Genomic DNA, 121,896 nt, shown 5'->3' with positions numbered 1-121,896 from the left:
AAGTTCACATTAAAGAAATGCACAGTGCCCGAGTAGAGTAACTTACACTGTAGACAGGCCATCTAAAATTCTCTTTCTCTCTACAAGGGACACTAGAACAGAATACCCTGTGAACATGCTCAAATAACTGAAAAAAACCCACCCTACCAGTCAACTGGGGAATTTATATCCATTCATCTTAACCTGATACTGATACTTCCTCAGGCACGCACTTAACACACAATTGCCCACTGCTTTTGACCATCTTCAGCCAACAGAAGGGCTCAAATATAAAATCACAGAAGCTAAAGATGAAAAGACCTAGTCAGCCAATTTGTTAAACCATTTGCTGTGTTATTTTGGCTCCCTATAGTATACTGTCAAATACACTTCTGAACATCACTTGGACTTTTGATGTTATTTGGATTCTGAATGGCTTTGGCTTCACATACAGATGAATGGATTACACTCATCCATCCATGGGTTATTCATCTGTTCTGTTCAAGAAGACTCAAAGACAAGGATGTTGCCCAAATTAAACACTTAAAGTGCTTCTTAGGTCTTCTGAGAAACCCCTTCATTCCCACTTACAGATGCGATTTTCTATAGAAAATGAGTAACTTTTTTTTTTTACTTAACTCGTCTAACTATGATTTATGAACATCAAACACGCAAGACAGGCTTATTTTACACATTATTTACTCAGAACAGAACACTGATGGGAGAAATAAATGAGATAGACAAGATGATCCATAGTCAGAGACATGACTTGCTTTACGCCACAGCTGGGAAGGCAATCCGGGCCTCACGCATTACAGACTGTTGACCTCAGAAAAAGAGATGGAATGCATTTCAGATCGGACAACTGGCACAAGACACACAGAAGGGCTGCTGATGCTGTCATCTGCGAAGAAGCTGGCTGACTGGCCCTAGGCTGAGCACCCGCCTGCCGCCCAAGTCACCTGTTGCGTCGCCGACCGCGCTGTGCCCCCCGCCCGCCGGCAGCGGCACACCTGCAGGGCAGCAAAGCGGGCATGCGGCGGCCTCGGGTGTTAGGAGCCCGCACAGTGAATACCAATCACTCCCCGCCCCGAGCCAGCCGAGGCCGTAAGACGTCCTCTGTCACCGGGGCCGCAGAGCTCTGCAGTACGCGTTTACCTCGAGGTGACTGAGCGCCTGCCCCAACACTCGCGTTCCCCCGCTTTGCCGGCGCCAACCCGGCCTGCCCGCCCGGCAGGCACCATCGCCCTTGCCCCGCCGGGCGCCGGGCGGGCGGAGAGCGGCGGCGCTAAGCACGAAGCCAACGGCCCGGCGGCGAGACCCCCGGCCCCGCCGGCGCCCCCCGCCTCACGCCCGGCGCCCAGACCCGCCGGCAGGGAAGGCCAGGCTGGGGCCCCTCGCTGCCGCCGTATTCAGCGCGGTTTCCCCACCCGGGGCACCGAGTCTGCCCTCGCCGGGGCTCCCCTGGGGCGGCGGCCGCCCGGCCGGGAGGCCCCTACCTCAGGGACAAGGGGCTGCCGTGAGGGGCGTGAGCGGCGGCTCCCGTGTCCACCGCCCGCCCCGGGAGCCGCTAGCGCAGGGTACGGGCAGCCACCGCCCCCATGCCGTGCGGCTCCGCCAGGGGAGGGGCGCGGAGGGCGGCGCGTCCCGTCCCGTCCCGTCCCCCCGCCGCCGCCGCCTCCACCTGCTGCCGCTGCGCCAGTAGCCGGCTGGGGGGAGCCGCCCGCCTCATCCCCGCGGGGCCCCTTTGTGCTGCTGCTCCAGAGCTGCCCTCAGCCAGGCGGCGTCTGCGACACGGCCCAGGCGCTGCGGCCGCCCAGAGTCACCCCGCGGAGGGAGAGCCGCCGCCTCGCCCCCCGCTCCGCCATTGCTGCGCGGGCCGCGGCGGAACGACGCCTCGCCGCCCCCCGAGGAAGGCCGGGAGCCGCGGCGGTGAGTGGCGGCGGCGCCGCCCGCCAGCCCGGCGGCCGCGGGCGGCCCCAGCCCCTGCCCCTGTGAGGGGAGGCCGGGGCGAGCCATGGCGGGGCGCGGCGGGGGGAGCGTGCGGGGGGCCCTTGGGCACGGCCCCGCTGCGGGGGGCGGGCAGCGGGGGCGCCGGGTCGGGGCGAGCGGGGGGTGTGGCGGGGACCGGGGCCGGGGCGGGGGCCGCCGCCGGAGCCCCCCCGATCCCGCGGGCCGAGGGGCGATGAATCGCCGGGGCCGTGCGGGAAGGCACCGCTCGGCTCAGGCTGACGTGCCGGGGGGTTGGGGTGCTTCTGGTTTTTTGGTGGGGTTTTTGGAGGGGTTTTTGTTTTTTAACTTTGACAATAAAAGCCCTGGCTGTCGTTCTTACTTACCCAAAACGTAACCGAGGCACACAGCGACCAGCCCCTAATTTTTTCCCAGCCGTGAGGTATTTGGGGTTCCCCGGCGGCTGGGGACAGGGCTCATGCATTCCGGATTTCTGACATTTTGCGTTTCTGTGCGTGTGTGCCTGTGTGTGCCGGCAGAAAATCCCTCTATCCTGGAAGAATGGTGAAACTGGGGAATAATTTCAGCGAGAAGAGCACAAAGCAGCCCCTTTTGGAGGATGGATTTGACACCATCCCCCTGATCACACCCCTGGATGTCAATCAGCTCCAGTTCCCACCTCCCGATAAGGTACAGTAGGCTTTAGTTTCCACCCTGGAGAATCACACCCAAATCTCAGGCAAACAACAAAAGAATAGGTTACGTGTAATGAGCAGCTTAGAAATGTCAAGAAATACAGGGTGTTTTAAGGCATGCCAGTTCCCTCTGGAGAAAAAAACCTAACAGTTAAGTGAATGAAAATCAGTAGTAGTGATTCACCTTTAAAAAGTGGTTGGAGATGTTAGCAATAAACATACATAGATTTTAGTCCTGCTGTATGAAATATATAAACATGCAAATGCAAGCTTCTCTATGCTCTATTGTTATAGCCCTTCCTGTTCTGTCTTCTTTCTTCTTTTTTTTTTTTTTTTTTTTTTTTTTTTATCTGGAAGGTACTGTGTATTCTCTGTGAATGACATGAATTTGCTCTCTCCAGAAAATGCCCACCTAACGGGGGGATAAAGCAGTGCTTTATTTCTCTGCAAGATGTGCATGGGCAGGCTGGCCACAGAGAGAAAAAACTTCCATGTTCCTTCTGCGATTCCATAGGAAATTAATACTAGCCCCAGACAAGCTGAAATAATGAGATGAGAACAGGCCACTGAGTTTTTGCCTTGGCAACTTAGTTGGTTCAAACCCCTCCAAACAGGCAATTCAGGTGCTCTGTAACTGGAAGGGTATAGTCAGATGTGCTGCTTACAGGTTGGAAGGGAAATGGGCACCCTGCATTCCTCATTACACGGCTTGATTACTAAGGATTTAGGAAGGTGATGTGATAGCCTGTAAATACATTTATTTTCCTCACAATAAAGAATTCAGTGTTACTTACAGGTAAGGCATACAGTAGTAAGATACTTTTTCAGCTATTTCAGTATCCTATTTCACTAGGATACTTGCAAATTTCTTGCTACACATCTGGCAAAAAAGCTTTGCAGTCTTTGAAACATACAGAATTTACCTGGGAAATGGTCAGTAACAGCTTCATGCTGATTTTCATTTTTGGCATTGTGTCTTCTCACAATTATACTTCTAGATAAACTGATAGCTATACGTTCCTCATAGCTCAAAAAAAATCACATCATCTTATTTCGGGTTGAAGAATTTTGGCATGTAGAATTTGCCTCAGCAGAGTGTTGCTTGTAGACAATAAAATAAATTTGTGACCTCCACTTTAATTGCTATCCACATTATTCTGTGTTGTGTGTGGTGACCAGTTGGCAGGCATAAATGCAATAAGCCATAACAGCTGTTAGAGAGCCTGAGGGTCCATTTTCTGCCCTTGGTTACATGGGTGTAAATCTTGTAACCAAGGACAAAACTGCACCCTAAGGCTTTAAAACAAGTTAAGTCTTACTGTGCCTGATGAGCCTGCCAACTGGTGACTGGATTTAACCAATTACCAAGGACCAGTGACTGCAGCGCTAAGCAGGAGTCTGAACTAGGGACCTGTATGGTGCTCGCTTTAACCTGAGCAGAGCTTCTGTAGTGAACCCAGGAGGTTCTGTGCCAGCCCGATTGCTCCTGGTAGAATGGGGTGGAACTCCTCCCACCTTCACAGCATTTGTCTTGAACAAAAGCAAGTGAATAACTAGACTGGAAGCTTAAATAAAGGACTTGGATTGCCTCCTCTATGCTATTTGTATATTAGCTTTTCTTTCCTTCTGTGAACATAGAGGGGAAAAAATACGATCATGTATTTATTGGTCCTACTGGCTTCATTCTGTAACTGGTTAGTCATGTCGATGTATATTTACTGGTTGCTGCAGGCTCAAAGGCAGTAGTAGAGCAACTGATAAGAAAAAAGGAAACTAAGTCAAGATGGACACACAGATCAAATTCTGAAGTATGAAGACACTCATGTATAATGAATAGGAGTGTATACTTCATCTATCTATGCTTGTTACTCACTTACAAGGCTCCAGTGTGGCAGTGAAGCATAACTTCTTGAACAGTAGTGACTACAGTGCTAAGAATTTGATGGTTTTGACAGCTTCTAAATTAAAGGGATGAACTGATTTAAATTCATATTTAGGTATGTTAAACAAAAGAAGACATTACATAACCAAGTAGATAGAACTGTACGTTCAGTGTCAGCTGAATGTGATTTGAGTTGCTTGAGATTATGCAACGTAAAGGGGGAGGAAGGGAAGTAAAATGCTAAAAAGCGTTCCAGAAATCTTCAGGCAGTTTACTTCCTTGATGCTGTTGGGCAGCTGTAAAGTTAAATAGTTAATAATTATTATCTTACTAGTTATAGCTGAAAATAGGTAAAGTAGTTTCTCAACCTGTGTCCTGCACGTGTATGTGTAATGCTGTAAAAGCATTTAATAAGCTTTGTGGTACTGAGTCTAGGTACAATTACACATTCTAGATACCATTTCAGGGAAGGAAGGAGCGGGGAACCCAAAGCTTTAGTTTCAGTGCCTGGCTACCTGCAAGTGCCACAGTCTTAACTTCAGAGTAGTGTAGCTGCTATTGATACCATGGGCTGCGCTGAAGATAGAATTTGGTTATAAAAATCTAGAAGAGACTAGATTAGAGTCTAGAAGAGTCTGTTTATTCTTTGAAACAACAGAGAAAATCGAGCAAATCTTAATACCACTGTCAATACAACAAGCTGTACCCTGTCTTGAGAGTGATACTTTGAAAAAGATCCTGAAAAATTGCAGAAGACAAAATGAGGCAAATAGGTTAGGTATGTGAAAAATTCGTACAATTAGAATGCCTAGGAGAGCACGAGATATGACTGACGTAATTAATATTTTAGGAGTACAGCAAGGTGCTATGTAGTGTAGCTTGGGGCAGTAGCTCATAGGAAGGAATAAAGTGAAGTTAAAGAGCCTTGGGTGTTTCAAGAAATCTCATTAACTCGAGGGTTTATGTGCATCTTTCTGCTTGCAGTTGGTGAATGAGAAGTTAGATGTTAAAAATAAAGAGTGCCAAGAGCTGTAGTCTAGCACATAGTGAATAGCAACTAGATGGGTCATTTCCTACTCTTAAACTCAAAATCCTGCCTTCACAGAACATGGCTACTGGCAGCATCATCGTCTGCTAGATTTCTGTGGGTACTCTTCAATAATTCTCTCATCCTATTTGTCTCCAGTTTGAAATGCCGTTAATGGGATCTCCTGAAGCACATGGAGGTGGCTATTTTCAAAATGTACAGAAGTGGGAAGCTTCATGATTTGGATTTGAACTGAGTAGATGTTTGCCTAGTATAGCAGCACAGTGCCACCACAGCTGAAAACATTGAACACTTGTGAAACTGTTGCATAACAAGTCTTTCTGTAGGTCCATCAAAACCTGTTTGAGAGATAATTTTGTTGATGATTGCTATGACAGAAAAAAATAACAACTTACAGCTTCCGAAAAAGAATTACACAAAGCGTGTGGGGGAATTCTGTGCTAGATGCACTTGTAAGCAGGTAAAAGAGGAGTTAATAAAATACTTGTGGCTAGTTTCAACTGACAGCTTTTTTTTTTTTTTCTTTTAAAAAAGGTTGTGGTCAAAACAAAAACAGAATATGAACCTGATCGCAAGAAGGGAAAGTTCCGTACTCCTAAAATAGCCGAATTCACAATCAGCATCACTGAAGGGGTTTCAGAAAGATTTAAGGTAAGCAGTGAATGACTCACTTGTGTTCACAGAAGTGCTTAAAATCAATTGCTGATTGTAGTCAAAACTGGGTATAACTAACAGAGTGGCTGCTGTGGGTAGCTAGACATGAGAAAAATAAATTCAGCATTATAATAGTTCAGTATTCAGCAATTTCTTGCATCATTATTGCTTGTAACCCCTCACTGGCAGATGACTTCAGAAAGCACTTCTGTCAGCATGTGTGTTTCAGAACGTGGCCAGCCAAGGGTGTATGTGGTGGTCTTCATGCAGGTAGCTCTTATGACGTGGATAAAGCTTCTGTTGGTTTTGAAGGACAAGAACCACAAGAGTCTTTATTTTCTTTCTGGTTCTTATTTTTCACTGTGGCCAAACCATTCTCTTAAAAGCACTGTCATAGTCCATTATGTATTTTTTTATAGTTAAATGTATGACTTGGCAGCCTAGGGATGTATACCAGAGCTCTTTGCTATCAGTTTTCCGGGTCCAGCTGTATCTTACAGCTTGGTGACGACTGGCAGTTCAGCAAGAATCTGACTCGGATTTACTCTTTAGTGTCCACACCCCTAATACTCTCTTCCTAGTCCCAGAGGAAAGCTGAGAGTTTTAACTGGTGCAAGGATTGAATTACCTTTCCCCCTTCTCACTGGAGGATAGGTTTTTTTGCTCTGTGTAAGTAAAGCAAAGCAGGAAAGTTGGCACTTCCAGAAGTGGCACTTCTGTGAAGGTTTGGATTCCCTCCTAACCTCTGTTTGCATGATAGTAGTTTTAGGGCACACCCAAAGAATCTAGTTCTTTTGTGCCTGACCAGTGGATCTAAAAGCTGCTTCAACCCAAGCCCACCTTCGACATACACAGCTCTTTGTGGAACTGGAGTGTTCTAAACAAAGTGAAGGCTTGAGCGGTTAGACTTCAGGCTACATTTGCAAAGGGACTTTGCAGAGTGTTGCCAGGACAAATGTTTTAAGTGCAGGTCACCTGGTGGAGTCTTCAGCTGTACAGTGAAGCATGTAGGTTCCCAGTGAGCTGTGCGGGGAACCCCCAGATAGCTAATAAGAGATGTTATGGGGTGTGACAGGGATTTATTAAGGAGGTAAGAAACCTAGTTCCCGTTTTTCTCTTCCCTGATTTAGAGCAAGGACATCCCATCCCTCAAGGAAAATGCTACATTTTGACTAACGTTTTCTCCTGCTGGCACCATAGTACCAGTTCTTGAGAGTAATCCCCTTTCTCTCAGGTGAGGGTTGTGCACACTGTTGCTGTAGGGTAAGGTGCAGATGGACAGCTCAGAACAAGGAGGACTTAGGTCTGGCTGTCTTTTGTTCGTGTCTTGGTCACGCTAAGGTGATCTGAAAATGCTTAACGATGTTGTAGAAGAGAAAGGGGAGAAAGTGTTTCATTCAAGTACCCTGCTAGGACTTTCATTCCAAGCAACTGAGCAGAACCTATACCTGAGGAATTTTGCAGTTCCCCACTAGCTGTAGGGACTAAAGGATTTCATCGCTCAAATCTTAAATTGTAGATAAGGAAGGGTTTTTAATATCTTAGTCACATCTAAATGTTTTGTGCATCCCTTTGTAGGTCTGGGTTCTTTCCGTGTTTGTTGGGAGGGCTGAGCAAATGAGACCTTGGTGAACAACAAATAAATAGTTTGTGCTGTTGGGTAGTCTTGTGTAATTTGTATAGCTGTACAGTTAGAAGCCTGAGCATTTTTTCGTTGTGTTTTTATATACCTTTGGATGGCATAGTTAAGTATCTTTTAGATACTACTTTATGATGATCATTCTGGGATTAATCTCATGCTACAGGGTTGCTAGGTTTTGCTGCTAGGTAACTACTGCATCAGAGAGAGGTTTCAGTAAGATTTGGCATCTCTTGGGAATTGCAGGGTGATTCACACTGTGGCTGTAAGTCTAGGCTTCTAAAGAAGATCGTGGGGGTTGATCAATTAGGAAAACTGTGGTTCAGTTAATTGAAAACAATAGTTTCATGCAAAACATGCAAGTCCTAAAAATGTCCCTTAATCTCTATGTAACAGTTTTAGAATTGATTTAATCTGCTTGCAACATTTTAAAGAGAACTGACTGGTTCTCCAGCAGAGATGATTGTCATATTCACCACTCCCAGTAGTAAATATTACATGAATAATTGATGAAATTTCATAAATATGTAGATGAAAAGTACTGATTGTGTGAGGTTTTTCTCCTGGGTCCTTATTAATTGTGAACCATCATGGTAACTGCTGCTGTTGATTCTGAGAGAGCAAAAGGATATTTGTTTGAAAATTAAATATTTGCTGTAATTATTAAAGGCATTATTTAAATGGTGGGATATTGACTTTGGCTTGTGTTCATGAAAAAAGCTTCAGATGCCATTCTAATGACTAATATTGTACATCATCAATGCATAAGCTCGCCACAAGACTTAGCCCAAATGCTGTGCTAAAAATAAAAAAAAGTCAGTCAGTCATATTTACAAATAGTTCACATGTGTATTCTAAGATGTATTTCTTAAATAAGGACAAAGCAGATTGCATTTCTGGGATTCAGCAGTGCAGATCATCTAAAGCTGTTCTTTTTGAGAAATTGTACATCATAACAAATGAAGCAACTCCAGCATGTGCATATGTCATGTAGATCATTTGGTGTTTTAGCAGCTGGGTGAATAAGAAATTGTAAAAACGTATTTTCTGCATTCAGTCCACATTACTACAGTTATTACAACAGAGCTGAGAATGTTTACAAAGAAGACTGCAAGTATAATTTTCCTGTATGAAGCCACATTCTGAATTCAAATCAGAATCGGTCAGATTCTGAGAACCCCGTCTTAATTTAGTTTTATGGCACTAACCACACCAAGGAAGATATGATTTTTCACTGAAGATTATTTTCGATTGAGAATTAAAGTCTTGCTTTTGTTCTTTGAATGGCATAGGCTAGTGTGGGAAGTTGGTCCTTCACATCTGGAAAGCAACTTTGAATGGGGCAGGTTTTTCTGTCCTGTAAATTGTCTGCTGTACAGAATAACACAAGGGTGGACATACCATTTCAAAGGAGTCCTATGAATCAGAACATAGGAGGAAGCTATTGCAGGAGTAAATTGATGGTATCAGTTGCCCAAGGCCAAACCTTGTTTCCCCTGTTGACAGAGCAGCGTTTTTACAAACTCCACTTGGATTTTTGTAGTGGGATTTCTGTTCCGACACCCATTGAACTGGGCTACAGTTGACAGTTGTGCACAAACACACCAATTTATAAAAATGTCTGTTGTATGAAAGCATGAGATTTTTTCTCTCTTTGGGGAAACCTGAATAAGAAACATTCAGCATTATTTTGAAAACAAGTATGTTTCCCGATAAATTTCAAACCCTTAAATACACTCAAGCTGTAGGATGCTTTCAACCATTTGGTTTATTCAAAGCAGTTCAATTCTTCAGAGTTTATCCTTGGTATCTCTACGTACAAGTAACTGCAGAGCCAAAGCCTCAAGGTTATTTCTGTGGTAAGACCATATGGTGCAAGCCACGTACTATCAAGCAGCAACAGCTGTTGAAATGTCTGCATGAGGTTACAGAAAAGGAATCGAGACTTCCTTTGAAAATCAGTTCTCGCAGTTTTACCTGGTTGTTTTAAGACTGAAAAAAATGTATGCAACATATATTTAAATACTCCATTTTGTGATCTGTCTTAAAGGGGCATCCTTTAAAACTTACTTCTGCCTCAAGACTTTTTTACCTGTTCTTAATAATACCAGTGATTATTATTGCTGCAGAAATAATCAGAGACAAGGAAAATACCTCTCTCTGTTTCTGTGTGTTTACTCTGTGTGTTAAATAGCTCTCTTTGCTTCCTCTGTTAGGTGCATGAGATGTCAGCTGATGTCTGTAAAGGGTATCACTTCCTTAAGTATGTTCTGTGTCTGTCACTTAGTGCTGGAAGAGTGACAGGTACTTACTACCATGAGTAGTTCTGTTTTCTTCAGTAGAACTACTCACAGGGCTGAAGTTGCTCACAACTATAAGCACTTGGCAGGCTTTTAGTTTTTCTGTTGTTATTCACACAAGAAAATTAAAGGGAGATCCTTTCAATGTAGCTGCTATTTTATTTTTAAAGTAATTGAGGTAAGTAAAGGCACTGCATGGCAACTGTCATTTTCCAATTTTTTTAAAATGTTTGATAGTTCACTGATATGACATTGACAATCCTACTAAATTTTTGGTTAAAAGGAATTTTTTTACAGTCAGAGCTGGAAGATTTAAGTAAAGTGGATGCCTAACAGCAGCTCCCCTGCTTTAAGTCAGATGTCCTCTGTCACTGTATCCATAAATCCTTTTCTTGGAGCAGAACCAGTGACACTGGTGACACAGAAAGCATTTTGGGTCTCTCCAGATGTTAATTAACACTTCCATAGCCTTTCCTCTTCTGTAGTAATCTTTTCCAGCCTTTCTCCTGGCCTCAGTAGTACCTTTGGGATTTGTATGGGAAGGTAACAATGTTCTTATCTCAGGGCCACAGGGTTGTTGAACTGCTTTCTCAGGTCTCAGTAGTTAAGAAGCTAATACATGGTGCCATGTGATGGAAGATAATGGCAACGTTGTCATGAACAGCTGTGTTAAGCCAAAGTGCAAGACTCTCAAGGCCACTGCCTTGTTATCTGTTTTTGTTAAGCCATGGTGCTAGATGTTCAAGGCCCTGCCTTTTAAAGTGTTTTTGTCTAGCAGTATCTCCCTCAGGTTTCATTAACAGACTCACTTGCAGGCTGCTTCTGTTGTCTTGCACTGTCGCTGTTAATAAGCACTGGGTCTGTAGCGCTTTTTCAGTTACTGTCCTTCATAAATTTGTCTGCCTTGCTGCTACTTCCAGTCATCTCCAGGTAAGCAGCCAAACCAGTTCTCTCTTCCTCTTTGTCATCTCTGTTTGAGGACAGTCTTTTATTTCTCCTGTTTTTTCTGTACAGTCTACCCCAAAACTGTAATTTTCTTTGAGGACAAAGGTTTGATAGCAATGTTCTGGTGAAGAAGTTAGTTTAATAGATAGATACGAGTCATGTAGCTAAGTGTGACACATGATGTTAGAAATACTCTTCTGAAATGAGGCACCTGGTTGTCTCTGAGTCACCAGTCATCTTGTGTGTGTATGTATGTATGTATGTATATTCCTATAGCAAGTATGGGAAGTTGTGCCGAGTTTTTATGTATAATTTGGATTGCTTCACAAATGAATACGAGTCAAATGTGTATGTAGATGTGAATGTTCCTTTCTTTTTCTTTCATGTTACCATTTGCTTCAAATTGAACATTTCTTAATCCTTAAGTGCATTGTTTCAGGCGAATTTTTCATGGCCCAAGTAACAGCAATCAAGAATGTAATTTTGGAAAAGCAGGAATGTTAGGGGAAGTGGAGAGCTGATTTCAGTGTTCTGTAACACACTGGTAGAGGGCATTGTGCAGCTGGAGATGCAGGATTTTAGTGGAGAGAGGTGAAATGGAGGTCACGGCCATTTGCAGGGAAGTCAATGGGATGTTTTACAAATTTTATTCTGTGGGATGCAGCCAGATGCAATCTATTGTAATTACAGCCTGCCTGCCTAAAATTCTCTAGTAGTTTAAATTGGATAGCAATAACCTTAATTTCCTGTCCTAAATGGTTGTACAGAGTTGCTGTATTTCATTCCAGAAGGCTTTGCATTTCACTGGTGAGCAGAGCATAAGGTGGTTGTAAATCACTTCATATGAAAGATGCTCTATAAATGTATGTCCTCACTCTTGTCGTTTGGTGCTAGCACCAAGTCTGTGCTTTACAGACAAATCAGAAATGAAAGTTGTGTTCTCAAGAGGCTGCAATTGAAATAGATAACGCATAGATGTAGAGCAGAGATAAAATGTGACCAAGTGCCAGTGATTGAGCAGTGAAAATTACTGCCTGTCTTCTTAGTTCCATTTAGTTCCACTTCTCATAGTAACAGGAATGCTCCTAGGTGGGTTGTGTGCTGAAAGGTGCGCAATGGAAGGAAAAGTATGAAGGAGGGCGGTGCAAAGCAGCACAGTAAGAGTGGGTTAATGAAAGAATTTCAGGCAAGAAGAGGAGACATGATGAGAAAGGTGGAAGTGAAGGCAGAGGAAAACCAGATGGCACCCAGGCTTCAGTAGGACAGTGGGATACTGGCAAAATGGAAGGAGATGGAGGCTTTAAGACGAGCAAAAGGGGAGACTTGTGCATGCCTTGAAACATGGCTTGTAATTTGTTCTGAAAGGTACAGGAGCCAGGAAAGAGTCTGAAGAGAAGCAGGCATAGTTGGTACAATTGATGCATTTTTCTGTAGTGTTCCAACTTGAGCACAATAAATGTTAGGGAAGTGAGGAAGGAGGAGACTGCAATAGCCAGGCAGAGAAAATAACATCTTTCAGTGTTTTGCCACTGTAGCAAAGTAGGGTGGACTGACTGGGGGAGGATCTAGCAGATGTTGATAATAAGGTCTTACCGTGATCTGTTTATATGTTAGTATAGTTGTCAGATCTGGTGAGTTTCATTTGTTCAGCTAAATGCTTACAGAGTCTGAAGATGGTATTTTTTTGCTGTGGGTACACTTAGTTCATTCATTAGTCATCTCTCGTTTTGATTACTGTAATGGCTTCTGGCTAGACATTGTCCTTCTTCTGCTCTTCACTTGCAATCTATTAAAAAATCTGCCACATACATAATATCTTGTCATCTTTTCTGTTCACTTAGTTTTGCTGCCAGATCCCCTTAAAACCAACTTGAAAGGACACTGTCAAGAATGAAAACAAAACCACGCTTTTGGTTCCTAGTTAAAATAAATGATTTGTTGTGCTATCTTGTAGTTATTTCATAAAAAGTATTTTAAAAGCTCATCATGTGGTGTGACAGTCACCTTGGAGTTCTGCAGGATGTACATGGCAGTGAATGATCATAGCAATGCAAAAGACTTCTGCTCCCACTGTGTGGGGCCCTGCAATCAGCTACCACATTTTGGCTACCACAAAGAGAAGAGATTCAAGATTTCCTTCCAGAAGAGAGGGACTGGTGATTGTGCATGCACTGCATCCTCTCCTGCCACAGAGGAAGAGGGCAAGTTGCTGCTAGTGCCTCAGTAGGAAGAAGAGAATCACTTCTCTTTATTCTTTAGTGGATGTTGAAAGTTGCTGTGAAAGAAAGCATTAAAATGGCAGTTTTGGTAGTGCTTATGGTCTAAAGAGCACCTTGTCGGCTTCCCTTTTTCCATGCTTGTATTTCTGAAAGGCATCTGGGAGGAGAGGGCTCAGAAGGTGAGGCAGAGAGGTAGAGGCAGAGAGGTAGAGCTGTGTTACTGGTGGGGGAGGGAAGCTGACTGCCTCAGGCTCAGAAGTGAACCTGGGAGTCTGACAATTGTGGACCATCAGTGGTGGGGTTATGAGAATGAAGGAAGATGGCTGTTAGAACTAAGAGGAGGATTTTCAGCTTGTAAGGGAGAAGTGGTTTGGATTAATAGGTGATTGCGATCACCTTGGAATCCCGTGATGGATTTCTTTCCATCTGTGTCATTTGTGTGTGCGACTGTCCTTTACTTAAATAAAAGTTACTTGTATCCTGAAGGATGGTAACAGAAGGGAGCTTCTCTTCTAATAGGAAGGAGACAAGAGCTTACTTGATTAGGGATTTGCAAATGGAGTGTGATTGCAAATTATTGGAGATAATGAGAGTAAAAATTTACATTTTAATACCAAAATTAATAACATTAGGAAATAGTGTAACAGAGAGAAAGATTCCATCAGAATTCTGAACCAGGAGCCCTGAGAGCTCTTTCTAGTGGCTTACTGTGTGGCAATGGAAGAACCATGCTGGATATGACCTGTACGAGCAGTGAGAACTCACAGCTCCACATAGGTCACTGAACCAGCTAAATGCTCCATGTCTCAGCAAATCAGCTCTGAGGTTGTCAGGCTCCAGCAATTCATACAATGTTGGGCTTTTGACCTCTTTCAAAAAACACAGTTACTTTCCAAAACAGTTTCAGAGCCTTGGAGAGAGTGATTCTGCAGTGATTGTGGAAATATAAATCTTTTCCTATTGTCTATCTCATATTTGATCTCAACTACAAAATTGCTCGTTAGCTTTACAGTATGGTCCTAAAGCCTCATCTGTATGTCAAAATGGTGACAACTGGGAAATAACGTTACAATTCTACTATCCCCTGCTAGTAGGATGGCCAGGGAATAAGACTAAAATGCTTTGAGATTTGAGGATATTTTCCAAAGCATTTAAACTGTTTACTCCTATCTGTGGAGGAGACAAATGTGAGCTCAATCGATCTGAACCATAGCAATCGTTCTGCTTGGTGTCCGCGTCCCGTGACACAGGGCTGTGCGGCTGGAGAGAGCAGCCTGTTTCAAAGGCTGTGTGGAATATATCTTGTAGGGCATGGGTAGCCTCAGCAATAATCCCATCTGGATTTTATCTTTTCTATCCCTACTTGCTAGTCTCTCTTTGCTTTCTTCTGCAAGGGAAAGAGCAGTGACTGTCAGAGCAAAAGGAATGGTGTACCTTACACCTTGAGTCAGTGGGAAGTGGTGGGAAGTGCATGACCCAAAACCTGCAACTTGGAGCAGGCTCTGTGTGTGTTGTAGAGCTGCTGGGCAGGGTGAAGGCTTCGCCCTCCTTTCTGGTTCCTCATCTTCCCAGGCTGCCCAGCAGCAGCTGGAGCTCCATGGGGGAAGGCAGCCTTGGGCCCATGGCCCCGCAGGCAGCCAGGGCTGTGGACCTGCACTGGGGCACAGGCATGGTTAGGGCCCCTTGGCCTGGTGGGGCGGGAGGACCCTGGGCATCTGCATGTGGGAACAGTGTGACGCAGGCAGCGCATGGGACTTAGAGATACCAGCAAGGCATTAGGGAGGTGGGACAAGGAGCCCCAAGTGGGAGCGAACTGCGGGCTTAGAGGGGAAAGGTCGGTTTTTCTAGAGCCTGGAGTGCAAGGAGAATTTTGGGAGGAGAATAGACAATAAGGTGGTTACAGTTGTGGGGCGTGGAAAACGCTGGAAGATGGGATACAAGGTTTGGGCCAAGCCAGAGTGTGAAGGGCCCTGGCCATGTGTGTGGGTGGGATAGCTGAGGAAACGCAGGCAGGGGCCCCAAACAACCATAGAAGAAAAAAGGGAGAGGCCTGATTAGAAACGTACGAGAAGGGCTGAGCTAGGGCATAGCTTGGTCAGGAATGGGGCGGGGGAGTTACCTTGTTCCTTACTGAACTGAGCCACAGAAAATGACCAGAAAAGAAAATGCGCTTTATCTCTTGGATTCATGCAGCACATACTGAGACATGGACACGTGAGCAGGAAATACGAGGTTGGCAAGACAGAGTGATCTATCCATGTTAACTTCCATGTATGCAAACGAGTAATAAACTTGGGGAAAGACTAACTAAATTTGAAAATGGATCTCGGTGTGAGGTTTTTGGATGGTGATTAAGAATATGGTTTGGTTGTGTTTATTTTTTGTAATCTAGTGATGTTCTGAGAACGTTGCTATTAACCAGAAAGGTCCTTTTCTCCATATCTCATTTCAGTTGGCATTGTTACATTAATATATATATTTCTTCTGCTGAATTACTTTCTGATCTGCAGTTTTTCTTGTTTCTCCTCTGGCCCTCCTTTGTTTTGCTTATTTTCTATCTATCAGAAATCCTTACAAAATCTTTGGCTTCAGCAGCACACGATACTTACCAGCCTTGTTTCAGCCAGGAAATGTAGCATTTGCTGTTGTCTGCCCATGGTGAAGTTCCCTTCCCCAGCCTGAGCAGTCCCTAAAAGTTCATCTCAGTCCTTCATTGTACTTACTAGTCCTGCTGCCACACACAGTTTGCAGTGTTGCAAATCCTGTTAGTTCTGGGGTTTAGCATAAAGGGAGTGTGCGGTGGATTTTTTTAACCAAGAGGGATAGCTACAATTTTTTGTTCCTTTCTGAAATACTAGATTATTCTTGTTTGCATAATTGACCTTGATGTGCCCACGTTCTGTTTTTAGGAGATATATACAGCTGGCTTACTTGTCTTCCTTTAAAAATTAGATCATATTATACTTTAATTAATTAATCACATAATCTTGTTTGTTTCTGTTTGTTATTGTTTCTTACGCTGTAGCCCATGCTGGCTTCTTTCTAACTTGCCCCCCAGAAAACAAGTCAACCACTCTTACTCTGTAATCTCCTTGAGCTACTCATTTCTCTGTCAGTAGTTGCTTTAAAATAATAAAACCACACACCTGGGACGCCCTCCTAGGTAATTAATGCTATTTGCTGAGCTCACTCTTTCCAGAAAAATGGGTCTGAATTAAGAGAGCTTTGCAATTTAACTGCTAGGCCAAAATCTTGGGCTTTCTCTTGTCAATGGGTAAGTTAATTCTAGAGGTAATTCTGTCTCCCATCTCACCTGAAAGGCTGTGGGTCTCCAGCTGCTTGGTTTATTCCCGGGAAAGGTTAGCTTGATACTGACACTGGCTTCAGATTCAGCTTAAGGTGTGTCTTGGATTTTCCGCCAGACCGAGTTCGGGACCAGAGAGGTGCTTACAGCCACAGTAAAAAGTCAGTGCCATGTAGTGCAGTCTGTAATGGCTTCTCTGTGAGCACTGTGGAGAGATGTGGAACAGAACTCCTCGAGGCTAGCCCTGTGTTGAACATGGTGTATTCCCTTACGGATCTGGCAGTGAACTACTCCTGTACAATCTCTGTGTGATGAAGAAGTACTGTTTCAACCTATAAATCAAGGGGAATTGAGCAACCAAGCATGCAGACTACTGATGTAACTGTCCATACATTCATAGCAGGCAGACATTACTTTTTCCATGCCCTGCCAAGAATCACCTATGCATTATCTGGATGACACCTGTGCTAACTTACTGTCACCTGCCTCTATTCCTGGACAGGCGCAGGGAAAATAAACATGCTTATCAGCTGACATAAACTAGACTTACACTTACATCATCCAGATACTGAAGAAGCGGGAGACCCAAGCTACCTCTGTGTGTCCTGGCCCTGTGTGCACTGAACAGAAGAAATGCAACCAAAAAAGCCTTTGCCGTACAGAGGCAACGGGCCACTGACCAGATGATCTGCTTGCCTTCTGAGAAGGGGGAGGTAGAGGCACTTAAGTGCTGCTTCCTTGTTCTCCCTCAGTAATTAAGAAACCGGTTTTATCTTTTGCTTGGTTTTACTGTAAAGTGCATTCGTTGCTGGCTTCTGCTGCCTGCAGTAACAAACAGCAATATACTAAGCAGTGCATTACTAACATAAGCATGTTTTATTTTTCATTACAGGTAACTGTGCTGGTTCTTTTTGCCCTTGCATTCTTAACCTGTGTTGTATTTCTGGTAGTCTACAAGGTTTACAAGTATGATCATTCCTGTCCAGAAGGATTTGTTTTCAAGGTAAATTGCATACACATTCTAGAAAAATAGGAGAGTATGTAATATTCTTCACGTTGTTTTCTGCATAACCTTGATTAAGTCATGCTGTATTGCATAGAAATTGGTGTTTGTTTTCATAGGTTACTGTGCTTCCTGCTATGTTTCTTTCTACTTATTTTATAATTGAAATTATACTACTGCAGTGTTTTCATAATGTTCTTATTTTGCTAATGCTTTAAACATTGAAAATACAGCAAAAGTCCCAACACCAGCATCCTTCAAACTTACTTCATATGCAGTTGTCTGGAAAAAGCTCTCATTTATTGGGGTATATGGTTTAATGTTGCATGTTTGTCCCAATTCATGTGTGTTAGGAAAGCAGAGAATGTTAAAACCTGGAGAAAAAAAAATTACTCTGGAATATGTGTCAAAGAAACAGTAGAGTGATGTTCTCATTAAGAGTAGCAGAGTTACCTTAGGGTTATTTTTGTAGAAAGAACTTCTTGTTCTAGAACAGTGACCTCTGAGCCCTACTGCCACAGGCCAGAAGTGATGCCAAAAAAGGGAAAACACATTTATTGGAAAAACCACTGGTTCTAACTGAAAGGGAGGCTGGGGCTCACATCATTCACGCGAGATGGTAGTGCAGGCTCCTCAGCGATGACCTGGGCTGCAAGTCAGAAAAGTAACATTGATTTCTCAGTTTAAATTTAGCAGGGTTGAACTTGGCTGTAATTAGATAAGTAGCAGTGATGATGGTGTTCTTCCCTCTTAATTTTTTAAGACTATTTGCTCACGTAATGAATCAAATGGGTACCTAGTATGATCTTTGAAAGGATTTCAAAAGGAGTGGCTCCCGCAGCACTCCTTTGACAGTCCTGTTCAAGACTTTTTATTCTGTCACTTCAGGCACGTAAGTATCTTACAAGAAGCTGGTGCAAAATTAGTGATGCCCTGCTGGATTAACTTAGCTCCAAGCATTCAGTTTTAGGTTACTGCTTTCCCTTAGTTGAAGGGCAAGAGATACTGTAGTTAGAATATTTGGCTGTAACTCAGGAGATCCAGCTTTTGCTTCTGCTGTTGTTTTTTTGTGTTGTCTCAGAAAAGCACTGAAACTCCTCTGTGCTTGTCTCATGGGACAAAGCCTTTTTTTTCTCCTAAGCTTTCTCTTGGCTTTGAGCAATTTGGAATATGGACTGTATGTTGCTACCGAGCCTGTCTTGATGTTATCCTGACTTGACAAGAATGGCCAGTTATTGTGCTCTTGTTGTAATCCTGGTTAACAGTCCGCTGCTTCCAGTTCCTTTCATACCATGTTGTTCCCTGCTTTGAATTGCAGCCTTCTGGCTTCTTTTGTCTTGTCTTCCTAGTGTCGCAAATACTTAAGGAGAGGATGTTTTCCTAGCTGTATTTCGGTTGCACTGTGAACAGTCTGGTGGGCTTCTCTCCTTAGGGCCCTGCATTTGAAATAGAAGTCCCATGATTTGTTTTTAAGGTGCAGCACATACACAGGGCGGCGTCGGTGTTACTCTCCCGGTGTTGGGTGCCAGGAGACACAGCATCTTTAGTCATGTAACTCCTCAAGAGTTTTACAGGATAAACACATCAGCAAATGACACAAGGCCTGAAGTTACTAGTATTGATGTGAATTCATATTTTTTGCCTTTGCATCTTTTTTGGGAGAGTCTGTAATACATCATGGCATAGCTTGGCACAGATGTCCTAAGAGACATGAAAAAGTCTTGTCACCTTGTGACCAGTGTCTCTGTGGACTGGCTTTGTCCTTCAGGTGGACTCAACAACATTCCCTGGCCTGGATCTCCCCAGACTTTGGATGCTGGTGTGATTTCCCCTGGTTAAGGGCAAAGGCGTCCCCTGCCTCAGGAAGCCTGGTACCATGGGAATCTCCGCATAAAGGCTGAGCTACCGCAGCTCTGAGTCAGACTCGCTCTTCTCTGCTTTGATGCTCTCATACATGGAGCAGTTCCAAAGGTTTCAGTGTTTTCAGCCTTTCTGCTGTCCTACACACCCAGTACTTGAAGCTGTGCTTAAAAAGGTGCTCATCTTCCTTGGTATAGCAATCTTAAACTGCTTGAGCCTTGAGTTTGTGCTTGCTGAAGCCTTCTGAGACAGCCCTGGTACTGCTGTTGTGTAGATCACTCCTCTGAAGTACTCATTACAGGGTATTGGTGAGACTCACCAGAGCTTTCCTCAGAGACCTGAGTGCACTTACACCCTGAAGGAATTTCTCCAGGGCATCACTGTGTTCCATACTCTTAACCTGTTACCTGTTAGCTTTCGTTGCCACAGCACTTCTGCTCTGTCAGGCTTGTGGACAGTGCAATGAAGTAATTTCAGGGCATTAAAGACAACACCATCATCTGTTAAGTTTGGAATTACTGACCCAGCAGACTTAATGTGACAGAAGATACTATTTGTAAGTGAATACCACTGGGGTCTTCATGTCAAAGGGACAGAAGGAGTCATCTTAATACAGTCAGAGACTGGCAGCCATGATTTTCTCTGGCATCGAAGTCTTTAACCCGTAACTAATTTCTGAAATAGAAAGGTTGTGAAAGAAACAAGAGACTGGCAACTCGCTGTGGAGCTCCTTGTGGCCTTCTGTATTACTTCTCTCACCTGGGAACCATGGAAACAAATAAAAAGGATGGAGAGAAATACTCTGCATAAGCTGAAGCTGTCAGGCAGGCGGCAGGATGAGAATCGGCACCAGTTCATGTCGCTCAGTCACCCCCGAGTGCTGCATAGCTTGCCTCGATTAGGAGCTAAAGTGAAGGGGGCTGTCCTTGGGCAGAACAGAAGGAGCAGTGAGTAAAAGAGGAGGTTTTTCCTGTCTTCTCTAGAAACATGAAATCCTGGCAACAAAAATGCAGTCAAGATGGAGACTCTGCTGTGTGTTTCTTTAGGCTGTTCTGTCAGATGTTGTGCATGTTTGTGAATACAAGAAATAACATTACTGAGTCATTTTACCTCTTAGAAAGAAAATTGCTTTTAAAAGGCATTTTTTGTAAGCTGGCAGTAATCTTAGCTTGTCTTCAGCACTAATAATTGTATTTGCTTGAATCTCCTTGGCAGATTTCATGAGATCAGTGGATGGTATTCCTTCCCCCATTTTAAATATTTAGAATTGTGACTACATCCCGTGACTGGGTGAAATAATCACTACAAAGATGTCTGTGTCTAGGTACTTCTTAGTCATTTTATTACATCAGAAGTAGTGTCAGTTATCCCAGATAAAGCATGGATAATCCTTCCAGAAGATGACATGGTTGCTGTAGGTAAACATGCATATCAAATAGCTCTATTCCAGATTCCTGGGTGATTATTTTTTTAATCTAGGCCTCAGTCTCGCAGCTGGTATATACGATGATTATGACCATGGGGAGACCTCTGTTGACTTACACAGTGCTGAACAGGCACAAGTGTCTGCTTAGCTGGGGTTAAATCCCATCTGCTTTGTAGTGCTACTTCAAACAAAACTGTGAGGGAAGATTTGCCCTGGCTGCTGTGTTAACGAAAGATAACAAATAGACGGGAGCTGGATGGATGTGCTAACTTCGAGCACTGCTGTGAGTCCGACACATATTGAGGCTTCTGTCACAGGCGGGTTAGAGCCGATGAGGTGTTAACTCCGTGGGAGGGCTGTTGGTCTTGTAGCAGCGAATCTTCTCACAGCAGCCAAATTTGCCACAAGACGCTATTTACTGGGGGGCAGGCAGGTTCGTAAGACTACCCGTAGGCCTGTTGTTTTGGCAAGTCTTCCTTTTTTCTTTCGTACCTTTTGATGCTTTTTTTCACTCTTTTTCACATTTTTAGGATGCAAAATTTGTATTGTCAGGAATTTTTGCTGGATCTTCCCCCACTCATTTTGTGCTTTATGATTTAAACCACTTGAAACTGTTGTTACTGGTGCTTATTTATGCCACTTTCCTTTTTTTTTTTTTCCTGACAAGGACAGGAGTCAACCCAAAAGTAAATGTGGACATGTTTGAGATAGCGTCCGGTCCTAAAAACCATTGACATTTTTGCATGTGTTTTTGTGGTCAGAAATTTACAATATTAAATTTTGCTTGCCAACTGCTATGAGAACAGTAGCAGTTCAAAGTTGCTGTGCTATAGTGTTATAAATTCTAGACTTCTCGTGGAGGAAGACCAAACAGCCTATTCTTTTTAAGACTGCCATAATAGAAATTATTAAACTTAATTTTCCTAAAGATGCAGCTACTCATGGCTTGTATTTTAGAGGATCAATTCAGTCATCCATACGACTGCCCCAACACTGAGGTGTCAGGCAAGACTGCCTGGGCTGGCAGATATGGCAGAGGACCTGTGGAGAGACCCGTGACCTACTGGAGCAAAATCTGAGGGGGTCGCAGGATCCAGCTGCGTCATTTTTTCCTTCAGTGCAGCTTGCTGCTTCGTAGGCTTGTGCCGCATCGCTGCTGGAACGGTTGCTAGATGATACCTGCTGACTAATGCACTGCATGTGTGCATTGACTTTGGTTTTTAAGATGACAGCAAAGTTTGGATCCCACTTAGTATTTAACGCTCTAAATCATGTATTTCCCTTTCAAAAGCTCTGAGCTTCTAGCAGTTTCTATGTAGTCCTCTTACACTTCTGGGAAATTAAATAATGTAGTCCCACAGCTGAAGATAGCTTTTGAAAAGCCTTCTGTTGGCTACATCTTTTTGACAATCAAGTGTCCAGTATTTTGTACGTGTGTACACACTGGCCACCCATGATGTTTTCCCTGTATGTCTTCTTATTTACTGGGCTACAGAACTGTTCATACCTTGGCAGCAAAACACATCTGTATTAATTTCTGTCCCTCAGACTGAAACCACTGTATTAAAGCGCCTGAAGCGACTCTGACAGTAGGATACAGACATCTGTAATCGCAGACCAAACAGGTGGAATAAGGTGGGGAGGAAAAACCAGCGAAATATGGCTGGAACTAGAGATTGAGTGCTTTTAGAAAAAATTCTAGGCAAGTATGTTTCGTGTATGTTAATTATTCTGGTGTATAAACCTGGATTGGTCTTCCTGGCAAATCACTCGGTAGTTTTAAGGATGGCAGGGAAGAACACTTTAAGCACAGTAGGACAACACTGTAGTTAATTGCCCTGTGTTGTATGTCAACTCACAGAAATTGAACGTTGGCTGAGACTAAAAGGAAAAGAAGAAAAAACTTAACCTCCTTTCTGTGTGTATGGGGCTGTATCTGTAATCTAAGTAATGGATTTTCTTTTCAGAATAATCAATGCATTCCAGCTGGGTTGGAAAACTACTACTCCGAACAAGACTCCAGTGCTCGAGGGAAATTTTACACAGTCATAAACCACTACAATCTGGCCAAACAAACCATCACGCGCTCAGTGTCCCCGTGGATGACAGTACTGTCAGAAGAGAAACTATCTGAACAGGAGACTGAAGCTGCTGAGAAATCAGCTTAGTATGATAAGCTAATTATTAACACTATGTCATTTGAAGGTAACTAAGGGACTTTAAGGAACTTTTCATTAAATATAATCATGGATAATTTAGAGGTTACTCATGTTTATGGTGCAATTGCTTCTGTTTGCTGATACTGCTTTGCAAAAAAAAAAACCAACCCAAAACTTGCTGCAGAACATTCATGGGCATAAAACAAGGTGCATATCAGCATTGCTTTAGAGCTTTGACACCATTTTCAATGTTAAAAAAAAATCCGATGTTAGATATGTTCTTGCAGTTTATTGGATACTGACAGATTTCTTCAGTGGATTTTCAGGGCTTGGACCTTAGAGAAGTCATGTGTTCTGTTGTCTGAATTGATACTTTATTTATACATTTTCTTACTCTTTGTCACTTTGCAAACTGAAACACCCCAGCCATAACCAGAGTGATCTCTTGTTTAGCTGAAAGTTGTATTTAGTATTTAGTTGGCTGAAGCAAGAATAATAGTCAGCATTGATGGCAAAGGCATAATGTAATGACTTGTATGGAGAAAGAAACTTGGTAGCATTTTTCTTACATTTTCTTTACTGTTGTTTATTTGTAAATGATAACAAAGTTCTCTGCAACAAGGCATGCTCAGTGTTTTGTTATTGCTGTCAACAGGATTTAACTGCATTTCCACTTTGGCTTTAGCATCTTGGTAAGGATGTGCACTGAAAACACTAACTAGCTAGACATTATGGAAAAACACGGACAGTTTTAGTGATGGATGTTGAGGATAGCGTAAAAAAAATAAACAGTTCAGGCTGTTCAAATGAGAAATGACATCTTTTGGTCATACTTAAGAGGCAGAAAGCCCGTTCACAGTATGTGTGGTCCATTATGTAATCTGTTGGATACAACTGAGGGAGTAATATGTCTAAATTTTCTCTTCTGTTGCATTAACATTTTCCCTTTTTCTTAATTAGAAGGAGCTTTCAGTTGATGTATGCTTTGCAGTTGGATAGTTCTTAAAACACAGAGCATCACAAGTGAAACAATAGCATATTAGTTAACAGCACTGGCTGTTCTAAAGCTACATGTGAAACAGAGCGAAGAGTAGAACTGTTTATGTATGGCTTGGGAGGGGGAAAGATGTAGAACATAGTATTGTGGATGCACGTTAAACTTCCATTGCAATTACAGACTTACCTATTCTTTGTGTGAAACCATGTTTTCATTTTTATTACAAATCTTAAATACATATTACAAAAGACATCTTAATTTAAAAGCTGGACAAAAGTGTGTGAAGCATCTGGGCAAGTCAGTCACCTTTTTGTTCATGGAGAGGTTGAATGGGACAAGGTGCAGTGGACATGTCAAAAGTTTGTTAGGTGGTTTTTTTTGGTAGAAACTACAAAAATGAAGGGAAAAGATCAGGGATTGTTTCTCAAGATCCATAGTAGAACAAGTATGGTCAGCTCTGATTTTATTTTTCTCCAGTAGAACTGCTTTATCAACAACCTTTCCTACCCATACAGCAAAAATAACCATTACTGCTGAATTTTCCAGGTTTGATATGAAATGTGCATTACACAGTATATCTGTAAAAGGCTTTATTAAGTCATTATGGTATGTGGAATGCATAAAAAGCAATAAATTATGTGCCAAATTTTTCTTTGCATTTAAAAATTTCAGGCTTTTGTTAAGAAGTTCAAAATATACCATGTTTGCATTTTCTAATAGGGATATGCTTTATTGCATGTAATTAATTCATATGTAACTTTGACATTTTCACTCTTTGCAGAGTAAAGATTAAGGAGGAGGATGCTTGTTGCATATAATGTATAGAAATATACATTTCAGAAGAGAGATAGTAAAAGACACATTTCATATCAACGTATTTACAGAGGACATTCACATTCTACAAGATGGAAAGATCTGTTCCCCGAGACTGTCCTACATAGAAACTATTAATGATACACGTCCTTCCCTTAAATTCAGGACAATAAAAACTTTAATGCACAAGTAAATACTGATGAGAAACAACTTATTTCTCTCTCTCGTAACAATAAACATTAAAAAATACTAAGCTTTATCATCTAGGAGAAACAGATTGCTTATGCTTCTTGAAGTCAAAAGCATTTTTTTTTGTCTGCTTTAAGAGGAGGCAGTTAATTGATTCATGTTTACAGCTGGTTTTGAGACTTTTCATTTTAGTTATCAAACCGCTCCCAATTTTAGTACTTGGAAGAGTTTGGCTTCAATATTGTCTATCCTTTGGCTTTGTTCCAACATCCCAGAACACCCGTTTCACTGCACAATCTGTATTGTTATTCTCTCTTTTCATCTAGAAGTAAAGCTCTTTAGTTGACTTTTTATCATTAGTACTATATTAAATCAATGTGATCTCTGACTCAAGTAGTTTGAAAGGATTTGAAGTAGAGGTCATACATGTGCGAAGTGTTGGCTCTGTACTGAAGTGGTATGGGTAAATAAAAGCCTGAGGCAGCGTAGATGCTTTTGCACAGTAACAGTTTTCTCTTGATCTGGTCTGCACACTGGGAGCTGGACTTCAGACATCACAGATGTGTGGGTGACTGATGCAACCATTGGTTTTGTTCTTCTGTTGGCTGTCGTCCAGCTTGTAGCTTTCTTACCAGCTCTTTCAAAGGTTTCTGTGTTCTTTGCAGGATTAAGTGTGGTTTTATGTTCGATAAAGGGATTTAAAACAAATGCTATCAGCTCCCTCTGCACCAATGGATATATACGCCTGCTTATTTATTGGAAAATATGCCCATCGTAGCAGTATGAAAAAAACCCATAAAGTATACAGATATACCATATATCCTACTCCACTGGAAAAAAAAAAGCTCAAAAGTTACAAACAAAGCATGTAGGCAGTGTTATATTTGTAATTAATTATCGTACCAGTCCAGGAAAAGCAAGGAAAATGAACACATCACAAGGAAGAAGAGGATCCATACTCTAAATCCAGCGTTGTTTTTGATGGCCTGTGAGGAGAAGGTTACCTCCGTTACCATCACCAGTAAATATAGAGTAGAATTTCAACAATGTCAACACAGGATGACTTTTAGTGGCTTCACACTTCCCTCTGACAACAGAAAGAACAAAACTTGCCCCCAGTTTTAAGTGAATAAAAGTCAGGTTGGCTATACCTTTTCAGATTTATCACACTAAAATTTATCTCAGAATCTTAAAAACTGGTCATATAAAAAATAAACCAAAAAAGCCCCCCCTAAAATCCCACACAGTGGAACTCAAAAACATTAAGAACTACACCAAAACGTGGATGCCTAAAGGTCAATTTTAAGTTCCAAAACTTAAATTCTGTGATTAGAAATAAACATTCTAATAAACATATTCTGACTAAAAAAATAGCCCCAAAACCTGACAACTCTTTCTGGAAGTTGATTTAGCACTATCAGTCATGTATTTCAGTCTTGGAGCAAGGATAGCAAGTATTTTTCTGGGATTCTCCTTCCCAAAACTGAGACTGGCATATAACAGAGGATTTCTTTTTCCCCCTCATTTTTCAGATTTACACATGGAATAATTTTTTTAATGTGATACAAACAATGTGAGTATTGAGGTTTTGTATTTTTCACCTTTCTCTACTGTTTCTCAGCGTGGTTTCAGGTGTGACACCTACAAATGTGAAAAATTAAGCAAAAAAAAAACCCCTTCATCCCATGTTTGTTGCACTTTTTACGAGAGCTGAGCAGCAGGTAACTAAGTTACATATTCTATGTGCTTTCAGGAGGGAGAAAAGAAAAAAAAGAAAAAAAGAACTGAAGCGATTCGCTCACTAGCCTAATTTAGGAACTGTTTTTACTGAAATCTCAGTTCCTGAAAGGAAACATCATTTCATTCTAATTAGTGAAACAATGGGGTAGATTTGTTTACTAGCAGCATGGGTACTGTGCTGAATGCAACTCAAAGAGACTCTTCTGGTAACACTCAGCATTTAACTCCAGTTTCAGCAATTTCAGCGCACTTTTATTCATAGTCTGCAATTTCCGCACCTCCCTTTTTTAATAAGAAAACTTTACATATGCTTAAATTCATGCCAGGTGACTTTCATATTTAAAAAATAGGCGAGGCCAAGATTTCTGCAGACCTGTATAGCTACTGAAATCATGGTTAGCGAGACAAGCAATGCTAATACTGGGAGCCTCAGCTAATTAGGACAATTTTTCCAAAATCATGCCCTGACACCCCAACACGCGCTGCACTTGTGCCATGGGTGAGCTTGCACATGCTGGTTAAAGCAACACTTGGGCAAACCTGACAGTTAAGAGAAACAAGCAACACAACTTTACCTCTCTTATGTCTTCATTGCCTTCTTTGATGTTCTCTGTTGCGCCCACGACTAATTGATGGATATTGTCAATATCAGTTTCCTGTTAAAAAAAAACAACCCAGCATTGAGAAACCAATAAATGTTAAGAAGAAAAGGACATGGGAAACAAGCAGAACTCAAAATCTGGTATTGTTAACATCTATGTTTCAATGATGCAAAGGTATAGAGACAACTAAGTTGTAATTTCTTTGCCTGTGGTTTTATGAGCCTGAATGGAAGCTATCAAGATCAATAGGAAGTCTCCCATTTATCTAGAATCAAATCTAACCTGGCTGATGCTTGCCAGCTCTTTCTGGAAGAGGTGCCACCATTTCCAGAAAAGGTGCTGTTAACTAACACATTTAACAGGACACAAGTTCCGAGGCAGAGTGATCATTCTAACACATACGTTGCATTTTTCATTCCCAGTATGCACTAGGAAGTAACAACAGTATCTTGATTTTGCATTTGAAAAAAACAAAAACAGTTTCCTTCACATTTGCATCAAAGATTCATTATGTTTACATCTTGCATGCAACCAAGACCAAAATCCCCCCAAGAAAATCTTCAAGCTGTATTTGCTGCTGTAGCATTAAATTATACTAACCTGTTGCAGGACTTTTTCAGTGAATATCTCTTGCAGTCTGGAGATTTCCACTACCTTTCCTTCAATTTGTCTGGGCAAAGAACAGAAACACTCCATTAGAAACCACTGCAAACATTTCTTGCTTCTGCAGGTTCAGGTTCCCAACGCGGTAAGCAGGCTATTCAGAAGGCTGCTATTTTGTTAGCTGCTGTTGGGCAGCAGTAGCCAGTGCCCAGTGCTCAGACAGTCCATGGCTGGGAGATGACCAGCCCACAGGGAAGCTCTGGGAAAGGCACCACCCGGAAATTCTCAGCTAGCTGCCTCCACTGTGAGCGGACCGCCTGTCTGTCTGCCGCCTTCTAATGTAACAAAACCCACGGTGGACCCTAAGTAGTTAATTGTGACATACCCTTTTTACAGGCTAATAGGAAGTGTGGAATTCGCCTTGCCTAGTACTAACCCAAAAGTAAATTTCCAGCTTGAGTTAGCCGTTCAGGTTTTCCGCGCAGCAAGCGGCGAGCAAACAACCCCGACGCTGCCATGAAGACAGGTCTGTGCACGGGGGCTGGGGGCTGCACCTCCCTGCCCTGGCTGCTTGTCTGTATATGCAGCAGGCAGTGTGATAGGAATGGAAAACTTAACTTTGTAAAACTTAGGTTAAGTGAGACAGAACGTAACCTTCCAAACGTAACCAGTCCTGTGTTGGACAGTTTGTGCGTCACTCAGAACCATCTTTACACTGTGGGACAGCACAGTTAATGTAACACAGTGCATTTCATGGACGCTCCTGTTTTGTCCCTCCTACGACACCTCTGGAGTTCGCGCAGCTGCGTGTCATGGTGGGTGTTGTCCAGGTTACAGGACCAGCACGTGCAGCGGTCTGTTAATTCACAGAAAACTGTACCTGACTTCGTCAAAGAGATTATTCATTTCCCCAACAAGTCTCTGGTTCTCCTGTTCAAACTGGAAGAAGGGAAGAAGGAAGTCACACACGTGAGTTCACATGCTTGGATGCTGGGAACTTTCTTCAGCCCCCACCCTGATCAATCAGTTTCCACCTTTCCTGGCAATCCATTGACAGTACATAACTAAAAAGATCTTTAAGAATTACTAACAGCAGCCTAAATGAACAATATCGATTTGCTTATTTGTAACCAGTCACTGTAACAGTCGTCTTTCTCCTCCAATTAACAAAACTAACCCCCAAATAACTTGAAGATTTTGCTCACGTTACTTCACAGTAACAAAAAAATACAGTTGATGAAATCTGTCCTTTTTTATTATTTTAGAACTTTGAGTGCGGAAAGCTTTCATGCTTGTGAAAGCATGATTCTCTTCATGACGTCTTTGCACTTTCCTTCACATTATTCATGTACTGCCCATGGCATGAAGAGCTTTTAGATTTCGCAACGGATCTAGTACTTTATACTTTACAAATCCATTGGCTTTAGTTATTCCAGTAGACCTCTTCCATTTAAAACTCGTGAGTAATCAAGGAAACATTTAAATAAACTTCTAGCACTACATTTTTCAAATACAAGCATAAGTAGAATTCTTTATACAGGAAAATATGCTTTGCCTGTTCAGAGGTACTTGTCAGGTCATTTGGGATTCATTACAGAACAATTGATCAGGCAGCAAGTACAATGACATGATTTGCTGAAACAAAACCTGCACAGCCACAACACAGCTGAGAAGGGTGTCCCATGTCACAGTGGAGCCTGTTGGAAACCGCATTGTAAGGACTCTGTTTTAGAAATAACCCTTTAGGACATACTGAGCTGGGATTTTGTAAGTGCCTGAATGAGCCTGACCCTGCAGCCTGGCAGCTCCAGTGGGTTCCAAGCCCGAGGGGGGCTGCAGTGTGCCACTGCCTGCCCCACAGCCAGCCGGCTCCAGGCAGTACGCGCTCGGGGAGCTCTGTGGGCTGTTCCAGCTGAAAGGCCCCTGCCTCGGCGACACCAGGGCACCTCCTATCAGAAGGGTCAGAAGTCCTGTTTCGGAGGAGGGAGGGAGCAAGCTTATTCAAGGCATTCTGCCAATTAATTCTACACAGCCAAAGCCTCGTTAACAGCTGGACCTTTGCGGTATGAACACAACTGACTAGGTCTTTGCGCTTTTCTCAAAGCTGGGAAGGACCTGGTCTACGCAGTTATACAGAAACAGCACACAGGAGATATATTTCTACTGAAAACCTTACCTGCTACATGCCTCTGACAAAGCCAGGTGATGCATGCAGCAGCGCGAAACACCAGAGAACAGGGCTCAGAATGCAAAGAATTTGACACGAGCTGTGCAAGACAGCAAGCCCTGTTCTAGTTCAGTTCACCTCCTTATTTTGAACTAGCCTACATAACTCCACGGGATTTTGGCATAATTCAATCACATTATAATTCCATGAGCAGTAACAGTGCAGCAGTCCTCTCTGCCACCTTGCAAGGTCTCATTATCCTTCTTAAGACAGAGCAGTGTGTTGTCCAACTTGGTTTTGCTCGCTGCCTGAGCAAATGGCCAATGCTTAAGCTGGCAGGAAAGGGAGGTGTTGCCCAGAGAAGACAGTAAGCATTTGAAAACCGTGCAAAAAGCAAAGTAAGGAAGGAGAGAGAAAAGGTCTGAATCACAGAGAATTACCGTAAGAGTGAGGGCCCTGTTACATCAGTGAAGGCAAATGGGCATCCTGCTTTTAAGGGCAGGGCTACTGAAACAGCTGAAAACGAAGCACTTCGTATTTCAACACAGTTTGTCATTAAGATGCAACATGAAAATTACGACGTACAGTTCATCTGACCCATAGCTTCTTTCACAGTCACGTCTGTAGGAGTACATACATTTAACATCACTGCGCTGCCACGTTTGGTGATGATCTTTGGCTCACCACTGTGACCCCAACCCAGCCCCAATCATGCCACCAGCATCTCCATTCCAGGTCTTTTAAGATTTTCCTTATACAGATTGTGTAACTCCTTGTGCCCATTGCTTCAGAAGCAGATATACCCTTTGAAATGATCCGTGATGTTCCAGCTGGAACTTCTGCCCTATCAAGTACGTTCATAATACGAACGCAGAGAAGAAATAGAAGTGTTTATACTACTTAGGATGCAGTGAAAAAGACTTAGTGCAGCCACTGAGGAATCTGTCCTGCTCCTCTCTCTCCCCTCAACATAATACAGTCCTAAGCAAATGCTGCTGCCCATCTCATTTCATGGTAGGACATTTTAGCTCACTAACCACCTTTTCCTCCTGAGTTTTCTGGTAGATTAGTAAACTGAATCCCACCACAGGACCAGATGATAGGGTTAGCTTAAGGGAGAGTAGAGAGCAGGAGCTGAGCAAGACTTTTGCACTGCCACAGAGCAACACAGAAAAGCAAGAAAATGAGAAAAGGCAAGCCATCTTTCATACCCTTCACCTTCAGTCCCTCCTCCTCACTCCCCACACTATTGCCGCTGCCCCCCACGCTTCGTGCTGTAACATTTTTCATCTTGCTTCAGGCCCATCAGGGCCTCAGAGAAACAGTACCTGACTGCCAACAGCAAATGAATTGTCAGGCTGCATGACTTAGGGGGAAATGGTTACTGGGTTAAAAATCAGGAATCTGTAGGTTTGATCTGGCAGAAGTGAGTGTGAAATGACAGGCATGTTTAAAGAAGGGTAACCGTGAATCTCACAGAAAAAGGTTTACTCTTATGACATAGGCAATTTATGTCATGAAGAATAATGAAAAATGATTTTTTATTTCTTTTAAAATACAAATTTCTTTTTGTAGCAGAGGTTCACTGTCTACCTGATTGGCAAGAACAGCTTTCTCTCCTTGGTTAAAGGACTCCACAGAGTCACAGAAGAGGAGGAAGGCTGTTGGGCACTGTCACATCCACTGTGGGGTAGAGGCCTTGAGGAAAGAGCCTAGCTCCATGAGTCGAGAGGCAACAGAGAGGAACACTCTGCACAGCTCCCTGAAGTCCCAGTGATTTCCACCCTAAAGGTCCAATGGTTTTGTTGAATAAACAAGTATCAGTGTTGCAATACATTTAAGTGTCATTGTCACTGCTGCCTGCAGTGTCCCCTATAGAAGAAAGCATTTGTTAAAATACAATTGACTAATATAGTGATACTTACTTAACAGCAGTGGATGGTTAAAGTTATTTTATCGCTGCAATCCTTTATGTTCACACCACCCTATGTCTCCGATTTTAGTGGAGTCACCTCAGAACAAAGCCAGGGTGCAAAGCAATGAAAGAGCCACAGGATTTAGCACTGAGCCAACTGGTTGGTCCTTAAGTGACTAAATGGGGCCACCAAGCTGTAATTGTTTTTCTCACTTCCGTAAGGATAAGTATTTCGGCACAAATATTCAACATTAAAAAAAATCCCTATTTTGCTGCCTTAGTAAAACTGTGAAGATAACTAATTTAGAAGGCAAATTTTCAATAAAGAAACAGTGAATGATTTTAATCCCTTACAAATAGCACAAATCCACTTGAGAAAGTATTCTTTAAAAATTCCCTTTGATATTTAAAACCCTCCACTGGCACAGACTGCCTTTTAAACTGCTCAATGATCTTTGCAATTTGAAATCATGGCTGATGGACCGCTTGGCGCAGACAGCAGTAAGATATGCTAAAACAGTCAATTGAACGAAAGGTTAGAGCACAGAACACATCATATACCAGTGTGTCACAAAGGGATTTACATGATGGGAATATAAACCAAACCAGCAATCAGTACAGCTCAGTGATTTATAGCTTACTAAAGTAGCCTCTTTTATGACAGTGAAATATTCTGTTACCAAAGTATTGCATTAAGTGACAAACTGCTCAAGATATGGCTAAAAACCTAATGCGTAAAAGAAATAATCACAGTTCTTTTTTGTTATCCCATGGGTTAAGTCATTATATGTACTGTACCTGAACTTAAGACAAAACCCAACAATAAAATCAGGGAAAATTAGCTATTTTCACAACTCAAACAGAAAAGCCAGATTTTTTTCCCACTCAATGCAACCACAAGGCATGTGCTCACAATAAAAACCATTAATATACCTGTACTCAGGGTTATAAACTGAAATTTACTGTGCAAATCATGCAATAGCCTGCAAACATTCTGAACAACGTAAAGCTCTCTCCTGTGGGTAAAATACTGATAGAAATTCCTGCTGTAGGGATATGATGGGGATTTAATTCCTTATTTTACCCACAGGAAGGATCGTGGAACCACGACTGAAAACTGTTAAGTGTGATTTGACACAACACATTCCAATTTAAAACCAACACAGCAGTTTCTACACTGTAATTGGCCCTCTTCTGAAAACTGCTGGATTTCCCAGTATTTTAAATGCGGTCGGTCCATGCTTCACAAATCAAATGTTCAGAAAGTAGAAATTCACTGCTCTGTAACAGCAAACATAATGCAGAGAAGAAATAATTAACTGTCCTTTAGTGAATAAATTAACTAAAGTGGTGAGGGTTTGTTATGCATTTGTAAAGACCCTTTGATTCCTGCGTTAAAAGTACAATGAAGTCATGAAATATAAAGTTAGTATGAAGGATTTATGTGAGCAATGAAAAAAGCAATGAACATTCATATACTCAAATTGTTCCCCAGTTACACCTGTATTTACACCCTGGACCCAAATTTACCTGCAAATTAGAATAACAGATCCAGTGACTTTAAAGTAGGTTAAGAGTGAAATTCTGCAGTATCCAGCTTTTACCAATAAAGGCCAACTCTTTTCGTCAAAAATGCACTGAAAGAGCAATTTCGCAGTGGAATAGTCACCACATACATCACTAGCCTTTAGTAATTAGCTAATTACAGTGTTCATAAAACAAACACACACCATACCCCCAAAAAATCACGTTAGGTCCACAGACCAGAGCAATGGCTTGCTCAGCCTTGAGCATCAACATATCAGTGGTAACGTTTACATTTGAAACCCTGCTGTGCACATTTACATATTATATAAACATACAACACACTGTTTACAGTTTGACAACTCCAATAACATGCAATCCAATCCAACAGTAAAAAAATTACCTGGCAAGAAATGACCCTCACTGGGGGGCATTAACTGTAACTAGAAACAATCGGCTCGCTTTCTACTTGACAACTGGCGGAGAAAAGAAAAAGATGCCTGTATTAACACTGCCATACATGCTGACTCACTTCTCCTCTAAATCATAATAAATGTAAACTCCTACCATGGCATAATGTGGAAGTAACTGATGCTTGTTAATTTTTAGGAGAGGTAGAAAGCAAGCCTGTATTTCTTCACAACAGTGCCAGAGGCATAGACTCATAGTGTGAGAAGAAGCTGAGATACAGACAGCCCTGACTACTGGGGTTTGTATTGTCAGCCTGCAGCGAGGTGCAACAGGAGGGAGCAGCAATGGGGGAGATCAGAACCACAGCAAGACTGAACAGGAGATTCAGATACCCAGTTCAGAACCAGCTTTCTGCAAAACTTAGAATAAATTATAAGCGGAGAAGTGGCTTTTCCAGCATTAACTTCCCTTTGTATGCTTTTTTCAATTCTAGGTTCCCAATATCAGTACTAAAACACAAGTACTGAGAGTACATAGAAATTTTTTTTAAATTGTAAATTCACACATGGAAATTTAAGAATAAAATATGGCACAAGAGCAGCAATCATATTTCAGTGTATTAACATATATATACAGGGCTTCAAAGAATGCTATTTTTATTTTGGTAGCATTTTGATCTTCTGCTTCCCTAAACAGACTAGTAAATTTGTCTCTCTTTTCCCATGAAGCAGATTGATAAACTTAAAGCTGAGATCTGAAGTTTCCAGCACGTCATTTTTCTAGGCTTAATCATGGCACTGACATCAAGGCACTGTCATACACTATAACTTTTCTTCCAAAATATAGGCAGAATATATATAACTAGGAATAAGGACATATTATAGCCTGTCTGAACTAAATTCGTTTAATTTGGAGCATCAGCGTTATTTTTATACCCCTTTTCACAGGAAGCGCAACTCCTGAAAGCACAACAGAAGTAAGTCAGTGTAAAACAACCAATAAAAGTTAAAAAAAATATACAATAATAAAAAAGAAGCATAGCACAGGAAAGCTCTGAATGGGTAAAGAATAATAATGGGTTTTAAAAAAGATGTCTTTTGGTTCTCCCCTAGGAAGAGTTGTCCGAATGCCTAATAAGAAGCAGTTTAGGATTGGAGATTTAGGAGTCCAGAAATCCTTCAAACATTAAACTATGAACATCGATTTTTCTCTTATCTGGGGCCTTACTCTAAAAAGTATAGAAGGATTGCATGAAAAAGAAATGTGCTTATTCCCAAAGTACCATGGCAAGGGTTGTAACGTGTTTAAAACTTAATTACAGTGTAAGGCCTGCAAAAAGCAATCCAACATTTAGTAGTCATTTATTAGTAAGCCCTGTCAGAGCCATCACTTCTGATGCTTGTTTCCTCCTGATCCTCTGGAAGCTTACAGCAAGGGGGCTAATAATATTGTGCCTAAACACAGAAGAATGAAAAAATACAAAGAATTCTCTTCAACAAGAAAACAGAAAGCAGGAGTAATCCTTTAGATTTCAGACTGGCACTCAAGAACAACGTGAGAGCATCAAGAGCAGCCTCTGAAGAACCTTTTCTCTTTGACAAACCATACCATAATTATGTGCAGCTTATGCATCACTTCCCATCAGAGATGAGTATTGTGTTTGGGAACATCTCTCATCACTACCAAGGAAGCTTCACATATTCATACTTGCAGCAACCCTCTGCCTTAGTAAAGCTCACCGCTTCAAAAACTGCACATCTACTAGCTAGTTATAAATCTATTTTTCTTTCTTTATATAAAACAAGGAGATGCATGCTAACGTAGAGAGGTTTTCTAAGAATTTAGAGCCATGTGCAAAATGATAAATTTTAGGAATATCAAAAAGTCTAAACAGATAGGTTGTCAGCAATCATTCCCATGTCAGAAATTCTGTATTGCATCAGTTCAAATGTAAGTAGAACTGGATCAAACAATATGTAAATGTGCTGATAACAGGGAAATGCAGAAAAGGTAAAGTTAATGAGATACTGTTGTAACAGAAAGCTTGTAGCTATTCCTTCTAGTAAACCAATATTAATTTGATAATCCAAAAAAATAAAAAAAGAATACAATGAAGTATAACTTCATAGCTATACTTCCATAGAATAACTATTTAAGCTGTGTTGTAGAAATACTCCAAGGGGGGAAAAAAAAAAAGTGCAACTCTTTATTCTTTCAGAAGTTTCATAATGCTTTTTCTGATGTTGCCTTGACTACTATTGTTTCCTGACGAAAAAAGCAATTCGTAATTGTAATTTTATAAACAATGTTGATTTCAATTGTTGAAAAATAGTTATTACTGCTTTCGTGGCTCCATGTTAAGTATTTTGTAGCAATTTTCAATATTACTTGCTACCAGAAGAACCAGGAAGCCATGTGCAAAAGGTCTACCTTATTATGGTAATATTCTGCATGAAATGAAAGTTGAAAATTAATTTATATATATATATATATAATAAAAATATAATAAGATTGACAATAAGACACCAGATAGACTTACCATTTGTATTTCTTCAGGTGACAGCTCATCTTCACCTTTGCCGTCCCCCCATAATCCAACGTTACTTTGGGCATCAGGCAGATTCCTGTCTGTAAAACAACCAGCAAATACTTGAGACAATGCAGGGCACTGAACAGTAAGGTGAAAATCATTTTTCATCCATTTCAGAATGATGATGAAATTGTTATATTTAATTTGTGACTAACTGAGATTCACCCTATATTTTCAGCACAAAATTACCAATAACCTTTAACTTCTAAACTGAGACAAAAGTCTATGCATTATGTTTAATCTTCTGAACTATGAAGAGTTGCACTAATATATTGACAGTGAATGGTGTAAATCAATTCACATTGCACTAAGACTTGTTACGGCACAAAATACTGTAGAATTTGTGTTTTAACAGAAGAAAACACATTGTTTTCAAAATGACAGCCTATATGCAAACTATTACCTTCCAATGAGGCTTGACAGAACCACCACCTTCCAAAAAAGCAAAAAGAGATTCTCAAACTGTTTCCTCATGCTGTTCAAACTGCCTAGCACTGTGCAAATCCCACAGCACACTGTGCAAGGGGCCTTCCTGCACATAACACGAATCTGATCTGATCCCATAAACTAACCCGTACACATCATAGCTGCTTCATTGATTTCCATAGTACTTGCCCTTTGATTAAAGCTAATCATCCACATAAACCTTAGCAGGAGTTGGGCACAGATCCTGAACAGCTATTTCTGGAATATTCCCTTCTGGAAGATTTATTTTTAGGCTTAATTATGTACTTCTGATTATAGACTAAGAAGTCAGAATGAGAAAGAAAAGAAACTATGCTACAGGAACCTACTGTTTCTGAATCTGTCCTAGCATCAGTGTTTAAAATCCTAATGATACAACTGCACTCTTGAGAAGGCCTCTCTTCTCCTCAGTGGCTGTGACATTTTTATAAAACCCAAGGGAGATGTGCACTACCCCACAGCAGATCAAACCTGAACCTGCATTGACTTATCATACGCAGGCAGCAAATTAAAATACAGAAAGATTTAGTTTTCTTTTTCATAGATTTCAGATATTTTATTTATTCCAGTCAATTTTTTCAGGAACTTATATTTTCATTTGTTTTGTTATAACCCTCTAAACCTTATTTTTTTTTCAATTGCATAAGCAGAACTGATGCATCATCCCTCATTCAGATCCTGACTTGCCTTGGGAAGCCTCAGAAAGGAGCACTCCTATTTATAAACAAATATATGAAAAGGATTGTAAGGAGAATTTTTCCCCTTTATCCTTCACTATGATACTTGTGAAAACTCTTGAAAAATAAATATTATAAAGGAGTATCACTGTGTACGTCTCCTTTATAAATGTATATTTTGCTTCTCAACAACCCAACAAGGATGTACGAATAATGACAATGTTATGAATGAGGGATGTGGATAAGGAATATAGTAGGTTTTAAAAAATTCTTACAAGTAATAACAAATAAGAATATATTTAAAGATTGTTTAGAAAGGATTTAATTCTATGTCTTCCATGGGGTATCATCAAGTCTATTTCACAGAAACACAAAAAACTTACTTGTTCAGGTATCAAAATTTTAATTATTTACTGGACTCAAAGAAAAGAAGATAATTAGTTTATGAAGCCAAGGAAAAAAAATATTCCTATTTTATCCCAGAGGAACCAATTACTTTCAGGCATTGTCACAACTGTTAAAAAAACAGCATCTGTATCCAATGTGGTTGCTAATAAGCTAATATGATAAGTGTTAAGTGAGAAACACATACCTCCCTGGGGTTCCTCCTGTCACTGCAGGATGTTTTTGGCTACTGGGAAAGGTGTTCTGCAGCTTTCATGGAGCTGACATTAATGCTTTTCTACAATTCATCCAGCAAAAGCCAAACTCCATTTCTTTTGCAGAAAGAGAATTAGCTAACACATGACAGAGATACAAAGTAATGATCAATCCTCTGAACCCTTTTCCAAGCTGAAAGGAGACAGACAGCTGTTAAGCTTGTGGACCACTTCAAAAGCTACTCATTATTTAAATTTATTTCCATAAACTAAATGTGAAATTTGTAATATGCAAATAAATACTGTCAGCATATAAAAGCACCTCCAGAAAGACTATTTTGCTGCAATGATGCATGTCCAATATAATTCTAATGTAAACAGGTGCTTTGCCTCAGAACAAAAGTAACCACATTTTGCTTTGGTTTCTGCCAAAAAAACCAGACAAAACCCAAGCTGTGCTTCAGCACACCAAGTAGGACATTCAGCTGTCCATCATAACATTCAAATTAAGGACATGGCCACAAGCTCCTCTTGGAACTATCTTTACAGCTGAGATATTTAACACAAGGGGCCCAGGTATGCTGATGATAGCTAATTCATAAATATAAATGATCACCATTCTCTAAACCACCCTGAGGATGAAATGGTTACTTCTAAATGTGGCAATTTCTCCAGTTTCTTAAAACTTTGAAAAGTTACTTAAAAAAAAAATAATTAATCAAACGCTTTAAGATTTAAACTGAGCTTCATTTCCTAGTCATCTTGTTCATGCTATTTCCATGCTATAACAACCACCTACCAGTGAAGTCACAAGGCTGATTTCTATAAGCAGCAGCAACCAACACTTACCCTTATGTGAGGAACCACAGGCTTTGCGTATTTACAAACTGTTTCAGACAGATTTATTCTGATATACACGTTTCATAGTCTTCTCAAAGACTATTCAGGAATCCCTCATAAGTACTGCATCAGCATCACATATGTGACAGACCCCTACTTTCTTGTAAAATTTAAAGCATAAACTAATAAAAGCAAAAACTGGAGTAATCAAAATTAACGTGCAATAAACAAAGTTTCATTTCTGTTTATTGCAGGGGTTTGCTGTGCCCAAGGCAATCAAAGAACAGCATTTTCCACAGTGTGGCACAGATTTTTGGAGCTAAAAATTACGACACTATGTGTGGGAGTGCACACGTCCAGAGACTGCAGAGACATTCAGCAACAAGGAAGAGCACAGGCCAGTGAAGATGCTACTACACGGCTGTTTCTCTGCTGGTACTTGCTCACAGCTGCAAAACACTGATAACATGCCAAGGTGAAACTCATCTATGTGCCTGTGTGCTGCATCACTTAAGACATACTATAAAAAAAGTAGTAAGCACTAGAAATGACACATAATCAAAACCTTCACTTCTTACAATAAATTCAGGGGGGTGGGGGGGTTGGCAGCAGCAGGGAGCATAGTGATAGGGCTGCAGAAGTATAAACTGGTTAGGAAGATAAGCAATGCCCTATCAGAAAATGAAACCACTTGCACACTGTGAGGCAATTCAGTATTAAGAGTCTTCACCTAGAAATGGAGTACCCACTTCACATGAATCCAGTCTTTGTATGGCCCTAAAGTCACCAACCCCAAGAACTTTACTTTTTTAATAAAAATCACCAAAGAAACAATAACCAATTATAGAATAATATGGCTATCCAGCAGGTTTCTTCTATCTTGATGAAGTACTATGCTAATGTAATGTCACATTTCACACAGTTTTTGTTTCTCTCTCAAAAAAAAAAAAAAAAAAATTACACATGGTATATCACAGGGTACCTTTGACTCTTCTAGACAGCACAAGCAGGGGAACTCAAGCCAGGGAAAGCAACTCCAGAATCACAGAACAAGATTCTTCTCTTTAGGTATGAAACCTGAAATTATCTGCATAGTGGTGATACTCCAAAATGCACTCTGCAACAAAGTTCTGCCAGCGTATGCATCCCAGGACAAACCGAAATGGCCAACAGAAGGGACTTAACATTGCTCAACCTCAGAAGCAGGCCACCAAGGAATCAGAAGTGATGTTCAACAAGTTCTGTCAAGAATAGCACCTGCTATTGACAGTGGGGTCAGAGATACTGCTTTGGATTTCTGGCTGCCCCCTACCCACGGAAAGATGAGATGCAATCCTTCCAGCAGGGACACTCAGTGCTGTGGAGAACATCATCCCCAAAACTACTGGATCTGGCCAGCCACTAAGCTCCCCTCTATGACCATATTCTGCCTTTGGGTTCATACCATAGGAGTGTCCAACTCAAGGTCTCTGTGCTTAAAGACTAGAAAATGTTCCCAGAAAGTCACTGAGCTACTTTCCAATTCCTTGCCATCAGTGACAGGAACGTGGAAAAAAAATCAGACAGATTTGAGAAGATATGTAAGTAGATGGATACCGATAAAAATAAAAATGGAAGAGTTCACACAGAGTTTGAGAGGATGAGGAATCTAGCAAGGCCTGAAACTTTTTTAGCTGGTTGGAAAAGGCATATAAAAAAGTTTAAGATTTTGCTTTCTCAGTCTCACAATATGCTTCAAAAAAGCCTGATCAACTAACAGAAGATGAAAATAGAGAAGGTGCAAGTCACAGGAACAGGCCCTTGTAATGGGAAGGAAGTACTATTGACCAGACAGGCCTTACCACAAAAAGTAAAATTTAACTACATTTTTTTTTTACCTTTGCTCTCCTCAGCAGAAAGTTTTTCTTCAGAATCATCGAAAGGATTCAGTGAAGATTTTTCAGGGAAAAGAGGTGATGTGGACACGTTGCTCTGCTCAGGTTCAAGCCTGGATCTAGAAGCACAAGAGCCTACAGTTTAACTGGTATTACAAAGCTGAATTGCTCTAAAATGAGAGCAACCAACAGATTATTAAATTTAACATGAACTTTTGCAAACTTCACATTAAAGATTTCCCAGTCAAGATACAAATTATACTTAGCAACTTTCACTGGAATACTATCACAAAAGCGAAGAAAGCATGAGTAGTACTCCTGAACAGAACACAGTACATGTTCACAGTTGAGGAGAATTTTGAAAGCTATAGCATAAAAACACACACATTTTATGAAATATCTTTTAAAAAACCCTGTATTACTGTATATATTTTTTTAAAAAAACCCAACCAACAGCATTTTGGTCATACTGAAAATTCTTTTTAGTAGGAATAGCCAACACCACTACGTCATTTTTTCCAAGTAATAATTACAACTTTATATTGTCAGTTATAATAAAGGAAAAGTAAAAAAATACAACAGAACTAGCTTTTTCCTGAAACAAGTATTTTTATTTAACTAGGTTGAAAGAGTAGTTTAACCAGGATAACAGTGATCCTTACCTTGGCTGCCAGAGCACTAAACAGACCATTTAGAAGCAAGGGAAAGAAAAAACGTATGCAGTGGACAGATACATACTACATTTAAGTCCCTGCTATGTAATTTTAATACAAAGGCAATGCAAAAAATCAGAAGCATATTCAGTGATTATATATTAAACTTGTCAAGTATGTTTCATTATGACATAAAAAAAAAAAGTTTAGAAGTTAGTGGCAACATTTTTTCCCAGTAAACTTATGTGGTTTGTTGTTGTCTACAGTGAATTCTATAACTACTATGTAGTAGACAGTTAATACTTGGCAGTTATGCTGTTAGAGAAGCTAAAGAACAAAAAATCAAAAAGCAATGAGGTGAATCACCTGCTGTACCACCTTCACCACTTCCTCCCCTCTCAAATATAATCAACAGTTAATCTCATTACGATCTGCAATCTTCCCCTGCTGCTTAAAGGAAGGTATTGCATTTTGTGTTCCTTTCCTCCTTTATATTGTGTCTAAATTCTAACGCATAATTAGAAAATTCTGAGAAAAACCAGAATATAATGCGTTAGTCATCACTGAGTGACTATGCTATTTAAACAAGAAAAACAGTAACGGGAAACGTTTCTTAGTTCTAAAAACTCTGCAAGTACTGGGCTTTTGGCAATTTTACAAATAAGAACTCTTCTCTCGCCTACTCCCTCTCAAGTCCTAAATTTGCCTAATAACAAGGGAAAAAACAGACTTATCTGGATGTCCATGCAGTTCAAATAACAGTTCTGATGCTAATAAAACACCAATTCCCCAAATAATAAAAATACCAGCTTGAGTAACTGCATCCATAAGTCACAAAATATTCTAATGGAAAAATAGGTTTACAATTGAAATGAAATATAATTTTGAATATCAATAAATATAAAACCTGAAAATCACAAAAGAAGTACCTTTACAGAAAAAAAACCTGCTTGTGCTTCCATTTCTTACCTTTTCATTCTGGGGAACTAGTTCTACATAATTGGCAGAACTTTTTGATCAAAAAATATGACTAAACACACAAAAGCAGCTTGCATAAGAAAACTGTAACACTCAGGTAATTTGCTGAAGAGCTTAGAATGGTGATCAATATAAAAGGAAACATGATGAAGTATATTTCTATTGCAAACCTTTCAATATTGTCTCATATGCACATATTTTAAGTTGACTGAATCGCAGGAAAGATGATCTGCACTAGGATTAATTTACTTTTAAAGAAATGTATTCCTTTATTGTTTGTTGTCCTTAGTTTGCACAGTATGCTAATGTATTAAGTTTTCAATTAAAAACTAACAAAATGCCTGGGGTGCACTATTTAAAGAATGCCTAGTTCTTTTAAGTGATGGAACATGATCTTATTACCACATAAAGCATCTCCTGAAATCCTTGGGGAAATTACAAATAGCTCGTTGAAGGCATATGAAAAAAGACAATTCTTCTTCAAGTCATCATAAAAATTGGTTTATGCCCCATGATTTATTTAAATTGAATTTTAATCCAAACGACAATTTAGCCATTATATCATATCTGCAATGCATACAGACTCCACCTGGTCAAAATCTGTCTTCTAGTTCTTATGTCTGTAGATAGAGGCAAAGAGGTGGTAGTCCAGTATTCCATAGAAGGACTGCATCTTCTGGGTTATTTTTTAATGCCTCATTGCTCTTTATTTAAGTGGCATTCTAACTTCTGAAATAGCTTTTCATTGCGTCATGTTTAGCATACATCAAATTGAGTCATTTTCTCTGTTTAGTTATCTGGGAAATCTTGAATCTAGGATTTCACATGGAAACAATAATATAAGAGTACAACAAACAGAAGAGCTGGTATTTGTTAAGCCAACTCTGTAACTGCAGGAACCATGCCATCTTTCTTTGAAGTCCTTCAGTGTGAAGAATACTGATAAGGTTATGTATTTTACACATGACAAAATACCACGCAGTTTGTTTCTGTATGCTTTTCCTGAAAAGTTACGAGTTACAAAAATACCAATGCCTCACTTTTCTCTCATTAATTCTTACCAAATTTCAGAACTGGTTTGGGGTATTTTGTTTACCTGGTTTTGGCTTATACTACTATTTATGTCTCAGGAGGATATATCTGAGTGAATCTAATTGTGCTTAATCACGCTGAATCACTCCAAATAAAATGTACTTATGGACTTGTGAAAACATCTCTCTAGTTTCAATGTAAATAGCTGATTGAGCCAAACACCAAACTGATAAAGAAGCATTGTCAAGCCTTGAAAACACATTCAAGAATTTATTTATGGAATTTATTTATGTTCTAGATTTTGTTATTTTTAAAATGTACATAATAGAACTCAAGGTTAGTATTTAGATAATGCAGATTGAGAAGACACGGAAAGCCTTTCAGGTATTAAGTAAATTGCAAATGTATTCACTCTCCCTATCATTCTTATACCTAGGAGTGTGCAGAAAGAAACTGTAAAAGTATGTTTCTTGATATTTGACAAAAAAACCCAAAACAAAACAAAAAAAAAAACCCAGCCCAAAAAGGCAGCAAGCACATCATCTTTAACTTCTCCTAGATATTTTCACCTCAACATTAGCAGCCTGAATGCATGCCATGATAGGAAGCAGAAACTCTTTTGTTTCAGTTTAAAAGTTACATTCAAGACTTATTTTTTCCGCTTGCCATGAAGACTTGCCATCTCAAGAAGCTGTTATTCACAATATATTCACTTGCTTTAGCAGAAAGACAGTGGCTTAATACAAATAATCTATCTATATATCTATAAAAAGAATGAGAATGGGAGAGTAAAGCGAACATCCCTTGTGTACCTAAGTAGACAGTATCCTAAATAGCATCCTTGAGACATATTACCAATATGCAGGACTTCATTCTAAGATACTTTATGGAGAATACTACTTAATGGGACACGTAAAAATACTTTGTTGCATTTGTAGAAGTCAAATAGATTTATTAACCCACATTTTACTGATTTGGTGCTTTATTCACTTCCATAAATGAGAAGTACAACACTATATTGGCAAGCTGCCATTTACAGACTTAACGTCACATGCCAGAAGTGTTTAAGAGCCCTGGAATGCATGTGCTGACAGCAGAAGTTGCTTGTCCAACTACAGATTTCTATTAAAACAATCTCTCTAGAATCTAAACATGAATAATAGTTTTGTTGAATGTCCTACAAATGAAAAGCACAGTTAAACTATTTTTTGACACTACTCACAGTCTCTTTTTATCTATCACTCGCTTAACTCGGATGGCTCTTTGTTCAGAATACAGCTTACACACTCCTGTTGAAGATCACAGTAAACAAAATTTCAGGTTAGAAATGCATTTCTTGGAAAATACAATAATTCATTTTTAACTATTTAATAAATACTAAGTACTTTTTAAGTAATCTTCAATGAAGTCCAAGACAGCCGTTCTGTGTTCTTTTACTTGAGCAGACTGGACACCCTTGTGTGCTGAAATAAAAAAGAAAAATAACACAATCTTTTAACTTTTTACTGAATTGCACAGAAGTTTGTGTTTTCAGTTGATATGCAAGCTATATTCAAGAGCCTATTAACTTTTTATGTACATTATGTATCCGTATTTATTTTAAACATAGCTATATTTAAATACAGGTTCTGTAAAACGTGTCATTACAACACAAATCACTACAACAACCCAAAAGCTGAAAACAACTGTGTCTTACAATATTTATGTTATTGACTTGTTATACATGCCACTGAGTCATATTACGTCAATTACATTTCTAAACAAGAACAGATGTCAACAAGCTAACATAGGAGAAGAGATCTAGAGATTTATCTTGCTTAAAATATTGAACATTTAACATTTTAAATCCTTCAGTGTGCAGACTATGTGGAAACCTTTGGGATTTATTGTGTGAAGCATCCTTTTAATTCACATATATTAATATTTCTTATTTTGATACTATGTAATTCCCCTGCATGACTGACTTTCAGTTATTCTGAATAATGCTACAACTATGCTTAGATGGCATTTTAAAGCTGATGAACATCTTTATTATATTGAGATACACACACACACAGAGCAAAACAACTTGAAAATGGCAAAACAGAAGTTCTCTCTAAAGTATTGTAAAAGTAGGATCCCACACTCAAGCTGTCCAAAACACTGTTACTTTACCAGAAGTCTGTTAATTAGTTATCTCAAACGTGGAAAGATTATACTTGTAATACCTTTACAGGTGGACAAGCTAGAAAGAGACATGTAGTGAGCTTTGGTTCAGGCCTCTGTGTCACAGTGTTAAATTACTATTGAAATAGTACATATTAAAGACTACCTTTTTAACACTTGCTAATTAGTGTATCTGAACAAATAAATAAAATTCTGTGTTCTGGCTTCTCCTTCTACTAACATTAAAGTACACTACTAATTTGCCAATGGGATTACACAGATGCAAACAAAACACCAATGAGACTCTTTCCAAAACACCCATCTCTTTCCAAAAGCATTTCAGATTCGCCATGCAATATTCAGCATTATATATTAGCCTTTTAAGAAAAGACATTTAAGAGTTGTGCAGTTTACCTTCAGTTCTCAGCTGATGAATGGCATCGGCACACGTCCTCATAAATACCTGAGCATCTTGATCTATCTGATCACGCTCTGTATCTGTCATCCTCACATATTCGGACATAATATGGCTGAGAAACAAGACAAACTGTCACTTAAGAAATCCCCAACATAAAAACCATGAGTACACATCTTAGACCTTCTCATTCACCACCTCCACAGAAACTTTTCAACGTGGATGTTCACACTAGTAGTAAAAAGTACAATAACCATCAATGATTAAAATGCCACTTCTATAAAGCTGAAAGGTTTTAAAAACATTTTTGACAAGTAAAAGATGTAGAAAAAGCAATATATCCTATAATCTCATACATTTTCAAATACTGAGCAGATAAGGAGAAAATACAGCTAGAAAACGTATCATTAGTCTCAATATTCTGTATTTCAATTCTAAAAACACAGAAACAAGTAGGATAAAAGAATAGCTTGAATGTTGAAAGAAGTACAAAATATTGGAACTTATTTCATTTAAATAAGTTTTCATTATCCTAAAATTCTCAGGCTCATGTTTATAGTAGATATACTATGAAAGCTGTGAATCCAAACCAGAGTAAAGAATAATACTGGAAAATAATGCACATATTTAATATCAAGTGAATGGTAAGATTGACTAAAACCTGTTCCTGTTGTTTATTTCTATTTTAGATTATACATTATGTATTTAATAGCTTCTAGATAGGATTGATATATCTTTTTGTTACCAAACTAATAAAAATGGAGGCCTGTCAGTAAAATATCAACACATTGTAGATAACCACCAGAAAAGCATACTATATAAAGGTATTTAACAGTGTTTCCACAGCCACAGATGACAGGATGATAGAATTTTGCTACAGCAGCTTATCCTATGTTTATCTTGAGTTTCCTGATGATACAGTTATCACAGCCTACTATATTTACTTTTTTAAATAGGAAAGAAAACCTTAACTTACACTCCCATTTTAATTTAGATTTTTATTTGTACGTGAAAATTTCCCCACTTCTTCGAGGTATGTGTAACGCAACTATATTAATGTAGTAACACAAGCAAAAAGAAGGGATCTTCAATTTGCAAAGCTAGCCTGATAACCTTAGAGATAGATCTCTTACATGCTTCACTGTAATAATGCCAACTCTTCCCTGCAACTGCTACAATCCCTGCCACAGGAATGCCTACAATCAATTCACATCACCCCAACCTCACCATCTCTCATCACATACAAAACCACCAATGCCTTCCTGCATCTGCAACGTACTGTCAGCATGGGTCTCCCAGATCTCCTCCATGTTTGAAGTGTACTCTAACGTCCCCTAGTATTATACCAAAATGTCTTCATTCCCATCCCATGTGACTGGCTGCACATGAAAAAAGCAGCACATGGTTCACGTGGCCTGAAAATTACTTTCTGCTTACTGGCCAGCTAGTACACAAGCACAGATTAGCCAGCAAACAGTATGGAAAACTAAGTAGAAGCAATGAAGTAATAGTCTATTGTTTTATTTCCTTCTTTCCAACACTGGCATGCATTTGACATCGAAATATCAGGGCTCCCCCAGCAGTTAAAACTATTCTAGCTCTTATAAAGTTATTTTTTTATAACTTACAGGAAACTTGCAGAAAAGCAGCCATATATGGTGTTTCCATTTATACTGTACTAGCTGAACTGCTCTCCTTTGGTCAGGCCAGACAGCTTCATAAATTTGTGGCAAACACCCTATTACAGCTGTAATCAGTGGTCTTCTAAGCTGTAACTCCAATTTGCACTCTCTGAGAAAGCAGCTTCTGAATGATGAAATATTTGAAATTGTCTCATTTTAGAGACATCTGATGGAGAGGCTTTCCACAGCCTGGTTACGATGATATATTGATAGTTACATATGCAATGTAAGATAAGTCATATTGTTAAATATATTAGGACACTCCTCTCTCCCACTCCCTTGACACAGCTTAAATAGATGGGGCTTTTTTATTATTAGTCTGTGGCATAAACAAGTTCTCAGCATGTGTAAAGCCAGAAAATCCATTCCTACATCCATCTCCACACAGGCCCTGACAGAAAGATTAAGATCATCTGGTATGGGATAATGCGTAACATTGTTCAGCGAGCCCTGCCTAGAGAGTTACTTGAGCATGTTAACACACAGAGATTCAGATGGAAAATGAGGGTGGAGTAACAGTTTCATGATGGCCCCCTGATGAAGCAAAAAAATCTCCACTCTATTTCAGATTACAATAATAAGTTCTGGCTGGGCTGCTACTGAACAGAGTATAAAGTTCTTGTCTTTATATGTCTATGTTCTTGTACCCTATCCAGCTTTGTGGTATTTGCAGAGTTCTATGCTTTCCATGCACTTTTTAACATTACAGGGCAAAATAAAGATTACAAAATGCAAACAAGAATTTCCTTTTAAATCAGAATTAGAAATACATATACAAAAACTGCCTCAAACATGCTTTATTTTTTACTAACAGTGTAACTAGTAGTAATATAGTGACACACTGAAGATAACTGCAACAACATTGGGAAACAAGTTGCTCAGTTGCTTTTCATAGTTGCCAATACAAAAATATGGTAGATCGAATTCTTAAATAGGAGTTTCACAGCTTCAAAGGTCGCAAAATGCTGCTTAATCCAGTAAACAAGAAATAAAATACTTTTCCTTTTATAACTGTTTACATCTTACATAGTGTTTGGACCAGCACTTCTGAACAAGAGCTGGTCAAGCCACTGGGAGGCAAGGATACTTGAAACCCAGTTTCCTTGGGAAGGCAAGAATGAAGTCATACAATCACATCCCATTATGTCAAAACACGTGGCATTCAACTAGTACTAACAGGATACTGAAGTCCCTGTTGCACTGCCCAGTAAATCTGCACATGGAGATTATAACAAAAAAATTCATGTAATCACCATCCTTTAGCCTTACAAAAAAAAAAAAAAAAAAAAAAAAAAAAAAGAGCCATTCATCTAAAAAGAACAGGCCAAGGAAAAACAAACACAGAAAAAACTGAACAAAACCCAACTACACAAAAAACCCCAGCTGTGTCCTGTATGTCAGAGATACAAATACCTGCTTGGAAATAGAGCGGCAGTATCACGGCAATGGACTGATACATTACTAAATCAAGAAAGGTCAAACAAACCAGGTTTTTCAGAAGCGGTCAGAAGAATTAGCCAAGACACACACTGGCTAATGCATGCAGATAAAGAAGGGAGAAGGGGGGAAACTGTCCTAATCAATAGGAGAAAGCTTCATGAGAAACTTGGGCTGGAAGGCAACTTGGGTTATTTGTGACTTTTAAGAACATGGATGAAGAGTAAGAAGTAGGCAGACTTCAGTCATCTAGAAAAATTAGTAGGGTAAATTGCATAGAAAAGGGAAACCTAAAAAGGAACAGAAAATAATTCAGGTGAACTAGTTGTTTTCATATAAAAATTACACTATGATAATTTGCAATTCTGCCCTTGGTGAAAGGGAAGAATAGGCAATACAGTAAGAGATCATCTTAGCTACTTCATGACCTCTAAGCTCATCACTAAGCTGAAACACAAAGAGCAGAATACAGAAAGTGCAAATTAGGTCTGATTGCTACTGACAAATCTAAAGGAACACAGCATGTTCTGTGATAAGGAACTTTTCTGGTTTGTCTTCTTGCCTGTTTTATTCTGTCTACCATGATTCTCTCCTCTGGATAGAACTTCTGAGAGCTTCAGAGATGTGCTATCATCTTCCACTGACAGCATGAGTTGTGATGGAAAGAAACACGAAACCAGTTAGAAGACTGATTTAGAGGGACACATCTAGAAGCTCCTTATTCAGACTAATAATTCAGAATAATTATTCAGAATAATGTGGGTAAATCAGGAAAGGGTCAAGCGCAGCATGAGACACAACTGGCAAGGGATGTCAATGATAACAAGAGCCTGCTCTGCAAATATTACTATGAGAAACTCCCAAGAATGTGGTGTTGGCTTGTTATTAAGTAAAGAAATAGAATTATACACAGAGTATGAATAAATTCTAGGTGTTTATTGCCTTTTTTCCTCCCCTGCGTTAAGTTTCATCACAAAGATCACTTCTAAGCTGCAGTTACTATTCCCTTTAGCTTACTGCTGCTAAATCATCAGGGCCCAATTTACTACCTCTGCCATTAACAAAAAAAATAAATCATAATTATTTGTTGATATTTTCATCAATAATAACAAGTGTCAGAAGATATATTAATAACAGCATGCTGAGTGAATAGTGTATGAGAAAGAGTGCTAGGCGAACAAGGTTATGGCATGAGTGTACCTCAAGGTGCAGTGCCTCCTGGGGTAATGCTGAAGGTAAACTTGATGAAGTATATATCCCTCCTGTTTGTAAGCCAAAGGCGTGCTCCTGAAGGGAACTAACTGACCTTCAAAAAAGCCCAGGGTGTATGTACATCCCTATAGCATGCAGAAAGAGAAGAGGCCCGAGAATAAAACAAGTAATGCATCAAATAAAAGGTTGCATCCTCACTGCCCAGAACTAGGGGAGAATAAGCAAGTCCTAGGTTGATGGGAAAGGTCAAGTGTAGCAACTATCTTTAAAAAATACGTTTAAAGAGGAAAAAAAAGCAGAGGACTTACAGACCACTCGGCCTAGGAAAATATAGGAACAAATAATCAAACAATTTTTAAGTGCTTAGGAAACAAGAAAACCAGTATTATCAGATGTATCAAGAATAAGTCATATGCAGTATAATTTATTTCTGGGATGCAGTTAACAGGTCTTATGGATGGATGAAAAGCTATCATTGCTATATACCTTCTCTATAGCGTGGCTTTTGTTACCATCTCACATGACATTCTCAGAAGCTACCAGTGAATAAATGCATTAAAAGAAACAAGCACCATACAGATGTGAAACTGAATAGCTGGACTCAGAGTAGTTATATATCAAAACAGAAGGACACACAGAGTTGTGTTCCTGGGAGTTTGTTGTGAATCTGACACTAATAACTTCACTAACAACGCAGACACTAGAATGGAGTATAAACTCACTAAATTTGCAAAGGCATAAAAGCTAAGCAGTTTAAAACTGTATCAAGAGAACTAGACTTCAAATCAAAACAATACTGCCAACTTGGAGAAATGACATGAAGAATTTGAATAAGGCACGGTCAGAGGCTCTTTGTTGCAGCAGGAACAATTATCTGAACCCACAGAGAATGAGGAACAACTGATGAGGGACTAGTTCTCCAGAAAGTCATCTGGGATCATAATTAGGTCATAACCCAAACATAACAACATGTTATTGCATAAAAAGTCATCATTACAATGGGATGCATAAACGCAGTAGCATAATCCATTACAAATTTAAGGTGATCTTTCTGCTATCCTTGGCTTTGGGCAAGGCCTCAGCTGGAGTTTTTGTTTCGTTTCAGCACCTCACTGCAACAAGCAACTGGGACAGTGTCTGAAGGAGAGGAAAAAGTACAATCAAAGGTTGAAGAGAACACCTGTGAGAAACCAAAGATACTGTAATTGTTGATTCTAGAAGAGACTGAGGCGTTACCGAAGTAAGTTAGCGTAAAAAAAAAAAAAATAATATTCTAGTATAGGGAAACAGGATAAAGATAAGGAAACGGGAAAAAGAAGAGGGATCTCCACTGAACAAAAATATTTAAAAGCAAGCAAAACACGGTGGGAGAATGACCTAGTCATTCTGTTTTCTAATGTGTCAACCATGCTCCTTCCAGCCTATCATTTCTAAGATCCTGTTTTGCTGGCAAAGCACAAGGAACCAGAGCTGATGAAGGTGTTACATCAGGTTTTGGAATTAGTAACTCTTTCTGCTGGTGTACAAAATATTTTCTGCTTACTGATTCAATAAAAGATAGCAGATCAAGCAGACAAACTTCATTTGCCTCCAACAACGTATTACAAAAGAGAGAGAAGCAATAAGCTGAAATAAATCAGTTCTAAAAGACTGATATGTACTGTTTTAGCAGAGATGTGCCCAACTTACCACCTGCAGATATTGCCTTACAAATATATACATAAACGCTCACACACACAAGTGTGTAGGTATATGCATGTATGTACATGTATGCATAATCTTAGTTGTAAACACAGCAGACATTTTAAAACTTCTTCCCCTTGGGCATCTAGTATGATTTAAATTATTTTACTTCTTATTTAACAACAAGATTTAAACATGTTTTATTATGTTTTGTGTGTTTTTATTTACTGCCTTTTTCCATCCAAATGCTGTCTGACAAATCCAAGGTAACAACTTGTCTACTCAAATGACAGAACATTCCACAAAATATTTAAACAGATTTTTTTTAAGTCTGTGGAGAAGCTTCAGCTACTAGAACAGGCAGTACAGGCATACCTGAATTAGTATTTTGTTCTGTAAAATATTGCTGAGAAATTCCAGAATGCTACTATGAAGAACTAGTATTTCTAAAAAGTGATATATGAACTTAGTATAATCAAAAAAGAAGAGAAATCATTTGAAAAGAATTCCCTGGAGAACAAGAAAATACTACACACTCCTCCATGAAGAAAGTCCTTACAGACCATCTACATGTTTTACTCTCTTAGTACAACAAAGAAAGCCTTGCTTCTTGTAAAAAAGCAATTAAGTCAAGGCAAGAAAGCATTCCGGCATTGTATGGGACCCGGCAAGACTTTAGAGTCCTTTAATGGCTACTTCTTTTCTTTTATTGGTTAAGCCAAAGGAACACTCCACAAAAGATGGGGCAATCATTCAATGATTTTCTATTAGGTGACAAACATAACTGATTTACTGCTACCTCACATCAGCTTTACTATGTAGACAAATGCTAGGGCAAGAGGCATAACTACTGGGCATCAACATTCTTTTTTAAGACAGAAAGATAATTTGTTACATTTTTTTCCTAAATATATCATTTGCAATAAACAATATATGAAATGTTTATAAACACTTAACAGCACAGAAGGACCACAGAAACATGTAATGAACACAGAAGCCACCCATCCAGCATTTCCTGGGGAAAAAACATTATTTCTACTCAGAACCAATCTACACTACACTGATGAACTACACAAGTATCTCTGCAGTTGCAAAAGACAATAAATTACATGTCTAATAACCCCAGATGGAAAGGGAAAGGTCTTTCAAAGATTTTCCTTTTAAGTATGAAGTGTTCTGTGGTCAAAATCTAGAATTCTCTCAATTCCTTTCCAATGTCTGCTTAAAGCAGTAGGAATAACTACTGGTCTTTAAACTTTCTAAACCTTGAAAGATCCTTCAGAGAAACTAGAGGCTGTGGAGGAATCCCAAGAGGACCATTTTAAATCCCCAAGTGTCAGGGCACTACAGCTAGTTCCTTGAACTTCATTTAACAGAAACGTACAAACTACCTTGGTGGTTCAATAAGCAAAAACATGAAGGAACCAATGACGAAAGGCAAAGGCAGAAGCTGTTCACAGACAAAACAACAGACAATTTACCAAAGACTGAAGATAGGATCTCACACAGTGCAGTGCAGAAAGCAATGCAGGAATGCATTATAGCAAACTGACTAAGAAGAAGAATATATAGAATGTGTAGCAGTCATACACTAAAAATGGGAAGGTAAGTAACAATTCTCATCTGAAAGGAATGATCATAGTCTGCTTAATAAGTAAAAATAAAAAAAGCACCCACATCTTGTTACATCTTCAGGAATCAAGAGTCTTTGCCTTCTTTCCAGGAAGAGTGACCAACCTGTTCTGCTGGAAACAGTTTATGGCCAAAGGCAGACAAAAGAAATAGCCACCTACCCTCACAGGTAAGTATCTACAGAACTGAAAAAAGGAAAAGTACTATCCATTCTTCTTCTATGCCAACATATAAGAAATTATTCCAGTAAAGTCAATAAAGTCTTAGCATATCACTTACGAGAGAAGAATCTGATATTCAGGCTTTATATAGAGTCAGGAACGGACTTTATATTTTTCTTTTGCCTTTTTTAATTTTTTTTAAGGTATTATTCATCACTAACTCACTAAAGTTAGTTAGCCAAATGCAACATTGCTAGGAAAGTCCTTAAAGGTGATAATTTAGCAGGGATAATTTCCTAATATATAAATGTCTGGTGTTTACCATATTGATTCATCAATTGAAGATTACTTTTGTAATTATCTAGTAAGCTTATCTTCAAGTTCATCAGTTCTAAGAAGTCCTTGGTTATTTTTCTTACACATTGCCTGAAGGACTACACCCCATATATGCTTTCTAAACACCATTATGAAGCTTAATAAGCCTACTTGAACAAGTTGGTAAAGAAGTCCTTGAGATAAACATAAACCAGATATGAACAAATATCCAAATACTGTTTACTGTTGCTGTTTTACAGTATTGTCAGAGCATTTTGCAATAAAAACTAATTCATTTTCAAATGCTCTGAGACGTCCTAAAGCATTTCTTGACTGTTGAGTTTTACTTCTCTCCAAAGATTCTTGGAGAGAGACTGCAGTTAACAACAGCTCAGAGGGCTACTATCAACAGGGACAGTGATGATGCAGGGTCCCATGATTTAGCTACATGTTTCTTATAGAAAGTACCCTGCCACTGACTGTGTTCACTGATCATAAGTATGACACCCAAAGGCCTTCATTAGGTTTGAAATGTGTATACAAAGCCAGCAAGAATATAATTAAAATTAAGTTGCTTTTCTTTAAGACAAGGCTTTAATGTTAAATAAAAGCAATAATGCGTATAAAGTTAATGGTCCTTCCCTTAGTAGGTGTAACCAATAACAACATGTCTTTGCTAGTCATTCAAGTTTTCATTGTTTATTGCTTTTCCTTAAAATGTGTGTCACAGAGAAAGCCCAAGTTGTCACTATTATTGCCAGTACAACCCCCAATTTTGAAGCCAAATGAAAAGAAACAACCATACATTTGGAAAGAAGTCTGAATAAGGAGCTTCTAGATGTGTCCCTCTAAATCAGTCTTCTAACTGGTTTCGTGTTTCTTTCCATCACAACTCATGCTGTCAGTGGAAGATGATAGCACATCTCTGAAGCTCTCAGAAGTTCTATCCAGAGGAGAGAATCATGGTAGACAGAATAAAACAGGCAAGAAGACAAACCAGAAAAGTTCCTTATCACAGAAAACCGAAAATTGGTGTGAGAAAGCAAATGAATCCTGATAAACAGGACCAAATGAAGGTGCAATGGCCTGTAAGTCAGCAGGCTTAGATTGCTGCATCACTAGTTTCATATGTTTTGCCATTCACATATTTTAGAGCTGACAGTCAAATCAAGAAGAAAGAAGGTAAATAAGCAATTACTAATTCTTGAGCTTTTTGGACTCAATTTAGGTATTTCGGTCAAATATTTAAAGTTTGATAAAATGGGTCAGGGCCTTTGTTCCAATTAACTCTTCCTCTAGTTGTCGTTACTCATTGCTAAAAATCTTCCTCTAAAAATGAATTAAAGACATACCCTCTGTAGCAGGGTATTTTATGCATGCTAAAAATAAAAATTCTATTATTAAAGAATTTATAGTCTGCAAAAGTAAGGTCAAAGAAGCAATCAAGAGCCTGTATGTAGCACACTATGAAGAAGTTTTAAAAGGCATACAATAATTCAACTTGATAACTCAAAAGCTGAGTCTCACCAACACATGGTGCTATAGTTAGAAAAACAAATAGCAGGATTAACAAAATACAAAGCAGTCAAATTTAATGAACAAAATTAAACGTCCTACATAAATTCTAGTACAGCCTTTTTGTATTAAATTGTTTAAAAAATTTCCCCATAGCTTAACTATTGAAAAGTTATTAAAACTGCTGTCTTCAATGAGTGAGGCATTTGCTAAGGCTGTAAGACTGACAACATAGATGCTATGATCCTCTTTGCACCCACAAAGTAGGCCAGTAAAAGCAATCTAGTATGGAATTTGACAGTACTATCTATTTTAAATTTAACAACAGGATCATCTGCAGTCACATGAGAGATCTGGAGTATTATTTTACTGTTTAATAAAAGAAATTTATATTTTTTTTCCTCTCCTTTGTTAATAACTGAGGTGTAGGGTGGTGAAAAATCACCGAGATTACCATGGTAAGTGCTTAAAATAGACTTTACAAAAAGAACATTAAAAACTGTCAGAAACCAAAATAGTTTGGACAAATTTTTACTCCACTTATCACTTCAATTTTATGCACACAAATAGTACCCAAAATTTAACCGCTACTGACTATTTGCTCTTACTGAAATTATTTGCAGTTTCTCAGCCTGTGCAGTCCCCTGAAGTTTTCACACAGCAAACACAGTTATTTCAGTATTAAATTGGTGGCTCCACCTAGTGGTGTTCATGACCTATTCCAACAGGAACTGAAAAGCAGAGCTAGGCCCAACACGTAGGTGTAACACTGCTCCTGCTCGGAAAAGCAGCTCCTCGTACACCTTCCACACAGAATTGACATCGACACCCTCGAGCTTCATTTTCACTGGCACTGACTGTGAATAGCTCTCACGGCCTTACATGCCAAAATCTTTTGATTTTGTTGTTTCATTTTTGAAACAAAATGTTGCTTTTAAAATCTCAAGGAGACAAAAAAAAGGTGCCAGAAGTCTTCTGACAACTTACTTCGGGACGCATTTTGACATCACTGATTAGACAGTACTGCTAGTACTGTGACAGACCCTTCCAGGCCTAGAAGTTGTTTCTCAGAAAGGCTGTTCCTCCAATATTGACCGAGCCTAAGGAAGAGCAGATGGCTCATCTGTTCCTATTGTCTTCTCCTGGGTGGATATCTGTCTGGATAACACTCCTGTTTGGTATCTCTGAGGCCTTTTGCAGAAAGGCATTAAATTGACTTGGGACTCAGCGTCTTCAACCAAGATGACTTTAGACTGCATTTTCTCTACCTTGGTCATAGCAACTGCTTAGCTTTAGGCAGGGCTGTGGCAGAATCGGAATGCAGACAGGGAGGACTCACCCCATGCAGTCCTGCAGTTATGTTGAGGGACTGCAGAAATACAACACAGGAAATCGTGAGGTTTCAGAAGATCCTTTAAAAGGGAAAGCTTACCTGCACAGTTTCATTTGAATATACCTCACTCGCCTAGCCCCTCAAAAAAAGTGGGTTGTGTGCTTCTCAGATGAGTGTGAGAAAAAGACATTTAATTGTTGCCACTGTGATCCACCTTTATCACATCAAGAACAACTTGCTGACATGCTCTTTAAAGTGGATGCTTTGCATCTTTATAAAGATTGTATCCCAGTTCTTTAATGCATACCAATTGGGTTTCAGTCTCTATTGTACACACTGTGCATTCTTCCAATTTTTCACCTGGTTGGAATTTTAGAAGTTTTGGTTTTGAACCACCAATCTCAAAATAAAATGGCATCCCAAAACCCTGGAGAACATCTCTTTCCCTATGCATAACCAGGGTGGCAGATCAACCTGTTTCAAATGACAGTGTGATGAAGGCCAGGCAGTTTTGGGGAGCACATTTCCCCACACAAATATACTTCCCTGAAAGACAGCACTCACTATGTACATTATTTTGCACTGTTCATTTATCTTAGATATACCTATAGACTGAGAAGGAAGAAAAGGAATGATTAGTTAGATGTTGTGGGGTCTGCACTGTGCAGACAGGATATCTATTTTTTTCAAATAAATATTTATAGCAGTCGTTAAGTGTGTCACAAAACCATTCCTACAATATGAAATAAACTGGAACTGTTAAACTTCTGTTTACAACAGCAAAGTTAGTTAAATGGTTAATTAGCTAAAAAGTTAGTTTCCTATGAAGTATTTTCTACTTCTGGAATTAAATACTGTGCAACCTCTAATACGACTACTAAGTTTGCACGTAACAAGAGCTTCATTAAAAAGCAAGTTTTCCATTTCTCAAATGGTATGATTGTTTGTACTCAGTCCACCAAAATACAAGTTGCAGTAACATTTAGATCTTAGAATAACTCTAATAATTTGTTAAGAAAGTTAAATCTGCAGATCATAAGATACTCTTATTTTTCCTTTCAAACACCAACCTGTAAACTTGTTTTAATCTTCTAAAAATCCTACTACTAAAGCTATCCGCAAGTAAGCAGATACAGCAGTTTTGAATGTTTCTTAATGGCTGAAGAAAATCAAAACTTTCTCCATACAATAACAGCTACCAGGACTGAAGCCTACAGTTTCTGTCACAGAAAAGCAAGTCCTGTGCTGCTGTCCCCTGGCAACATGTTCTCAAAGGTGTCCTTCACACTTTTCATGTCTGCAGTTCACACTCCAGAACCTGAAGTTTGCATCATTCTCCTCTAGGACCTACTGATGCTACTGACTGTATACTTACTGTTAACAGGTAGGTTTTATGTCACAGAGTGAAAGGGAAAACCTGGATCATTGAAACTATTATCCTGCTGTCTCAGGAACCAGTTCAGACACCTACTCTGCAGGTCCTTAAAAGGTGCTGGACTCAAGACTGCCAGGTTGTTTTGTTTCAGAATGCACACCTAAGAGCCAGAAATCTTCAAATTCTGAGTCTCCTTTTGTGTAGGACCATTTTCTTGTGACAGCACTATTCTTCATCTTAAGTAGCTTACAGTAAGCCAATTAATAAGCAATCTATGTTTTATTATTAGTCATTATACCTATAAAATTTTAATCAGTTCACTTTCTAAATCTGAAAATAAATAAATCTATTTAAACACAATGCACACTTACCTGTAAGCATTAATGTAGTCCTTTCTGTGTTGCAGAAGAAAATCTTTCAGCTTTCCAATATGAGAAATCTAAAAGAATAGAAATCATAATTAAACTTCAGTCTGATAATTGATTACTTTTAAGTTTAAAGTTCAGTATTACACACTTGAAACATGAATTTGTAAAATTATTTATTCTGTAATTAGAATTATAAAATTTGCTCTTTTGTATTACAATTTTCACTTCTTGCAATCAGTCAATACATAAAAATAAGCTAAAAAGATCTGCTGTATGAAGGTACAATTCAGACAAAAGTAGTAAAAATACATCTTCTATCCAAAAAGCATAAACTAAACACTAAATATAACTAAAAATATTAAACATGATAATAACAACACAAAACATTATCTAAACTGGAAATCCAGAACCTAATGTACACTTTAGAAAATTAATTCATTTTAGAAGATCATGCAAGAAAGTTTAAAACATTTTACTGAAACAAATACTCAAGTTCAGTTATCAGAACTTGTAGAGCAAGATGCTATCCCTCTCTTTTCTATTTTTGCCATAACAGAATGATCAGTTTGTGCCCAAACTAAAGTAGTACCTCTATCATCTGATAATCATTAGTAAGTTTTGCCACAGCATACATCCCTACCAAATTTCTATTTCTAGATTTCTACTTCACATTACATACATTTTACTATAAATCCACTTGACTTTCCTTATGAAAAGTCTTTACAAAGATCCTTTGAAAAAGATGAAAAAACTCCTGAAAATCTGAAAGAACTTTTGCAAACGTTAGTCTGATCTAAAAGATCTGATGTAGCATAAGACGCTGCTTATTTCAGAGACTAGAAGAACTGCAGAAATCTAGTTTAACTGGCCACAGAAATGAGATGATTACCAATGTGACTTCCTTAGCAGGTCTTGAAGGAGACATGATGGGAGGGAGGAGGAAGGGGGAGAATTATGTACATTACTGGTATATATTTTCAAGGGGGAGGGAGGGAGAACCTTTCTAAAGCATACTGTGAAGTATTGATTAATAATTCAGTGTAAAAAAAGCATGCATGGAATTTTACAAAACAACAGTTGTTTTAGTTTACAAATACAGCAAATGGTTTACTCCATGTATCTGGGAAAAAGCATCAGAAGCTGTTCAAGTCTTAAAATCCTATTTTCATGCAAATGTTCCTTGTAATTAAACAAACAAAAAAACCACAGAGAAAGAACACAGAATACTTTGGATAAATAGAAGATTAATTCCCCCAATTATTTTTTTCAAAAGATCAGCATCTCTTAGAAAAAAATAAGAGGGAGGGGGGAAAAAAAACGTACTTAGTAAGACTGCAGTGATCTGTACAACTGAAAATAAGTGTTTCCTTGTGCAAATAAATTTCCTTATTGTTATTTGCTCTTTCATTTTACTACAATTCATTGTACTGGATAAGAATTTTCCCAGTTTTCATGTTTCAAGTTTTCCATGTGATTAACAGCAAGGGAAATTTCATCCCATTCATAGCAAACAGAGTTCTGTTAGTACCACCAATATATACCAAGTTTCCTAAAGTACGTTAGCACCATCATATGCAGTAAGAAGGGAAACACTGAAATCACTACAGGATCAATGAGGCACAAAGGGTAAGCTAAACTATTCTACAGATGTTCCTTCTCATGACCACTGGAACTTATTTTTTGTATAGTGATCTCTTTCTCAGCTCAGATTGCGTATGTCATGAGATTTGCTGAATAGGTAAATCAAGCTTGACTATGAAAGCAAAACATTTAAAACAGTCATACAGTGTTTCAGTAGAACAATAACACTTAATAAGCAGAAAGAAAGTACTACAGAGGACAAAGAGTAGCAATGTAAAATAAGAAACTCATTTGAAAACATCTACATTAATTTGTCAACAAACACTAAACTAGAAAATAGATTAGCAAAATTTTATAAGTAATAAATCTTAATATTACTGCAATAGCTACAATTTAGGAGTGATTAACAAGCAGAAAGAATCAGAATGACAAGCAAGAACACTGTCTTACAGTAATTAATTCATCTAGTCACAAAGAGCATTCTATTTAGGCTAAAATTGTCATCATGTATTTGAATTGCAGTGACCCCACTTTGCCTCTCCTTCATTTGTAAAGCTATGTTCATGAATTTAGAATGACACCATTATGCCCATACTCGCATCAAGCTCTTAGTTCCCAAGATTTGCATCAGAAGTGAGACTTCTTGTCCTACTTTCCCCTCAAATTCTAACAGCATCTTCTGCAATCCTGCACTACTGCTATTTCTCTTTTGCCTTTTCTTACCATGTACTACTGGCATAGCTTCGAATTCAATTTGTCATTACCATATCAACAAAATTAAACATTTTTTTTAATTAGGTCTCAATAGCATTAAAAAGAACGTGAATTTTATTTTTAAAATATTTTTTTTTGGTACAACGCTTAAGCTTCTGCAGACACGAGATATCCCTGATCATACAAATATAAATCTCGAAGATATCTCTAGGGTCATCAACCTGCAATTATTCTGAGGTTATCAGAGGCACACCACATACTCTGCAAAGTTATTATGTTCCAGCCTAAAGGCAATAAAGCATCTCCCTATTCCAAATGCATGGTTTTATTATAATCCTACTGCTCTTATTATGAGTAAGAACCATCAAATTGCCAGGTTTACTGATTAACAACTTTTAGCCATCTGTTCTTGCTTCAAAGTAGTTCTTTCCCTTTACAGCTCTGCTTCCCTGCATGTGTTTCAGTTTTCCATCAATAACCCTATCTCTCTCTAACTTCTGTAGCCCCAAAAAAATGACCCCAAGCTTTTAGTTTCTTCTCACAAGATAGTTCTGAAGTTGCCTAACCCATAACTTTGCAGTTGCTCCAGTTTACATCCATCCTTTTCCAATGCAGATGACTAGAAGGGTATTCGCTGGTGCTAGTTACTTTGTAACTCAGCTGGAAATATCTTTTCTTCCACCATTTTCATTGGTTAGTTTCAAGCTTACTCTTTGGTTTGGTTCTAAATACCCATTCTTCTGCTTAATTTCTTTATTCTCTCCACAACTTCCAGACCCCAGAGTCATTCAGCACTTGCTGTAACGTATCATGCTCCTCCTTCTGCCTCTCAGTATCCCCTCATCAGTAAATTTTACCAATCCATCTTACCCTGGAATTAATTTGAAAACTCATCTTGTTTAGTATTGTGCTTATTTTGGGGAATGCAAAAAGTAATTTCACTATTAAGCAATCTTCAGCCCAACACTTTTTTCAACACAGAAACATTGCTGATGTCACTATTAGTTTCCCTCTGCTGACTTAATTATAGTCAATACATTTGCTTCCCTCTGATCAAATGGTACCATCTTCAATTCAATGCATTTTCATTAAAAACAGCTGCCTTCAGAACCTGAGCTTTCCCAAATCTGCTGTGTCTGAACTCAACCCACAGACTATCTGAAAATCACAATATGACTGCATTACAGTTCTAAGACTTTGTACAAATTTCCAATTCCAAGCTCTGGTTCCCAGTATGTACCTTGCTTTTACCCTGCTGGTCCATGACTTTTTGCTTATTAATTTAGCCTGGAGACCATGCCTAAACTATTCCTAATCTACACTCCAGCCGCATGACAAAACCACTTTTTTGCTAATCCTCTTTTTATTTACATAGCTAAAGCATATTTTAACGTTGGGGATTTTTAATACCATTAGTTAACTTGTGAATTTTCCCAAACCTGACTTTATCTATACAAAGCCTTCCCTTCTGCAACAGTTTTATTGGTCAGTCAGTTTCTCTCTCCCCACTGCTTTTTACTGCCTCTGAGCTAATTTTTTTGTATCTTTTCTAATTAGTCTTTCAAGCAGACCTAGAATAACTTTAAAACCTACTTGCATTTCAGCATATCTATTTGTTCCACTCCGTTTACCCATCCATCAAACTGCAACTTCCTATTTACTGTATATGCCTGTTTTCAAAACAATTATACTACCAGTTGAGACAGTTGTCAAAAGGATAGATGAGAGCAATTTGAAGATGAAGCACAAACACATCTGAGTATTGGCCTCTTGTCATGGTCCCCATTCTCCTGCCTCTGGAAATCAGCTTTCTTCTCTGAAAGTCTGGAGTTGAGAAATAAGCCTCTCTTTCAACCCTGAAATGATGAAATTCTTTCCCTTTTTTTTTTTTTTTTTTTTTTTCCCCTGATGGGATAAGAAGGCTTAGAGAAATGCCCTTCGCAGTTACAACACTCTTGCACTACATTTAGTCTTAATGTACCTTATGGGGAAGAACACTACTGAATTTCCTGATATAACTGACATGTTTATGAGAATCATGGGAAAAAAAATAACCTTCCTCCCAATATTGCCAACATATGTTATATCATTATACTAATGGCATGTTCTCAAGCTTCTGTTCACTACCAGAATACAGAAAGTTACATTCTTTCTGATGATGAAAACTACTTAGGAAACTCCAGGCTCTTCCTCTTCTCTTCCCTTTCCCACTGGCACTCCCTTGAGGGTCAATGCCACACACCAGAACACTGAAATGACTTTTTTATTTTTCACATTACTCTTCTGGAAATAGGGGTTAATAATGCTTAAGAACAAATATAAAAATCAGTTGCTTTCATTTCAGCTCCACAAATACCTGTATCAGCACAAGAGAGAGCAGAAGCTGGATAGCACCAGTAGGGAACTTCCTAAAAGATGCGTCTGCCATGAAAGGAGGTATATTTAGTTACAACTTAAGAAACTTGACATGATAACCTCCTAAGCTCAGGTAATGAAGCTAGAGACTCCAGATGTTATTTTAAAATTGCCAAGTGTAGCTCTGATCATGAAAAAGCAATTTATTCTCTTAAGTGAAGCTGCAGCAGTTTTCCACTGGGTGGCAACAAAAGTGTCAGCATCACACAAGTAAAAAACTATAAATTCACATTAAAGCCTGTAATCTAAGTTTTTTTGAGTTACTTTAGGTTCCAGTTTGCACTTCACGAAGTTTCTTCAATGTAGACTACCTCTTTAATGCATGTATTTGGGTTTTTTTGCCGCTGTAGATTTTTTTAAACAACTCTTATTAAAACATAAAAGCAAATATTGCATATAATGCAGGTCCAACATAAAAGGAAGCTGTGAATGGCTGCCATCTGCTACCACAGGTGGCATGCACAGCTCTATTTATACTTGGGGCCTTCACTAGAAATGGTAGATGTTCCTCTATTTAAAAATTTTTCTTAGGATTTTGGAGCAGGCTATATTTTTAAATAAGAAGAGAAACAGGAAAGCATTCCCTCCAAAGCAGCACCTTCAAAAGATGCATATACTTCTGAATGAAGACACTACGTTTTCTTCAGTATCTTAGCAATACATACAGCATTTCTCTCCACTCCCAACAAAGAATTGATCACTCATGAAACAGTAGGTTCCAATTTGCATACGTTTAACCCACTGCAAGAAGCAGCAGCATTGTTTACGATTAAAACGATTGGAGTAGGTTCCCGTGACATATTGTAGAGAGAACTCCACAGTGCTGAATAATCATTTTCATTGAACAAATGTAGCATTTTACCAAGTTTACTCTTCTACCCGAACAATAAGTATACTACCTTATAAAATTGACTGTTACACTTTGCACTACATAGTCACTCTCAATTTTTAGAAAATGTACTTTAAAGGACACTTTAAAAATACTTAAAACCAAAACATCACAGAAAGGCTCTTGCAAAAGTTTTAAGAGACATGGCATTTACTGTTGATTCGGCAGCACTGACAAGCATGGCTGATGGAAGTGTCTTATTAACCATAAAATTAAAAAAAAAAGAAAAAAGTTTTACATTTGATTTTTCAGTATGTCCAAAAAGCCTCATATACAAGTATCTTCCCTAAATAGATTCCATCTACATATACACAAAGATAACTACATTCTACAACCCCCTCTGCAAACAGCAGAAAGTTTAAGATTGTTATAATATTAATATCTAGACACCTAGCATATTTTTGATTCCAAACAGGCAACCCAAACATTTCCACTGCCTATTTCAGAAGAAATTAAGAATTTCACTAAGACATTAGGTGATGTACAGGGACTGCATGTTTCTGACCAAAAAAATACGGTCTCAATACTATGAGGAGGTACAGTAATTGGTGTAAGGACATAAACTTGTTATTATTACAAAAAAAAGTTTCCAATGTCTAAACTATTTAAAAAAAAATAAAAGAGGAAATTTTCCACAGTTAATGCATGTAATGAAGGCAAGCGTTTTGAGAAATCTGAAAGAAAACTCAAACAATAAATACTATAAACAAAACCTTGATTTATATTAAATAAATTTTAAAACCAAGAGCTTGGGCTCTTACCCGAACTATTACAGTTTGGAAACACTAGTTAGAAAAGTTTTGATGCAGAAATAGCTCCTATGGACAGGTTTCCCACTACAAACTACCTTTGATTACATAAGATTATGAACTTTTAAAAACACAACGCATGAAAGGCCAGGTCCCACACAGCTCCCTTCTAGGTTATATTTTAAACACTGTCAGCCCATTGAATTTGCGCAGACTCCTGCAGGATGTTTCCTAAGAACAGACAAGGTTTTGGTCTTTAAAATACTCTTACCCAGATTCTACAATTCAGAAACTGGAACCTTCTGAAGACAAAATTTTATAATTCTCCAATACAGTGATGAGCAACAAAGATCACACCAACTAAGTTAAACCAAAGATTAAATTCAGAGCTGGAGCTTCGGCTCTGAATTTAACAGTGTGAAAAGTGTTATTTAGAAGGGTGTGGATGGTGACTTCTTAGTAGGCCATGAGGTGGTGCTGTCCTACCAGAATTCATTGCAGAGGCGCTGTGACTGCCTCCAAACGTCAACTGTCCAGTTTTCAGCTGATTTGTCTCTTGAGGGCATACATTTGGTTTAGGTTTCCCCAGCAAACGTGAAAGTTTCTAAAATAGGTCACACAGATCAATTGCTCTTGTAATCTGAGACCCAAAGGAGCAAATAATATCTAAACTGTGGCGTGGGGGTGGCCTGACACTGGAAGCGGGTAGCAGGAGTCCAGGAGACAGCCAGCCTGGCTACCTCTAATCTCAGGAAAATTGTGACTTTGTTCAGTTTCTGCTTTACATCAGCATGTATGTTACAGCAGCAGCAACGGGCAAGGAAGCATTTTAATTGCAATTTATTAGTAGTCTTGCATTCAGAGCAAAGGAATTAATATAACTAAGAATGGAGGTGTTGTATTAATAAAATGGGAGAATTTAAAAATTGATTCAATTGAATTAAAAGCCATGAAAATTAAGACTGAGACATTTTGACTCTTCAGGATAAAGATAGTTCAAAACTTGCAAAAGATTTTAAAAATAAAATGTGTAATATTATCTGTATTTTTCTAATTTAAAAAAATGATATTTTTTTCTAAAACCAAAGTAAAATTTTAAGGAATCACTGCAAAAATTTGCATTAGCCATTATGGGATATTGGAAGATAAACCTGTTTGCAGAATACCACTGGCAGTATTTGGTGATCATTAGGAAACCAATTAAGAAACCTCTAAACTTCATTAAGAAGCAAAAGTGATTTCCTAACTGGTCTGGAGCAGAAAATGTTTCCTGTTACTTAATATCAAACTGGCAGAAAGGAAACAGTAAAAAAATCACTGTCTTGCACCATAAAGAAAAAAATAATTTGCCTTTAAATTAAATACTTTTTGGGTTTAAATTAGCATATATTTGTAAATACTACCAATGGCTTAAAAACTGTGTCTCATTGATTTTTGCTACTGTCAGTTCACATTGGAAATAGCCTCTAAAGTGCACTTTAGATCTGCACTTGGTTGTTTTCATTTTTTATTCACTGTTTATTACACTAAGTGGAAAATTTGGTTGTAAATAACTCACTATCAGCCTAAAAGCTTCACATTTCATCTTACCATGCTTTCCTTAAAAATAATCCACAGCTGGTATAAGATTTGGTCAACTGCATGATGAAGAGATTATTTTTGGAATTTTGTGACACAATCTGATAGAAGTAAAGCAAATGTAAAACCTAAGAGCTCGAAAGCTCCAGTTCCCCACTGACCACAGTGAAGACTGAAACTACTCAGTAATATCACTGGATGAAGGTTTACTGGGGTGTTATTTGGGTGTGGGGCTGTTGTATTTTTTAAAAATGTGTATGGTACTGATAACAAACTCCAACTGTACAGAAAAATTACTCTGAAGCTATGTAAGGGGTTTTTTTTAAGATTGAAATCATCCTAAAGCACATTGTATATTCTTAAAATCATTTTAATGCTTTGTATTTCAAGCATTTATAAATATTTTTTTAAAAAAATCTGTCTTTACAGGACATTTACTTATAAACACTGAATTTCAATTCTGAACCAGAAAACTGCAATACACGTAGAATTTAAGATGAAGGTATTTGCGTTAATTTTGTCACTATTTTCTTAGATCTTGGGGGAACACACTGGTTTGATACCTGCACATCCAGAAGCACAGCTAAATACTCTGAAAATAGTATGTGGAGTCAACAACAACATGAAGTGACCCCCAGAAAAAATTAACAGTAGGCTTTCTACAATGTAATGTCACGCTAAATGTTTTTAGTAACCAGTCTTCATTTATTCTCTGTGGCAACAAATACTTTGAACAAAAAAAAAAAAGCAAGCAACATCTGATTTTAATAAAACTTACTATTTCCCTTTTTCTTGTTTATTGTCCAACTCTAATCATAACTTTCTTTAACGTTTATACTTTCACACAGTCATCCAAAACCTCACTGTCTAAAGTACAAAACCCACAACAATTGTGGGGAATGTTTTGGTTGAGAGATAAAAGTAAATTGGCCAAAATACATATTTGCAGTAATTGGCCTTTACTATTGCTGTTCAAAACGCTCCATTTACAGCCTTTTGGTGACTGCATTCAACCTTGCTTGTGTCTTTCTGTAAGACGTATTTTGTTTGTCCCTCATTCTCATAGTCTGAACTCATTTAGCACTATGTTTTCTTGACTCATAGATGCTTTACAGTATAGATTTCCAGTCTCATTTAACAGATATACAGTAACAAAAGGTTACTTTATCTGACCATCAGTATGAAATTCAGAATCCAAGTGTTTGCAGTGCAATTCAGAGAGAGTTACGTGTGCTTTACTCTGGGACTACATTGAATCTGCTTCAGCAGAAGCCATCACGGGGCACCAGCTGTGCTGACGAGCTTTCTGCTGAAGCCGCAGCCAGCCTGGATGCGGCAGTCCCTCATTCCTCTGCCAAGCCTTTCTCATTCAGAGTTCTACGTTTCAGTGTATTTATACTAATACACCTATACATGATGCAGCATGAACTGGCACAGCACTGTCTCAAAATCCTAATGCTCTGTCAAATATGATTCATGGGGACAAGCATCATTCTGCTTCCGTGTCTATTTTTTCTGGACTTTCGTCATTGGTGTAACAGTGTTCTTAGCGCAAAAATCGTGTCATTATCTTTCAACACCTTCATTTGAATTACGTAGATGAAACATTACTTTAGTGGTTGCTCTAGCATTTATGCCAAATAAGTTTCTCCTTCACTAAAACACTAAACTGGACCAAGAAAACACCCAGCTGAAAATGAGAAATTTATGATTCCTTATCTAAGGAACACATACAGATCAGGCACACAAGCAAATAAATAAATATACTGGAACGAAGTTAAATCTGAACACATTAAGATTTTCATCCAAGTGCTTTATGGTTTTGGCAGAAAAATTAAGACAAAGCCCCCACCCCACCCCCACCCCTCTTTTTTTTTTTCTCCTCCTCCTCATTTAACAGGAAACCCCAAGACCAGGATCATTTGCCCTACATCTTAGGAACTTGCTGGGCTCTGGTCACTCTAAGTCCTTAAATCTAATCCAGAATGATGCACTGATAGAGGCTATTTACATCTTAGGTAAATCTAGACAGAGTTTCTTGATCGGACACACGGACCTCTTCCGTTCCAACCCACTTCAAATAGACTGCTTTGCTGCATTTTCTGAGCAAGCTACTATTTTTCTATTACAGCACCTAGGAAGCATAACAAAACAAAAAGTTCCTTCCTCCACCCCCGAGAAGAATAACTCTTCTCCATTATTCCTTATAACAGCAAAAATTTTGGCTAAACTGAGGTGAGGAAAACAACAGTAGCAAAAAAAAATTATAATCCCTTTAATAACGCTTGGACCAGACACGGATACTAACAGAGTCTGAAATCCAGTTTGCTAATATTATCTCATTCCCCCCACCCTGCCCCTTTGTAAGGAACCTAAGTGTCTTACAGAATGGAATCAAGGCAAAGCACATCAGGTTCTCAGCTACTACAGGAAGGGCTAGAAGTTCATCAGAGCATAAGCTGGCCTAAAAGCATCACTGAGAACAAAAGCACCTTACCTTGTCCTCACTCCAGAATCTTCTGATATTACCAAAGTCCAGCCGTAACGTCTGAGAAAAATCCTTCCCCTACAGTACATTGGTCTTTCATATTTCTAGTAAGTTTACCAAATAACCATTCGCTTCCCAAGGTAACATATGATGTGGCATGAAAAAGTGTCTCTGGACCCCTGCATTTGTTTACCACAACATGCTGTTCGTGTTGGTTTTGATCTACCTAGGGTTATCTGCCAACTGATTTGGCCTGTGAAAAAACTGGTGTCCCCTCCAATCATGGCTGAGAATAATTTCTACTTGAAAAAATCCATGTAGATAGTCATGTAGAAATTTCTCCCAAGAAAGTGGTTTCAGAATTTGGGAGCAGTAAGCTTTAGCTGTTATTAAAAGGGAAATCAATGCTATTCTTTCGCATCTGAGTAATGCTGCCACTTCAAAAGTATATTTTTAATCACTGAAAGCAAAAACTCCTAACAAGAATTAAGTTGTAAAGTAAAGGCACTTTTCCTTTCTCACTTTTTCTCAGCCACGAATCTCAGTAAGATTTTTTAAATGTCCATTTCCTGTAATTTTGGTAATTTTAGAATATAATTATTTTTACATTTTTATGATGCCTTTGGGGTATCATTACAAATATTTTTAAGCATTTAAACTTAGAAAAATAAAATTAAGTAATAGGTTCTCTTAAGGAGAGACTGTCAGTCCTGTTCTGAATAAACAATCCCTTTTAGAAGCAATCTAGAGATTTATATCTGCTGTAACCATAGAAATTAATCTTGAGTTTAAACAAGAGTAAAACATAATTTATTTAATGAAAATCAGAACACAGCTATTGCAAATGAAAGTTGAGTTTCTGGTTTTTTAATTCAGACAGCTTTGTATGCAGTCATAAGATTTTACTTGATGGGCTACTCCTTACAACTTAATCATACTCACTTAAGCGTTTTGAACAAAGCATTCAGATTTCTGCATATTTTAATTTTACTCAAGATAGATGTCAATCAGTAAGATAAAAGTTAAAGACTTTTCAGATTAAAGAACCTGAAGTTAAATGTAAGAAACATTTTTAACAATAAGAGCAGTCATGAGAAACTGTTATGACATTGTGAGGCCAACAAGACGACAGCACACAAAAAAATGTGAGTTTTTCATATAGAAAGTCTGGGAATAGCAGAGGAGAAAAAAAGCAAAAACCAGGAAACATTTTTATATGACAGCATAGCTAAAAAAATGACATTGTGTTCACAAAAAAACAGTGTTTCCTATAGACTAAGAGTATTTACTAGGTTGCATGAAACATTCCTGCATGCAGACCCTCAAAAACTGATAACACATAAAGAACTTCAAGATTAAAATAATTAAATATTTACAGCTCAGTTAAGCAAGAGCTAAAAGAGCATCAGTGTCTGCCATATTTTCAAAAAGCAAGGAAAAGAACTTGAAGTTCATGAGGAAACACTGATATGCTTCACAATATAACATCAAGATAAAAATCATAGCCTAAAAACCTAGAAAATTCTTCACATCACAATAGATTCAAATAGTTTCCTGTGGGAACACCTGTAACAGCCACATAAATTTAACAGAAGTTGTGAAAAAGATGTGAGTATCTAGTAGAAGGAATCTTTATCAAAAGAAATACAACCTAACAGATAATTTATCATAATACATATGGGAATTAGAGAAACTATTACATGGCACTTCCAGCTATTACATCACCTGCATACAAGGTCTTCTTCTAGAGTCTCCCCAATGATATCAATAGGAAATTATCAGACCATATCAGAAAAAAAAAAATAAAATTTAACCTTATTTACCACTACAAAGCTAAACTCTGAATTCTATACTCTAAACCAAATTATTCTATTATACAATGACAGATATATAACTGAAAAAGAGGAAGAAAGAAAATCAAGGTGCTTAAAAGCCAGAAGTTTCTAAAAAGACAGTAATCATTCATAAGCCAGAGTACCAAATCTGAAGTGTTCAGGAGATAGAAGCTTCTGGTCTTGGCCTCCTCCTCTTATCCCTGTCCATAAAGGAGAATGAACTAGGAGACTCAGTCAAACTCAAGGCTCACATGGACGTAAGAAAGCTTGGCCTCCCCATACAAATGAGAATGAAGAGACTCAGTGAAGTGAACTTTCCAAGGCAATACAAGATACCTGAAAATACAACAGTCCATTCCTGTCTTCTAGCTAACTCACCTATTTACTATAATAGGCTACCTCTCTCCGCAATGTATTACTCAATTGTCAAAGCACTATCTCTATCTCTATAAAACCTCAAACTCATAGGAACCAGCAACTTTATATAGTGGGTACCTTTTTGATGGTATGCATCCACAGAAAAGAAAATATATAGTGTGCAAATAGGGAGAGAACACAGAAACAAACCAAAAAAATCTAAGGCAAATACTTAGCACACACACACAAGAGGAAAGAAAAGGGTTGGCTGCAATAAAAGGAAACAGCATCTGTACTGAGACGTACCACCACTGTATACTGCTGCATCAAGTCTAAGGTTTCAGCCAGTAGTCAAGTCCAAAGGGCCTCCAAAAAGAAAGGGCTGAAAACTATGGTGTTATCTCCAAGGCTGCTCAAGAAAGCAACACAGTCTCCATTTTGAAATTATCAAGTGACTATAAATACAACTGAGCACCCAGCAAGCTGTGAGACAATCTTAAAAAGCAAGATTATGAAACACATGCTGAGACATCTTATATTTATTGACAGATTTATGTTCACAAGCACTTTGTAGTGAGAGCACACTTCAGTAACCCATCACCTTAAATACACTGAGATAAGATCATGTTAACTACCAGTGGGAGGAAAGAGACTGTGCTTTTTTGGTAAACTGATGAATCAGAAAAGCTCCGAAGACAAAATCCATTAAAACACTATTTTGAAAAATGAACTGGAGTTCTGACTTTACTTGGCACAATCTGCTAGAAAGAATAAAATGGGGACTGCTTCACGCCCCACCCCCAATTTTTTAAGGTGTATTTTACGGGCAACGTCAGGTTTTCAACACCTTGTGGCACATGAACATTTCAAAGATGTTAAGAGTTTTCATAGGGGCCATATTCTTCACAATCTTCTGCTAATCTACACACGGACATTGCTGTATGTAGGGCAAGAAGGAACCATCAAGTAACTAAACCAACACCATGTCAACACGTAAACACGTACAAATTCTCTACGAGTTTACTGATTAAGTTGTAAGAATTCCTAAGCAGCTCTGTGTTAAGATTCAGTGTCCATTAAGCAGTTTACTGTGTCTCACCAACCTGTTCACAGTGAAGAAGTCACTGTCACTTCTGTGTCTTTTGCCATAACAACTAGATTGCCCAGGTTGGGCCACAGTATCTAGATGCACTGCATTGCAGGGGAGAAATAACAAAAGAACTGGATAGAAAATACTTGTGTTTCAGCAGATACGCGTATGTAGAAATAGGAGTATCTATTGTAATATGGATACTGGTTTGTATACAATTTTCACTCAAGGTTAGGGAAAAATGCTACTGCAATCTGCCACACCACTGTTTCACAGCTCCTACCTGAATTCTGTGAACAGTCTGTCACGTCGAGGACAGAGGTGATGGTATGTTTTCCAGTTTTCATTTGGATTAGGAACACCTGATTACAGATGCCATACCACTGCTCCACAGTTCTGCTCTGCGTTACAGAAGAGTCAATGTTACTGAAATATCTTTCATCAGTACTTCAGTATTCTGCCCATGCACTGGCATGATGTACTCAACACGAGAGAAAGGTAAACATGAGGTACCTTCCCCACCGGGGAGCTATCTCACAAGCAACTTTCAGATGAAAATTTTAAAGCTATCAATCAGAATTAAAACATGAAAGCTTAATACTGGGAAGAGAATTTATCATAAGGAGACTGGTCAAGATTACTTGTTAAATATCAAGCAGTTACCTGACTGCATGAGTAGATGTAACAGGAGCTGGTAAAGCTCACTGTGGCATAGAGGTGAAAAAACAAAAGCAACACCAAAGAGCAAAGGAAGGGAAGAACTGATTTAAGAGAGAATAAAAACCAGAGCAGAAGATCATGGTCTAAGGTAAAGAACGAAAAACCCCAAAAGATCATAAGATACATCCTGGTTAAAGCAGTAACTATTTTCAGAACAAATGTTAGATACCAGAGACATAAGACCTACCATGTACTTGGAAGAATGGGACCCTTATGCAGGGTAATAAAACAAAACCCCCCACTTAATAGTGGGAATAAACACCCCACCCCCCCTAAACCAACAATTAAATCTACTAGGATGCAAAACATTCTCCTTGAAAGTGCTCAAAATAGTGTAAACAAAACACCGTATGCTATATATATACACATATATGCTGCACAGAGAGGGTTAATATGACCTCATGTTTTTAATAGCATGGTTTACTCTTTGGCACATCAGCATTAGAACCAGAACATCCTGAAATTATAGTTTTTTGCCACAGAAACACATAACAATTTCAAATGCCTGCAGCTCTAATGTTATACCAATGGAATGCAGATTGTTGAATGCACTGTATAACTGTATAGCAGCAGTGCAGACACTGAAAGCCATGATATCTAAACCAGTTTGAAGTGGTTTTTTTCTTTTTTGCCCTGTATGTTCTCCAGTCCCCTTCATAATGATTCAAATGCTGTTTCTGCAATAAGCAACTCAAGCATCTGTCTGACTTGAATACGACATCAATAAGTACAGAGGAGGCAGACAAAAATGCCTAACGATAGAAAAACAGAGAAGGAAAATAAAACCCATTGCCTAAATAGAAAGTTTTACTAACGTAACTTTGTTTAGTTATATTTAGTTGCACTGCATCAAATTAGGTGAACTGTGTCTTTTGATGAAGTTTAAGTAATTGAACATGATCTTCCTTTTATTTAAACTGATTTGAGGAATTTGCACTTTAGAAAATAAAAAAAAGGGTAGCTTTAATGACTGCATGCATGTTTTTATTGCTTTAATTAGTAGCCATTATAAACACTAATTAATGATATGAATGGAGTCAAGAAAAGGAAGAAGTGCAAAAAGCCAGAGCTGGACAAGAGAGGGGGGAAAAAAGAAAAAGGAAAAATTAATTATATAGATTAGAACTTCACATGGAGTGCCCTTTTAATTTCTGCCTTATAAGACAAATCAAACAGCAACAAAACGAATAAGCCAGACATCTGCTATAGAAAGACAGTAAAACAACTAACTAGATATTTGTGGGCAACCAATTTATCCTTCCTGCAGCTAAAGTTTTCTAAGCATTTAAATAAACAAGCAACTATTAATACTGTAATATGTGCTGGCAGAAAATCAGGAAACAAATACAGTAACAAAGGAATCAAATGGTGTGCAAACAAATAAGAAAATAATTGTGAGCGAGATTTCAACAGAGAGCTATGATGAAATATGACACACAGAGCCAGAAATAAAAGCACACATTGTCAAAAAAAAAGTAAGAGCTGGAAGTAACAAATGAAGGCAAAAGAAACCTACTCCTTTTAAATGCATGAAACAGAAGAAAATGGGGTGACTCCTGAAGAGCCACTATTTTTTGCAAAGTCAAGTCCAGGGATTATAACATAGTGAATATTCCCTTTAGATTTAAAAATGACCTTTCAAGGAAAATTAAATGTGTTTATTTGACCAATGGCAGTTTAAAGATGTGTGCTTTCTGCCTGGTTTGGAGCGTGTGCTCTGAGGCAGAGGACATACATACAATAAGGGCTGACTTAAGCAATCTGGTTTGAAAACAGTCAACACAAAAATGTCCACTGAGACACAATGGTCAGATACTTTCACCTTTAAAACTTCCTCTTCTGTTAAACTGAAAACAGAGTTTCTTTTTACAAAGTATGACTGGGGTTTTTTACATCACAAATACAAAGTGTATGCAACGCACATGGCAGAAAATCTATTAGGCAGCGTTGCTGGAATGAAACTAAGTGAAATTTGGTAGTTTCTTACAACAGTCACAACACAAGGTCCTTTGCTAACGGGCAAAAAGGTGGAACTGTACTAACCAACCCTCACCTGGGACAAACAGAGAGTTGATAAGGTCATGAAAGATTCTGAGAGACTATAAAAGGGGTTTTTTTCCATTTTTAGTGTAACATAATTTTTGTCTATTGCAGCAAGCATTACTCTCAATGATTACTGCTAGTAGCCTTAGCATTTGGGGTGAGAGGAGATGTCACTACACCTCAGTATTAAAATCACCTAGATCTGAGGGTACACACTGGAAAATCTAGACTTCTCATTTCAGCAAACCTACAGACTAAATGCATTGCCTTATTTTACTCTCAGAACATACTCGTTTTATCTGTTGGTCTAAAACGCCTTGTTTCTGTAGTTCCATGCAACACTGAAGCCCTATAAAATGAAATGGAGCACAAGTAACAGATTCCACATCCTGGATGTAGTAGCCTTTTCCTATGAAGCTATAACGCAATTTTATTACATGAATGAAAAACTAAGAAATTTGTATCAACCATCCTTACTTTCAATTACAAAGCCTGGTGGTATGTTGAGTGGCAGCATAAACTTTACTAGAATTTCCAGGTTGAATTTTTTATTTCTTATGGCCATTATGGTAAAGAGGAGAAGAAAAAAAAGTGCTAGCAGGCTTATCGGAAGCACTCAATGTTTTTAGACAGCATATAGTCCCACCTTCTATGATAAATCTACTAATACAAATCTGATTGTACAACAGAATATAACATTCACCATTAGCAACAGCTGAAGGGTCTTAGCTCCTGATGTGGAGTTAAGGCAGGGAGGAAACAAGTTCTCAGTGCTTTTGTGTAAATAGGATTTTGATGAAGGACTGAAATTGAAGAGTGGATTTCCTGACTTCTGAGTGCATGAAAGTTATCCTTTTTTTAAAGGAAAAAAAAACCAGACTGATGTTATATACCAAAACTTGCTACGTTTCCTCATCATACACTATTATAGATTTTGCTTTAAAATTACAACTATGAAAATTTTATCTATTTCTGTATTATCTTTTCAGAACCCTATCATTCATCCAGAAAATACAAAAAAATTGTACTATACACTACAAAAACCAGAAGACAAACGTTAGAGAACTCCTCCCATGCCTATACTGAATGTATTTTGTCTCTATAGTTTTATAATCAATACAATCTCTTGGGCCTCTCAGCTTTACAGTTAACGCAACATTTCATTAGATCATTTTTTTCTCAAGTGTTACAAGGAAAACCAATTAAACATCAAAAGATTCCTGCGTGCCACATCAAATTTACTACTCATTGGAACAGTATGCCTTATTTGCTAAATACGTGTTGACTTGGAAGTGGTCATGAACCACATTCTTAACTAATTACAGCAACTGCTACAAAATGCTGATTACTATTAAGAATCAGTAAGTTAAACTAAACACACCAATTACCATAGCCTTCACTTGCCAAGAGACACTATTCCATCAAAAGCACACTGCATAATTAAAACTTAAAAATACAGTGTTTATTCTGTCCTTAATCACTGCTTCTCCACTGCTACCCAAGAGATAGGAAATGCACTATTGTAACAACAAAAGTCTTGCACACTGGTTGGTTTCTGCAAACTACACACATCTTTATTGCAAAGAACGTTTTTCAAGTGAAGGTTGCACATAAATCATTGGACAAGGAGTAAGAACATTATGCTGGCAATGTTACTATGTCAGACAGTGAACACAGTGCATGATACCTCTCAGCAAGATTTATATTATGTTCTCTGTTTTGTTGTTTGTGGGATAATATCAAAAGATGCCTGGGCCTCAGCTTGGTGGTCAAAGGGATAACCTGTGTTAGCTGCTACAACTTGTAGCTGTATATATACTCTTCAACTCTGTCCGTATGGCTGAATGGATAGTCTGTCTGCTTTAACTGAAATAAATTAATAAAACAGTCAAAAAAATCTGTTTTCAGCATAGTTTTTAATCAGTGTCAACTACTGGTGATATTGCAGTCAGGTAGGTTTGGGGTTCATTTTTCTAAGAGAGCAAAAAACATCAAAGTTGGTGTGTTGTTTTTTTTAATCTGAACATCAAATATACGGATACAAGCACAAAGAAAAAATTACATCATTTTCCTCAGATTCTTTCGTAATTTCATTGTAGCAATATTAAAGACTCAGAAAAGCTGGTTAACCCACTTCCATTACATTTAAAATGGTTTATCCTGTAAACTCTCAGGACTTGGTGTCATTTTATTAACTGGGATAAAAATGTAGTCGTAAACACTATATCAGGAAGTAAAAACTTTCATGATCTAGCAACTACGTAACAAAATTAATCCTTTAAAATCTACCAAAAGAAGCTAAAAATAAAACTAGATATAAATTCAAGTTTTAGACTGTGGTCAATTGAGGTCTAGACAAAACCCTATGTTTGTTCATTGCCTAGTCTCCAGTCTGCTCCAAGTTTGAAAAGGTAATTGAACTCAGTCTGTAATTACTGGATTAGATACAGATGGGCTCTGTACATTTCAGGGGAGGAAAGAACTGTTTTGATTCATTTTATGATTGCCTGTAAGGTCAAACTTTTCAAAATGTACTTTCATCTGTTAAATGGTTTCTTAAAGTCCCAGGGGGACATCTTCAATAACTGATGTTTTAAGCAATTTGGGTCTATCAGATCCTGTCTTTGAATGTAATATGCTGTCCATTTTCCAGAATTATATATGTGCATGTAGGTTAATTGCTACAACTCGTACATATTTTCAAAACTACACCTCATTGAATACTCACAAGTTTTGCCCAAAAACTGTTATGCATAAATATTTGTAGAATTATTTTGATGTAGGGTACAGAATACATAGGGAAATATGAAGAAATAACACAGATTAGACATGTCCTTACTCATAATTCCTCCCCATTTGTCAGAAGTTTCTGAGAATGTTCTCTAAGGACCCAATTCAACAATGTATGAATAGTGCCAACAAATTCTGTTCACTTCTTACAAAGCAAAAAAAAAAAAGCAACGTATTGAAAAAAAAAAAAAAAAGTCCTAAAAAGCACTTAAGAGACTTCTCTTTTGGTACTGTCTTATTTGAGCCTTCATCCTCACTCTCAAATCACAAGATAAATTACGGAACAAACAAGAAGCATTAAACTTTCACTCTGCTAAGAATTCTTTACAAGAGCTTTTCCCCAATTAAATCAACCATAACTCTGCAGCCTGTTTCAGTACAACCAGGATTTCATCTTGCAGCTTAAAATGTCTTGTTTAGTTAAAAGTTCACATGCTCCATGGAGGATATCTAGTTCTGCTCTCAGTTAGGGACTCTCAGAGCTACCGTAATAGCAATTTAAAGCAGAAAACTCACCATGCAATCAGAAGGCAATATAATAGTTCAGTTCATAAAAGAGGTAGGAAACTTAATTCCAAACAACTTACTATTCAAGAATTTCAGTTTATTTGCATTACAACAATCTCCTTGCTTATAAAATTCCAATAAGAAAGTGGGTTTTGTTACAACATATATTTGTGTTTAATCAACAATATCTCACTGACAACAGCCTCAGTCAAAGAGTTATCCTTGTAGGATCAAACACCTATACAGTTGTTCTGCCACAGTTTTAATATTTAAGCACCAGTAATAAGGATAATAGGAAATACATTAATATAATCTCCCCCTGTCTCCCAAGTGTGCTAATGAAAGAGGCTTAAGAGCATAGCAAGTTCTCTTGCGCAATTTCCATGATTAACATTTTATTCATATTATTTCCAAGTCCTCCACAAAAGGGACAAAACCTTAAGTCAGAACCAACCACCACAAAGCCCCAGCAGAAAGATGCATGATAATAACTGTTATTTGTATGCCTGCTTTGACAGAAGATTGTACCTATCATCAGGCTGTGTACTACAACTTACAAGTCTCACTGAAAGAAGAAACTTCTCCCATTGTATTTTAAGAACTGATTGATACAAATTGGTATGTTCAAAATAGTTCAATCCATAAAATGCCTGCAAACAAATCATGGGGCTTTGTAATAGTAGCCCTTTTTTAAATGACAAAGCATCAGTAACAACCATGTATAAACAAAAAAAAAAATGGTCTTTGAAGTAAACTTCTGATTCTTATTAGTGTCCAAAAACAAGCACACAAATTTACTCAAAAGATACAAATCCATGTAATATTTGCATTATCTTCCTTCCCATATCTCTAATGGATGCTTTTAAATGTATTTCTTTGAAATTGAATACTCAAATTAGAATTTTTCATAGGGTACATATGCTTAATTCAGTAAAATAAGACTTGATCTTAACCAGTTATACAGAAAAGGCTTCTTCTCATTCACTACAGGCAAAGAAAATCTACATGCCTTATTTCCCTACAAAATAAAATTATAGTAAGTATTTCAAGTGTATTGTGTGAACCCACAAACCACTCCTAAAACTACTGTTATTTTTCAGACAATAAATTGTGAAGAAGTGGCAAAGTAACAGTTAGACCACAGCACTGTGCATTCTGTATACCACATCACAGAAGCAAACAAGATATAAAAAGTTATACTAGGTCACATTTTAGACCAACTAATTAACTCTTCGATATTTTTTCCCTTTTTTCTTCACCTTCATATTTTGATTATCTCTAAGAAGTATTTTCCTCTATTTGCTGTATGGTCCTTTACATCATATTCAAAGCCCATAAGAAACAGTATCTGATCTCTTAAGTATTTCCCTTCTATACTTTAAAGGGTTCCACAGTGAGCTAAAATTCTTAGGAATTAGAAACAACAACATTAACAGAAATAAAGTGTATTCTTACAATAAGCTCGTCTCACATTATGGTGTATTGTGTCTTTACACAAATTTTAAAAGACAAAGGACGTACTCAATTCACACACATGAAACTGAGTCAGTATGCAGACTACAGAAATGTAGTAGTATTTAATCAATGAATACCTCACATTGGTTAATGACTTTAAAAAGTCTTTTAAAAAATTCTTTAAAAAACACACCATACAGCTCATTTAACTGTCTTTGTACATCCATTCGTCCTCCAAAATTTGTGAGGAAGAAATCAGAAAAAAACCTCCTATCCATTAAAAAGTGGTTGCTTACTTCATGGTAAGTAACTTATGTGGTACATCATTAGATTAAGCACCCTGTGAAGTCAATATGACTGTTTTATTTTAGAAATATGTTAACACATTGTTTCCTGGAAGATCATTTATTATTAAAAATGAAGACAGAACATTCATACATTCACACAGTCTAAGGTCAGATTGATCAGAGTCATAGGTCACTAGAGCAGTAGTCTGGGATTTGGAAAACCAGTATCCAACTCTTTGCTTTGGTATGAAGCAGTGTCCCATATGTAAAAAGGAATTCCTGAGTCATCCCTACGCATTAACTCCTGCATTACTTGTTGAGTCTCGTATGTATTTTGGAACACATGCACTTGACTTAAGAGATTTCAAGTGATACAGAATCTACCAAATCAAGGATCAGCTGAATCTCACCACAAATAATGTGTACTTTTTTCAGCACTTTATCATCTTCTTGCTTTTTCACAAATTGGAGACTTTTTCTTGTGATCATGTCCCCTAACAAAATAGGATGAAAAAATTCACACCACAAAGCAGATTTTTCAGTTTTTAGATTTTTTTTAGCACTTTTACATAAAAAAAACAAACAAAACAACCTACTACCACCACATTTCAGAAAAAGGTTGACATCAGAACCGGATACAACATTTTGTCATTTTAGTATGTTTTTCCTTTAATTGATAATTCCTCTATGTTTCATTAAAACTTCCATCTTTTAAAAACTGACAAGTTTCTTTATTTTGGTATTGGCTCCTAGGTGCAGTACTTACTAGGAGCTGAAGAGGCCAATTATGCCCTGCCATATCCACAACCAGAATCAATACATGCCCTACTTACACATGCAAAGGTACTATCATGCTCAAGAATCTTTGCATATGTAGTAAGTTTTCTATATAGCTGAATGAGCTATGACTTAATTTAAGCCTACAGAAAGGATCACTTTCACTTTAGTATCACAGCAGAAACTACAGTATACATCACACTGTCCAGCTGAATCGACCTGAAGAAAATAATACAGAACAAAGACAACTGAAGAAAGCAGAATTTAAAATTAATCAAAAATTTGTAGCTGTCACTTGAAAATGGGTATGCAACAAGGTTCTGAAAGAATACCCCAAGAACACACACATCTGTTTAATATTACAAGCCAACTGTCAACATCCTAAGTGAAGTTTTAATTTAATATTTTTTCTTTCTTGATGTTTTACCTTTAGCGAATGCCTCATGAGAGTATCAGCTTTCTATAAAAAAACTGTTAAATATAAAGAAATGTTATTGTAACATGTTTATAAAATCATAGTTCGAGAACTTTTTATTTTTCTAAAGCCTGACCACAACTTAATTATCTGCAGGACATTCCAAGCTTACAATTGCAAGCTCCAGTTCCCAAGCAATTTTCAACAATATCTACTGTACAGGACATACAGTATTGCAAATACCACAACATGGTACTGTTTCCAAAAGTCAGCATTAGAGCCTTTAGACATGGTTTTTATTTTCAGTAAATATTTGCCTCCCTACTAATCATTAAATGGTTTTCATCACCATTACATGTTTGTCTTTCACACGTCATTTTGCTATCACCATTTATTTTTAATATAAATGAACTCATTATAAAAAGGACAGATATAATGTATAACATGCCTTAAGTTATACATAGTGTTGTAAGAGTAAGCAGTATGTTCCTCTACATCTCACACAATGTTTTGCTTCTTTTCCAGGAAAGGGCAAGAGTAAAGGCAAGAAAAAAATTAAAATGGAGATAGGTGGGGGTGGAAATGAGACCATTAGCTCAGCCAAAACATCTCAAAGGAAAGCTGGAATTTCTCTAAGAGACATCTCAAAAAAAATGGAAATTCAAAATTTTCTACTTCGTAAGAACATCCAAACCACCTGAAAATAGGAGAAAAAACCACCCACAAACAAAAACCCAACAAAAAACCATGATGCAATTGCATCTATATTTTACACATGTAAATCTGAAAACCAGCAGATGATGCAACACTTCTAGAACTACTCAGAACTCACAAAGCATATTTTCCTCCCCAAAATACCAGTGCTCCTTAGAACACCTTGGTTTCAGCACACTGCTGAAAAACTCCCCTGTCTTCCTTCCCCTTTAAGCGACTTTTCCCTTCTCTGGAGGCTGAGGACTCTTGACTACTTGGCAGTCCCCCGCACACTGCTGCCATGGAGCCAGTGGGTGAGGAGTCCCCACCACATCCATGGTGGGCTGCTGTGCAACCTGGTGGTCCATTCTCAGCTCCTCTTTTACCTGCCAGGCCCTAGATATGTATTTTACTCCAGAAACCCTCACAAATCCTGCAGCAAGATTATTTCTGATCTTCTAAATGTAGTGATATTTTACTTTCACCTGGTCTAAACATTTGAGGACTTTTTTTTCCGAAAAAAAACCCCACAACACTGAATGACCATATTAGAATTCTAATTAGAATTCCACTCCATATTAGAGATCTAATAAATTTATCAGTCAAACCAAAACCCTTTCTCTTATTTTCAACCACAGAACCTCATAACATTTAAGAGCTTCTGGATATCCTCACAGAACCTCCACTGATGTTCACTTGAAACCCATTTCATATTTGCTACCCAACTGAGGCAGGGAGAGGTTGCATCTTGTACTACAGAAATGAAATATTCAATTCAGAATCAGTGAGATTACATCCACATTCAAAGTTGTTTAAAATTCAACTAAAAAAGGAAATATCCAGTCAAGCAGTGTATTAATAATGGAAAAGCAAGGACCGAAAAGAAGCAGGATTACATTTAACTGTATCTGGGTTTTGGTTTGTTTGTTTTGTTTTTCAAATGCTGGACAATACCTACATAAATGGAAGAGATTTAAATTTGAGCAGATGCAGTACATCCACTTCTCTATTGCTCTCACCACCCTCCATGAAAAGGAAAGGCAGAGTCAGAATGAAAAGGTAAAAAGGGACAACAAACACCTCAAGGCTGGTACCTGATGACCAATAAAATATCTTTTTTTGGCAGACAGAAAGCTTTGCCACACCACCCTGAAGTCAGGAAACCTTTATTTTGAAGAAAGCACCCATCATTTAAAATTCTATGCAATTATAATATGTAATATTTTCAACACTAAAGAACATTTTCCCAAAATTGCTGGAAATTATTCATAGCTCCAGTTTTCACCCTTTAATTGCTTTCACTGCTGAAGCTATCATACTAGGTTTTAATATTTGCCCGTCTGAAAAAAATATTTCAAAGACAGAGCATATAATTACATAACCTTGCACTGTAAAATTATATCCTTTTGTCTGTGGTGACACACACAGAAACTTAATCCACTCATTACCAAAAATCACAAGGAATCAGCTCAGCGTTAAGCAATAACTAATCATGATGACCAAACCCAGCCCCAATTAGCAAGAACATGTGTCAGTGCTACTCACTGAAAGCAGTGATTGGTAATTGATTTTTGTGAGAATCTGCAAAATCTTTATGCTTTGAAATAGCTGTTCTCTGAAATTAGGTTTAAACTTTTTTTTGCTGATCACATCCTAAATTACAATTTTTCCACATTTTATTAATATTCCGATATACTTCAGAGCTCAAAGCTGTAACGTGTGATCACTCAGAAATTCTGTTTGCTAATTGCCACAGAGAAGAAAACATCTTAGTCCAAGTCTAGATTTAGCAGAAGCTAACAAAAATAGTACTTTTCAAGTGTACAAGAACAGCCCTTTTACCTAACTTATCAAGCAGGAAACAGCATCCACACAGAAAATGAGAACTGCAGGATGCTGGGAAGAGTCACAGGTAAGTTCTTCTCTCCACCAAACTTGTCCTGTTTTCAAAAATGAGAGGGAGGAGGAGTATCGGAACCTTAAAGTTACTAACTTCCAGAAAAAATCAGCTTTGTTTTGGCCTCACTGCTAACACCTGGAAAAATAAATGCCAACAGTTAAATCTCTAACAAATCACATTGATATTCTTTTAAGTCTGTTTATGTTCATTTCTGTCCCAAATAAGAGATTATGTTTTAAAAAAATATAAATACAGAGCTCAAGGCTTCTAGTGATGACAGTGTATCAAAGTACTCAAAATAATAAGCTGTTCTTGCTCCAAAATCTTTTGATGAAGAACTCAGAGAAACAATAAAAAGCATGAATGCAGCGATTAAATTCACTAGCATGTAAGTATTACGTTTCACTCTCGCTCTTCCTTCTTCCATTTCCCTTCCTTTCTTTCCTAGTTGGATGTAGTCTATCATAACCTCCGTATCATTCACTGGTATTAATTTTTCTTTTTTATGCATATTTCTACCTCTCATGTTAAGACTGTCTATTCTGCAACCTACATCATTCTGTTTTCTTCCAGCTAAGCCTGCTCACTTTGTTAACAGTCTTTCTGTTCCATTGCATCTCTGCAGCTTTTCAGATGCCACAGGACCCATCACGCTGCCGCTAGCCCACCTTTCTCCTTCTTCAGATGTCATACCGATATAACCTCTGCTTGAGAAAAGGAGGCTAAATATGATAAACCTCAGCTTTCTTCTGCTTCCATATGCACCACAAACTTCAACAAATTTTATGTTTTGTGGCAAGATGACAAATCAAGAACTCACATGAAGTGTCAGTTTAATGGACAACCATAGTCAGGAAAGAGTATGTAGTGACCAGCTACATGATATAACAATTCCTCCAACAACTGTAAGTCAGGGAAGAACCTCCCACAACTTGGAAGGAGGTGAGGTGGAGGAGGAACACAACATCCTCAAAACAGGAATTTCAGCCTTAGAGACTTCTGGACTCCTCAAGCACCGCATGAGGTTCAGTTACTCAAAACAAAATTAATAGGCAACTAAGGAAAGTCATCTCTCAAGCCAACTTTCAATCCTGCTGTTCAGTTATGTTCAGAAAATAATTCCCATGGAGTTAAGAATGTACTTTAAAACAAACAAACAAAGCAGGGGGGACAGCAACAGACATTTGCACAGACATTTCCCAAAATGTAAGAGTTCATAACTCTTCCCCCAAGACCAACCTACATGCTCACCACTGTTACGGATGTGAGTTTTGCTAAAACCCAAAGCATCACATGGGGAACATTAGGGATTTGGTATTTAATCCTATTGCATTAAACAAGGTCAGCATTTCACTCGTCTCCAAAAATCTTCTAAAAATTTTTAAAAACAGTCTTGCCTCTGCTATTTCCTTAAAGAGTCTTTTTCTGTATTTCTCCTCTACTAATTACAATTATCAACTTCTTTCCTTTCCATCTCTCAGGCTAAATTTCTTCTCTAAAAAGGATGAAGGAAATGAGGAGTAAAAACAATAAATGCTCATAATAAAAACCTAACATTAACCATAATTTGCAGAGGGGAAGAGACAAACCTGAAATATTAAGAAAGCAGTATACTGTAAATCCCCATTTGAAAAGTATAATTTAGAATTGTATTTTCTGCCTAGAACATGGGGGAAGGAAACCCACGTGCATGTAAATGACTACAACATGCAGCACCATCGATGAACTTTGAGGAAAAAAGTGACTGTTCATAACTGTACATGGAAGAAGTCAAAATTAATTCTAATGACCTCAGCTATGGGCCCAATTTCTTAGAACTTACCTCTCATTAAAAGTTAAGAAGTGAACTATCACTTGCTGTCCAAAATTTGGCACAGTCGTTAATTTCTAATAAAGACTATAATTGGCTATACCATAAGCAGTATATATTTCCCTTGCATCCAAATATTCTCTCACAGGAGTTATTCTTATGTAATCATTAGAGTCAAAATGATTGTATAAACTAAGCTTAGTAAATCAGGTTATAATTTTTTAGTTTGAGTATAAAACCAAAAACATCAAAGCATACCATTTTAACCACTTCTAGCCACTTCCCTCATAGCACTGGTTAGTACCAGCTACTCAACTACAACAGAAGTAAGTTTACTACGTGACTATGCAGTCTGATGCACTGCTTGTGTTCTGCCATGGACTTCAACGGTACCACTCTCAGATATGGAATTTTTCAGATTAATCCCCATTCAGGTCTATTCTAGACCTATCAAATACATGTCCCATCTTATAAAAAGTTAATATAGCAAGGTGGCTATTTCACTATTTTGAATATTTCTTGGTCTTTTAAAAAGCTTAGATATAATTTGATATGTTCTGGAGACACCAACCTGAACCTGACTCAGAACCAGCAGCATAGTAATTTTTGTCATATTCCAACAAAACATTTAATACTTGGAATTTTTATTTTCATATAACTTTTACTTTTTGAACAGGGACCGTGTTACTCCCTGCATCAGCAGATCAGTACCAGTCTACTACCAAAGCTACTATTCATCTGAAAGTAGGCAGTGGAAAAGCTTGTGACCTCCCAATCTGCAAGCCGACTCTTTTTTCTTATGATACTAAAACGTAATAAGCACAAGGAATTCTCTGTTTGAAGTCCAGATCTAATAATCTACTAAAGTTTTCCAAACATTTTTTGATTTGTAAACCCCTAGAATTTTTCCAGTGACTGTGCAGACTTGCCTTTATTAGTGCTGTGTACTAGCTACTGATTATATACTGTAACCAGACCTGTTACACAATTTCAGTGGCTGAATTTAATTCTTAGTACCTCTTCAAACAATCCTGAATAGTCTGAAAGGGATCAGAAAGCATGTATGTTTAAAACCACCCACTTTCAATTTTACTATGTCAATAATTATGTTATGCTGTTCAAGGTGGTCCTATATGGTCAGTCTGGGGGACCCAGCTACTGGTTTGGGCATTCCCCATGCTTTTTTTAGGCTTTATTAATGCAGCGACAGTGGCAATGATTAAGCCACTGTGAACACCGTACACAAACACACCTACCCCTTTTTTCTCCTGTGAGAATATTCTAAATACAAAACTGCCAAGATGTGCAGGAAGATCCCATGTTTGGGACCAAAGACAAAACATCAGCTCTCCACCTCTTCTAATAGCAATGCTATTTTGAATTATCCCATGGGCTGCATCCAAACAATGAGATACGTTGGACTTACGCAGGTATGCATGAAAAGCTGTTTTACTAAGAATATGTGAAATTAAAAACAAACAAACAAAACAACCACAACAACAAAAAAGCAAATCAAAAAACCCACCGCTAACCTATGAGTACCCAGAGCAGTACACTATGAAAGTCAGGTGGCCTTGCAATTAAAAGGTTTGCTCAAAATTTATATTCCATGTCATTTGTTCTGGCTTTCATAAGACCTAGTTTCAGAGTCAAGTTTTATGTGGGGATTTTTCCTCCTCGTTACATATTTGTACAGAGCAGCTGAACATATTTTTGATGTGACTATTGGCCTATCATACCAATTTTTTTTAAGAATCAGTTAATCATTCTACAGAATCCATACACAGAATTTATATGAATAACAGATGTTGTAGCCTCATGAATCTGGCATCCTTATGCGTTCAACAGCTTCAAACACTGACATTTGATCATTCTGAAATTTTGCATTTAACCTTTCAAATTTTCCGTTCTCAAGGATATGTTTTCAGATATGTCTGGTATTGCTTTTGAAGAATTATGCTCCAACACTTAATTTTTTAGCTTTTTCCAAAGCCTTAAAGAAGAAGAGAATCTCCCTTGCAAAACACAAATTTTCATTCATGGCTGCAGTCAAGCCCACCATGAAATTCTGCTTGGTCATTAATTTATGTTTATTTCTGTCAATAGGCTGTGTCAGCCCTGATTCCATTTCTCCAACACATACTGGACAGTCAGCAATGATAAAAAATTCTCATTCCTTCCATATTTTCAAATAACTAAGAAAGAAGCATTATTTGACAGATGATATTCCCAATCGCTCTTACTTGTCATAAAAAAGTAACAAGAAAGGCTTAGTCAGATTTCCTAAGACTGTCCTAAAACAGAAGTTCAAGTCCCAAACGCCTTTCAAAACTGATCATCTTTGAAAATGTCCGAAACTGCAGGTTTAAGACCACAGTGAATCTCTGAACAAATGTCACATAAACTGGGCCTATGCTATAGCTGAACTGCTTATGTTTGTGACTGAACACTTACTTCACACACAATTTTTTAAAAATATTTTTGCTCTAATCCCTAACATTCTTCAATCACTTAGCACATTAACTCACCTTAATCTCCAATCTGATACCTTACCAAAAAACTAATGGTTTGTGTGGCAAGGCTGGGGGGGCTACAGGGTGGCTTCTGTGAGAAGTTGCTAGAAGCCTTACCTATGTCCGACAGAGCCAACGCCAGCCAGCTCCAGGATGGACCCGCCGCTGGGCAAGGCCGAGCCCATCAGTGACAGTGGCAGTGCCTCTGGGATAGCAAATTTAAGAATGGAGGGGGAGGGCGGAAATTTTGCACAAAAAAAAACCGCAGTGGAAGAGAGGAGTGAGCAGGTGTGCGAGCAGCAGCCCCGCAGACACCCGGTGGGTGCAGGCAGGGCCGGAGGGGCTCCAGGCGCCGGAGCAGAGGTTCCCCCCAGCCCGCGGTGAAGGCCGCGGCGCGGCCGGCTGTGCCCTCAGCCCATGGAGCCCGCGGGGAGCAGGGACCCACCGGCCGCCCGGGCAGGGCCCCAGGCCGGGGCAGGGGGTGCCCAAGGAGGCTGCGCCCCCGGGGGGGGGCGGGCTGGGGCATGGGCAGCGTGTGGGGACCCTCCCCCTGGGGGGAAGGGGCGGCAGGGGCAGCTGTGAGGGACTGACCCCAGCCCCATTCCCGGTCCCCTGTGCCGCTCGGGGGGAGCAGGGAGAGACATCGGGAGTGAGGCTGAGCCCGGGAACACAGGGTGGGGTGGGGGAAGGTGGTTTAAGATTTGGTTTTGTTTACTCATTATTCTAATATGATTGGCAATAAATTAAATTTTCCCCAAATCGAGTCTGTTTTGCCCATAACAGCAATTAGCAAGTGATCTCTCCCTGCCCTTACCTTGACCCACGGGCCTTTCACTGTATTCCCTCCCCCCTGCCCAGCTGAGGCGGGCAGTGACAGAGCTGCTCTGGTGGGCACCTGGTGTCCAGCCAGGGTCAACCCACCAGAGCTAGGTAAGTCTGCACAAGCTGAAACACAAGCTTTTGTATCACTGTATACTACAATTTAAATAGCCGTGTCACTGTAAAAGTTTAAGGGAAAAAAAACGCTGCTTTTGTTTTAATTGACCAAAAAGCTCTAACATATACATAATGAATCCTGACAGTCTTCTATGAATTGCAAGCAATGGAAAGTCTGTCACTGTTACTATAGCTTTCTTGTAGGGAATCCCTCAACAATCATTTCTTACTTGGTCCTAGTCAATATGCAACTGGTGAACAGGTGGAGAGATGCCAAAAACATTCACCATACAGACAGCATTAGTCATTTTTCATTACATATCAGACAACGCAATGGCTGTACAATGCAGCTGACAGACCAAAAAACCCAAACCAAATAAACAGTGATGGGTCAACGCTGGAGCAAAGAAAATCCTTTCAAAAGTTCATGGCCATTAACATTTGTCTTTGATTTAGAAGAGCATCCATAGGCAAACAGATTAGTTGTCACAATTTAACAGTATCACCAGCAACAGCAGTCTCTACAACTAACAGTACAATGGTTTGAGATAACCTCAAAACATCCTTGTGTTACCAACTTAATCTCAAACAAAAATACCTTCATCAGCTCTGCACAGACTACAGCAATACAGTACACCTGAGCATAAAAGTCAGCTTTGAAAAAATACAAATTAATACAGAATGTTGGAGCATGGTTTGTGACTAACGGAAATTACAAGAGCACACAAAATATATCCTCCCCCTTCTGAACCAGTTTCTCTACACAACACTGAGGCAAGTCAAAGCTCTTATATTCCACATTCTCTGTGCCTACTTTAATTCATCTAAAAAAATCATGTTAATTTTGAGAATGTAAAGCAGGACTTTATAAATGTAGCTCCCAGGTGCAATGAAACTCCACCATAAATTCAGAAGCTCACTGTGCAGACACAGAGCCTTCGTAGGAAAGAAAATTGAAATTCAACAGAAAATAAGAACTATTCCAACTTTGCCAGCCTCTTCTCCACATGCCATGGACCTTCAATCTTTCTTCTTAAAGACCCTTAGAGTCTGTCTACGAAGAAGACAAAAAAATAAAAAAAGCAAACATTCCCAAAGTCCTCATCAGATCCTATTGCAAAACTCATAGTTCTTCAGGGGAAAAAGAAGGAAGAAAATATGCTATGTATGACAAGAGAGTTACATCACTTAATACAGTTCAGCCAAGTGCTCAAAACACATTAATAATGTGATATAAAACCTCAGTGGGATGGGCTAGAAAGAAGAATTCTGATCCTACAGCTGTGTGGCTGCTACAGGCACAGCTGAGTGCCTGCCCAGCCCACACTCCAGCTGTGCTGCCGTCTGTTTGGACCAGGGCCGGCTACTGCTCCCGCAGCTTGGAGCGCAGCTGTGTCAGCACATCTCTGCCTGCAAGAAGCTAGGCAAACCCACCCAGAATATAATAACAAAAGGAGCAGGTCTGTGTGTAGACTGCCTATGTATTCCAATATTTGCATGTCAAATGGAGATCTTCAACTAAGGACTTGGTGTTTGTCTAGTTTGGAGAAAAGGAGGCTGAGAGGTGACCTCATTGCTCTCTACAGCATCATGAGGAGGTGAAGTGGAGAAGGAAGTGCTGATCTCTTCTCCCTGTTACCCAGTGATAGGACATGCGGAAATGGTTTAGAGCTGGGCCAGAGAAGGTTTAGACTCTACATTGGGAAGCATTTCTTTAGCAAGAGGGTGGCCAAACACTGGAACAGGCTTCCTAGAGAGGTGGTTGATGCCCCAAGCCTGTCAATGTTTAAGAGGCATTTGGACAATGCCCTTAACAACTTGCTTTAGCTTCTGGTCAGCCCTGAACTGGTCAGGCAGCTGGACTTGATGATCATTGTGGGTCACTTCCAACTGAACTATTCCATTCTGGAACCAAATACAGCATAATGAAAGTGGTGACTAGGTGTAGGTTTTTCAGAGTCTTCACTGTTATTCTATATGGATTCTGACCAGTATCTTTCACAAGTTTTAAAAACAAACTAGTTAACCATTTGTTATGTTTCTTAAACAATAAACAAAAGACCTATACATAGACATACAAGAATTCACTAGCTTTGGGGGAGCTTTTTGAAAAAGAAATGTTAAAGAACTAATGAATGTATCAAAGATTACATTTGCATGGTCTCGGCAGAAGCAGCTAAATTTTTAATTGTGAGGCTATGATAAATTATTTGAAAAAGAGTTTGGCATATACAATCAAACCAAACTGCATGTGGCTGAAACAAGCAATTAAAGTAATAATTTATTTTACTACAAAGCTTATTCTTCTAGCTGCAGTTTCAACGTTCTATTCATACGTTAAAATGCTGGTCTCTGGTCTAGCAGGTTGTTGGCTCCCCCTCAATCCTACTCATTGATCAGCATGTTGATAGAAATCATGTTCAGACCTGCTTCAGCACACATTTTAAGCCTTGGCTTCTTCTCCAAAGTCATTGTTTATGTAAGTACCACTAATTAAACCCATTCTCCCCCTCAGACAGACTGTTCAGCTCATCCACGTTGCCATTAGGTGTTTACTTCACTTGAAGCTCCTGCAATTAAAGAAGTTACTTTTATTCACATCTTTGTTGTTCTTTCTGTTGCCATGACAGTGCCCCAAGGAAACTCAGAAATGACAAGGAGCTCAAAAAGGAGACAGGGGCCAGCAGGAAACAGTAGCTGTGAATAGGGGAAAACAAAGGACTACAGTGGGAGGAAAAGGACGTAGCTATAGCACGCCATCGCTACACAGGACTATGGCTGGGCAATAAAAATATAAAGGTGCGGCTAGGCTTGAGTACAAACAATGACAGAACAGTCAGGGTTGGAAGGTGCCTCTGGAGATCATCTAGTCCAACCCCCTGCTAAAGCAGGTTCACCTAGAGCAGGTGGCACAGAATTGCTTTTGAACATATTCAGAAAAGGCAGCTCCACAACTTCTCTGGACAGCCTGTTCCAGTGCTCTGTCACCCCCAAAGTAAAGAAGTTCTTCCTCATATTCAGATGGAACTTCCCATGTTTCAGTTTGTGCCTGTTGCCCCCTGTCTGTCGCTGGGCACCACTGAAAAGCGCCTGGCCCCAGCCTCTTGACACTTGCCCTTAAGATATTCAAATACATTGGTAAAATCCCCTCTCAGTCTTCTCCAGACTTAATAGGGGCAGCTCTCTCAGCCTTTCCTCATAAGGGAGATGTTCCAGTCCCCTAATCATCTTCACAGCCCTCCACTGGACCTTAAGGAAGAAAACCAAAACTGGCAGAAAGCAAAAGCAATGTTGATGGTAGGAAGGGAAGAAAGAAAAACAGACTAGGATGAAGAAGTGGGTGTGAGCCTAGTCTAAGGTCGTAAATTGTTTGGAATAGAGACACTGAAACTGAGGAGAACCCAAAGTGCAGACAGAGACAGTACTGGTGGCAATGGGGTAAAAAGCTTCAGAGCGAATGACCAGAAGTCTGTGGCTGTAAGAGTATCTAGAATGTAACCTAAGAAAACCTCTGGTTTCCTCTTGCTCCCTCTGCTACCACAAACAACTGTGAAACACTTCAGCAAACCATCCAAACACTGTCTAGTGCTAAACCCTTAGAGGGCAACAACCTGCCCTCAGCATCAGCCCAAGTGCTAGAGTTCTGAATAGCAGATTTAAAAGTTACAGCCATGTTGACAACGCAGATAAATGTCAACATGATGCCCTGTGATAAAGTTTCAATCCTTTTTAGAATTCTAGGAATTCACTCACACAAAACTTGTGTTAAAAATTAAAAAGTCCACCCTGTTCTGGGGTAAGACTGAAGGAGTCTGTTCTCTCTAACACTGCAGAATGTGGAATATCTTTAGTCAAAATCAGGAGATGGGGGGTGGGGGGGAAGATAGATCTCATTGAAAAAGATCTTGAATGCTTGAATGTAGTTTTGTGGACTGTTCTGATCACTGCAGATAGATTCCTACCACAGAACTCGCAGTTGACAAATCACTTAAATCAGCTTTTTGTAATGGTTAATGATTATGTGTTCATTTAACAGGTACCCAACTTGCTACCCTCTGCTTAGGCCTCAAAGAAATCACTGAGTTACTGAACATCAAACATCAAGTGTTATAAAACACATTAATTTTTAAGTACTCATTCTCAGAACTGGGGAAAGTAGAATGAGCACAGAAATGTGACATTAATATCTGTGCTTGAAAACTAAATTAATCACAAGTTCGAAAATGACCGAACAAGGTCACTTGTGCATTCTTCATTTAGGCCTAAACTTGTATATGTGCTCTGTAAGCCTGTCTCCTCAAAAAGTGTACTGAGAAGTCTTTTTCCCCTAGTTTTTCAAAATATGGTCCAGTGCCTTATTAAACGTGATAATTCAAACCCTGCTTTGCTGTCAGACTTTTCCCCCTGCTTTTTACCTGCAACGTTTTTACAGCATGACTGAGGATTATTATTAATGCTCGTAAGCCTACAGCTCTGTAATTCCTCAACTTCTCGGTGCTTGCCTTTTCAAGTCTTAAAATGTTCCGATTACCCTTTCACGTGCCATTTGTACAGAACTGGCACTTCACAGCCATACCGCGTGACAGGGGAAAACAACAACACTAGAGACTTCGGTGCAACGTTACCGCCGCTTACGCTCGCGTTTGCTACGGAGGCGCCCTCTGACGTGGCACCGGCATGAGGAACCAGGCGTGTGAACGCAGGCACGGCCGCGGCACAGCCCCCAGGGACACCCGGGTCTGGGCGACCAGGAGCGCCAGTCCCCGCAGGCAGGGCCGCGGCCAGCGCCGCCCCCGGGGGTCCCTGCCTGCCCCGGCCGCCGAGCGGCCCACCCCCGGCCGGGCCGCGCCGAGGGGGCCGCGGGCGACAGGCGGGTCGGAGCCTCCCCCGGCCGCCACACCAGCCGCCGGGCTGCCGGCGCTCCCAGTCCACATCCGTGTGGGAAAGAGCTGCCCCGGGGTCGCTTGCGGGCGGCTCCGGGGCCCGGTCGCTCCCCCGGGCCTCTGGGGAGAGCTGGACGCGGCGGGCCGCCCCGAGGCGGGGGTGAGGGGGGCGGGCTGCCCGCGGCGGCGCCCGGGCGGAGCCGCTGACGGGGGGGCGCCGGGGAGCCCGGCTGCCGCGCGCCCTGTCCTCCCCCCGGGGCCCGGGTGCCCGCCGCCGCACTCACCACCTCCCGGGCCCGGCTGGTGAAGTCGCTCTTGCAGCGGGCGGCGCTCCGCTTCAGCAGCTCGTCCTTGGCGCTGTCACCCGCCGCCACTCCCAGCGCCTTGTTGCGGGTCTTCACCGTCTTCACGCTGGCCTTGAAGAGCAGGGTGATGTCCACCGCCATGGCGGCCCGCGCCCTCCGCCGCCGCCCGGTGCCGCCGCGCACTCTTCCCCGCGCAACGCGGCCCCGGCCGCCGCGTTCCGCCCAGCGTGGGCCGGCGGGCGGGGGAGGCCTCGTCGCCACGCCGCCTTCTCTGCGCGGCGGCGGGGCCGAGCTCCTCGTCAGCCCCCGCGGAGCCCGCCCGGGCCGCGGTGGGGCGCGCAGCGCCGGGCCCGGGCAGCCGGGGCGCGAGTTCGGGGGAAGCGCGTGGCTCCCGCCGCCGGAGCGCGGCTGCTGCCAGCGGGGGCCGGCGCCTCCCGCGTACGCGCCGCCGCGGGGCTGTGCGCGGCCCCTCCTGCCTCACCGCGGCTCTGCGGAACGCAGGTGCCGTTCCAGCCCAACTTGGCCGCCCAGACCACCCCCCCACGGCGCCGTCGCAGGTGTCGCCAGGTGGTGCTGTTACACGCAGTCTTCCGAGATTTTACATCGGCCGCTTAGCCACGGAAAGACACGTTAACTGGAGTTACTAATACATGTTAGCAGGTCTGCACCGGGGTGTGGGATTGGCGCTGGTGTGAGATTCCCGTGGGAAATGATGACACGTGTATGCCCCCTGGTCCCGTGTCCCCGAGCTGTATGGGTGGAGCAGCCTGGTTCACCTGGAGCATGCAGCCATGGTTGCTTCTCTGCTGAGGAGCTGGCCGGCGAGGCCCTCTGCTCTGCCACCCAGCCCGGGACAGTGTCACCCCGGTACCTGGGAGGTGTGTTAGGCGCCGTGGTTGGTGGCCGTGCGGATGCTGCACGAAGCTGTGTGAGATAGTCCGTGTGAGCAAGGGGGCTTCGCGGCCGTGTGCCCTGCAGGGGGCTGGCTTTGTGAAACTGCGTGGCACACGGAAAACTTTTGACCCTATAACCAGTGGTGATGTTACACACATATATAAGTGTGTATATATGTAACGTAGATGTATGCATATATATGTGTGTGTGTGTATATATATATATATATATATATATATATATATATATATATATGTATGGCATCTAATGCTCTGGGATCCAGCAGATACCATGCAGTTTTTAACTATCCTTTCACTGACCAGAAGCACGTTCCCCAAGACAGTCTCCAAAGAGCACAGTTTCAAAACCCTGCCTCTCCCCAGTGGGCTGGAACCGCAACTATTTTTCCTATCTACTCCAGAGTACCTGCTTTCTTCCCTTGCGGATTACTACTCTTCTTTCAGTTCATTTCTCATCAATTCAGCCTTAGCTGTACGTTAGTGGTTCCCTCATAGTTATATTGTGATTAGTATTCTTTCATACTTTGTTATTAATATTCTATTTAAAATTGTGTTTTTATTGTGGTACATACATTTGTATTTCTAATTAAAGGGACAGACTGTTTTAAGTCACTGTCCTCGGTGCTGGATTTACCGTGAAAATATATTTAAGGTATTAAAGAAGTGGACAATGATGGAAATTAAACTTTTCATTCCAGGAATGCCAGCAGTATTCAATTGAACTTTGAGCCAAATGCCTTTGCTCTTTCAAGATTAAGAAATTCAGTATAAAGATACTTTAGCAAAAGACTTATTTAACGGGGCTGTGTGGAATTTACACATAGTAAATCAGGTACTTTCAGGTGTGTTTCCTAAAACTGGTCATTTTCCTTTTCTTTGCATTACCAAAACCAAAGTAAACACACAATAAAATTCCAGGAATGTCACACTGACACCCTCATTCTGAAACTCCCTGGAGACACTTCTGAGACATGTTCACCAATGCTATGTGTTAAGGTAATTTTCATATGCTGTGGTTCTGCCATCCTTATGGCAACTAATGCCTCACTCTGCAAACACATTATTTCACAGGCACTTGCACAGGTAACTTCTTGCCAATAGAAATAAGAAATTCACAGCTTAGCCCATGGTAGTATGCTCCTGAAAATGTAGATGATAAAATTATCTGGTTTTGTGCATATTCAGCTGTATAGCTTATTCCAACATATAATGAATTTAACATTTACGCTCCCTTGAAGTATTCCTATTTAAGTGGGCACTGGATAAGAATCTACAGATTTTTGCTGTTAGAGTGCTCCTTCTTTACATTTAAACTATAGATATATGAAAGTTATTTTGAACTTCACCTCCCCTTCCTGCTTTTAGAAAAAACAACTTATTGGTGACTATGTGATCTTATAGTTTACTGACTTTTTAATGAAATTTAGGTACTTTAAAATATCTGGAATACTCTATACATTTTTGGATGAAAAAAAAACCCACAGTTCATTAAAGCAAAGTAAATTTTAACAGACATTCTATTGTTTACCTCCCGACTTTGCAAAGATTAACACACATACTAAACCACTGTGAATATTGTGAATACTCCCATTGGGGTCAACAGAACCACACATGGCACATGCACTTAAGCACATAACCCCTTTACTGGATCAGGATCTTAGCTGGAAAATCTTGGGAACAAGATCATGTCTTTATTTCTACTTTTACTTATTTATTTGTGCTTTAGGTATGTGACCAGTAGTTACTGAAAAACACCCCAAAACAGTAAAAGTAATATTACACAGTCAGTTTTGAACCTCAACAGTCTTAAAACTTCCATTTGGGCACAAGGAAATAAACAGAGACACATTTAAAAAGAAACATAGTATTAAAATTCCATAGAGCTGATCTCATCTGTCAGAAATGGACTGAACAGTTAATCTGGCAAAGGAAAAAGTTAAAGTACCTTTTTAATGTGAAAGAAGGTTGCTCAAATGGTCTAAGTCATTAGGTATATAATACCCAGGGCCTCTGCTGTAGAGATAAATAGATAGCTTTGAAGATTACAACTGCTTTAAAATCAGTTGCTAAGAACTGGTGCCCAGAGCTTTTATTTGAACTTGATCCTAGCTTCCTGTATACAGTAACTGCATCTACTCAGTAGTTATTTGCACTTCCACAGCCACCTTGTTTTGGAAGTTTAAAGCTTACTTTGGAGCAGATAGGTTTCAATAGTACATGCTGGAGCTTCCTGTAATTGCTAAAAAGACTAACCTTGAAATTTAAGATTTGCAGGTTGGAGTAAAATTCCAAAACACACACAAAGGACTACAGTCCCACCAAAAGCAGTGCAGGTAAATCTGTAAGAACACATACCCTGTGCGCTCAGTCATGCCTCAGCAGTAGTATATCTGGCAGAGGAGGAATTAGGAATTTGCAGGCTACAAGTTTTGTGTGCAGTGTGAGGACAGCATGCTGACCATCAGGTCTTGGTGTACCTGCTTAATAGACATGTCCAGTAAAATGTCCTGGACAAATCTGCCAGCAAAAAGGCGTCAGTGTTTCCCTGTGGTTATCAATCAATATACCCACTAAAGAGGGGCCGGTGAGGTTCATCTCTATTCAAAAACAGGTAACTCCTCAAATTGTAATTTCCTTTAGTGTGAGAGGTAAACAAAAGGGATAACGCTCCTGAACATCTTTTCAGTGTGTTGCAGCTACAAAGGTCCTAATTTGTCATGGCAATAGAAAAGTGCATGCGGTCCATTTTATACATTTTATATTTTTTCTGGCATAAACCCAGTGACTAACTTTGTGATGGCAGTGTGGTGAACTGAACAAAATATCAAAAGGAAGGCAAGTTGTTTACAGTGCATATTTGTAATCAAGACAAATCAAAAGGGGAGGAGCGGTATTTGATGACTGTTTAAACTTTTAAGCCAATAGCATGCATACTTATTGGCTTAAAATCTTCAGTAAATGGAAAAACTTTATGCATATGTAAAGAAAACTTCTTTGGTATTTAAAAGTAGGATTGGAAGACAGTACAACCTGTACATAGGAAGTATTGTCACTGTGTACAATGAAACAAAGTTTTGTGGAAAGAACGTGTATGAGCTACATACCTATAGGAACTTGCATTGTCTGTGGCAACAAATATTGACTGCTAGAAACCAGTCCAATTGGCAGTAATGTCAAAGTTCTGTTATTCCTCTTGAAACTAGACCATCACACCAAAATTTACACCAAAAATGATTTTTAAAAATAGAAACCTCTCATGTAAAATATATTCTGCCTTAAAATATATCTGTATATATGATGTCTAACAATAGAAATTCAGGGGAAAAAATGATGACTTGATTTTCTTATTGTTCAGAAGCATGTTTAATTATTAAAGACATTATGTATAAACCCATTCTTTAGTTGTAGTGTACATTCTAACATGATACATGCTATCCAAATTACATAATAAAAGAAGTGTGTGTGTGTTTGAGGCAATTAAGCTTGAACTATGAAAGTTATGCAAGAATTCTCAGAGGTGCCAATTCTTCCTCACATAAATGGAAACACTGTCCCTGCCTTTGGACATTGTGTGTAAAAATTCCATTGCGTGTGAAATTCCAAGTGAGGAAGAAAACTGTAGGTCTTCATCAGAAGAAAATTACCTTATAGTCAAGATTTTATAAAAAAGAGTTACTTGGGTTATATACTTAACCAATGCACCAAAAAAAATGTTAGTTTCCAAAGCAGCAGACTTCTGAGGGTAAAATCTTCAGTTCTTAGCTCACAACTCAAATTGTAAACCTGCAGCTTATCCTACAAAGCTCTGAATCTTATAGAATAGTGTGTATTAGGGGGTTTTTGCCTTATCACTAATGCTTCTTGACTGATCCAACAGCAACAGTAGTTACAGCAAATGTATTTGTGCAACTAATAACCCTGCTGTATTTTAAGCAGATTACCATCTAACTTGGATAGCGCCCAACTAGTGGATCCAAAGCAATGGTAGCTAAGAGGAAGCCTAGAATCAAAGCCTTAGATCAGATTCCTCAAAGGCAGTTAGGAGCCTAACTTCTAAAGACATCTGAATCCCATTCAAGGTGTTTATATATCACTTGATTTCAGTGAGTTTTGGGTGTCAGGGTTCACCAACAGCCTTCACTGTCCCTAACCAGTCACCTGTCTTCTGGGTGACCTCCCTGTGGGCTGATGTCAGGGGGTGCTCGATGCCTTGGGCTGGGGGTGTCCCTCTCATGCTGGGGCAGCAAGACAGGCTGCATTGGTGAGGCCTTGCTCTGCTGGCTCTGGCATTGCAGCCAGCTCCCTATCCCTGGGCAAGAAGCTGGTCCTTGCTTTGCCCTGACATTAACACCTAAATATCGTGATTATGACTCTCATAATTAGAACAAATACAGCCAGCAATACCTGTGGCAGTCATTTCCCACAGCCATCATATATGCCTGGAAGAAATCAACAGAGACAGTGTTCTTTGTCTTAAATTTTGCTGAAGAGATTTTAGCTTGCTCAAAGTCTCTCTGCTTTGAGAACTTCCAATGCCCTCCTAGATGCTTGCAGACCGGATGGTTTCTTCTATGAAGCTCTGCAGGAAAAGAATGCAGCTTACAGAAAAAAAGTTCAGTCTACTGAATTCTGTAGTGAACACTACCACAGAGACTCACAAGCCGTTCTTTCTCAGTTCTTCAACAACATCAGTCAAAATTTGTCTAAGAAGTTGAAAAAAAGCTTGGCCTCTACATATGTGAACAAGGCCATGTGTTGTCTACCAGGCAAAAAGAAAGAGCAATAAAAATGGAGATAATTTTTCAACAACAAAAATTATACACACAATGACAACAGTCATTATTTCCCCATGTACTTGAATAATCTTAGTAGATAGTTGATGAAACAGCTGGATTACCTTCTAATTTTCAACAGTAAAGTAGTTTTTGAGAGCAGCCGCTAAATATTAGCAAGATAATACAGGAAGGCTTGCACTGTCACTACCCCAAGCTGTTATTCTTCATGTGCCTTGAAAATGTTATATTTTGGTCTCCAGGAGCATGCATATTACATGTAAAACATTTCATATTTTATTAAAAGTGTTTTTAGACCTTCCTCCAAAAAAAATAGTTGAACAGGTACTCAGACTAATTCTACATTGCCTATACAAGAATCCCACATGTCTCTTTGCTGCTAGACCTGCAACATTTGCAGACTTGCATATTCTATGGTTTAACATTCTGCTATCTGAAGAGTGTCTTCGTTGGACAAATGATGGCAGTTAGAAGAATGGGAATTTAAAAATGAGAAGCGAATTGTAATGAGCTTAGAGGAAAGATGAAAAGTGGAAGAAGAGATGCAGATAAGATTTCTACTAATTCAAATATTACAATAAATTCAAGCTGGGAGCAAAATGTAATACAAAAAAGTTAAGAGCTTGTAAAACAAATAAAGGACTCAAAGGTCTTGGGGCAGGGCACAGACAATTCCATGTACCTGAATTTTAAGAACTGTGGAAATATATGAGGCAAAACCCCATTCAAGATGAAGTGAACCCTTTGAGCACACTCTAAATGGCACTGATGAATGTTAACAGGCACTTAAAACAACACGTGCTCACAAGTTTCCCTGGGTAGACAAACCCTTATAAATTGAGCAGCAGCCAACACAAAGGAATCTCAATGCAGAGTTCTTACATCTATAATTTAATATAGGTAGTGAAAAGAATTAATATCCCTAACAACTACATATGTGGCTGTCAGCCTATGGGGCCTTAGAAATGGGATACAATGAGCACGAACCAGACAGACCTGGATTTTGCACACCATTGCTTAGCATATGGATGAAAAATGATTTGGCTTGAAAATATATATGCAATAAATATGGTATATGTGGGATGTTCATATTGTCCCACAGGCTTTAAGTTATTGGTAGTAAGAAGAGCCAGAAGTACATATTTGCAAGAGATCCTTTAGAAATTCCCCAAGAAAAATACTGTTGATATGTCCACTGTGAAAAGAGTAGGAGAGAGGTTGCAAAGGAACACTTTTTTGGGAACCATCCTACTATGAGACTGAAAAGCAGCGCAGACCCAACAGTTCCCCATAACATAGTCAAGCTTCAATTAATTTCTCAAGATTTAGGGGTTTTGGAGTGAAACCAATGTAGATACTCTCTCAAATTCCAACCCCTTGATAAAAATGCAGAAGAAAAAAATCTGTTATAAAATATCGAGATGATCTTCAGTCATGGAATACAGTACAGAGCATGCCAATATCTTGCATTGAAGAGGAACTGTATTTAAACGTGTTTTTCCATCGATTACATGTTAACAACATGCAGAAGTGATGGTGGGGTGGCCCTTACAAGAGGATGGTTAGAACAAAAATGCAAAAAGGGTACAAAACTAAAATGTAAGAAGAACCTATTTAAAGAAATGTTTTAAAGGAAGAGGAAAAGGAAAGAGCTGTCTGACGTTATTTACAGACAATGGTATAAGAAAGGGAACTGTGAAATATGGACCATTTTTGTTCAATTTTCTCATAAGAAACTCAAATCGTGGTGTGTACATAACAAACCATGATGGTTGAATGGGCACTGAATTTATCTTATTATGAGTACTTTCAAAGTAAAAGGAAAAATCAAACTGGGATTTTCATTCTTTCTCATTTGATGTTAACTGCAATGACTGACCGATATGTCAAAGAAACAATATCTTAATGCCTGAGTGCTCCCCACATTTATAGGGTCAGAAATAACTATAAGCCAAATCAAAGACATTTCCATTGTTGGGATTTGAATCAGGCCCAGCATACATCACTAGAGATCCTACAAAGTCTTTGCCAAACCCACAAAGGACTGGAGTAATTCCATAGCTTCATTCTGACATTTCTGAGGTTAGGCAATGGCTTGCTATCTGCTGAATAGCATGCAGAGTAGCAGTACAGTGGCTTGTTGTAGCGGCTTTCGCAATAAATAAAGCACCATAAAGACACCAAATTAATTGAACTGCAGTACTAAAAATTAAGTTCTCTTTAGTTCTATTGCTTATGACATTAAGCTTATGTATGTTCTCAAAATATTTGCCTAGTTTTATTGCAGCTAACCTCCCTGAACTTTTTCACGGCCCAGTTGCACAAAGCACGAGTGTGGGTACAAGGGAAAGGATGGGAACAAATACCTTGGGGAAGAAAGGGTAGAAAGGGACTGCAATAGCTCCAGCTTATATTGGTTTATTCTGTCAGTGACCAGACCCAAGAAACAAACCAGCAGAAATAAACCAGGCAGACTAACCTTACAGAGAATAACTTTATTCTCATTTGTATCAGCTCAATTTATTAACTCCACAAATCCATGAAAGAGGCATAGAAAATACAGTGTCTAACTATATTCTTGCTTATTTTGGTAGAAACAAGAGTTAAATTTGATGTAAATACTTGTTAGAGCACTTATGACATGTTTACAGCCTGCATAGCAGCACTGTATGGAGATCCCTGAGCTGGCTCCAAGCAGGCTAGCATGTCCACAGCATGCTGGATTCAGTGCCCTGAATGCTTTCTGCCAGGGTGTAATTGTATCCCCTTTGCCTTTCAGCTTGGACTTGTACAAAGGCATTATTATTGCTATACAGAATGTACCTTACCTGATAGCGTCTTAGAGCCAACTTATTCTTTTCATGTTGAAGACTGAGAGTCAGCGTCCAGGCTTTCCCGGTCATCTCTCTTTTCCAACTGATGAACCTCCAGTTTAGAGCAGAAAATCTTGTTAGCCCCTAAGGAGAAAAGAAGGAAAGAATTGTTATTTCTTAACTCTAAATAATCTCAAAGTTGGTATATAATCTCAACTCATTCTCTAGACACCTCTACAGCCAGTACTTCTTTTAGCATAGTGTGCCATTTGTTTTAAGGACTTGTGATGGGTGAGAGGCATCTTTTTTTTGCAGTGACTATTTTTACAATCTAGTTCAGACTAGACTTTCAGCTTAAACTGGGCACCTAGTTTTGAAGAAGATGATTTTACGTTAGATGAACGCAATCTTTCTTATCATAGTACTTGTGATAAAAATGGAAAATACCAAAATGAAATGATTCAATACTTCCTTGAGAACACTGGAGGGAGCTCACAGAAAGAGACAGGAAAAATAAGAGAAAAGGTGGCAAGAAAAAGTTGTTCCAGTTATGTGAAAAGTTACATGAATATTTACATCTATAGACTGCGTTGCATTTTGATCCATGTACAAATTAGGAAAGAGGTATTTTCTTTTATATTAAATGGTGATAATTTTTCTTTGTATTTGTATTCTGGCATCATTGTAACTTTCTATTTTGAACACGTATACTTAGAAAACATACATAACAGGCCTTTTCTTTTTCATTTAAATTGATGTTTATTTGAGTTCTCTTATTTCTGTTCACTTGGCTTCATGCTCTGATATTTAATCTAAAATGAGGGAGAGGGACTTAGGCAAACTGTAGTTATACATCCCCTAGGAAAATACTATCATCTTCAGTGAACGCAATATAATGAGGAGGTGTCCTATTACATAATTGAGGAGGCATTGTCTTTTATATGCATTCTGGTTCACTTTTCACACTAAATTAATCTTAATAAGCATCTGCTTTGAGTAAAGAGTTTTGTGATATTTCAACCATGACCTCTCTGGAAGTCCAAATGATTTCACTTTACGTTTCAGACTGGAATATTCTTTTGAAACATTTCCCTTTACTATATGATAATCAGTATGTTAACATGAGCTGATTAATCCCATCAGTCCAACACTGATACCATGGCTCTTGTGCCCTTTCCCCAATAACCTCATGGCTGCAAAATCACTGGCTTCTTAAATGAATTCAGGGCAAACCTACAGATTATGTTATACAGGAGGTCAAACTTGATGATCACAGTGGTCCCCTCTGGCATATAATCTATGATTCTGTAACTTAAACTGGAAGAAATACAAATAACTGTACAATAGCAGTAACCAAAGAAATAAAACTAGCTGCTTTTAAGACAGAGCTTGATACATTTATGAAAAAGATTATACGAGCTGGTTGTCTGCAATAGCTGAAGCATGGACTTGGTGGCCCTGCAGTCACTTCCAGATCTATTTTACTGTTTCAATTGCTATCAGCTTGCTCTTGTTTTTAACATTTATTTTAAAACAGTTTTTGATACAGTTACTAGGATAACAAATTAAAGATGGATTTTAGCTTTTTAAAGAAAAGCTCTCTTTCATTTCAGACGACAGCCTGAATCGAGGCCTATGAATAATGCTTGTGTTGACCTGCCAGAATATGTCTTAGCAGCGATGAATTCTCAAATACCCAGGCTGAGCTTATTCATTTTGAAGTCAATGGGAGGGAATGCAATACAGCCCAGTGCTGAATCAGGATGCATTTTAACCTAACAGTGATTATATACTGTGTTTTCTTTAAATAATAAGAAAAGTATTTTCAAAAGCCACATTTGATTTTCTGAGTGCGACTTTTGCTACAAAGTTTATCTGCTTAAAATCATACTACTGTACAGCATGTGTTAAAGAAAATACTCAACATTTGTGCAGAGGTCCACAGTTACAGTTATCTCCTGCCCTAGCAGTTTGTAAGACTTGACAGATTTGCAGCTCAGGGAAGAGCTGGACTGCGTGAATGTGGGAAATGGAGACAGTTTTAAGAAAAGTAGTAAGTGGGTTTGGTGATTTGTTGAGTAACACACTAAGTATACCTGGTCCAATTAAAATAATTTGTAAAATTTATGCTAGCTCAGAGAGAATAAACACAGGGCTATCTTAATTACGCTGGAGATACATCGCAGATGAGACAAAAGGAGATTCCAATTCCTGTTTGTCATTACCAGTTTCATGGCACTTTTTAATAGGATTGAGATTGGGAAAAGGATCATACACCATCATGTCTTTGCCAAATTTCATCTTCAGTAACCATTTTTAACCACCTTAATTTCTTTCCTTAGTTTCCATTATTTGTAGGTTTGCTGTTTTACTACCCCTGCTCTGTTTTCCTCAAGATGTACTTGCTTTCCACTGGCAGGTGAATAGCTCCTGGTATACTTTGCTGCCTCATAGAAAGATTATGGAATTTTCTAGGTATTAGTGAAACACTTAGAGCTACTTGTTTGAGAAAGAGCTTGGAGATTCTGGTTTAAACACATAATCACTGTAAATCAAAAGCATAAAGCATAAAGCAGGGGCATACTTAGTCCACATTCTTTTGTAAGCTTTCCAGTCTTTTTCCTTTCTGCTCTTCTCACACTCTAACATGAAGTTAAAGTATTTAACTTATTAAAAGTTAGCATTTATTGTATTGTTTGTATTTCTTTGCTTATGGGCAAAGCACCAGCAGATTGCTTACATAGCACAAGAAGCAAATGCTCACAGACTCAGGGTGTAGTTACATCATCTCTTAAGGTAATATAAGTTCAGGCTGGTGCTGAAAGACCCATCCTGCCTGTTGTGAGCCCTGGCAGCCTATGCCCATGTGCTGTCATTACCACTTGTGTGGCTGCCCAGTCAACCAGATCACGTTGCATTTTCTGTAGGCTTATATTTCCATCAGATTGGCTTGCTCATGACCATGAATACCAGCATATTTAATGCAGTGAGAGTGCATAACCAGAGGCAACCGGGACATTGTTTCCTTTTTTCAGCAGTGACCTCATGAAAGAGTGACATAAATTGATAGAGAAACCACACATGCAATTTTTAAAGATCACTAGTGATTATGTCTGCCTGTTTCTGGGTATCTAATTTTAAATAGTTTTAGAACGTGTGAAATTCAGAATCCTTTGATAACTAGAACCCTTTGAAGTGCTCAAATTGAGCTCATCCAAAAAACCCATTAATTTCTGAAAATCATAGCTATAATTCTTTCTCTTTGGGCTTTATTTCTAGGGAAATCTTTCAGACATTACTTGGTTGCTACCTGTAGAGCTGAGCATCAAAAACCCCTTCTTTATGACAATGAGATGCAATAATACAAATAGGCGATATCAAAATATTAGCAAACTCATATCCTAAGGTTACTATCAACTGCATGGATTTCAAAGATACATTAAAAGTCCTGTTTCTAAATTCCTTGCAGTATATCATGTCACATGAATTTTAACATCTCTACTTACAATCCAAATTTTGAATCAAGATTGCTTGAGTGGATTTCAGCTATCAAACATCATCAAACCCATTTATTCAATTCATTGTCCCCTTTCATTTCCAACCCATAGCTGCCTGCAACATACATGCTTAAACTTGCAACTGTAATTCATATGTCAACACATTTCCATTAACTAATCACAAATTATCAACCTCAGTTCGGTAGGTCTGAACACAAGTAAGTTTTCCTTTTGTCCAACACACTTCAGAGCTCAGACAGAGATTTTGGATATGATTATAAGTGATATGTAATGGTACCAATATTTTGTGCTTGAAAGAGCTTTTTTAGACTTGCAGGCTGGTGAATATATTTGTGTTTACCATCTGCATGAACCTCTGTTGTGCATATAGTAAATGCATATAGGGTTATTCAGTGATTTAAAAAAAATATTTAATAACTTTATCACTTAAAAAATAAATTGGATCACATGAGCTATAAATGTATAAGTTAAGATGATTTAAAAGGAATATTATCTGTAGCAGAAGTATAGCTGTGGGTTAGAGTTTGCCTTGGAAAAGAATATTACTTCAGTATGCCCAGGCTGGTCTTTCCTAGCTGATTCCCCAGGTCAGAAGGAAGGTGAAGTGCCTCTACAGCTTGAAACCTCTTCCCCAAAGTTCTGTGGTAGCATTGTTAGAGAAGTCCGTTCTCTGCGGTGCTTTGCCGGCAGAGACGAAGGGGCAGTCAGTCTGTAGGGAACAAGCCCACAGCCCCAGCTCACGGAAAACTCTTGTGTCATTCACAGCTGCCACTGAGGGAGCTCAGCAGAGCTCAGTTAGCTTGACTACCACAAGATCAAGAGCACAGTGTTGGCAGGCAATCATATGTGTTTTCAGCTTTGTGAATTCAGGAACCTTAGGTATCCTGTGTGATCACCAGCAGCTTATGACCGCTGGCGGACACGTGTCTCTGGAGTTCCCTTCTGAATTCAGTAAAGTATTTTCTGTTTCATGTTCTTTATCGAAAGAACTACACTAACTCCTTATTGAGAATTCAGTTTCAGATAGGTTAGGTTGGTCTAATTACTGATATTAATTGTAGCAGAGAGATTGAAGACATAGGTTTCCGTATGAACATATAGTATTACTAGACATCACTTATTAGTGAACGCTGTCACAAAACAAAAATGCAATGCAATCAAATAGCTCTAAAACCTTTTCACTGGCACTTCTGTTATATTCCTACATGAACTGCGAGAAATACAAGGCTATCTTTTCTGTCTATTTATAACCTAAATATTGCACTTTTCTCACTGACTTGAAGATAAGAAGCAAGGCAGATATACAGCTGGTAAAAATATGTACATGTGATTGTTTTTACCTGAAAGAGGCCTTATTCTGTAGTTTTTTAAAAGACAGCAATAATCTTGCTTTTCATTTCAAAGGGTTAGATTGCTTTTAAAACAATTTCTGTTTCTCATTTGGTTTATCACAATTATTCCTTATTTGCATGACAGGTTTTACAAGCAGAACAGTTGACTACAAAATACTAAAACCTCTGACAGCTTCTTGTTAAAACAGAGTCAAACCCTGAATCCACTTGTTCAGCTTTTTCACCACCTTTCTGTCCCTGACTCACAGTGAATTACTGAAAACTAGTGCTAAGAAAGTGAATACAAATTGTAGCATTTGTCCCTAATATAGTTTTTATTGTTACATTCCAAATGTTAAACATGCTAACCAGTCCATTTATACACATTCATATATTTCATTTGTACTTTGAAATCAGATTGGTGTAATCCTACAGAATCTCAGTCTTTGTGTGAGACAATTTTGAAGCCATGTCCACAGTTAATTCTTGTCAACATTTAGCTAAATTGGTAAAGGACTGTTAAATCAAAACAACCCTTTTATATCAAGGCAGTCATATTAGCACAAACATGGTCACAGACTATTTGGTCAGATTTGACTGAATTTATGACAGCTTAACTATTTTGACAAGAAAATGTCTTCGTAATAATATAACTGCATCCATACTAAAGGATTATAACAATTTAATTTGTCTTTCTGTTTGTTTGTTTGTTGCCGTTTTTTTCCAATTATTGATTTGGTCAAATTGTTGGGTGCCAAAATTGAGTGTAGATCAGGCCTCAGATCATGCTCTTATTAGCAAACCAAACACTGGTTTTGTTTTTGTTGCTGACGTTGTTTGTTTTCATTGCTGTCTGAATGAGCCTTTTATGGTCTCTGCCTCTGCCTGGCTGACTGCACCCGATTGTATTTAATTCCATTTACTCAGTAGTTTTAGCCGGGATCCCCGGCCACTACCTATCAAGTCCAATCGCTATTATTTAAATCCAACGACTCAGAATCAGAGAATTTATCTTTTACACAGTTATTGCCTAAACATCCAGCATAAACATGCAGAGATCTGGAGGACTTGTTCTGACTGTGCTGATTAAAGGCAAAGAGCAAGATGGATGGAGTCAGTTGTGATCAGCAGGCTACAGCGTCCTGCTGTGCTCCAGTCTCTGCCATTGTGCTGGGCTCTGGGTACCAGACTTGCCATGGTCCTCTCAGGTCTAAAAGGAAAGCTGGCTTTGTTTGCCTGTAAGCATCTGCAAACTGTTCTGACACATGATCTACCCTCTCAGCAAGGCCACTCATTAGGCTGATTATCACTTCAAAGTTTGTATTATCATCCATCTCTAAAGGCAATTAGGAATGGGTGGCTTTGAGTATCAGACACTGGGTGACACTAAGTGACTCATCTTTATTGATTCTTTTGTGAGCAGAGACAGTGATTGAGATGATAGGATTGCAGCCTACCTGCCCCTTTGACTGGTAAATACTGAAGAAAAACGGTGTGTAATTAACTGACAGTTAATATAGGTTCTGTTTAGTGTTCAGAAAGCACAATAGTGGAAGCTGCCCAAAAGGAACAAAGTAATGAAAACTCCTTTGACAAGTTAAACTCTAAAGCCAACTGTGTAATTATCTGACAGTTAAAGGGGGGAGGGGAGGACTTGGTTTAGTATTTATGAGACCAAAGGAATTCCTGCGCCTGAACAATGGGGACAGTTACTGACAATAATCATAACAGCCACACAAAATATTTGTTTGTGCAAGCCTGGCTTGAATTTCAAGCAGCGCTGGCTGGCCGCAGGCTCGGAGCAGCCCGGCAGCGGAGCGCGGCGGTGCGGGGCTGGGGCTGCCGCCGGCCCGGCCGGTGGGTGCGGAGCGGCGCGGAGCCGTGCGGAGCCTGCGCGGGGGCTGCGTTCCGCACCGCCGCGGCTGCGGCCCGTGAAGTAGATGAGCCGAGCTGCCGTTGAGAAAGTCAGACTTGCATAAAAGGGCTCCGGCCTGGTCTGCGCGAAGAAACGTACAGGCAGAACTCGATCCGCCCCGGCGAGCGTTCACAGCAGCTTGTCCTGCTAACCAGCCCTTCGCTTGCCCGGCGCAGCTGTAAGTGTCGCTTTCTATGTAGTGGCAGAACAAGTCGATCAACACCCATGTAGCTCAGAGGCACACTTACTGGTCCTCCACTGCAGCACGATAAGCTATCCTCCACGTACACACTCTCCCACGATGCAATATTCCCTGTAGGAGCAGCCTGTCCGGCAGCATTTTGAAATCTTCCGCATGAGGATCACAGAAAGCAAGGAAGAAAAAAGTCAAATTCATGTTTGGATATGAACCATACTATTTCGGAAAAGGGTATACTCTATCATTTTCTCCTGGAAGGTGCAAAGGAAAGAGCTACTTACTGTTAAAGTTCATAAAGAAGGAGTCTCATTACTGAAATGAACCTTCTGGCAGGTACTGAAGTACAAAAGAGATGGTCAGCGTGTGCTGTTGGAAATGTCAAAGTGCTATCATGGAGTTTCAGAGGAGGTCCTTTCAGATTCTTTAGGGTGACATTTTGTGGACTGAAGGCTGTTTAATATTACTTGTGATTTCATCACCCTGGGAGTGTGCGGGGCTCCTTTTTAAATTTTGTATAAATAGTTAATGAGTAATGCTTTAAGTTTCTTTGTGAACTGAGGATCTCAATCTGCAGACTAAATAAGCCTGAGAATGTCTCCATGAGATGGACAAAGAAAAGGTGTGTCAAAAAAAAGTGTGTCAGCCTTGCAAATTTTAAAAAGTATATGTATACGCGGTATATAGATGTAGAGTGGGTAGCTTGTTGAAAGAACGCTGCTACATATTTTCCTTTCCTCCTCTCTCCTGTTGACTTCCCGTTGACCTTTTCCACACAACACAGAAAGGCTTTGGGGACACAGAAATGACAGCTAGGGCTTTTCATTTTGAGCTGTCTCTGATGTAAATAATTTCCCTACTGTTAGCACTGATCACATTTTGTTGGACATGCTTACAAGAGTGATGAAAAATGATCTGTGGAGTTTGTGGGCTTCAGTGAAGGCCCAAGCAAGGAGAGAATTAGGATGACATAGGGAGCTGTGAGTGTAGGCATGGGAGGGAATGTAACTGATAGTGGAGGGATTCATTTAAATGGGGTGGTTGAATCATCAGTAATATCAGTATCTTGTGGCAGTGAAGAGACCAGCAAGACCGTGTGGACAGAGGTCTGAGGCATGTACAGGTTATCTACTTTTAGTCATCATGGTAAATAACAAACTGAATATGGTATGGCTGGAAGATCTCTGGATGTGTCAGCAGAGGACTAGCCAAACACAAGGAAGATACTGCAACTACACATGGCCTTTCTGGAAACTGCTGCAGAAGCAGGATATTGGACCAAGTTTGGATACTCTTTCTCCTGACAGAAAATACTGACAAGGTAGAAGTATAGAAAAAAGCTGTAAAGATCTATGTGAGGGACTAAAAATCCTAATCTATTTAATTTATCTAAAAGAAGCTTAAGACCACTCAAACCCATCCATTCAGTTGGGAGATTTTAATCTAACAAATACTTAAAAAGGATCAACGTCTTGAAACTGAAACCTGAAAAATTAAAAATAAAAATAAAGCATACGTTCTAGAAAATATACCATTGGAAGAGGTTACGCAGGGATGTGAAGTTACGTAGGGGTGTCGTGTCTTTCTGGTTTTAAATCAACAAGTCTGTCTTAAGTAAAAATTAGGCCAAGAGGAATGGAAGAAGGACACCATAACAGAATTATCCAGCTTGTAGAATGTCAATATAACTGCATTTTTTCCTTTGGATTTATATTTATGAAAGGGTGAAGGGGAGCTGAGGAGAGAGTGAGAAGTGGGAAAATGCATATACTAGCAGCTTGCAGATGCTGCTGAAGCACAACAGATCTCCAGAATCCTGGCCCTGCAGCTGTTGGCCTTTGGCAAGTCATGATGTCCTGCAAGGTTTTTAATTCCCCAGGCATCCTTTGATTATCTTATCTACTTGAAATAAACTCATAAGACAGTGCTGCTTCTGAACAAAACAGAGTCCAATTCTCAGATACAGGTATCATTGCAACACAAACCCAAAGAACTTTAACGTGATTAGCTTCTCCCTTCCAAATCACATCCCAGACAGGTTTCTGAGCCTTCCTGTGAGAAATGTAGGATCAATTTCAAACACTTGCACTGATACAACAGTTAAAACAAATCAGTATGAGAAATGCATAGTAGAACAGAAAGTAATAGCAGCCACTGGAAAAACTGTCAGCAGGCAACAGTGTGACAAAGGGAGCTAACTATGTTAACTTTAATTGTGTTGGATTCTTTCATTCTTCCAAAGACACTTTCATATGCTGCAATAATAAGAGACATTTCACATTCATATGATCTAAAGAATTTCCTTTGGACATGCTGTTATAGCTACCCTCTTCAAAAAGTACGCAGAAAAGTCAGACAAGAGGAAGAGAACCCTTCAAGCACGTTTGCTAATTTGTTTTGACCTTCACTACTCATTTGTAAGGTACGTTCTACTTTCTCTGTCTCTCACTTTTGCCTTCTTTCTAATTTAATCTGATCCAAACAAATTATACATGAACAGTCATTTTCATTTGAGTCTTGTTCACTGAGATACTTAGCAAACAATCAACTGACAAACAAGATAAGGACAGCAAAAGAAAGATAAGCTTTTGTTTAGATAGCGGGATCACAGATAAAGACCCAAGCAGGCCTGCACAGACTCAAGAACCAATGATATTATCTTTTAAGCTATGGCACTGTGGTTGCTTTCATTGTATTTATTTGCTACACATACTCATAAAGTTAATTTACAAATGATTTTGAATGTATGCAATACAATTTTTTTTTCCTCCCACTCCTTTTGGTTGAAATCGAGAGAGGTAGTCTGAAAGGTATATTATTTGCTTTTGAACCTTTGTGGGTTTTGTCTGGAAAAAGCAAAGAAAAAAAAAGAAAAAGAAAAGAATCACTTGAACTGACAGGAAAAGATGAAACAGAAGAGAAAATATGTGAAAGTTAAAATATGGGAGCCACTCTTCTCATTAGGACCTAGTTGTATCGGTGTTGGAGAGCTGGTACTGTAACTGTAAATGTAGTACCAGTTCTGTGGATATAAACGCCACCACAAGAGATACGCTTTGCTTTCAAGCCAAATATTTCAACATACTTTATGAACATTAGCAAAATAAGCCTCATAGCTTTCCTGCAGAGTATGTAAGAGATTAAGCCCTCCTCACGGATGGGCAAACTCAGTTACCAAGCGATTGGGTGCCTGGCCTGAGGTGCAGCAGTGGGTCTGGCAGGGCGATGGTGGAAACCTGACCTCTTGACACATGCCTCCACTCCCCAGCCACAGGCCCTGTTCTTCTTCTGTAATAGTCTCCAGATTAAACCTATAGAAAATTGCAGTCCCTGAAGATATTTACTTGGCACCTTTCACTAACCCTGCAGCCACACAATTATTTTTGATAAGCGTGATCACATTTAACCCACACCGAAAACTACAGCAATTCATTTATTCTGTGAGAAAATACATCTGTACAATTAGAATACAACCAAATAGTTAACTTGTTGAATGTGAACTTTACTAGCAAGTTTTGCTGAGAAGATACGTTTAAATGTTCTGTTGAACATATATACAATATATATTTGCATGAAATGTTGTGGGAATATGTGTATTGTGATAAGTATGACCTCAAATGATATTTAAATATGGACCTACGGATTTTTTCATATACAAGGAACTTAGAACTTGAGCCTACAGTTTCTCCATGTCAGAGAAATAGGTTTTTTGTGAATTGTTGTTGGGATGGCTTTGTGTACCTGAGATGTTTCTTTCCTTTAGTTTGTGTCATACAGAAGCTTTAAATCATTATTATTTATTAATATATTATTAATAAATTATTAAACACTTATTAATCATCACTGTGCAATGAGAAAGCTGACATTTCCTACAGACAATCTAAAGAGTGGATACACCTGACAAGAACTGTACTGATGCAAACCTTATGCTGTCTGCAAACACTTCACAATTACTGAGACACTCCCAGCCAAGGCACTGCCCATGGACACAGGTGTTCACGTGCTTTAAGGAACTATGAAAAGAGATGTTGTGCTTGTCTGCTGTCATACCTCTTCAGAAGATCAAAGCAAAAGCAGACATAAAAATTTCCCAGTGTTTTGTGCAATAAAACTGAAGGATGGCAATGTAAAATTTGGTTGCTGGGGAGCAGATTGTTGTAACTGATCAATGCAACACAAAAACAGAGAAGCATGGGAAAGGAGTTGAAGGCATCCTGAGGGGAATAAGGTGTGAATTTGATGCAATGGAATGAGAGTAACAAATGAAGGGATTCAAGGTGCCTGTGATGGATACTAAGGTCAATACGGTGGGTAACAACCATAGCAGCAGTGTTTTGAATGGGCAGATGTTATGTAGAACAGACTGGCACAGCTGGGGACAGGAAAGGAGGAGAAGAAGAAGCAACTGAATGTTAGAAAAGCCAAACATCAAGAAAGGAGGTGAAGGGAAATGTGAGCCACCAGAAAAAATTATGCTGTGGAAACAGGGAGAAAGCAATAATACATTTTATCTGCAGTGTAGATGTTTGAAATGAAGAACAGGGACGAGCTGAGGAAAAAATGAAATTTCAAAGGAAAGAAAATAATTCTGAAATCAGATCCAGATCTGGCTCCAGGTTTCAAACATCCTCTACTCTGGAGTTTTGGCTCAGCTCACAAAGAGAGGAGCTATTCAAGACTGGGTTCAGATTCAGTCACACTAAAGATGTAAAGTTTTGGTTTGACACCATCTTAAAAGAAACTGTATAAACCAGCTTGGAGTTAGGTCTATATAGAGGCCAAAATAGAGTATTATGGTGATTGATATTTGTTTGGGAGTCAAATTTGTTCTGCATGAAAAAGCCAGGGAAAGGGTTCCTCTTCTCTGATTCACTGAACAGAAGGTAATTGAAAGATCTCTTTATGGCAGGATTTACGACCCCTGAGCCTCAGTCATTTTGAGCTAAATAATAATGCATTTGCATCCTAAGTGTATCTAATTTGAATTTCGCTTCCTGCCTAAACACTTTGAAAAGATGCATGCCTTGAGGTATCTGCCTGAATAAAATTCCTGTGGAACTGAGGCTAACAAATAAAGTATGTCGTGGTGTGTTAGAATCTGCTCTGCCCTGGAGAATAGCTCCCCCGATAAACTGTCTGATTTATAATGACAACTGCTCCCACTGTTGTATACAAGTATACCTTACAGTAATGGGGAATTAAAGAGGCTTTCATGTGAACCAAATATTTAGCTTTGAAGTCAGTGGGAGCTGAGAGAGCCCAGCACCTCACAGGATTAGTCCCTTGGGAATTAACCTTTTCACCTTACTATAGAGGAAGGATGAAATTTTAAGAAGGGTTTTTAATGGTGTGAGTGTACTGAGTAACAGGAAGGATGAGAATTCATAACAGTGAGTTACCTTCTACTTCAGTGAACACTGGGATCGTTCTGTAAGACTACATGACTTTTTCAGCACCGTATCCCCACCAAGACTTACGCAGAATTAGTTTTTGTAAAGACTGTAGGCTGTAGTCCTTTGTCGTAAGCTCAATCATATTAGAGCCTCAGGAAGGGACTTCATGTTTTAAGTTGGTGTGTTAACTAACACGTCAGCCCACATCAGTTGTGCAAGAGCAGTAACAGTTTTAAAGTTTTCCTGTGAGAGAATTTACATCTGCCTTTTGCCTTCTGTTCGCTGTTTGAATTAACAAAAGTGACAATGGAAATTCAACTCATTCTGCAGTTTCTCAGTCAAAAGTGAGCGCATTTTTTCCAGGTATCCTTTTGTTGATGATGATATTAAAAGTGACTTTTAAATTGACTGTTGTGAAACAAACAGAATCTGCCACTGAGGGAAAAGACAAACTGCTTATAATTAGTTCTGGCAGCTGGAGGATGGCACTCCTGCTGTTTCTGCTGCTGGCACTGTCAAGTACATCATGTCACAATGCATGAATTATCTGAGGTCAGCTCTTCAACGCACCCAAATTGCTACCAATTATTAATTAATTAGTATCATTATGGGACTGCCTTAAGGGCCCTATCAGTCCCCTTGAAACAAATAAAGTGACTAAGAAGGAAAAGGAGGTAGAAGTGATTAGTAATGAGTAAAAAAGGTAATTCTAAGGACAACATCTTATGGGTCTAATCTTGCAAGATACCTAATGCTTCCCAAGTGATCTCAAATGCTCTCCTCATGATCTCCAAATGCATTTGAGTTGCCTGGGAATATAAATCACCTGTTGCATGTTAACGTATTTTTTGTGACTAAAATTTTGCTATTTAAACATTACTGTCCAATTTTATTGTTTTTATTATATCTTTCTTCACCTGCTCTTCCTCTGAAGGCATCATCTACAATACTTTAGGAGCTGTATCTCAGAAGACATGTAGTTATAATGCTAAAAAGTGTTAGAGCTAACATTTTGCCATCTGCCCTCTGAAATGAACTGAAGAACTTAATACTGCAAAGCTTCCCATGCAATTCAAAAGTTAAATTACTCCGAATGGGTTTAAAAGAACAAATGCAATGAAAGAGGAAGAAAGATATAGTTTATTAACTGGTGATTACAGGTTAAGAATGAGCGTGACAGAAAGTCTCTAATTCTACCTAAGTGCCACTTGAGGAGCCTAAATCCTTATTTATGGGAAAACATCATGATCAGCATATACTGCACTCATTGTAAATGTTCACAAATAAATAAATAATGCACATGCCTACTGCAGTGACATCTGGTTGTGCAGAATAAAAGATGTGCAAAATTGGTCAGATTGTGATAGCTTAGTATTATCCAAGTTTTCCAAAAGTCTCTAGTCATTGTAAGGTGCTAATTTTAAAATGTCTGAAAGTATGAGATGATGATGTCTAAAAATATAGTGAGTCAGGTGATATGGGACAAGAGAAAAAGCAGAGACTCTGTGGCTGCATGCTAATTGTATGCTCCCTCTCTACAGCACAGTATGTCTGATAAAAGTGCCCATCAATTGGTGTAGAATGAAGAGGAGGAAAACAACCTTGATTGACAGACATTTATAAGGTGTCAGTAGATAGTTCTTTAGTTCAAGCTAAATGTAACAATGTATTTTTAGGGGATAAACACCTGGATTTCTTCCTGAAAGTATTTTGCAGTTTAAGTCACAACAAACAGATATTAGTAACTTTTACATTTTTCTAGATCATTCATCGCTGGAATATCAGAGGATCAGAGTTTCAGAAAAGCTCAGCACCCACCTAGACAGATAAGTGCAATTTATATTTTCAAAAGTGCTTGGCACACAGCTGATCCTGGGGTAGAGCTTATGGAGAGGGATCTTCTGCTGTCAAGTGGTGCTGAAGTCTTGAAGATCAATCACTTATTTTGGCACAAAAAGAGTTTATATCTTCCTTAAACACTTCCTAAGGACCCCAGTTCTACATGTGGGAATAAGTAACTAAGAAATTAGAGCAATTCATAGGTGACTGTAATCTCTGTTTTTAAGTCTGCTTCTTGCAGGTTTTGCCACAGAACTTCAATGGCAAGTCTATGCAGTTCTGCCTTAAATGTTTTCCAGAAACTTTTCTTGGAAATAGGGGAACATAAATAAGGCAAATAAACTGATCTCAGTCATAAGTGATTTAAACCATAGATGTTCATTATTGTTTCAGAACAGCTGTCTCAGGGAGACGTTTAAAAATATATATTCACTATTATATGTAATTACTCTGGTTGTATTTTGGATCCCTATCCAAGTGAGGAGGTTTGTCAATACATTCTTTTCTCCAAACACATCACAATCATGACGGGCAGAGTCATAGGCAAAGAAGGCCAAAAGAAGAAAGGAGGAGTGAGTTCCGGAGAGAATAAGCAAAAAAAAAGGAATCTTCCAAGTGAGAAAAGAGCATTCCCTGTGGGGATTCCACTTCCCTGAAAATTGGGTTGCTTTGTTTAGGTACTTACAAAATGTGGCTGTTCTCTTACATACAATACTGAAAATGTCAAGCTTAGCACAATTTATCTCCCCCATCCCCAAATCGGCCTCCTATGTTGATTTATTATTTAGTTATTACTTTTTAACTTTAATGATATTTTTGCTTAGAAAGGGTAGTAAGAAATGCATAAGGACTTCAGCATATGGCCTGCTGAAGACTGCAAATGAAAGGGTCTATTATATAATTTTGCCATTCTTCTATTCAGTATGCTGGTTTTGCTTTTCCAGTTTTCAATTTAATTGCTATTCAGTCATGGTTGTGCTCTAGGATGCCTTTCCAGGGAGCAGTTAGACTTGCAAATGTGTAGTTTGACCTGATTATTAAGAATTACATCACCTGAGAGATTTCATTACAAAGAAATGTCACAGTGGTTTTAGCTACAGTCTTAAAAAACATATTTTTTAACAGATTAATTAATTACTGTAAAGAACATACAGTTTCTGTGCTGGATTTTGATTTCTGAAATATATGTGTGAGCAGTTCAGAAGCAGTATCTTCCATCAGCAAAATTGCACTGGCATTGGTTCATATGCACATATTAGACAAAAAAGAGTAGATGTGTCTGATGAATGATGACATCAGCTTGAAACTGCAGTGTCAGCAGTCTTCTTATATACCTTCCACAAACACGCAAGATTTTCCACCCATGAGCTATATCTGATCTCCAGTATTGTGATGTGAATCCAAAGCTACTTTTTCCAATACTTGCTAAACTAAATGGAAGAATATATTGTCCTGTAAGGCTGCCCACAGCACAAAACGGTCTTCTAGAACATCTGTTGTCCAAAACAGTCTGAAAGAGATCTTCATTATATTGTGACAAACACCACTAGGGAAGGGGAAAATTTTGGTGACTTTTGTAGAATGTAGATGTTCATAATAAACTTTTCTGAACAGGATTATCATCTGTGCCTTATGTTCTAATGTCTTGTACTTAGAGTGCAAACAACTGCATTAGTCATTCCTGTGGATTATGGTTCCTTTACCTGAGGTCCTCATTGTCTGGCTCTCTTGAATAAACCATCCAATCTTTATGCCCATTTCTGGGAGATCTTTCCAGAACAGCCTTTGGACACCAGTGTAATGCAGTATCTGCCAAACTGCACCTCATGGTGATCGTGTTTGGATAGGCACACTCAAAGCACTGGGATTTAAGGCCAATTCCTTCAGGCAAATGTAGACTAAAGAAAAAGCCTTATGACATTCCTGTGGTTTTGATGTGGCACGTCAGGCATGCTTTGTCTTCTCAAGCACTGTGTACATTGTGCCACAAGTAACAGATCCAGACATGAGTGGTAACCTGCTACTGATAAGACCAATATTAGATTACTTTCAGAGGAGACAAAGGAAGAGCCACAGAAGGAAGCATACTTCAAGTCCTGGGGTTTTTTTCTGCATCGAATGCAGTGAAGTTAATGCATTAGCTCTTAGCAGAACCAATATAAGGTCTGCCTTCTTCCTCAAGAAAACAACTTTCACCACAACCACCCTCAACTGAGTGGAAATTAAAAATATGTGACACCTTTCAGAAATAGTAACTAAATAGGTAAAAGAACATTTTGTTTCAGATGGCTTTTTTACAATGGCTGTGCCATGTGGTCTAGGGCCTCAAATTAGGTTTCATGAAGTTGGTTTTTGAAAGACAGTAGGAATGGAAATATTGCCATGATCTGTGCTCATTATAAAGGGAAATGTTTTGCATTTGAACATTCTCTTCCAGTGTTGTGAATCCAGCTAACACTCTAGGAGTGCCTGAGAACCAGACTATGAACCTAGCCAGAAAACAGCTATAAAAACAAGTAACATGGACTACTCTGTTTTCCATTTACATTTAACTCAAGTGGAAGGTAATAATAAGAAAATTGGATTAAAAAATGTTTTGGACCCAATTCTGTCTAGCATTTGTGCCTCCTTGTACAGGCATACACTAAATTGTACCTTCCCCAAAATCTTCAGAGAGACCACAGTCACTCCACAGAAGCTCATGAAACAATATCTGTGCTGCAGACTAGGAGCCAGAAACACGCACTTTAGGGTGTGTATGGTCTTGTTTGTCACAGCTCTATGTAGTCTTTTTATATTAAGTGACTTGTGCTCCTGGAGAAGGAGCCTGTGCATGGGCATGCTAGTTAGATGATTATCCCTACAGCTGCTCTTGTCAGCTGCACCTGATAATCTCAGTGCTCTGATAGAGATGGCCTAAAATGGCACCACCACACTGAGAGCTGTGGCTTCACTTCCTCAGATCTTTTTGTACTCTTTTTTGGCTGTCTAGGGACCAAGAGATTAATAAAAAAGTTCTGCAACTGTGCCCCAGCAACTGTACAGAGGCTGAAACATCTGTGTTCTTTTCTCCCCTTCATATTAAGAAGGTTAATGTGGAAGGAAAACCATGGAGTCCAGAAATATCTCCCAAGTAGTTATGAAGATCCAAGGACTTATTAATAGAAATGACTCAGTTTCTTACCACAAAGTTTTTTCCTATCAGAAAGTGTAATTTTGTTGATCAGTGTCTGTTTTTCCCTGAGAAAATTGTTGATTGAAAGATTTTTACGAGAAAAATATGAGGAAAATGTATTTAATTCCAACATAAAATCCATTTATTGCAGTTCAATTAGAAATGTTTTACATTTTCTTTTAGAAAAGAATTAAACCCTAATGTTTCCTGAAAAAAATATATTTCTTGTTACAAGAAATGTAGAGATTTCCCCCCCCCCCGCAAATATATGAATGCTATGTTGACAACCTCCCTATAAACATATACCCTTTCTTATTTACACTGTCACACAAAAATATTGGGACTGACAACTCTTAAATCTGAAAAGGGCTCAACAATGCAGTCTCAGATACATTTCTGAAATGCCAAGAAAACGAAATGTAACCGCATCCTGTTGAATATCTCTGGGTAGTAATGACACTGTGCAAAACTTTAAGAGGATGTGTCCCAATTAATTAACCTCTTTGACCAGCTTCCTTTTGTTCGGTGCCAGTTGCCATATGGAACCTCTAAACGCTTCCCAGACCATGGATGGAGAATTTGCTATGTATGCTGCCATTATTTAACTCAAAGGTAAATCTGAATGTTTTTCAAAAAGATTCTTTCAGGTCCTACTTATTAACAAAATGCATTTTTCAGACATCAGTTTCAAAATAATTATCTCTTGGCAATGAAATATAATGCATTTTACTGATGTAGGGGAACCAGAATGGTCAAAATAGGAATAAATCTGATTTTTTTCCACAAAGCCCAAACTGAATCAACTATTTTCTTAAGAAAATAAATACATAATGATGGTGTGCCACCAGAGGTTTTCTCAGAGGATTTTTAAAGTTCTTGGAATTTTCACTTGTCCCATTTCTCTCTGACTAGAAATTATTTTTAGACTAGTGTTCTGTCAATCTTGTCCCCATCTCAGCCAAAATGCAAAAAAATCTATAAGTTGCATGAGAACAAACCTGTTTGAGCTCTAGGGCCTGATGTCTTCCCTGCTGAAGTCAGAGAGTCTGTTAACTGATTTCAAAGGGAGCTGGATGAAGTCTCAGTATCAGTATAACTGTTTGGAGAGGTTTTGGGGGATAGGGTTTGGATAAGCAGTTAAACACTTGATTCATTACCTGAACCCAACTGAATTGCCAATGCATAAGGCTCATCCATCATTTCTTTCTGCTTTCCAAGTTCAGAGCTCAGGGATTTATCTGCCCCTCTTTCATCAGTGAATCACGTTACTAACA

General features: G+C 39.0%; 2 protein-coding genes across 3 annotated transcripts; one reads left to right on the top strand and one right to left on the bottom strand.

Annotated features, from left to right (window-relative positions):
- Positions 1-1,603: 1,603 nt before the first annotated feature.
- Positions 1,604-24,259, top strand: NSG1 (neuronal vesicle trafficking associated 1). Of its 2 annotated transcripts, XM_055795298.1 has the most exons (5): positions 1,604-1,911; positions 2,469-2,619; positions 6,089-6,205; positions 17,508-17,618; positions 22,872-24,259. In XM_055795298.1, the coding sequence occupies exons 2-5, from the start codon at positions 2,491-2,493 to the stop codon at positions 23,070-23,072; spliced, it is 558 nt and encodes a 185-aa protein (XP_055651273.1). In that variant the 5' UTR covers positions 1,604-1,911; positions 2,469-2,490; the 3' UTR covers positions 23,073-24,259. The 2 variants fall into 2 exon arrangements, with proteins under 2 accessions (XP_055651273.1, XP_055651274.1); XM_055795299.1 differs by lacking the exon at positions 17,508-17,618 and having other exon boundaries at positions 1,681-1,911.
- A 247-nt stretch (positions 24,260-24,506) lies between these two features.
- STX18 (syntaxin 18) lies at positions 24,507-95,262 on the bottom strand. The gene is made up of 11 exons (XM_055795297.1): positions 94,715-95,262; positions 59,009-59,076; positions 46,292-46,407; positions 45,118-45,195; positions 44,955-45,021; positions 41,073-41,188; positions 36,564-36,652; positions 28,888-28,946; positions 28,005-28,074; positions 27,378-27,458; positions 24,507-26,048 (listed from the first exon to the last, which is right to left on the bottom strand). Exons 1-11 carry the CDS (start codon positions 94,874-94,876, stop codon positions 25,953-25,955), a joined length of 1,002 nt encoding a protein of 333 aa, XP_055651272.1. The 5' UTR covers positions 94,877-95,262; the 3' UTR covers positions 24,507-25,952.
- Positions 95,263-121,896: the final 26,634 nt, after the last annotated feature.

Source organism: Falco peregrinus, chromosome 2 (assembly GCF_023634155.1).
Source record: "Falco peregrinus isolate bFalPer1 chromosome 2, bFalPer1.pri, whole genome shotgun sequence".
Lineage (NCBI taxonomy): Eukaryota > Metazoa > Chordata > Aves > Falconiformes > Falconidae > Falco > Falco peregrinus.
The sequence above is the reverse complement of the archived record's forward strand: the minus strand, read 5'-3'. Positions and strand labels throughout refer to the sequence as shown.

What these genes read in the sequence shown, in the direction of transcription:
- NSG1 (XM_055795298.1), top strand. Translation starts at nt 2,491, where the DNA reads ATGGTGAAACTGGGGAATAATTTCAGCGAGAAGAGCACAAAGCAGCCC. An exon ending in AGTTCCCACCTCCCGATAAG is followed by an intron (nt 2,620 to 6,088) that starts GTACAGTAGGCT and finishes CTTTTAAAAAAG; the next exon opens with GTTGTGGTCAAAACAAAAAC. An exon ending in CAGAAGGATTTGTTTTCAAG is followed by an intron (nt 17,619 to 22,871) that starts GTAAATTGCATA and finishes TTTTCTTTTCAG; the next exon opens with AATAATCAATGCATTCCAGC.
- STX18 (XM_055795297.1), bottom strand. Translation starts at nt 94,876, where the DNA reads ATGGCGGTGGACATCACCCTGCTCTTCAAGGCCAGCGTGAAGACGGTG. An exon ending in GACTACATTAATGCTTACAG is followed by an intron (nt 46,408 to 59,008) that starts GTAAGTGTGCAT and finishes CTTGTTTCTCAG; the next exon opens with CCATATTATGTCCGAATATG. An exon ending in GTGATAGATAAAAAGAGACT is followed by an intron (nt 41,189 to 44,954) that starts GTGAGTAGTGTC and finishes TTGTGCTTCTAG; the next exon opens with ATCCAGGCTTGAACCTGAGC.